At 37.5% G+C, this 144179-nt stretch overlaps 1 protein-coding gene across 3 annotated transcripts; it reads left to right on the top strand.

Moving 5' to 3' along the window:
* The first annotated feature begins 46441 nt into the window (after positions 1–46441).
* On the top strand, positions 46442–140640 carry SLC12A2 (solute carrier family 12 member 2). Of its 3 annotated transcripts, none has more exon segments than NM_174782.3 (27): positions 46442–47655; positions 72340–72459; positions 73717–73792; positions 74145–74240; positions 86548–86687; positions 88557–88667; positions 89244–89352; positions 92230–92357; positions 92454–92538; positions 94423–94574; positions 98798–98905; positions 99940–100063; positions 101039–101140; positions 102470–102625; positions 103932–104031; positions 108524–108635; positions 110149–110289; positions 121165–121271; positions 124784–124863; positions 127091–127216; positions 129917–129955; positions 131378–131500; positions 132988–133099; positions 134307–134393; positions 134718–134853; positions 135159–135226; positions 137788–137929. In NM_174782.3, coding segments are annotated over 27 exon segments (3606 nt in total). In that variant the 5' UTR covers positions 46442–46923; the 3' UTR covers positions 137924–137929.
* Positions 140641–144179: the final 3539 nt, after the last annotated feature.

Here is a 144179-nt window from a genome sequence, read left to right as displayed (position 1 = left end):
AAATTAGGATCAAATTTGCTGTTATTGTAAGAGAAGTAGCATAAATTCATTACTTTTTTTTTTTTTTAGGTTAAAAAGATGACCAACAGCCAAGAATTTGCATCAGCATAAGGAAGCACAGATTTTCTCACATTTGTTTCTTTACTCACATCCCAGAGAATGAAGAATTTGTCTAGGCGTATTTGTCCCCCGGGTGTATATGACAGCTAATACAGTGATATTTGCCCTGTGGCTTTCAGACTTGACTGAAATGACTGGTAGAATAAGTGTGTGTTATGGTTGACAGCCTTCTAAATTTGATAAAGAAAACTATAATTATAGCCAATCTTCCCTGCTCTAAACAAAATAACAGTACGCAATGAGAACATCTTTGTCCTATTCATGACCTGTAAAATGGCTTAGAAATGATAGTGTAACTGGATGCTTTGATAATTAAATATATATTTACCTGACTACCTAAGATATCCACGACAAAAACAAAAATGTAAGCTAGTAGGTTTTTGTTTGTTTTAGTTTCTCTAAAATTATTCACATCTGTAGTCAAATATAGTTTTTTCACATGATGCCTACTAGACAGAGAAAAAGAATAAAAGATACTATACTTTTTTCTGTAAAGGGCTTCTATAACTTTATTTAGATGAAGTAGAACTTCCTTGGTGGTCCAGTGGTTAAGAATCCATGCTGCCATTACAGAGGTCACAGATTCAATCCCTGGTAGGGGAACTAAGATTCCCACATGCCACATTATGCGGCAAAAGAAAAAAAAGTAAATGCAATATTTAGGGGAACCATATAAGTCGATAGCAGAAAGAGACTAGAAAACAAAATAAAACTGTTTATCCTATTTCAAATATGAACAGAATTAAGATCTTTTACTTGGATTTTTTTTTTCACTCTTTAAGTTCTTCCTTAAAATTTTTTATGGTGTAAATCTCTCTTTCTATGACTTGAGCCCAGTTTTCATTTTCCACCTTCAACAGAGGTAGAACTATTTGTGAGGACGATAATACTTGATAATCTCCACTAGAAAGGTAATTACCAGCACAAACAAATGTTTTGTACTGTCAAGGATGGCTTATAAAGACATTGTTTCTATTGCAGTTGTATGCTGGTGAAGGCTCCAGACCGTTCTTCTGATTACAGACGGAAGCATAGCTCCTTCTTAGGGACTTCCCATGTGGCGCTAGTGGTAAAGAACCTGCCTGTCAATGCAGGAGATATGAGCCATGGGTTTGATCCCTGGGTCGGGAAGATCCCCTATGGGAGGGCAACCCACTCTGGTATTCTTGCTTGAAGAATTCCATGAACAGAGGAGCCTGGCAGGCTGCAATCCATAGGGTCGCACAGAGTTGGACACAACTGAAGTGACTTAGCACAAGGTACTTTTATATCTAATGACAAAGAACTGTCTTAACTGTCACCTCCCACTATCTTTTTATCCAATGAGCTCGAGTGGTGGTAGGATATGGGTAATAGTGGTCTATTCCTCGCTCACATGAAAGTCCATTAGTAGTCACACATAACGGCCTCTTAGGTCTTGTTGTTCAGAACTAGATTCCATGGCCATATCCAGCTGCAAAGGGAGGGTAAGAAATGCAGCCTTGATTTGGGGCAGTCATGTGCCCTAATGGCACATAACCAGAGGCTTTATTAATAAGGAATAAATGAAAAATGGACTTAGGGGAATAACAAATAGTCTCTTTCACACTCCACACCACACATTTTAACTTTGAGTTGTACCTAGTTTCTGTCATAGGAATTTCTTTAATATCAATTGGACTTTCAACCAAACTAACATTATTCATAGTTTTCAAACTCTTCAAATGTAATTCTGCAGAACAAATTAAAATTGCAATCAAGGATAATAGAGAAGAAAAAAAATCTCTAAACATCATGTTACCTAGAATTTACAATGACATGCTAATTTGTATTTTAGGAGTGAAGAAAATAATTACTTAGTTTTCACTCTAAATAAATTTCATATAAATCGATTTATTTTATTTAGTAAGAGCTCAGCTCTGATCTTGTGTCTTGCTGCAATTTCTCAAAATAATTTGAAGTATTACTTTAAAGGGACAGGACTCTGTCATAAAATTTAGCTTTGGGAATTCTAAAACACAGCCAGGTCATTGTCATGCCAGAACACTTCAAGGTGCTTCACAAAAGATGTACAATTACTTACAAACTGTAATGCAATCTGTGGTCTCAAGATAAGGGTTGAAAACAGAAGGAAACAAGTGAGTCATTACAACTATTAGCTTCTATTTTTGATAAGATTATAAAAGAGTTGGTTGCTTTCAGTCTTAGCTGCTTCCTATGTGAATATGCACGAAGAATGTAGGTGTGGTAAATAAAACAGAAGCTATTTTCATACATTTTCATAACATCTTACACATACTTTTAAACTGAGTTCATTGCTTGCAATCTAATCTTCAAAAAATTATGTTACACTAAAAATTAAAAGAAAAATAAAGAAATAAAAATTAAAAGAGAAAAACAGCTCTTCCTATTTTTACTGAAATAAGGTTTGGATTTGATGTCTCCTACATTCCTATATACTTGCGCTCTACATAGTATGATTTATATTATCTATATTAAATCTTTCAATATTTAAATGTTTTTCTTTTCCTTTTTGCCTGGGCTATTAGATAGATGAGCACTAACACTTCTAGATTTCTGGGCTCTATGTATGTATTGAGGGAAAATTAGATGAAGATTACTTTTTTTTCTTCAAAACTACTACTTGCTTTTCTGACTTACTATAGCCTCAATCAGAGTCATTGGTGCCCATCCTTCTGATGGGTTCAGAGTTTCATCACTGACATTTTGACCTTTGATTCTGTTAAGTCAAAGAGTTTTGACTTAACTCTCTGTATCTTTGATAAGCAAACACAAAAACCAGAAAGACAGGCTTGAAAAGATGACTGATCATCAGAATGGTAAACACAAATCTGGAATTTCCAGTGAGGATGCCCTGTGATGAATATAAGTTAATTTCAAACTAGGCATCTCTAACAGCACCTAACAAATGTACCTGACACAGAGGGTTAATAGCAATTGCAAGTGCTATACTGCTGAATTTTTATCCTCAATGTTCAATACTTTTTCTTTAGTAGTAATAACAGTGTCAATAGCTAGCATTTATTAAGCATTTACTACGTGTGGACACTGTTGTATGTACAGTATACATTCTCTAATTAAGTTCTTATCATAATTTATAAGGCAGGAACATTTTCTTTCCAGTATAACTTTTAAGATAACTGGATCACAAGAAGGTTAAGAATTTGCCCAATATCACACAGCTAGGATATGGCAGATGGGAAATATCTACCCAGGCAATCTTACTCTAGAACCCATGCTCTTGATCTCCAAACAAACCTGTCTACCTGTCTTCCTCCTTTGTTCATGACATAAGTCATACCTGCAAAAAGATATTTCTCTTAAAAATAAAACTGAAGACGTATTTGGACCATTTATGTTTTGTGGCTCATTTAAATAATATTTAGGTTGCTGCTTTCTTATATGATAACTACTATCTACTATCCTTCCATCCATATGGCCATAGTGGAAGCACCAACTGACTCTGTCTTCTAAACTAAAATTTACTGAACAGTGAGTGAAACCTGACTCAAGATGAGCCACTGTGATCTTTTCCAGGATGTATAGCATTGATTGAGGTTCCAGTTTTAGCCTGGTTATCTTCTTGAATAGTGAACACAAAACAAGGAAGGTGGTAACAACAGTCATCTACCATATGGACCAGGTAAGAGAAAAAAACTGATATGGGAATGAAAAATAAAGTAAACCTTCACAGAAAAGCAGAGATGATTTCCTGGGGTTACTATAGTGGGCTGATTACAAAACCAACTCCAATTCTTACCTCTCCTTCCTGTACGCCACTCCCTTCCCAGTTATGACTTTACAGCTCTTCCCATCAAAAGGCAGAGCCTATTATCTCATCTCTTGAATCTGGGCTGGCCTTGTGACTTGGAGAAAGTAACAGAGTGCTAGTTTCAAGCCTAGATTACAAGAAGCCTTTCATATTTACACTTTTTCTCTTTGATCCATCCACTCCCTGAGAACATGCTTGGCTAGCTTGCTGGAAGGATAAGGAGCCCAGCCATGGTATCCCATCCAAGGTCATTTTAAGAAGCCAGTCCCTATGGGATGCACAAACTGACCAAACAGACATGAAGAAACCCAGCTGGGAGTGTGCAAGCCCAGCCTAAATGAACAGAACAACCCAACCAACCCACAGACTTCAAGAAAAATAAGAAATGAGTATCAGAAACTACTAAGTCTTTGCTTGCTGTGCAACATTAGCTGACTGATAGTTACCTACAATGCTTCCATCCATGGTTTTGGAGGCATAGACACATCTCGGCACTAAGATTCCATGGCTCACATTTACAATAAAATTTCCAATTAATCTTTTTTCCTCAGTGGAGCTCCTGTCATTTACAACCCAGGGAATTTTAAATAATGGGGTTCGATAGGATCTGAGACTAGCAGGGACAACATCTTACTCTTGCCCAGAGTCCCACAAGAGGTAGCCATACCATGCAATAGGGTGGCTCAAGGATACTCGGTAGGGGAAAGACGGGGCTTCTTAAGAAAATAAAACCCAAGTTAGCTATTCCAGTTAGAGGCAATTTAATCCAATTGGTTATAAAATTAATAAAAGAGAGAAAACAGGGAAGGAGGGAGCTGGAGGATTACGAGCAAGAAGGGTGGTACCCAAAGACTAGCAACTGCCAGCACTCCTGGGTTGGGGCTCAAAGCCTGTACCTGTTGCCATGCTGACAGAGACTGTTGCAGTCAGCTCTCGATCTGCTGCTGACGTGCCACCCCAACCAGGAATGGAAATTTGGCAACACTGTCACTGCATTAATTGCCATCATCACTGCCTGAGACTCTGTCAGAAACTGGAAATCACAAAATGATTTCCTTTTCCTCACTTTCTGAATCCCAGTATCCTGTCAGTGCCTCCCGATGGCAACCCTGGTCAGAAGACTACTGGCAAGGGACCCTGGGAAGTGTAACCTGCAGACTTTCAGCTCTCTAAAATATTAAAAGAGCAAAGAATAGCAGCAGGAACAGAGCTGATAGCAGACAAGTGACCGGTATACGAGAGACTGTCATAGGAGAGGTGGCAATACATTTTAAGAGAACTATCTCAGAGGGTTGCTAAAGGATCCTTATGGTCAAACTAGGTTAAAAGAAGCTGAGGTGCCTCTTATTCTAGACTTTGTGGAATTGGACAATAAGCATGTTCAAGTGCTTGGTGTCGAAGACCAAGGGTTTACCACTAGATGTATGGACTGCACAGTGTTCATGGGACTCAGGCCGAATCCTATAGAAGGGGAAAGGAAATCTAAAAAAAAGAAAAATTGACTTTGAATTTTTCCCTCAACATAGTAAAAGAGAAATCAAAAAGATTAAATTTATTTGGAGAAAGAAAAAAAAAGTGACATTTCTTATAACCAGAGCATTTAGGTGTCCTACATGCTCTAGAATGGTGGCGTTCCAGGAGATGTGAGCATTCCATATAACACAGGATGGACAGGAAACCAGGGGATTGAGTGATGTGCTCTAGGATCACAGAGGTGTTCAGACTCCTGAGCTAGTCTTTCTGTTGGACCATGCTGCCATTGGATCAACAACAAATGCTGCCACCATGATTGCATAACAGTGCACTCGAAACAGACACACCATGAGCTCCACTGTGAATTCTTCAATGTATTTGTGGCCAGGTTTCTACTTTGTTAGTGGTGATATTGGCAGTATTTCTTCTAAATTATGTAACCAATATGCTAATATATTCTCATCGCAACAATTTAAAAGTATGCATATGATATTCTCAATGCATGAAAATAACCCAACCACTGCCACCCACACACAGACACCCACCCTCCTCAGAGGAACTGTCATAGGAGCTGAGATCGCTAATCAAGGAACAAGAACCTTGAACTCATGCCTTTATGAAATCTGGCCAACTGAAACCTGGGTGGAGATGAAAACCTTATAAAACTATCAATGAGGTGAGCTGGGTTTTATCACCTGTTTGTTTTACAGTACTGAATCTACTTTTAGGGCAGACTGTTTCTTTGATCTGATAATCCTAAATAGGCCATTTAGCTGTGTAAGTGTTAAACTGATCCCACATCAGCATAGAAGGTGTTTGAGACCGTGAGCCCCTCAAGCTTGAATGTTTTGGTCCATAGAGGTTCACACAGGAGGCTGCCTACACAGGAAAGCTAAGTATTAGCTTACATGCTTACAGTGCTAAGTGTATGACAGGTATTACTCTGTTTGAGAGAACTGTTTTGTTTTATCTATTTGGCTTGAGATCTCATTGTCCTAAAAATGTCACTTGTTCTTACAGATGAGGATAAGTATGTGTAATTGTTTGCAGTCTTGCTGACGGGAGCTTTGGAGCTGAGCTCTGAGAAGCTGAAGGGGCTGTTTCCTCTAGAGTCATGGTGCATGTTAGTGCTGCTTTGAGCTCCATGAGACAGTTGGCAGCCTTCTAAGCACTGTGAGATGGAAGGTTCCTTCACAGAGGCAAGGGTACCATTAGCAATGGTGATGGTGAGGCTCCTTCAGGGCCATTATAGTCAGTGAACATGGACCCAGGGGCGCCAGAGCAGGGCAGGAAAACAGTGGTGGGTTCCTCCTGGAGATCAGAGCAGGCCAAGTGCACAACTACTCGAAATAATCAGAGTATTAGATATTAATTAAAGCCCAGATTGTTAAAGCTGGCAGTTAAAATTCACATAAATATATGTGCCCTAAAATATGTTGTTTTGAAAGAATATACAGCAAAGCAGCACAGGCTATCTCTGGATAATAGCATTAAGGGTGTTTACAAATTCTTTTTGTAAAAAAAAAAAAATTCTTTTTGTGCTTTTGCTTTTGAATATTTTCTCTTTTTTTCAGTAACGTACATGTACAAGTTGTAAAATTGTTTTAATAATTATTGTTAATTATTAATTTAATAAAGTTATTAAATATAATATAATAATTTAATATAATTATTAATTTAATAAAAATTATTCCAGAGGAGGGAAACAAAAGATGATACGCTACATTTCAGTTCAGATCAAGACCTACATTGTCTTGTGCTTACGTGACAGTTTTTGAAGAGCATGTGAAAACTTGTCTTACTTTTTGAAATATCATTAGTTAGGACATAATTTCCATTCATTAAGATCAGGTTATCTGGAGCAGCGGCATTTGGGTGTGTTCTGATAATGTGGTAAGCATAGTCTTTTATAGTCACTTGGGACTTGGTTTGTTTACCTGATCTTCTGCTGAAATGATAGAGCTGCGATTGGAGGCCTTGTCCTGGTAAACAGGTCTTCGGGCCACTGAGGTCACTTGTTTGGTCCTGTTCGCTGCACAGTTAACACCCCTCCACATCTCCAGAGTTCTACAGCACAGTCACAGGAAGAATACATAAGACCTCTGTTCTAACTGTTTGCTCTAGTAGAAGATCATGTGTCCACAGAGTCTTACAGGTGGACCTTCTTGTTTAAGTATGTAGATGGTAGCCAAATATCTTAGACTGCCCAATTTTAGATACTGTCAAGCCATTTGTTCTAAAAAATATAAGTATGTAGATGGTGGCCAAATATCTTAGACTGCCCAAATAGATATTGTCAAGCCACTTGTTCTAAAAAGTATGGTTTAGAAGTAGGGGACTTTGGGGGGTTCCTTGGCGGTCCAGTGGTTAGGACTCTGAGCCCCCACTGCCCCAGGCTTGGGTTCAATCCCTGGTGTGGGAACTACAATCTTGAAAGCTGCTCTGCCAAAAAAAAAAAAAAGTAGAGGACTTTATGTTTTAATTGAGTGAATTGGATGATATGTGAAATATATCTCAATAAACTGTTTTAAAAGAGGAAGCAAGAACATAGGGTGACAGAATAATAATAAACTCCAGTGCTCTGACTTCAATAATTATTTGTTGAATTAATAGTCTAATAAATAGCTATTAGAATAATAGCCTAAATAGAGACATTTAATCAACCTGTTTTTTAAAATAAGTATAATATGCATAATTCAGAATTTATATCATTGGTAAAAATGTAAGAAACCAAAGCTCTAAGCCTTAGGACTATTTGAAGAAAGTCTCCATGTACAAACCATAAAATTACAACTAATCAATTTATTTGTACCACTATTGTGAGTACCAAGAAAAAACAGAGGGGACTCAGATCTAGAAATGTAAATATAAGTCAATTTATGAGGGCAGTTTTAAAGATCTGAGAATGGTGTATGTGACAGGCAGCCTACAAGATGATCCTCAGTGATCCCCACTTCCTGGTACTCAAATAATCCCACCCCTCCCCCATATTACATTAGAATTGTTCTATATGACCAATAGCATATGGCAGAAGTGATGGTTTGTCATTTCCAAGGCTAAGTCACAAAAGACAGTGTAGCTTCTACGTCCCCCTCCCTACCAACGCTCTTGCTCTCAGGTAATTTGCTTTGAGAACATGAACTGCTGTGTCATGAGCATTCCTTACAGAGAGGGCCTTGTAGTGAGGAAATGAGGCCTTCTGCTAATGGCCACATGAGTGAGCTTAGAAGCAGATCCCCCTGTTAAGCCAAGCCTTCAGAAGACTGCAGCCTCTGCTGACAGCTCAACTGCAGCTTTACAAGGGACCCTGAGCCAGAACCACCCAGCTAAGCTCCCCCTAGATTCCTGACTGTCAGGAACTGGATGGGATAATAAGTGCTTGCTGTTTTCAGCCACTAAGCTTTGGGAGTAACGTGTTACTCAGCCATAGATAGAGTAGAGACTAAAACAACTGACAAAATGTAGAGATCCAAGACATATATATTATTATAGGCCTTTCTAGAAAACATACAACTGGTAAAATTCTGTTTGCCCGGGTCCTTCTATCCTATCATTTCCTTCCTCCCCAGAAGATTTCAACGTGCTCAACTGGAAGATTTCACTCTCCCATGGAAACATGTTTTCTAATTGTATAATGAAAGTCCATAGAAAATTTACATTTACTTTAAGTTGGTCATGGTTTTTCTCTTCAAATTTTAATGTTCTATTCTTAAATACTAGATGTACTTTTCTTATAATATCCACAAAATTCATTATGTAAGAAGCATGATTTAACATTCAGACCTAAAAGAGTTGACAAATTTTAAGAATTTGTTTCCATTGTAGAATTTTTTGATCTTTTTAAAAAAAAATCGAAGTATAGTTGGTTTATAATGTTATGTTAGTCTCAGGTGCACAGCAAAGTGATCCAGTTATCCATATACTACTGAATATACATGTGTGTGCAGCTTATTGGAAGATCCTGAATATAGTTCCCTATACTACACAGTAGATCCTTGTTGTTTATCTATTTTATATATAGCAGCGTGTATCTATTAATCCCAAACTAGAATTTTCTTATTCTTATTACGATTTTGACAATAGGTAATTTTGCATTTGAGTCAAGCTAGAACGCAGAGGACGCTATCCCTTTTGTAGATGTATAGCTGAAAAGCATGTGGAGGTGTTGCTGTCCAGCGTCAGATAAAATGAGCTCAGACTTAGAGAAAGATATTCTTATTAAAGAAAGAAAAAGAGAATTTACTTTCTTCTCCTGGTCTAACAATGCCACTTTATTACCATGAATATCTCCGAATAAAAAAGTGAGTATGATGAGTGATAAGAATGTGATGGTAATATAGATTGTCTCCCCAGCCCCACTTTTCCTCCCCACTGTTTATATGGCTGTTGGGTGACTCCTGGCAACTGTGTTCAACAAAATACATCCTTTGACCCGAGCTGATAGTGCCGAGGTGAACATCTGCTTATTCTGGAAATCTGGAATGGTGAATAAGGTGGGGAGAATGAGAAAGGGATGGGGTTGATTTAGTTTTATTGAGAATGGCTGAATCTGTGACACATAACCTCGCTGCTGTCTGTGTCGTGTTTTTATCCATGTAGCATGAAGCAGAGGAAGACTGCTGGCTGAGAGGGAGGTAATGAATCTGAAATACAGAGACAAGTATACATAGGAGCCCAGAGAACGTTCCCAACTCTGTTTCCTTGTGCCTAGTTCCTCAAGATACCCCTGATATTCTTCTAATACATTCCTCTTTTTTGTTCAAATGAGGTGGGTTTCCATTACTTGAAAATAAGAGGTCTAATATGGAAATATTGTAGTGATATATTCTAAGGATTAATTAAGGAAATCAGGAAAGATTTAACCTCACAGCTGTTTATCACAGCATAGAAAACGTTAAATATTTAACAGAAGCAGATTAGTACCTCTTGATTAAAGTGAAAGAGGAGAGTGAAAAAGTTGGCTTAAAGCTCAACACTCAGAAAACGAACATCATGGCATCTGGTCCCATCACTTCATGGGAAATAGATGGGGAAACAGTGGAAACAGTGTCAGACTTTATTTTTGGGGGCTCCAAAATCACTGCACATGGTGACTGCAGCCATGAAATTAAAAGACGCTTACTCCTTGGAAGGAAAGTTATGACCAACATAGACAGCATATTAAAAAGCAGAGACATTACTTTGCCAACAAAGGTCCGTCTAGTCAAGGCTATGGTTTTTCCAGTGGTCATGTATGGATGTGAGAGTTGGACTGTGAAGAAAGCTGAGCCCCAAAGAACTGATGTTTTTGAACTGTGGTGTTGAAGAAGACTTTTGAGAGTCCCTTGGACTGCAAGGAGATCCAACCAGTCCATTCTAAAGGAGATCAGTCCTGGGTGTTCACTGGAAGGACTGATGCTAAAGCTGAAACTCCAATACTTTGGCCACCTCATGCGAAGAGTTGACTCATTGGAAAAGACTCTGATGCTGGGAGGGATTGGGGGCAGGAGGAGAAGGGGACGACAGAGGATGAGATGGCTAGATGGCATCACCGACTCAATGGACATGAGTTTGAGTGAACTCTGGGAGTTGGTGATGGACAGGAAAGCCTGGCGTGCTACAATTCATGGGGTCAAAAGAGTTGGACACGACTGAGTGACTGAACGGAACAGAATGTACCCAATATATAGAAATCATATTTTAGGGTAATATTAAGATAAAATTATGTGTTTATGATACATGCTAATGAAAAATGTAAGTTTGAGGGGGTTATGTCCTAATTAGTCACATTTTTTTATTTATTCATATATAGGCATACAAGAAATTATGGCATTGTATAAACTGTCAGTAGTGGTTCTCTATGGTAGAATTGCAAAATTTTTATCTCCCCTCCTTTTTAAAAATCTCATTATTGGTAAGGAACTTGCATTTCTTGTGCATTAAGAACAAAGAAAATTTTATACCAAAAGAAGAATTAAAATAATATGTGGGAAGTTTGTCAGTCCACAAGTAAAACTAAAAGCTATAAAAGTTTAAAAAGAGTGAGAGCTCAGGAATAGGTTAATATCGGAAATGAGATAACACTATGATCATGAGAATGTGAAACAAGAGAAAAAAAAAAAAGCCTCCTCCAAGTACATTACAGCTTGATTGCCATAATTATAGTGTAAAGATAAGCAAGAGGTTTATACCAACTAGTTGGATAAGCAATATGTGGTTTGTAAGGCTCAGTCATTCTCTGCAGGCAACTAGCCACTGTCTCTAATCTCACCCATACAGTAATAACTTAATTCAGAGTATAAATCCAACAGATACTAAACATACCCTAGAGGGATGAAGTATGCAAAAATCTAAGCATACAGTGATAAACTGTCATTTATATTTAAAGCAGATGGTAGAAAAGGACCAAAAAGAAAAAATTCAGTGGAAAAGGAGAAAATGATCAGATTGCGTATTAAACATATTTTTGCAGAAACAGATTAAACTAAACCATGATTTATTCAAATACAAAACATCACAATCAAACTCTCTCTAAATACCTGCATGGCATCTCACCCTTTCTAACCTGTTTTATACCAAAGAACTTCAATCACAAGACGTGGTTGGCAGTATTTCAGAAATGCTATTCAACAGTACAAAATCCTTTTTTTGGAAACTAGGATTAGCTTAACACAAATATGGGTATGTAAAAGTAGGCAGTGAGTTATGCAATATTTATTCAAGTGGAATTCTTCCAATATTTTCTGGAAGAGAGGTACTTTTCAATAATGCCATTCTGTAGACCAACATCTTAGAGAGAGTGCTTATGAATATGCTTCTTTTCCTCAAATGAGTGTTTCTTAAGACTGAAAAGGCACAAAAGTGTGAGAGCAAGATAAATCTCAGATTTTAATGTAATTAGTGACTAATTTCAATAAAGTTTATATAGAAATAAAATAAGCTCAGATTTTGTATAAGTTCTCTCTACTACCTTTTATCCATTTATTAAATTCTGGAAAAAAATTTACTTGGGTCTGCAAGATTCTAGTATTGCTCCTTCAGTTTACCCATAGCAGGCTTGCTGCATATCAGGAATGAACTATCTCTACCTATATTGTCTGTGCAGTAAGCCATGTCCATCACTGTCTCCCTCTCTTAACTGTATGTTACTTATTTTCTTCTTGAGCATCTTCAGTCTGGTCCCTGATCTGATGGTAGAATTGAACTCCATGTTCTCTCCCATCATTTATAACCCTAAACATTGATGTTCCTATGTTTCTATTTTTCATTAATTTTTTCTTTTTCCTCTTGACCCCTGAAATCTGATCATTATCTGAAATTCAGTCTATAGCCATTGGTCATCTCTCCACAGTCTTTTTTTAGAGCATTCTTTCACTCTCAATGGAGAAGGAAATGGCAATCCACTCCAGTGCTATTGCCTGGAAAATCCCATGGACAGAGGAGCTTGGTAGGCTACAGTCCATGGGGTCGCAAAGAGTCGGACACGACTGAGCGACTTCACCTTCACTCTCAAGATTTCAGTTCCTCAATTTTAGTCCCTGCTGCCAGCTGGGTGTTACTATTATGTTATGGCCTCGTCTAGAATAGAACCCATCATCTTGCTGTCTAAGCTGACTATTCTCATTCTTCATTATTTCATTACCGAGATCTAACAGTTCTTTCACAGAGTCTCTGAAATCCATCTCTCCATTTCACTTTGCAGTTACCTTTCTTAGGCTATAGCCTTATGACATTGGTTTCTCCCTACTTGGTATCTCTCAGAAGAAGAGCTAAGATAGGCTTGCATATTGGTAGCTTACGTGGGCAGTGATACCAAGAAGCATGATTTAGAGGCTGACGGAGTGGGACAGTAAAGGAGGGAAGGCCGGTTCAAAGATTCCTTACTGAATTGGCCACCACTCTGGGTAACTGATGTCAGGTCTCACCAAGATCTTCTAATGAGCCTTATGAAATGCATCTCTGAAAATCCACCTGGGAGATGAAAGGAGGAAATATTTAGTTATAAGATCCTGTCCCCCATTGATTAAAGCTGGCTTTACTGGCAATGCCTCCTCTGCACTTCCTGATTGCACGTGCATGAGACTGCACTTCTACTGGCCTTTGAGAAGCTCTGGGCAGGAAGCAATAAATAAATGTTTTTAGCTTACATGCGTTTTGTCCAGTTGCACCTATAAGACGTGGCACAAAGGGGACTGAGTGGCTTATAAAAGGCATATGATGTATCTTATCATTTAATTTGCTGTGTGTATCTCTTGTCTCTTCAACAGAACTCTGTCTCAATGGCATATATCCATTTACCAACAACTACTACCACTCCATCCAGGCTTTAGCCCCAGTATTGATGCCAAAGCACTTTCACACACACATAACACCTGTTTTTAAAGTTAGTATTTTGAGTTGTTTTTTTAACAATGTTACTATGTTCCTATTATCTGGTTTTCTTAAGATCATTGCACATTTATGTAGGAAGTCTGGCTAGTTTAGCAATATAGCCACTGGCTAAAGAAGGCTATCTGAAGTTGAAACACTGGACTCATTAACCCTCACAGTCCAGCCAACTAACCTAGTAATTTAAGGTTAGTTTTTGTAATATCTTATTTTTACATCTTACAGCTTAGAGAGAGATTTTTTGCATTCTCTAATCTATTCCATCAAGATGAGTTGGAAGACTTCGGCAGTGGTGTGTAAGACCAAGTTATAATGATCTCGAACTATGCCTATTCCTACACATCAATACTGTTGATTCATAAAATGTTCCAGTGAGAAAACAAATTCACCTTCTTTATCCTCTGAGTATAATATAACATCCACAGCATTTATCAATGTCTTTAGTTACTTGGTTTTCAAATGTTGAAGATAAAAGTTAGCAGAATACCTCTCCTAGAGGAAGTCTGGGGAGTTCTTTGGACCTGAAATAAAATCCTTAACATTTTTAAGGGAGAAAAGTTCAAGAATTTGAAAAAGGCATACATTCACTTAACAATATTCACTGAGCACGCTATTGTAAAAAAGCACTACAGCAGTCCCCCTCTTATCCACCACTTTGCTTCTCACAGTTCCAGTGACCTGCAGGCAACCATCGCCTGAAAATAATAAATGGAAAATTCCAGAAATAAATAATGTATACATTTTAAATCATGTGCCATTCCAAGCGGCATGATGAAATCTCAAGCTATCCTTCTTCACTGCATCTGGGATGTGGATCATCCCTTTGTGTAGCACATCCCACTCTAAGTGTGGTCACTTAGAGACCTTCTGGGTAGCAGTCTCACAGCGTTTGTGTTCTAGTAACTCTCATTTTGGACTTCCCTGGTGGCTCAGACAGTTAAGTGTCTGTCTACAATGTGGGAGACCCGGGTTCGATCCCTGGGTTGGGAAGTTCCCTGGAGAAGGAAATGGCAATCCACTCCAGTACCAGTGCCTGGAAAATCCCATGGACAGAGGAGCCTGGTAGGCTACAGTCCATGGGGTCGCAAAGAGTCGGACACGACTGAGCGATCTTCACCCTTCACCCTAACTCTCCTTTTACTTAATGATGGTCCCCAAAGAGCAAGACAATGCTGACAATTCAGATATTCTCTCACTTTGCTTAATTTATAAATTAAAGTTTATCACAGGTATGTATGTATAGAAAAGTAGCCTGGTATCTTCCACAGGGGGTCTTGGAACATATTGGCCATGCCTTCCATGGATAAGGGGGAATATTATATAACATCATGTTCATCACTTCAAAAACTAGTGTTTACTGCTCTACTTATAAAAAATTACATATACTCTCTGCAAAATAAACAAACAAAAAACACAGAAACAGTACAGTACCTATAATCATACCACTCAAAGATAAACACTGCTAACCTGTTACGGATATCTCTAGTGCTTCCATGTTAGAGTCCTGTTTAAAATGCTCTCATGGGAACAAAGTGAAGGTTAAAAAATGCAAATGCAAGAATCTCTGTTCAAGTAGACTCCATGTTTTCTAGTCACCAGGATTATGTCCTACTCTCCATGGTATCTACCCCAAGGGCTGACACATACTATGCACTAATAAAATTGTTTAGGGGGCAGTTCCTGAGTCTCATTAAAAACTAAACCAAAACATATTAATAAGCTCATTTCCCCAGAGTGTCTGCTGTTAAGTGAGACATTTAGAAGGCTGAGTCACATTAACTCCTTCTGATCATAAAGGGATATTCAGGAACTTTAAACAGAGTTTCTCTATATTCACGAAAAGATGGTAAGTTTTGGATTTTAATTAGGAATGGAATTTGGCGGCACAGGCAAGAAAAATCTACACTTAGCTAGTTGTTGAAAATCGGAAGAGTGGTATCTATTGAAGAACATGTGGGGATGGTGTCATTGTCTCAACACTCCTTCATATCACCTCAACAGGAGGAATAAGACAAAGATTGATTTATCATATCAGGGACTCATTTTCACATAGGATAAAAGGTGAATATACTGGTAAAATTATCATTTTAATATTTATGCAAGAAGATTGAAAACAAAGCCTATTTTTTTCCTTTTGTTTGGGAATTACATAGTACTTGACTTCAGAAAAATTTGCTTTCCAGCAGTTATTCGTAGGCTGGATATGAACAATTAAGTCTTTTTTTATACGGAATATTTTCTCTTGTACTCTAGTATTAAAAGGAAGATTCTGATCCATCTATGGAGAAAAGAAATCATCTTTATACCCTCAGGAGAGAAAATAAGTATTTCCAGTCTCTTCCAAAAGGTGGAGATGAGGGACTTGCCTGGTAGTCCAGCGACTGAGAATCTGCCTTGCAGTGCAGGGGGTGCAGATTTGACCCCTGATTGGGGAACTAAGATCCCACAGGCTGCAGAGCAACTAAGCCTGTGCCACAACTACTGAGCTGAGTGCTGTAACGCGGGATCCCTCATGACTTAACAAAGATCCTGTGTGCTGAGGCTAAGACCAGACACAGCCAAATAAATACATAAGTATTTAAAAAATACATATTTTTTAGATAAGCATTTTTTTTTAAGTGACGATGAATCCCATGTTTGTAAAACCAAATTCTTTTTGACCTTGAGGAAATGAAACTAGCTTGTTTTCTGATAATAGTTTTTCTATACTTTTGCTGAGGTTATTGATATTAGTTTTACTATGCAGTCAAGATTTTGTATGAAAGGATAGAGGATATCCTTTGAGTTGAGACTTCAAAAAAAAAAGTAATAGGTCTGACACAGGAGGCCAGGAGGGGATGGATAATGGTACCATTAGAATTAGTTCTGTGTGACTCCCTGATGTTTGTGATAACAGAATTCAACCTTGGTCCTATGTCCCTGGCACTGGTTTGTTTAGCTGAGATTCTGCCTTGGTCCTGGTTATCATTCTGCTCCAATACCCCCAAGAGAAATAAGAACCATGTCCAGCCTGTGCCAGGCGCCTTTACTGAGGTTTGGTATCACCTCTTCCCGTAAAAATGGCAGGTCAAAAAGGAAGCCCATTATTTAGGGACAAACCATGCAGATGGTATTTCTGGTTTGTCTCCCAAGGTCAGCTGGCTGCTTTACCTAGAATCCACGTTGAACAGTTTTTACATCAAATCCTCTGTACCAAGATGGCGGATCATCAGTCACTGAGAAGTCAGGCCTCTTCCTAACTTCTCTGCCTTCTGAATAATCTGTTTTATCCCAGTCCTGAGAGGGCCAAATTGTTCAGTTAACAGGACAGGTTTTCAGACTACCCATTGGTTAGCTGGAGAAAATAATATGATATGGGATGAATGGTCAATAGCATAATATAAGAAACTAAGAGTAATCAATATCTTTAAGATCCCATTAAGAAGGAAAATTATATGCAAAATAGCTCAATCACTAATTAGTAGTTGTTCTCAATTAGAGGCACCTCTGTTTTATGTTGACTTTTTCAAAATATCTTAAAATTAGGGAGTTAGAGTTACCAAGTTATTTGAATTGTATTGTAAATCACTGGGAAAATTCAGTCTAATTCATGTAAAACTCCTCAATTATCTTGGTAATTTAGAAAAATTAGTGCTTCCTATCCTGATTTACCCAAATAAGTATGGTTATTGACCTGAACTATTGTCTTTTTATTGTAAGTAGCATTCTGGTTTGGATTGGCAGTTTTTTAAGTGACATTTTAAGGCTTAACCTCTTTATTAGGAGAAAGAAAACTTAAGAAAGAGAACTTTTTAAATTCCTTGCTTTGTAACAGTTGCTAATAAATGAAAAAAAAAAAAATTCCACAACCACAAAGACTGAGTCTTAAGTTGAGTTTATTCTGACATTTCATAGACAAAATTCTAATTTTCTAGTATCAAAAGATATAATCAAATGCAAACATAGTTGATTTTAAAAGAATTTTAATGATTTATTTAAGTGAAAAGGCCAAAATTATTTGTTTATAATCAAATTTCCCAGCACTGCCAAATTAGCTTTTTACTTACAAATTTTGTCAGGCTGTTTAGTCAACTAAATGGATGTAGGGCTTTCCAGGTAGCACTAGTGGTAAAGAACCTGCCCACCAATGCAGGAAATATAAGAAACACAGGTTTGATCCCTGGGTCAGGAAGATCCCCTAGAGGAGGAAATGGCAACCCAATCCAGTCTTCTTGCCTGGAGAATCCCACACACAGAGGAGCCTGGCAGGTTCAGTGCACAGGGTGCAAAGAGTTGGGCGCGACTGGGTGACTGAGCACACACGCGTAGACTCACTGAGGGGCTCTTAACTCTAGAATTCACTCCCCCTGGTGGTCCAACAAATATTAAACTTACTAGCCTTCAGGGAATGGCATTAAATACTTTCTCCTCGACAACCACGAACACAAAACTAAATAATACTTTCATGTCAAATGACCAACTATAGTTAATTTAAATGTATTTTCATAAATAAGAGACAATATTTATTTTTAGAAACTAGTAAATAATTCTAATTAATATACTTATGAAGTGAAATGAAGTGAAATTTGCTTACTTGTGTCCGACTCTTTGCGATCCCATAGACTATACAGTCCATGGAATTCTCCAGGCCAGAATACTGGAGTGGGTAGCCTATCCCTTCTCCAGGGGATCTTCCCAACCCAGAGATCAAACCCAGGTCTCCCACATTACAGGCAGATTCTTTACCAGCTAAGCCAAAAGGGATTTGTGTATATTCACAAGGGAATTGTGAGCCACAAGGGAATTGTGGTATACTTACACCAACTGTTTAATATAATAATAAATAAAACTTTTATTGACAAATAAAATAGCAATTATCAATTTATAAGTAAGTTAATAAGCCTGTTTATACTTTATTGCATTTGTATAGAGAACACCTAACATATTTCTATAGTCATAATGCTTTCCCAAGCAAAGTGAACCAAATATTTATTTGGTGAATTTAGGTAGCAGAAGAGAACATTTGCAATTTATATGTTTCAAGCCAAGTTGAGGAGATATTACATACCTCCTTCAAGCAATACAACCTAATATCCAAATCTTCTAACCTATCCTAAATTTAATGAGAATCTTTGTTCCAGAGACCTTGTGTGAAAGTTCATAACATTATCAAATGGCAAAGAGATGATTCTATACTATGCATTCTAAGATGCATTTTTTCCAGCTAACTCATGGGGTGCTATAAATGCTAAGCATTTATAAACAATCGATGACATTAGAAGATTACAAAAACAAAGATAACATTTTTCTGTTTCTCCTCTGAGGGCCAAAAAGCCAAATGAAATGAGAAAGATAAAGGTCAAAAACAAAACCCTCAAAAAACTCCACCTTGAGTGACATCCCAGAACATCCATGGGAAACCAGGTAGAAGGTAGGAAAGATAGGGACAGATTTTAGCAGATGTTTTTGAATTATCCAATTATTTAGGACAACTGCAATTAATTCCAAGGCAAGTTTAACACTCAAAAAGAAACTGATTTGGAAAAGGTAGGTTGCGAGTTTCATTGAATACAAGCACAAATGAATGAATCCGTAACTAAACATCTATATAAGAAATGCTTATCCAGGAAGTAAGCAAACTATCTGAGACCTACTCAATGGTTCTGTCTTCCCATAATTTCTCATCTGCTGCTGTCATCAAGACAGAAAGACTAATTTTCAAATGTCGATAATAACAGCAAATATTCTTGGAGTGCTATGCAAAGAGCTTCAGCAGATTAACCTCAGTTATCCTCACAGCAACCTATTGAGACCTATTCAGACCCCTGGAGTTGGTAAGATGATAATTTTAAACTAAAGACATTTGAGATTTAACAGATACAGAAAGAAGCCTGTTCAGAGCTTCTCTTATTGAAATAAAGGCAGAAGTTTCTGGAAGAGAGGTAGCCATAAATCCCCTGTCCATGGGGAGCTTTACTGCCCAGAAAAAAGATGGAGAAGACCACCTGCACCCACATCAGCAAACTTTATCACAAATTTCCTTACTTTCCATTTGTCCCCCTAAAAGCCCATTTGTTCTTCCCATAAAGCCTCTTCTCCCCCTCCCCATCCTTATTAACTGTTGGGAAAATCTCATTTTTCCTTATGCTCCCATGTACATAGCTGATTAAAAGCTATCTTTTCCCTTGGTAATCTGACTTTTGTCACTCTAATTCACATGTCCCCAATTATCAAACCCAGGAGGGTAGAGGAAACATTTTCCTCTGACAAATCCTGCAATGTAAGTAATTTCATCCTCACTGTAGACATCAGAAAACTTAAGGCTCAGGGAAATTAGGAAACTTGTTGAAGTTCACTGAACTAAAGGAATCATGATTTTAAATACAAGATTATTGCTTCAGAGAACATATGCTAGTTATCATTTCATTTAATTATTCATATTGGGTCCAAAGCCTCTACCAGCCTAAACAAACTGTCAAAACTTAAAAACAATTCTTCCAAGACCCTACCACTGATGTCTTAATTCTGAATGTTTCAGTATTTACCAGGAGGGACATTATTTGGATGACTGCAAATGTACTCAAATTGTGTGGTAAAAACAAAGTACATAAAGAAATTATCTTAATTTTACTTCCTTCACAAGTTTCTAAAATTGGTATGCTTAATTCACGGGAAGAAATTCCTTACATACAATTGGAAAACTGACTCAAGGTGAAAACATCTAGCAAGAGCAAGACTCCATTGGTCATACGTTACAAGGAGGGAGTTGAATGGACAATACACAGGACCTAGAGCAGTCAGAGAACAATGTCTGTGAGGCCCTAGACATGCCCCAACTTTGCAAAGATGAGGAATCTGCCCCAGGGCAGTCATTACTAACAGCCACAAAGAAAGGCAGCTAGCCTGATCACAGAGATTAAACAGTGGCTCAGAGAATGAAGATTAAAGGAGGATGTCCTGGGGATGTCCCTGGGTTGGGAAGATCCCCTGGAAAAGGAAATGGCAAGCCACTGCAGTATATTCTTACCTGGAAAAACCCACACAGAGAGAAACCTGGCAGGCTATAGTCCACAGGGTTGCAAATACTTAGTGACTAAACAATAACAAACCTGGGGATGGGAGTCAAAAGGAAGTAGGAAGCCCTGCATCATACAGCAAATTCCCCTTATCTATTTATTTTACATATGGTAATGTATATGTTTCAATGCTATTATCTCAGAGGTGCAAAGGCAGAAAGTTCCTGCGATGGACACAGATAAGCAAGTAGCCTGCAAAACACTGAAGCAGGTAGCACCACAGAGCTAACTATGTTACAACAAGCCAGAATAAATATTACTGCCTTCCTCCAGTGAAAACAATTGGGATGAACATGGATAGAGTTCCAGGATATTTTTAAGAAAAAAAATCAAGTAACAAAACACTATGTACAATATGACACTGTTTCTGTTTTTAAAAATCCATAAAGCATCCAAAGACATATAGATGGCCAATAGACACATGAAAAGATGCTCAACAACACTAGTTAGTAGAGAAATGCAAATCAAAACTGCAACTGTACCACCTTGCTGCTGCTGCTGCTAAGTCGTTCAGTTGTGTCCGACTCTTTGTGACCCCATAGACGGCAGCCCACCAGGCTCCCCCGTCCCTGGGATTCTCCAGGCAAGAACACTGGAGTGGGTTGCCATTTCCTCCTCCAATGCATGAAAGTGAAAAGTGAAAGGGAAGTCGCTCAGTCATGTCCGACTCTTATCGACCCCATGGACTGCAGCCTACCAGGCTCCTCCATCCATGGGATTTTCCAGGCAAGAGTACTGGAGTGGGGTGCCATTGCCTTCTCTGGTACCACCTTACACCAGTCAAAATGTCTTAAAATAGCAAATGTTAAAGATGTGGAGAAAAGGGAACCCTCCTACACTGTTGATTGGAATGTAAGTTGGTGCGGCCACTATGGAAAACAGTATGGGGTTCCTCAGAAAACTAAAAATAGAATTACCATATGATCCAGCAATCCCACTCCTGGGCATGTATCCAGACAAAACTTTAACTTGAAAACACATGCATTCCTATTTTCACAGCAGTGCTATTCACAATAGCCAAAACATGGAAAACTAAAAGCCCACCAACAGATGAATGGATAAAGAAAACGTGGCACACACATACAATGGAATATTATTCAGCCATAAAAAGAACAAAATAATGCATGTTCAGCAACATGGATGCAGTTAGAGATTATCATACCAAGTAAAGTAAGTCAGAAAGAGAAAGACAAATGCCATTTGACATCACTTACACGTGGAATCTAAAATATGGTACAATCGAACCTGTCTACAAAACACACTCACAGACACAGAGATCAGACTTGTGGTTGCCAAGCGGGCTGGCAGGAGAGGGAGGGATGGACTGGCAGTTTGGGGTTGGTAGATGCAAACTGTTACGTTTAGAATGGATAAACAACAAGGTCCTACTCTTTAACACAGACAACTATATCCAATCTCCTGGGATAAACCATAATGGAAAGGAATAAAAAAAAAATATATATATATATATACACATACATATATATATATATATGTAAATATGTGTGTGTGGGTGTGTGTATAACTGAGTCACTTTGCTGTATGACAGAGATTGACACAACATTGTAAATGAACCATAGTTCAATTTTAAAAATCTATAAAGTGGTATATATTTCCCAAGGATACATATGAATATCCATCTGTAAAGGCATAATAAAAAGACTGGAAAACTACTGTGGAAATAAACAAATGAGAGTAATCTAAGGATATTTATGCAGGGCTTGCTATATTGAGGGAGTCAGGCACCATCACTAATGTTTGGCAGAGGCTGAAAGACAGGCAGGGGAGTGGTAAAAAGAAGTGCTTTAGTGGGAAACAGGAAGGCTTTGGGTATTCTGTGATTGGAAATTGTTGGCATGGAAAGCTAGAGACTGGCTAGCTAGAAGCAGGGGTATCTTAAGTGATTGGTTTAGGGAGCATGTTTTACTCTCTCTGGTTGGTCCTGAGTTGGAAACTGGCAGTCATTGACCAAACTTGCTGAGCTTGTGGTTTGATTTACCAGCCTGGGTGCTAGAGAGAGTGTGTGTCGGTGTTCTGTTGATATACATGGTCTGGCTCTTGTTCATTCGTATATTCAGTCCCTCATTATGCACTAAACTGGTATTTCCGGTGACCATTAGCAAGGTGGGGAGGGGTATGGTCATCAAAGACTAAACTCCTTATCTGTAATTTTTACTTTTTTATTTAAAAAATTACTTATTTTTATCTGTATAATTTTTTAAAATCCTGAAGCAAAATGGAAGAAGGACGTAGTTGTCATTTCTAATGTTTACAACAGCATCGAAGGATTGATGCTTTTGAACTGTGGTGTTGGAGAAGACTCTTGAGAGTCCCTTGGTCTGCAAGGAGATCAAACCAGTCACTACTAAAGAAAATCAGTCCTGAATATTCATTGGAAGGACTGATGCTGAAGCTGAAGCTCCAATACTTTGGCCACCTGATGCGAAGAAATGACTTATTGGAAAAGACTGATGCTGGGAAAGATTGAGGGCAAGAGGAGGAAGGGGCAATAGAGGATGAGATGGTTGGATGGCATCACCAACTCAGTGGACATGAGTCTGAACAAACTCCAGGAGATAGTAAAGGACAGAGAATCCTGGCGTGCTGCCATCCACAGGGTCACAAAGAGTCAGAGACTACTGAGAGACTGAACAACAACAGGGCGAGATGGAGCCTATTGTTACTGTACTACCGAGAATACTAAGGCACTAGAAAGTTAACTCGGAGAAGGCAATGGCACCCCACTCCAGTACTCTTGCCTGGAAAATCCCATGGATGGAGGAGCCTGGTAGGCTGCAGTTCATGGGGTCGCTGAGAGTCGGACACGACTGAGTGACTTCACTTTCACTTTTCACTTTCATGCATTGGAGGAGGAAATGGCAACCCACTCCAGTGTTCTTGCCTGGAGAATCCCAGGGACAGGGGAGCCTGGTGGGCTTCCGTCTATGGGGTCGCACAGAGTCGGACACAACTGAAGCGACTTAGCAGCAGCAGCAGCAGCAGCAGGAAGTTAACTTGCCCAAGATCATACAGTTGATAAATAGCAGAATTTAATTCCACATATATCTGATCCTAAAAGCTACTTTCCAATATGCCATGCTGCTGCTTATGATTATGAAAGTATAGTTATTCTATCATTAAAAGAGAGGATGGTTATTTATACTAGCTAGAAAGGGTAAGCGTAAGACATGTTGGATTAACACAATATTAGCATCTATGAGTATATTAGACTCTGTCTACCAATATGGTATTAGAACTCAGAAATTATTGCTATTCTTTTTAAATTGAATTTATAAGCCTATCATATAACAGTCCTGAATGAATTAATACAAGTCTGATCCTTTGTATTTCCAGAAAGCTAGCTTTGGCTTTTGAACGAGATAGCATCGAACCAGATGGGATAGTATGGAACCTTTTATATCTTCAGAGAATTCCATTCAGAGCAAAACTTATCACCTCTATTGCTGATAAAATGGCATAAGCCAATTCCTCCTCTAGGAGATGCTAATGATTCTACTTCCTGTAGGTGTAAAGCAGAATGTGAACCAGTTGACTGTTTTTCAGTGCTAATGTAGCTAACCTAACCTCATCAAGTTGATTTAGAGCTTATACTTATAAATGTCTTATATTTACCTCTGGCTGAAGGAGTGCCAAGGGCTTCTTCGGTGGTTCAGCAGGTAAAGAGTCTGCGTGCAGTGCCGGAGACAAAGGAGATGCAGATTCATTCCCTAGGTTGGGAAGATCCCCTGGAGGAGGAAACAGCAGCACGCTCCAGTGTTCTTTTATGCGACTGGGCACACAAGGAGTGCGAACTAAACTGAACTCTTCTTTCTCTTTAAATCTTATTGGGATCACAGGTTATATAACCTATGAGTTTTTAAAGTAATTTTTATATCAAGTAACTATAGTACTCACATGAGACTACAGGTGTGTAAGTATTTTTGTTATTTTTCTGCCTTGAATGTTACCTCAATGATTTACACAATAATCTAGTAGCTTTACACTGAAAAGCACATTACAGTCATCTGAAGAGCTTAAAAAACATCACTGCCTCGCTCCTCTCCATCACCACCTCTTACCCAAGAAATTCTGATTGAATTGGTAGCCTGGCTGGCTACAGTCCTTGGGATCGCAAAGAGTTGGACATGACTGAGCAACTAACACTTCACTTCAGAGTATCTGCATAGCTATTTTTTAAAAATTCAACAAGTAATTCTAACCTGCAGCATGAGTTGAAAAGCACTACTGTAGACTGTGAAAATTAATAAATAGAAAACATAATTAAAATAGTCAGGAGGCCAGAAGAGGGAGCTCTCACGCCCTAGGAAGCCAGCAGAGACCAACTCTTCCTGCCTGGCAGGAGCCCAGCCAATGAGAGACTGTCACAACTCAGCCATTAAAAAGTCACTATACTTTCAACTCTCAGTTCCTCCAGTAGACCCTTTGTTCACAATAACCCTTCCAACTTTCTTTCTTTGCTTAAAAGAATTCCCCTCTCCTTGTACTTGTGGACTTACTTAAAGCATACCAAGGTCATAGACCTCAAATTGAAATTCTTTTGTTGATCCCAAATAAAGCCATTCTTGCTGGAGAAGTAACTGGCAGTTTATTTTGGGTCAGTAAGACCAAGACAGTTGTGATGCAAAAGATTTCATGATGCAGTTGTTCAGTGTGTTTGTCAGCATCCATCCCTTTGGGGAATGATAGTCTCCTCTGATATGAGGTCCTAGCAAGTTTGACTTTACCCCTATCCACCCACAGCAGTCCTAGTGATCTGCATACAACCCAGTTCAAAGTGATCCAGACCATGGCGGAGACCTCCCTAAAGAGTTAATGTCAGTAGGTGGGAAATGTCAGTATGTCAAGGCTGTATATTGTCTGTCACCCTGCTTCATTCAGTTCAGTTCAGTTCAGTCGCTCAGTTATGTCTGACTCTTTGCAACCCCATGGACTGCAGCATGCCAGGCCTCCCTGTCCATCACCAACTCCTGGAGTTTACTCAAACTCATGTCCATTGAGTTGGTGATGCCATGCAACCACCTCATCCTCTGTCATCCCTTTCTCTTCCTGCCTTCAATCTTTCCCAGCATCAGGGTCTTTTCCAATGAGTCAGTTTGTCTCATCAGGTGGCCAAAGTATTGGAGCTTCAACGTCAGCATCAGTCCTTCCAATGAATATTTAGGATTGATTTCCTTTAGTATTGACTAGTTTGATATCCTTGCAGTCCAAGGGACTCTCAAGAGTTTTCTCCAGCACCACAGTTCAAAAGCATCAATTCTTCAGCACTCAGTTTTCTTTATGGTCCAACTCTCACATCCATACATGACTACTGGAAAAACTATGGCTTTGACTAGACAGACCTTTGTTGGCAAAGTAATGTCTCTGCTTTTTAATATGCAGTCTAGGTTTCTCATAGCTTTTCTCTCAAGGAGCAAACATCTTTTAATTTCATGGCTGTAGTCACCATCTGCAGTGATTTTGGAGACCAAGAAAATAAAGTCTCTCACCATTTCCATTGTTTCTCCATCTATCTACCAGGATGTGATGGGACCAGATGCCACAATGTTAGTTTTTTGAATGTTGAGTTCTAAGCCAGCTTTTTCTCTCTCCTCTTTCACTTTCATTAAGAGGCTCTTTAGTTCCTCTTCACTTTCTGCCATAAGAGTGATGTCACCTGCATATCTGAGGTTATTGGTATTTCTCCCGGCAATCTCGATTCCAGCTTGTGCTTCATCCAGCCCGGCATTTTGCATGATGTACTATGCATATAAGTTAGTTAAGTAGGGTGACAATATACAGCCTTGACATATTCCTTTCCCAATCTGGAAGCAGTCTGTTGTTCCATGTCCAGTTCTGTTGCTTCCTGAGCTGCATGCAGATTTCTCAGGAGGCAGGTCAGGTGGTCTGGTATTCCCATCTCTTGAAGAATTTTCCACAGTTTGTTGTTATCCATACAGTCAAAAGCTTTGGCGTAGTCAATAAAGCAGAAGTAGATTTTTTTCTGGAATTCTCTTGTTTTTTCTATGATCCAACAGATGTTGGCAATTTGATCTCTGGTTCCTCTGCCTTTTCTAAGTCACACTGCTTACTTAACTACTATGCAGATTACATCATGCAAAATGCTGGGCTGGATGAATCACAAGCTGGAATCAAGATTGTAAAGAGAAATATTAACAAACTCAGATATGCAGATGACACCACTCAAATGGCAGAAAGCAAAGAACTAAAGTGCCTCTTGATGAAGGTGAAAGAGGAGAGTAAAAAAGCTGACTTAAATGGCAGAAAGTGAAGAAGCAGCAAAGAGCATCTTGATGAAAATGAAAGAGAAGTGAAAAACCTGCCTTAAAACTCAACATTCAAAAAACTAAGATTATGGCATCCAATCCCATCAATTCATGGGAAATGGATGGGGAAAAATGGAAACAATGGCAGATTTTATTTTCTTGGGCTCTAAAATCACTGCAGGGGGTGACTGCAGTCATGAAATTAAAACACTTGCTCCTTGGAAGAAAAGCGATGACAAACTGGACATAGTATTAAAAAGCAGAGACATCACTTTCCTTACAAAGGTCCATATAGTCAAAGCTGTGGTTTTTCCTGTAGTCATGTACAGATGTGAGAGGTGAACCACAGAAAAGGCTGAGCACTGAAGAGTTGATGCTTTTGAACTGTGGTGCTGGAGAAGACTCTTGAGAGTCCTTGGACTGCGAGGAAATCAAACCAGTCAATCCTAAAGGAAATCAACCCTGAAACTGAAGCTCCAATACTTTGGCCACCTGATTCGAAGAGCCAGCTGATTGGAAAAGACCCTGATGCTGGGAAAGATCGGTGGCAGGAAGAGTAAGGGGTGACAGAGGAGAAGGTGGATGGTTTGATGCCATCACCAACTCAATGAACATGAGTTTGAGCAAACTCTCTGGGAGACAGTGAAGGACAGGGAAGCCTGGTGTTCTGCAGTCCATGGGGTCTCAGAGTCAAACACAACCTAGAGACTGAACAACAAAAACAAGGGAAAGGTGTTTTTCCTCTACTCACCTTAGGTGTGATGGCTGGAGTTTAACTGACAAAAGAGAGATTAACAAGAGAAAAACAAACAGAAGTTAACACATGCATTGCACATACTTCCAGGAGAGTTCAGTGATGAAAAAATGACCTCAGAGGGGTGTTTAAAAGTGGGGCTCATATATTTCCTTAATAGAAGAAAAAAAATTTTGTAGAGAAATGACAGGACAAAGGAAAGGGTTTTCAGCTTCTAAAGGGAGCAAACTGTTGAAAGGTAAGTATTAATGTTAGGAGGAAACTAATGCTGCCAAGCAGGGCCCTGTGGGACTCCTGGGCGCAGCAGCCTTTTTGTCCCCCATTTCTAAACCTCCATGACCCTCTCTCAGTTCCAAATGGCAGTACAGTTGCTAATCAAAGGAGGAACAGCAACAAAACCAAAAGATTATAGAACCAGAGAGGCTCATCAAAATTAGGAAACTGGACCACCTAAGACCCTGCACACACTCTAATATTGTCAGCAACACCACCCTTACGAAACTTTGCAGAGAGTCTTACTGCCATACTCCTGTCTGTTATAACCTTTCTCTGCTCACCAGGGAGGGGGGCAGAGTTCTTGAGGCCCTAGCCTACTGTGTTTCCCCTTGACTGGCAAAGTAATAAGGCCACTCTTTCCTTCTCCTCCGTAATGGTCTCCCTATTTCAGTTCAACACTGGTGCAGAGAGAACCAAGATTTGGGCAGCACTAATGGAAGATACGGGCCAGTTGGTAAGGAATGTTATGTAGGTTCCTCTGGTGCCATCCCAAGGCTGACTGGAGTCTAGAGTTATGTCCCATGTCCAATGACTAAGAATTGTTCTGCCCTTTGTGGTATAGACCAGGAGCCATGTGTCTGTTTCTTTTCAATTGCCTTCAGCTCAAAATAATCCACATGCCAGAGTGGCATATTTTAGGGTGGTACACTCTGAACCCTTTCAGAAATCCTCTTCTGTGACTATAGCTGTAAGGACAACATCAGGAATGACTCATACCATCTTTATTACTGCATGGAAGTAATCATTCACCACTAGAAGAGAAGTGACGCTAACACACAAAGAGAAAAAAACAGAGAGGTGGAGAAAGCACTTTGATTTTCTTTTAGTAAATATTTACTTATTATGCTGTTGGCTGGTTGTGAAAATGAGCAAGGACCCCCAAGGTCCATGTCCTCCATCTGCCTTTTGTCTGTGGACAAACTTTAACCAATGAGTAAGTTTAATCGGAGAAGTGAGAAAATGAAGAGACAAAGGGAAACAGTTCAGGAGGATTCAATTATAATAGTTTAGTTATTAAGCACGGGCTCCCCGGGTAGCTCAGCTAAAGAATCATCCTACAATGCAGGAGTTTCTGGTTCCATTCTTGAGTTGAGAAGTTCCCCTGGACAAGGGATAGGCCACTCACTCCAGTATTTTTGGGTTTCCCTGGTGGCTCAGATGGTAAAGAATATGCTTGCAATGCAGGAGACCTGGGTTTGATCCCTAGACTGGGAAGATCCCCTGGAGGAGGGCCTGGCAACTCACTCCAGTATTCTTGCCTGGAGAATCTCCATGGACAGAGGAGCCTGGCGAGGTACATTCCACGGGGTCACAAAGAGTTGGACACGACTGAGCAACTAAGCATAGCACAGCACAGTCATTAAGCATAGTTAATGATCTTTAGTTCCTTCTCAAGAGCTACAAATATTCTGAGCCATATCCTGTGAGCTGTTTTGTGGATACTAAAACCCTCACCAAGTGGAAGATATTAACTACATGATGACCAGACTAGCCATGACATTAGCTGCCACAATTCCAGGAACTGGCCTCAAGGACATGGGAAAAAACTGACTTTGGAACTAAAGATTAATTGTACTTAAAACAATCAACATGACAGGGGTCAGACCACTGATGACTAATTTTAAGACGAGTGTTAGGGACTTCCCTGGTGGTCCAGTAAAGACTCCACACTCCTAATGCAGAGGGCATGGGTTGGATCCCTGGTCGGGGATCTAAAATCCAATATGCAGCATGGCATGGCCAAAAGAAAAGAAGACCATCAGAGTTGACCATGTTGTTTCTGCAATAGACCCCTCCCTCTGTCTATAAAAGCTCTTGCCTGCTGTTTGTCAGTGGTGAGGAGTCTGCCTTTGGACAGGAGTCTACCCTCCCTGCCAGTTGCTGGATTCCAAAATAAAGAAAACTTTCCTTTCCACCAACCTTGCCTCTTTATTGCCTTTTGAAAAGCAAGCAGCCAGACTCCACTTCTGATTACAGGGGTAGGTGACTGATAATAAGCCCCTGGATTCATCATTAGAGTTTATATTAGATGTTCTATAGAATTAGCTTAAGCTATTTCATGCCAGTTTGAGTTGACAGTCTATTGCTTGAAACCAAAACTGCCCCCCCAAATATAATACGCAGTTAACATTTTTGCAAAATCAGAACCATTTTTTGAAGTCATGGAATAGATGACTCCCCTCTCCAATCACGGTTTTAAAGTCTTTTTGTGTGTGAAATAGAACAGCCTTATTGCTGACTGTAGAAAGTTTTAGTGCTCTGGATAGAAGATCCGATCAGTCATAATAACATTCCCTTGAGCCAAAGCCTAATCCAGAGCTAATCTAATCCTAATCTAACTCTTTTCAAATCCATAAAGGCTGAAAAAGGTGAGCAAGCTGCTGCAGAAAAAACGTTTGAAGCTAGCAGAGGTTAGTTCATGGGGTTTAAACTTAGAAGCTGTCTCCATAACATCAAAGTGCAAGGTGAAGCAACAAGCGCAAGTGTATTAACAGAAGCTGCAGTAAGTTAACCAGAAGATCTAGCTAAGATGACTACACTTGGCTACACTACACAACAGATTTTCACTGCAGAAGATGCCATCTAGGACTCATAGCTAGAGAGGGGAAGTCAATGCCTGATTTCAAAGTTTCAAAGGATAGGCTGACTGCTGTCAGGGGCTAATACACTTGTGACCTAAGTGGAAGCCAGGGCTCATTGACCATCCTGAAAACCCTAGGGCCTTTAAGAATAGGAAAATATTTGTAATACATAAAAGACAAAAAAGGTAATTTCTTTAACATAATTAGTTTTACAAATCACTAATGAAATCAAGCATGATCATATGGGGACTGCCTAGACACAAAAGCCTTTCCTTGTTCCTCTTTTGCTCATTTGTAGGAAAAAAGATCTGAACTGACTATGGCTCAGATCACGAATTCCTTACTGCAAAATTCAGACTTAAAGAAAGTAGAGAATACCACTAGGCTGTTCAAATATGACCTAAATCAAATCCCTTACGATTATACATTGGAAGTTACAAATAGATTCAAGGGATTAGATCTGATAGACAGAGAGATTTGTAACATTGTTTAGGAGGTGGTGAGCAAAACCACCCCCAAGAAAAATGCAGGAAGGCAAAGTGGTTGTCTGAGGAGGCCTTACAATAGCTGAGGGGAGAAGAGAAGTGAAAGGCAAAGGAGAAAAAGAAAGACATACTCATCTGAAAGCAAAGTTCCAAAGAATAGCAAGGAGAGAACAGAAAGCCTTCCTAAGGGAACAATAACAAAGAAATAGAAGAAAACAATAGAATGAGAAAGACTAGAGATCTCTTCAAGAAAATGAGAGATACCAAGGGAACACTTACTGCAAACATAGGCTCTATAAAGGACAGAAATGGTATGGACCTAACAGAAGCAGAAGACACTAAGAAGAGGTGGCAAGAATACCGAGAAGAACTATACAGAAAAGATTTTGATGACCCAGATAACCACCTAGAGCCAGACATCCTGGAATGCGAAGTCAAGTGGGCCTCAGGAAGCATCACTATGAACAAACCTAGTGGAGGTGATGGAATTCCAGCTGAGTTACTTCAAATTCTAAGATGATGCTGTGGAAGTGCTGCACTCAATATCCCAGCAAATTTGGAAAACTCAGCAGTGGCCACAGGACTGGAAAAGGTCAGTTTTCATTCCAATCCCAAAGAAAGGCAATGCCAAAGAATGCTCAAACTGCCACACAATTGCACTCATTTCACATGCTAGCAAGGTCATGCTCAAAATCCTTCAAGCTAGGTTTCAATGGAAGCTTCAGTGGCAGCTGTGCAGCACTGGAGCTGCCGTGAGGAGATACCCCACGTCCAAGGTCAAAGGAGAAGCCCCAGCAAGATGATAGGAGGGGCAAATTCACGTTTAGAATCAGACTCCATTCCCACCAGAAATGCTCGGAGGGCTCAAACAAATCTTGTGTACACCAGGACCCAGAGACCCCACAGAGACTGAGACAGAACTGTATTTGAGTGTCTCCTGTGGAGGTACGGGTCAGCAGTGGACTGCCACAGGGCCAGGGGCTCTGGGTGCAGCAGACTTGAGTATGGCATAAGCCCTTTTTGAGGAGGTCGCCATTAACCCCACCACAGAACTGCCAGAACTTACACAGGACTGGGAAATAGACTCTTGGAGGGCACAACAGAACCTCGTGTGCACCAGGACCCAGGAGAAAGGAGCAGCGGCCCCACAAGAAACTGACCCAGACTTGCCTGTGAGTGTCCAGCAGTCTCCAGTGGAGGTGTGGGTCAGTGGTGGCCCGCGGCAGGGCTGGGGGCACTGAATGTAGCAGTACATGCATGGGACCTTTTGAAGGAGGTAGCCATTATCTTCATTACCTCCACCATAGTTTGGCTCCAAGTAAATAACAGGGAGGAAACACAGCCCCACCCATTGACAGAAAATTGGATTAAAGATTTTCTGAGCATGGCCCCCATCAGAGCAAGACCCAGTTTCCCCCTCAGTCAGTCTCTCCCACCAGGAAGCTTCCTGTAAGCCTCTTATCCTTCTTCATCAGAGGGCAGACAGACTGAAAACCACAATCACAGAAAACTAATCAAATTTATCACATGGACCACAGGCTTGTCTGACTCAATGAAACTACGAGCCATGCCATGTAGGGTCACCCAAGACAGACGGGTCATGGTGGAGAGTTCTGACAAAATGTGGTCCACTGAAGAAGGGAATGGCAAACCACTTCAGTATTCTTGCCTTGAGAACTCTATGAACTGCATGAAAAGGCAAAAAGATATGGCACTGAAAGATGAACACCCTAGGTTGGCAGGTGCCCAATATGCTACTGGAGATCAGTGGAGAAACAACTCCAGAAAGGATGAAAAGACGGAGCCAAAGCAAAAACAACACCCAGTTGTGGATGTGACTGGTGATCGAAACAAAGTCAGATGCTGTAAAGAGCAATATTGCATAGGAACCTGGAATGTCAGGTCCACGAATCAAGGCAAATTGGAAGTGGTCAAACAGGAGATGGCAAGAGTGAATGTCAACATTTTAGGAATCAGTGAACTAAAATGGACTGGAATGGGTGAATTTAACTCAGATGACCATTATATCTACTACTGTGGGCAAGAATCCATTAGAAGAAATGGAGTAGCCATAATAGTCAGCAAAATAGTCTAAAACCCAGTACTTGGATGCAATCTCAAAAATGACAGAATGATCTCTGTTCATTTCCAAGGCAAACCATTCAATATCACAGTAATCCAAGTCTATGCCCTGACCAGTAACACTGAAGAAGCTAAAGTTGAACGGTTCTATGAAGCTTCTTCACAGAAGAAGGTTCTATGACCTTCTGGAACTAACACCCTAAAAAGATGTCCTTTTCGTTATAGGGGACTGGAATGCAAAAGTAGGAAGTCAAGAAACACCTGGAATAACAGGCAAATTTGGCCCTGGAGTACAGAATGAAGCAAAGATTAGCAAAGGCTAATCAAGTTTTGCCAAGAGAATGCACTGATCATAGCTCATCTCACACACTAGTAAAGTAATGCTCAAAATTCTCCAAGCCAGGCTTCAACAGTACATGAACTATGAACTTCTAGGTGTTCAAGCTGGATTTAGAAAAGGTAGAAGGAAATGGCAACCTACTCCAGTATTCTTGCCTGGAGAATCCCAGGGATGGAGGAGCCTGGTGGGCTGCTGTCTATGGGGTCGCACAGAGTCGGACACGACTGAAGCGACTTAGCAGCAGCACAGGAACCAGAGATCAATTGCCAACATCCATTGGATCATCGAAAAAATGAGAGAGTTCCAGAAAAACATCTACTTCTGCTTTACTGACTATGCCAAAGCCTTTGTGTGGATCACAACAAAGTGTGGAAAATTCTGAAAGAGATGGGAATACCAGACCACCTGACCTGCCTCCTGAGAAATTTGTATGCAGGTCAAGAAGCAACCGTTAGAACTCTGCATGGAACGACAGATTGGTTCCAAATCAGGAAAGGAGTACTTAATAAGCCTTTCTCTACTCCAAATGACAACGTTTCTATTTTTTGGCCTCACAGGGCGTTGGGCACAGGAACTTGTGCTCAGCAATCCTAGGAGAAAAAAAAAAAAATGCAGCTATCTAATACAAAAACACGCAAAGGATATTAACAGGCAGTTGAAAGAAAAACAAATAGAATCATGTGCTTAACTTCACTCATAATTAAGTAAATGCACACCAAAACAAATTATGCTTTCAATGACCAGAAAAGCAAGCATAAATTATTCTGCTAATGCACAAGGCTGGCAAATAACAGGTGATGGACATGTAAATTGATACAACTTTTGGAAGGCAATTTTGCAACATCTATCAGTATTTATAATGCCTGTACACTGTGAAGTGTAAGTCTACAGCTAGGATTTCATCCAGTGAGCAAACTCTCAAAGATTACAAGGCATATGTTTCCATATGTTTACTGATTCATCACTGGTAATAACAAAAACCTGGGGGCTTCCCTGGTGGTCCCGAGGTTAACACTCTGCGTTCAGCTCAGGGGACTCCAGTTCAATCACTGGTCAGGGAACTAAGATTCCTCATGCCACACCGCATGGCCAAAAGGAAAATAAAAACCTGCCCATGACCTAAATACCCATCAATTAGTCTGCCTGGTTAAATAAATTATTATATACCCAATCAGTTCAACATTATTTAGCACTGCAAATTAAGAATTATATAATACGTGCTATTAAAAGAATGGAATCATGCATGCTATTAAATAAAGTGAACAAAAACAAAGAATACCATATGCATTATCCTCTATATGTATAAGGGGAAATATATTCAAACATTTTCCCAGGAAGCATACAAAAGAAACTGTTAATTAGGCAGTCAGTTAGGCAGAACTTTAGGGAGAGGAACTGGTAGAGACTTTTTCATTTTATGACTTTTGCTTAATTTAAACTTTTATTTTACCATATATATGAACCTATATTATATATTTATGCTATATTATATAGTGTATTTGATATTTATTTATACATTATATTATACATTACATGAATTTATCATTGATATATATTTTGTATATTAATACTAGATAATTTATAATATAATAAATATTTTATATAACATATTATCCATATTGAGATACCTTTCAAAATCATGGCTGAGAAAGGATGGGTTCTAGATGGTATTTTAAAATTTATTTTATAGTAAAATACAATATCATAATCAGCTTGTTTTCGTTGAGCAAACATTTGAAGATATGGTAAAGAATCTTAAAAATAATACCATTCTTTGTACAAGCACTTGGGAAACAGTTTGCCACGTATGATTTGTCACCATCTATTGGAGATGAAGGACACACCCTTTGAATGAGCAATAGTCTCCTAAATACAGACTTTACAGAAATATATACATATATTCACCAAAACACATGGACTAAGATGTTCACTAGAAAAATGTGCCCAATAGCAAACACAGAAACTGACCTAGAAAGCACCAAAATATTCATTACCAGTGGAATGGCTACATCAGTTGTGATACAGTCACTTAAGGCAAAGCTATAATGCTGTGAAAATAAATGCACCACAACCCATCAGCACGGATCAACTGTACAAACAAAGGATGAAAGGGAGCGAGATACAAAAGAAACACGTAGTATGAGTCCATTTATACTATGCTTAGGGTGTATACACAGATAGGAAAACCAAGGCATTGACTATCACAAACTATCTGGGAGTGGGACAAAAGGGTTGTAAGCTGGAAGGGGCACGCTTGGGGGCTTCTGGAGACCTGACAGTGTTATGTGACCTAGACTGTGATTTGTACAGATATTTGCTTTGTAATCTTTATCAAAACTTACACATATGTTTAAATGCTTCCTTGTATCTATGTTGCTGCTACTGCTAAGTCGCTTCAGTCGTGTCCGACTCTGTTCGACCCCATTGACGGCAGCCCACGAGGCACCCCCGTCCCTGGGATTCTCCAAGCAAGAACACTGGAGTGGGTTGCCATTTCCTTCTCCAATGCATGAAAGGGAAAAGTGAAAGTGAAGTTGCTCAGTTGTGTCCGACTTCGCAACCCCATGGACTGCAGCCTACCAGGCTCCTCCATCTATGGGATTTTCCAGGCAAGAGTACTGGAGTGGGGTGCCATCGCCTTCTCCGGTATCTATGTTACATGTCATAATAAAACCTACAAAAATTCAACAAAGCACCTGATACCATTCTGCGTCTAAATCATAGTTTACACAAACCAATATTCTATCTATGATACCAAAGGGTATTTTATGCTAGTTTCCAAGGAGTCATCTTTTGGGCTTGCAGGATGAAGTCTAAGATTTGGGCATTTATAACTCCAAAATAAAGTACAGAGAAACAGGATATCAAACTGTGTCCAAACGGTCATAGTAAAAATCAGCCCCAGTACCGAGTATATTTAAAATAGACGAGAAGATGGAACTTCAGACTATTCTTCATTGTTAGATCTTTAATAGCTATTCCTATCTATACAGACCATTACTTTTCAAGAAGATAGTATTTCTTGAAGAATTTACTACACAAATGTCAAGTCCTCTTAAATAATACTACTAATATATTCTTCCTATTGTCATTGTTCATATCTACCTACCCTGCAAAAAAGGAATCTGACAGCTGAACAAAAGAAGTATATGAGGCATGTCTAGAGGCTTAAAGTCATCTAACTAAAAGAAAATCTCTTGTCTACTTAAGCTCCACATCCAAACACCTGTTGGTGGTGATGGGTGATGGTGAAGTAAGAGGAAGATAAGCTTTGAATTGCTATGCTACACACACACACACACACAGTCTCACATACACCACCATTTTGTATGGGGAACCTGCCACAAAATGTTAGTGGTGTATTTCATTTTCACTTAATATTTGTTGGTACATTTTTTAGTTCCATGTTCAACATAATTACTACTCTAATGGGATGTTTTACAAGCATGCAAAATGCAGATTTCTACCCAATGGCAGGACTCATCATCACAGGGAGTTTCAGCTCCATGGGTTTTTAGCTGACTACATCGATTGCCCAGTAAATGGTGACATTTTCTAACCTGCTGTACAGAGACAAGTGTCTAAATTTTGGCCAATAAGATGCAAGCATGTGAGTATGTGTGTGTTAGAGTGTGTGTGTGTGTGTGTGTTTAAGGAAGTTGCTTGTTTTCCACTTTCTTGTTCCCTCTTCACACTAAATAGAAAACAGCAAGAGAAGAAGTAACTGCCTCTGACCCAGAGATGACAGTTCCTGATGAGAACGGCAAAGCTACCTGATCATCTTGAGACACATTTCTGGAGTGTTGTCTGAGTAAAAGCCAAATGTTTATCTTATTTCTGCACTGTAATTTGAAGATACTGTTAAAGTAGATTTTAAATATAAAAGCCAAAATAAATTATTTGTAGTGGTGCAGGGTAAAGCATTTGCCTACAGTGTAGGAGACAAAGATTCAATCCCTGGGTCGGGAAGATCCCCTGGAGAAGGGCATGGCAACCCACTCCCATATTCTTGCTGGGAGAATTCCACGGACAGAGGAGCCTGGTGGGCTACAGTCCATGGCGTTGCGAGAGTCGGACATAACTGAGCCTGCACAGACTAAATGAATATGAGTTTCACTTTAGACACACCTGGCAATGCTAACTGGTAAGAATAACAAAAAATAGGCAGTATAAATTAAATCACGGCCTTATATCAAACAAAAGTAAATGTGATAAGGAGAGCAAACATAAAACTTTAACCTGAAACATATATACATATTAATTTTATGTACATGGTCTGGTAATGGCAAGTTTCTCTCTAAGAATTATAAAAAAGGTAAAAATCACAGAGGGAAAAATTGAGATACTTCACTCCAGCCGATTTAAAAAATAATTGCACGTCAACACTAGGTTGAACAAAACTGCAATGCCACTGATAAACTGAAGAGAACCAATTTAGTTTAAGGAATGTGTCTGTGATATTTAAAAACGCCTAAAATTGGTAAGTAAAAGACATTGGGAAAATGGCAAGGAGCATTGTATTAATACTGATTCTTGTTTGCAAGCCATGGGAACCAACACTGGTTAACTTAAAAGAGTCAATTACTGGGAGGACATAGGAAAGCTGAAAGGAAAGAGAATTGGATGCAGAAAGGACAAGAGAAGTAGTTCCAGAGGAACTACAATACAATCTTCTCTGAGGGACATCACTGGAATAAAAGCACAGCTCCCTGGAGATATTTTGAGGCGGAAGATGATGGTTTCCTGGTGACTGCTTTCAGGAGATAACACCTGAAAGAAATGAGGTGAGATTGGGCAGAGGGAGAAGCCAACTCAAGCTGCGGATGCAGCTGGAGCCTCAGCCAACCCCACAGGGTGCTCCCGAGAGTAGCCCCAAGTAGAGGCAAGGGCCTTTGTTTTGGTGCTTTTCTCCAGTCCAGCCTTGGGCTGTCCACAGATAAGGCACTTGTCTATAGTTAAGGAGGCAGTGAAGTATGAGCAGCTAATAGACACAGCAGAGGACTTATTTTCTGACTTTGCACCACACCACACAAAATTCAAAACTCTTAGAAAAAACAGACAGGCACACTTGCTCATGTGCTCAGAGTTTGACTGGAGCGGTCCAGGTTCTCTAATATTCTGTCCTTCTAAAACTGCACAGAGAGGCCATACACCCCCCACCAAAAAAAAAAAACCCATTTGTATGCTCTTACCAGAACAAGGCAGAGTGGAAGCCAGACTCCCAGGATACAGCCACTGTGTATTATAGGTATCAATGGACAATTCAGGAATAATGATATGTAAATCACTGGTAGGTTTTAAAAAGTTCACTCTCACTAGCAACTGATGATCTGAAAATTAAGCCTTGCAAATGAGAGTGACAGGGCTTTCCAGGTGGCTTTATTGGTAAAGAACCTGCCCGCCAATGCAGGAGACATGAGAGATGCAGGTTCGATTCCTGGCTTGGGAAGATCCACTGGAGGAGGGCATGGCAACCTACTCCAATATTCTTGCCTGGAGAATTCCACAGACAGAGGAGCCTGGCAGGCTACAGTCCATGGGATCACAGAGTTGGACACAACTGAAGCAACTTAGCACAGTGAGAGTGCCAAAGATTAAGAAGGATCTTTCTCAGAATTTCCAAATGTGGTGGGAGACAGGCACTCAAATACAACGCTGCTGCTGCTAAGTCGCTTCAGTCGTGTCCGACTCTGTGCGACCCCATAGATGTCAGCCACCAGGCTCCCCCGTCCCTGGGATTCTCCAGGCAAGAACACTGGAGTGGGTTGCCATTTCCTTCTCCAATGCATGAAAGTGAAAAGTGAAAGTGAAGTTGCTCAGTCGTGTTCGACTCCTAGCGACCCCGTGGACTGCAGCCTACCAGGCTCTTCCGTCCATGGGATTTTCCAGGCAAGAGTACTGGAGTGGCTTGCCATTGCCTTCTCCGCAAATACAATGCTAACAAAAGAATAAAACTGTATAACCTTCCTGAAAATCAATTTTGCAATGCATGCCAAAAGTTTTAAAAATACACCTATTCTGCAGTTGCACTTCTAGGAATTTAGCCTAAGGAAATAACCAATTATAAAAAAAGTAAATGCGCAAAAAGATATTTAGTGCAGCATTGTTTGCTATATTTATAAAGGAAGGAAGTAAACTAAACATTTAGAAGAGGTTATAGAGTCAGTAAATTATGGAAAATCCAAATGATGCAATATGATGAAGCCATTAGGAATCAATTGGTTGCGAGATAATCATATACACAGAGAGATGGTCATGTTACTGTAAGTTTTAAAAATTACAACACAAAATACGTAGTAAATCTTCTTGTAATATCAAAAACCAAAAGGTAAATGCTATTTTAGTGTGATGGCATTACACGTACTATTTCCCAAATCTGTAACAGAAAAAAGACAGCTTACATGTCACTCAAAAATTATTTAAAAGCCTCTTAAAATCAAAACAAAAGCAAAATTTAAAAACTGAAGTAGGACCCATCTTCCAAAAAAAGATACAATTGAAAAGTTCAGCCTTGGAACCATTTTTTAAATTTCAATAAAACATTATATGTTTCAAATATTTAATGTTTATATATATTAGGACTTACCATGTATCAGGCACTGTCCTAAAAACCTTCTAGATAGTCATCACATAATCCTCATAACTCTATGCGTTAGGTACCATTATTACCCATATTTTACAGATGAAGAAACTGAGGCACAGACATCCCACTAGCTACAGGACTAGTAACTAGTGAAGATGAGACTCAAATCCAGGTAGTCTGGCTATGGAGACCATTATTGTAATCACTTGGCTATTTTGTAAAGTATTTATTTGAGAAATATTAATATTTGTTAACAATCTTGTACTCTTTTGCAAATGTTCACTGCCTGCAGAATTCGAGGTAAATCACTGCAGACAAACAGCTTTTCAACAGAAAATCTGAGTGAAGGTGATATCCTTGATTAGTCTTATGACAAACACATGTGTAGGTGGACGTAAGGACGGAGAAAAGACAGATTATGTTTATTTTAAATGTATTTATCAGGAATTTACTGTTTGGATAAGAAAAAACATAAAAGATTTCAATTCAAAAAAATCTTGGGCTCCCTTTTTTGAAAGATATAATTTACAAATACTAATTTAAATGTTATTGAGATGAAAAGCACAGTCAGATTTTGATTGATGTTTAATTCTATCACTGCCTTTAAAATCTTTATATATATTTGGACTTCCCTGGTGGTCCAGTGGATTAGGAATCTGCATGCCAGTGCAGGGGAAACAGGTTAGGTCCCTGCTTTGAGAAGGTAGCACATACCTTGAGGCAACTAAGCTTGTGTGCCATAACTTCTGAATATACATCCTGCAATTACTGAAGCCCACGTGTCCAGAGCCAGTGCTCCGCAGCAAGACAGGCCACTGAAGCCAGAGGCCAGTCACCACAACGAAGAGAAGTCGCCTCTCACGGCAACTAGAGAAAGCCCGCACACAGCAATGAAAACACAGCACAGCCAAAAATAAACACAATTTAAAAAAAAATTCTGTATTTTTTAAAAAGAATATGATTGGACTTATATAAGAAAAGAAAATTGTAACACAGCATACACAAGCTTCTCTAGAAAGTCTTTTTCCATAATAAACACTTTATTTCTCAAGAAAAATACCATTGATCTAATCTGTATGTTGATTGCTAGCTAGTAAAAAAGGGAAATCATAACCAGGCAAAATGTGAACACAGCTAACTAAAACTCACTGTAAAAAAAAAAAGAAAAAAGATAAATAAAATGGTGACCTTAAAGGCTCTACATGGTTTTATACCTTACAACTTCTGTTGCTGTAAGATATGAAGAGTTGTAGGTCTAACATAATCTTTATCTCCTTCCAGGACATTTTAGCAGCTGTGAAATAAGAGGCTTGGAACAACATCCTAAGTCCCTTCTAGTCCTAAAATTCTAAGTACATTCAATATATAGTTCTAAAGACATTTATACATATCTTGGCCGGACTGACTTCCTGGTGAAAGGGGAAGATGAGAAAAATGCCTGAGTTACTCCTCCATCATGGCCCTAACAATGAGTCCGTTCTCAAAGTTAGTCTCTAAATTGACAACCAGTATATCTGATAAATGTTTGTGAACAGCAAATTACAGAAGACCTCTCCTGACAACGTCTCTACGTGTTTCACATGCATACTTTGATTCTATCTCCCGGAACCCTTGCTCCCTCTCTCATTACCCCCTCATCATGTTGGCTAACACGTCACTAAATTCAATGTATATTCACCTTTAACCGTTCTCCACGTCGTGGCCCATTTAACACAGCTGATCCTACTTTGAAAATCTGGTTTTCTTCTCATGTCTTAGGCCACTTCTCCTTTAAGTTAGTCATCAAATGTTGGAATCACACAAGTCTGGGCCTTGGGCCTTCTTTTAAACTCTATATGTATGCTGTTTTATACGGAAGGCACTAGGCCATGGGACTATTTAATAAACTAAAGTTAATAAAACAAAAAATTCAATTCTTTAGTTGCCCTAGGCATTTCAAGGGCTCAAAAACCACAAGTGGCTCATTGTATTGGGCAACACTGAAATAGAATATTTCCGACATTCTATTACACAGTGTTGCTCTATACCCTCTCCCTGAGTGACTGTCTTTATGCCCAAGTTGTCAGTTATTATCATCTATTTGCAGAAAAATCTTCACATTTATACTCTTGTAAAAACTTTTTTGAGCAAAAGACCAGTGTGGCCAAACACTGCCTTAATTTTCCACTTGGGTATCTCAAAGCCCAAAATGCCCCAGACCAGATTTCTCAAGTTCATCTCCAAACCTGGCTTTAGAATGTTCTTCCTAATGTCACTGCCATCTAATTCCAGGTGAACTAGTTTGAAAACTCAAGCTACCCTCTATTTTTCCTTATTCTTTCAATCCATTTCCAAGTCCTCTGCATTATTTCTTAAGTACCATACTTCTCAAAATTTTCCCCTTCCTCGTTTTTCTGCCACCCCCATAATCCATACTCCTATAGCTTGACTAGTGGAGAAATTTCTCTGAATTTAAATCTTGACTGAGAGACCTCAGGCAAATTTCTTAGACTCCTCCTTAACCAAGTTCTTCATCTGTAAAAATAGGGATAATACTATGATATTCGTCATAGTGTTGTTTTAAGGATTGAATAAGATTATAAGTGTAGAGCTTAGCATAGTGTATAGGACATAAATTCTCTAAATATTAGCTACTATGATTACTATCATCTCGTGCCTAGATTACTGAAATTGTATCCTGTCTTTCCATACTTACTCTTGCTCCTCTCGAATCTTCTGCCTGCAGTGTAACTAGAGACTTTTAGTAAATATAAACCTGATCATTTGCCCCCTCAATCTCCCTGGAAACCCAGTTTATAGGTTTTATAGGTCTTTTGGAATAGACCTCTTTTATCACACTTGTTCCTTAATCCCTGTGCTTTAACCAAAGTGGTCATATTCTTTCCAAGAAGGCTTTTGCTCATGATATTTCCCTTTTCTGAAACCCCCATGACAGTTAAAATTTTATTCTAATCATCCTTCAGACTTCACTGAACAGTCACTCCTACCTAAGTTTGGTCCCTCTCTTTTGCATTCTCATTATACCATATTCCTCTCTGTCCCAAAACCTCTCGGTTTGCAATCACACGTTTATATGAGTGGCTACTATTTATTATTACTATACATTTCTTTGTTTCCTTCAACAGACATGTTATATTGAACTTCTGATATTCCTCCAACTCAGGTCTGCTACATTCACCATCTTCTTCATCTCAGAAAACTGCAACACCATTTTTCTAGTTGCTCGGGCCAAAAGTCTTGAACTCTCTTCAATATTCCATATCCATCAGCATACTCTATTGCCTCCACACAGACTGACCACTTTCCTTCCATTTCCACTGCTCCACACAGTGGCCAAAACCCACAATATAACTTTCTGGATTGCAGCAATATCTCCTAACATTTGCCTACTGCTCAGTCACTCTGTCGTGTCCAACTCTGCGACCCCTATGGACTGTAACCCACCAGGTTCCTCTGTCCATGGGATTCTCCAAGCAAGAATATTGGAGTGGGTTGCCATTTCCTCCTCCAGGGGATCTTCCTGACCCAGGGATCAAACTCAACTCTCTTACATCTCCTGCATTGGCAGGTGGGCTTTTTAACCACTAGTGCCACCCACATGTGATCATATTGAAGATACTGCGTTAAGGAGGTGATCGATGTTAAAATGCATCATAACGGTGGAGCTCTGATCAGATAGAAATGGTGCCCTATAGAAAAAGCAACACCAGAGTTCTCTTCCTCTTCCTATGTCTTCACTGAAGACATGGTGAAAAGGCAGCCCAAACTAACATACCATTCCACTCAAAGTAAAAGTCAAAGAGGTGCTATACAATCTGGTCTTCATGTCCCTAATCCCTAAATTCTGATTTAAATCTCCTTTGATTCTCCTTAACCCTTAAACAGCTTCAGCCACATCCACCTACATGCAATTCCATCACATTTTGGGCATGCTCTCACCTTCCGACCTTTGCTTCTCCTCTGCCTGGAACACTCTTTTCTCAAATGTTTGCATCATTCATTTCCACAGTCAAATGTCACCTTCTCACTGGGGCCATCCTATGAAAAATTTGGTACCTTCATCTTACACATGTTACCCCTACTTCAGTTCAGCTCACTCGCTCAGACTCTTTGTGACCCCGTGGACTGCAGCATGCCAGGCTTTCCTGTCCATCACCAACTCCCAGAGCTTGCTCAAACTCACATCCATTGAGTCAATGATGCCATCCAACCATTCCATCCTCTGTCGGTGGTCCCCTTCTCCTCCTGCCTTCAATCTTTCCCAGCATCAGGGTCTTTTCCAGTGGTCAGTTCTTCACATCAGGTGGCCAAAGTATTGGAGTTTCAGCTTCAGCATCATAGTAGTATCATAGTCAGCACATAGTAGGTGCTTACTATTTGCTTAAATCAATGAATGCTGAATTCCCATAGCCACCAAATTAGCTCTGTAGCTAAAAGATACCACAAACACCGGCTACTAAGGCAGCAATCCTGTCGTAGAAACTGTACTGCCACTTGACTGCTCTGGCCTCTTCTAGTTTTCTGGGCTTCCCTTGTGGCTCAGCTGGTAAAGAATCTGCCTGCAATGTGGGAGACCTGGGTTCGATCCCTGGGTTGTGAAGATCCCCTGGAGAAGGGAAAGGGAAAGGCTACCCACTCCAGTATTCTGGCCTGGAGAATTCCATGGACTGTACAGTCCATGGGGTCGCAAAGAGTTGGACACAACTGAGGGATTTTCAGCTTCACTTTCACATAGGTTGACACTAGTGGTAAAGAACCTGCCTGCCAATCCAAGACATGAGGCACGGGTTCGAGCCCTGGGTCAGGAAGATCCCCTGGAGAAGGACATGGCAATCTACTCCAATATTCTTGCCTGGAGAATCCCATGGACAGAAGAGCCTGATGTGTTATAGTCCACAGAGTTACAAAGAGTTGGACCTGCAGTTTTCTGCCAATATAACTAAAGCTCATGATGGACTTAAATTGTGGCTACATGATCCAAGAGTGGTTCCTTCCTCTCTTCCATCTTTACAATAAAGATAATAAACTAAGATGAAAAGTGAATGTCAAATAAAATCATGGATAGGACAATTTTTTGAAAATTGCCTGGTTGCAGCCTTCTTCACAGTATTTCCAAACAGTTTCACAAACTCTGCCTCTCTGATCATGCTTCCAGGATTCAGCAAAGGATGGTTTTCATCTCTATAAATAAAATTTTAAATGACATAAACAACAATACAAAAAGACACGAGGGAAGAAGTCATTCATGGTTATCTGTTTTTATGTAGGGCTGTGGGTAGAATTTGTTAAAAATGGATTCTCTCTACTGCTAAGAAAGTTACAAAGTTCCCCTGCTTTTGACAGAATAAAAAATAGGCCTGGACAGGAGAGAGGTACCTTACTATTTTACTTGAAATAGAATTCTTCATAACCTAAACCACGTGGAAACTTACAGGCGAGTGCTCCACTGTTAGTTTTTGCTCTCAGTATATTCATTAAAGAAAAAAAAAATTCAAGTTAAAAATCGTCTTGAAACAATAAGTTATCACAACTAGGCTCCGTTCTCGTCTTCAAACATCACAGCTTTTAAAAAATGAAGGTGTTACTGTAAGAGTGAACACACCCACTGCATCACTACAGGAATTAGTAACAGATTATGCAAATTAACGCTGCCTGGGGGTAAACGCCTCAAAGACCGTACAGAGGAAATCCTTCCTCCCCATAGGCTCAGGCCTGGAGTGAGTGAAGGGAGTAGCGGCGAGCCAGATCTCCGCGCAGGCCTCGCCCGGGACACATATTGCCTAAAACTCCGGAAGCACCTGCGGGATGGACGAGAAAACCGGCCGCATCACCCGCAGGCGCGCTGGGCGGTCAGCGGCTCCAGCATCGCCTCGGGTACCAAGCGCCGCAGGGAAATCAGCCCAGTAGCCCTGCAGCATCTCGCGAGATCTCGCCTTCGGAGCCCCGTACTGCGAGCTCAGAACCTAAAAAAAAAAAAAAAAAGGCGAGCGGGCGACAGCCCCCGGAGCCGCCGCCGTGGTGGCAGCTGGCGCCTGAGCATCAGCGATCGGCGTGCGCCGAGGCAGGGCCCGCGCGCCCCTTCTCCAGGCGGCTCGGGCTGGGCGCCGTCCGCAGCTGGTCCGCCGTGGCCTGGGTGCCGGCCCACTGACGCGCGGCCCCAGGGGCGGGGAGAAAGGGAGGAGGCCGGGGGCCAGCTCCTCTCCACCGCAGAGTGGGGCGGGGGAAGGAGGTGGAGGGGTGGGAGGAGGGCGACGGAAGAGGAGGTAGCCGCGCAGAGATCTTCCCGGCGACGACGGCGGGCGGCCGCTCCCCGATCGCGCTGCTCGTGCTGCTGGAGGCCCGGCTCGGACTGGCCGGACGCGATTCCTGCGTGGAGCCGCGCAGAAGCCGGGACCCGCCGGGAACCGAGGGAGCCTCTGCTGCGCGCCTCTGCCGGTCCGCGGGTGGGCGGGCTGAGGGGCGGAGGAGCCGGGGGCCCCGCCTCCCGCGTGCTGCAGCCGGAGCCGCCACCGCCGCGGCCCCGCCGAGGCTTTAAACAGCGGGGCCCGCCCCGCGCCCGCCACACTCGCGCGCAGACTCGGCCGCCGGAGGCATTCGTGCCGGCTCGGGCTAGCGGCGGCGAGCGCGCGGCTGGGAGTGCGACTCCCCCACCTGGCGTTGCGGCCGCTACCACCGCCGGCCGGGGGCGCGGAGGGCGTGCAGCCCGCGAAGTCCGCCAGGTTCTCCGGGTCCGCCGGGGGTCGGGCGGCGATGGAGCCGGGGCCCACGGCGCCCTCCTCCGGCGCCCCGAGGCTGGCCGGGGTTGGGGAGACGCCTCCAGTCGCCCCGCTGGCCGCCGCCGGGATGGACCTGCCCGGCACAGCCGTGCCCTCAGTGCCGGAGGATGCTGCGGCTGTGAGCCGTGGCGGCGGTGGGGTCCGCGGGGAGGGCGCCGCGGCGGCCGGCGACGGACTGGGCAGACCCCTGGGGCCCACCCCGAGTCAGAGCCGCTTCCAGGTGGATCTGGTTTCCGAGAATGCCGGGCGGGCGGCGGCGGCGGCGGCTAGCGCTGGGGCGGGAGGCAAGGAGACCCCCGCGGATGGGAAAGCCAGCGTCGAAAGCGGGCAGGCTAAGGCCAGCGAGGAAGCCAAGGGCCGCTTCCGCGTGAACTTCGTGGACCCGGCTGCCTCTTCGTCGGCGGACGAGAGCGTGTCGGATGCGGCAGGGATCGGAGGCGACGGGCCCAACGTGAGCTTCCAGAACGGCGGGGACACGGTGCTGAGCGAGGGGAGCAGCCTGCACTCGGGCGGCGGCGGCGGCGGCAGTGGGCACCACCAGCACTACTACTATGACACCCACACCAACACCTACTACCTGCGCACCTTCGGCCACAACACTATGGACGCCGTGCCCAGGATCGACCACTATCGGCACACGGCAGCGCAGCTAGGCGAGAAGCTGCTCCGGCCCAGCCTGGCGGAACTACACGATGAGTTGGAAAAGGTGAGCTCTCCTGGCCCTCTCCCTGCAGCCCTCCCCTCCTCCCCAGCCTCTGGTTCGCGCTGACCGCGGGACACAGCCGCCGGCTCTCCACGGGTAAGGCGACGGGAATGGACGTGCACGACTCGCTGGCATCTCTGGATTCAGCTGTCAAGGGTGGAATTGCATAGGAATGTAACTTAATATCTTGAAAGTTTGCAGCGGGTTAGGCTAGTTACGTGATACAGGAGAGGCTGCTTTTAACAATCTCCCCATCCAGTTGTGTATCTAGTTATGCTTTTTTTTTCTCCTTACCCACGCTTAACAATTACCATCCCTCTAAATGACAGTTGTGCTTTTAGGTCCGGACAAGGGAATGTGAGGGAGGTTTAGTTGAGGACATTTCTCAGGAGAGAGTGGAGAGAACCTGCCATCCGTGTCTTTTTTTAAAGGTTGTATTGTATGCCTCTGTATACCCATTAGGGCTCCCAAGAGTGGGAACGTTAGTGTTTGAAGGGAAAGCCTTAGCAGCGTGTGTTTGTGGTCTATGAATTATTAAAGCTCTGTTCCTGCAATCTTGAATGGGCAAAGATCATAGAAATCTTAAATCTTGGGACAAGCTGTTCTTGATAATAGCATAAATCCACCTTTTATAATGCAAACCTTTTGGAAGAGGGTCACATCAAAAAGGGGGTGGAGTGGGCAGAGTATAAAAGAGGGAGAGGGAGAGAAAAACAGGAGACTTGGGGAGGATGTCTATCTAGAAAAGACCTTTTGGGGTCTTGCGTAAGTAGTTACACTTCGTGAACGGAAAGCCATCCCTATAAACTATTGATTTTTGTAATTCTATTTTTTATGACCCCATAAGACTTTTTATTTCTTCAGGGTACAAAATCGTTCTTTTGAGATAACATTGATGCTTTTGAGATTTGATTAATAATTAACTTTTTTTATAACTTGGATTACTTGAAGTCTGCCTTTACAAGTGTATAATGACTACATTGATGGAATTTGTGAATGCTGAGTTAGTAGTACCATGTAGATTGATGTGATCATAGTGTCAAAAAGTTGAAATAGAAATACAGAAAGTGTGTAATTTCTTTTGGATATGATTATTTGATGTCATACAGTCATTTTATACACACCTGTCCCAGTGTTTGAAAATGTGACATATTCATTGAGACAATTACTGAGGTCCCAACCCTTATAGTGTATCGATTGTTTAAAAGCCTGGCATCATTTAACTTTGGGTAATACTATTCCTTTCATTCCGTTATGGTATTTTGTCATTTCAGAAGAAAACATTTTTAAAAAAATTTTATTCATATTTCTGTTGTTTCTCTTAAATCTATTCTTTTTTTTCAAAATTCCTTATATAGTCCTTATAAAGTAGATTATGTAGCTGGTTTATGTAGCTGGTAATTCTCCTTTTGTTAGAGCATTTTTATTATTGAAAATACTATATAGATATTTTCAGATTTATTTCATCAAAGCCCTTAGTTGAGTAGTAAAACAGTCTATATTTATGCATAAGTCTTAAAGGCTTTTTTTATGGAAGGATATTATTATATACCTTGATCTTGTATGCTTCCTGGGAAAGTTTTTATTTTAAATTAAATTCTCTAAATAGGAAATCACTTCTAGTTGTCCCAGAATTTCAGGGTTTTGTTTGGTGTTTCTGGTCGGCTTACAATGTGTGAGCAAGAACACCTGTGTTGTTTAGAGGTGCAGTAGTTGAAGAAGTCACCTAGGCTATCAACCTCAGCTTCCTCATCTTTTAGAGTTATTTTGAAGATTAGAGAAAAAAATGTACACAAAGGCCCTTGTTCAGTACCAGCAAAATAATGGCTAGTGCAGTCACTATTTCAGTCTTATATTGGCCCTTCATAAAGTAAATAGTTAGGAACTTCCCTGGTGGTCTGGTGATTAGGACTCTGGACTTCCAATGCAGGGGGCAGGACTTCAATCCCTGGTCACGGACCTAAGATCTCATATGTTGTGTGCTGCGGCCAAAAAAAAAAAAAATTTAAAGTACATAGTTAAGCTTTAGGATTTCACTTTTAAGATTCGTTTAATCTCTACAATTTTCAATGAATTGTGGTAACTAAGATGTTACGTTCAGAGTTTCATTTGTGCAGCATGTGGTGTAATAAGTTCTTTGTAGTTTTTTACCTTTTACTATTCAGGTCCTTTATGGGCAGTGAAAAGGTTTATTAGGTTAAGTAAGTACAGAACCTCATCTTGAAGATAGTTTTGTTTAGAAATTAGCAAACAGATTAAGAGACGTGTCGTGTTAAGGAGTACCAATCTGGCCATAGATAAACCGCTATTGAAGGAGGGCAGGGTGAGGCTGATAGTACAGGTTGGCAAGATTCCCAAATGTTGTTCCTTCACTTTTTAGATTGACTTTTACTCATTAAAATCTTTTCTACTGCTTGTAGCCTTAGATGAAATCACAGTGCTCAGAATTCTATAGCATTTAATCCTAGCTCTTGATTGACTGGAGTCTGGTCAGGTCACTGGGTTCTTCATTATCTACCATGGATCTAAGTCTGTGCTGGGAACTATGGAAGAATAAAAAGTAAAAGAAAAGCACTCCAGGAACGTGTTGGTGGAGAGGACTACACTGTCTTCCGTTACTTGAGTTCCTTTCTTTGCCTAGCGCTGTAACTTTTTAAAGCATTTTGCCTAAAAATCCAGCTGAGGAGGAATAGTTAAATAATCAAGGTGCATCTTGCTGTATTACACAGCCATTCTAGGGCCAGGACTCATGAGTCCCCCATTTAGCAAATATTTATTAGGGAGAAGAGTTTCTTAGGTGTAGGTCACATGACTGTGGCACTAGGGAACGATGCAGTGATTAGCAAAATAGAGACTGACTAAATGGCACCCCACTCCAGTACTCTTGCCTGGAACATCCCAAGGATGGAGGAACCCAGTAGGCTATAGTCCATGGGGTCACAAAGAGTCGGACACGACTGAGCAACTTCACTTCACTTCACTTCTGTCATACTCTAGTAGGCATACATTAACCAAACAAATAATGTAATTAAATCCCACCCCTGCCGGTGCTGTGAAAGAGGAGTATAAAATGTTGATGAAGATATAATAGGTCCTAATTTTAGTTAAGTTTGGGGAGGCCTTTTTCACAAAGTGTGACACTGAAGCTGAAACTTAAAGGCTAAGCTGATGATAGAGCAGAACAACATGCCGGGTCAAAGGAACAAAATCTGTGAAGATACTGAGAGTGGTGTGTTCAAAGAACTATAAGGAAACCAATATAAGATTTATTTATAAAGGTTGTGAAAAGTGATTGACTTCGTATGACGTAGCAACGTGAACTGTTTTAACATCTTTTGATTGCCGGATGAAGAAGGGATTGGCAGCGGGGAGAACAGAAGCAGCTTTTGCTGTGGTCTCATTATACACGACAAGGGTTGGGGGCAGAATGAGTGCGATGTACGTGGATTGGATATGGGCATGAAAGAGAAGCTGACTCCTAGATTTTGGACCTGAGCAGCTGAATACGTGGTACTTTGCTTAAGATGGGAAAGACTGGAGAAAGAACATTGATTTGGGGAGGAAAGAGAGAATGCTTTTTGAGTAGCTTGTAAGACGTCTTAGTCCAAGAATCATTTTGAGGGAGAAGGGGCAGACATATGTATATGAAATACATGTATGTATGTGTATATACATATGTATGTGTATATGTATTGATGGTCTAAAGTCACGCGTGAAGTTACTTGGGAAAGTGGGTAGATAAAAGAACGAAACATGGTCTGGGCTTTGACTTGGGGAATGCCTAGAGGTCTACTGCAGATTGTGGGTACACTGGCAAAGGAAATAAAGAAGGAGCTCTTAGGCTGGTGAGAAATAGCCAGAAGATCAGTGTCAGGGAAACTGAGAGAAAATAATTTTAAAGAGGACAGAAAGTCTTCAAAGCTGATGCCAATAATTGATTTTTTTTTTTAAAGAATAAAACTGATATAGTGATTTCTGCCCCTACAAGAAGCAGTTAAAAAGCAGATGATAAATAAATAAGTATTTGATAGACAATTTCAACATGTATGATAGAAAACATCAGATGTGGAAAAATGTCTCATGTTTCACTAAGCATGTTGGTTTTTTCATTTAATTCCTAAGAAATAAGTCTTAGACACATTTTACTTATGATAAAATGGGCTCATAGAACCTGAAGAAATTCCTTAATACCACTGTCATAGAAAGTGGTACAGATGAAATTCACACCCAGGTTTGTTGTTTTTTTTTTTTACTGTAGCCAGGACATAGCTCCTGTTTATTATTGTTTCTTCTTTCTCTGTATTCCCTGGGCCTGCTCTGAGATGGCAGGGATGTTGAGGGGGACATGTTGGGGGTTGCCAACATCACTCTTCTATCTTGACCTGAGAGTGGAATGGTTACATAACTGAAAGAAGAGAGGAGGAATTATTAACTAACGTGATTGTCTCTTTCACTAGGACCTGAGCTGGTATCTCATTCATCTCTGGACAGAGAATAGGTAGTTAATAAAGATTTGTTTGTTGAGTGTATCAGGGTGATCAGTTCCTCCCACTTAACAAGGACTTTAAACAAGTGTAGCTACCACTCTAAGTGGATTGTGTTGAGTCTTGGACAAGAAATTCCACACACTGCTAATCATATCAGTACAGAGCTTGAGTTTTGGAAGATCACCCAGGAAGAAGAAGAATGGGTCAAATCCCTGGGGATAGGGAGTAGAGTAGGTCCAGGTTGAATAAAGGTGGGACCTTCATCAGAAATATTTGTGTGTGGCACAAACTTGGACTGTTTCACGATTTTGCCAGGGCCCCCACCCTCTAAGGGCTTCCCTTGTGGCTCAGCTGGTAAAGAATCCGCCTGCAGTGCGGGAGACCTGGGTTAGATCCCTGGGTTGGGAAGATACCCTGAAGAAGGGAAAGGCTACCCACTCCAGTATTCTGGCCTGGAGAATTCAGCTGAGCGACTTTTCAATTCAGTTCAGTTCAGTTGCTCAGTCGTGTCCGACTCTTTGCAACCCCATGAATTGCAGCACGCCAGGCCTCCCTGTCCGTCACCAACTCCCAGAGTTAACTCAAACTCGTGTCCATTGAGTCGGTGATACCATCCAGCCATCTCATCCTCTGTCGTCCCCTTCTCCTCCTGCCCCCAATCCCTCCCAGCATCAGGGTGTTTTCCAGTGAGTCAACTCTTCGCATAAGGTGGCCAAAGTATTGGAGTTTCAGCTTCTGCATCAGTCCTTCCAGTGAACACCCAGGACTAATCTCCTTTAGGGTGGACTTTTACCACCCTCTAAACCAGAGCCACCAGAGCTGAAGTCTGGTTTGCCCATAAGACTGTACACATTCTCCAAGTATACACCAACTGACTACCTGGGAAGAAGGAAAGATAAATTTGAGGTTTAAAATGTGGCAAAAAATCTGTGTACTGCTTTTGTAATCAATGTCTTCATGTGTTTGTGTTAACACTTACATTCCCGATCTTGTTAGACCAGAGTTTAAAGGACCAAAAGAGAGTTTCTTGGTTCTTATGTATTGAGTGTGTTCATTTTCACTAATTTTTTTATTACATGTTTCATATGTGTTTGTAAAGCCTGTGACACTAATCAGATTGGCTCCATGCTGAAGTGAAATGAATATGAATTTTTTAGTTATTCAAAAAGTCTTGATTGAGCACCAGTAATAGCCCTGTTCTGAGTGCTGAGGATACAGCAGTGAGCACAAAAGAATTGTAGAGCTTTTATCTCAGTTGTAGGAGAAGTAAGCCAGTAAGTCCGATATAACTGCTGTGAAGAAAATGAAAGGTAGATAGATGCTAATGGCTGGGGTGGTGCTGTTTTAGGCGAGTTAGAGAAGCCCGCTCTGACTCGAGCAGTCACTGCTGCTGCTGCTAAGTCGCTTCAGTCATGTCCGACTCTGTGCGACCCTAAAGACAGCAGCCTACCAGGCTCCCCCGTCCCTGGGATTCTCCAGGGACACTGGAGTGGGTTGCCATTTCCTTCTCCAATGCATGAAAGTGAAAAGTGAAAGTAAAGTTGCTCAGTCGTGTCCGACTCTTAGTGACCCCGTGAACTGCAGCCTACCAGGCTCCTCTGTCCATGGGATTTTCCAGGCAAGAGTACTGGAGTGGGTTGCCATTGCCTTCTCCACAAGCAGTCACTAGATAGGAGCTAAAGATCAGCTCATGCAAGTACCTTGGGAGAAGAATCAGCAGAGGACTGCAAACACCAGGACCTTGAGATAGGAGTGTGCCTGGGGTGTGCTTGACGTGACTGAGAAACAAGGGGACCAACAAGACTGGGGTGACTAGTAGGAGAGTGATAGGGGAGGCTGGGACGGTAGTGAAGAGCAACAGTGTGAAACCTGGTAGATCAGGATGAAGACTTAGAATTTTACCCTGAGTGATGCAGGGAGTCATGGGAAGCTCTGAGCGCAGACTTGACATGATCTGACTTACAGTTGTAAAACATCACTGTCATTGCTGTGTGGGGAGTATCCCATCAGCACTTAGAGTGGAAGCTGGGAAACCAGGTAGCAGTGTTACGATGATGATGACTTATGAAGGTGATAGTGTTTGATATGATGACAGGTGTTTACATGCTGATTACATTTAAAAGGTGAAATTCTTGAGATTAGCAACTGTTTGAGGAGTTTTCCCTTGTTGAGAATAGAATCAATGTTTATGAACAGGTGAGAGACTGGGAGGAGCAAGTTTGGTAAGTGGACTCAAGAGTTGGGTTTCATCCTACAAGTTAGTTCTGTAATGGGGCAAATAGTTGTAAAGTTGCAGCTACTTGTTTGTGAAGTAATAGAACCTAAGAAAATGGGTTTTAATTTCTAGCATAAAAATGTGTTTTTATGAGAACTGGTAGTTTTTCAAAGAGGATAAGGGAGTGGGGAACTAGTGAGTTGACTCCACAAAGTGAAGGAGTGAGGGATGGACAAGGAAATCTACTTAACTTCCGAAGTTAAAAACATATCAGTGGTTTCCCATTAAATATTAAATTTATCATCTGCCATTGGCTTTATTATTCTTCCATTTTTCACTAGAACCTGTAATAGTGCTTTCCTAAAGCTATTAAGAAAGATCCGTATAGTCAAAGCTATGGTTTTTCCAGTAGACGTGTATGGATGTGAGAGTTGGACCATAAAGAAGGGTGAACCCAAAGAATTTATTCTTTTTGACCCTTGGTGTTGGAGAAGGCTCTCGAGAGTCCCTTGAACTGCAAGGAGATCAAACCAGTCAATCCTAAAGGAAATCAGTCTTGAATATTCATTGGAAGGACTGATGCTGAAGCTCCAGTACTTTGGCCACCTGATGCAAAGAGCTGACTCATTAGAAAAGAGGCTGATGCTGGGAAAGATTGAAGGCAGGAGGAGAAGGGGACAACCGACAGAGGATGAAATGGTTGGATGGCATCACTGACTCAGTGGACATGAGTTTGAGCAAGTTTCAGGAGATGGTGAAGGACAGCGAAGCCTGGGGTACTGCTGTCCGTGGGGTGGCAAAGAGTCAGACACAACTGAGCGACTGAACAACAACAACAAAGCTATTATGGTAAAGAACCTGCCTGCCAGGGCAGGAGACATGAGACATGGGTTTGATCCCCGGGTCAGGGAGATCCTCTGGAGAAGGGGATGGACGGAGGAAATTACAAAATCCATGGACAGAGGAGCCTGGCGGGCTATAGTCCATACGGTCGCACAGAGTCAGACATGATTGAAGCAACTTAGCACAAAGCTGTTATGAAAAACTTAAAGCCCACAGAAGAGCTTGGGGACTTCTGATTAGAAGAAGAGGGAAGTCTGACAAGCAAATACCGCTGGTGGAATCTCATCTCTGTAGAAGCTGGTTGTGGCTGGTATAGTCATAGTACCCTTGGGCTCAGAAATTTCTCTGTCTGAAATTTTCGCTATGCAGTTCCTGAACACTGACAAACTAGCTATTTATCTAGAGTAAGCACACTAGAAACCTCTGGGTGGTTCTTTGTTGGGTCGGTGTGACTTGGTTCCTTCAGTGACGTAGTTTCTAACAGTTTAGTGTGTGAGTCATTTCGGAGCTGTATTGCAGGTAGGTGGCTTGGAAGACAGGCTTGACTATGCTCCATTAGAGCGAGACTTAAAGGAACTATGAGGATCCTGACCATCTGCTGTACCGTGACTTTTACCCCATCATTTCACCTAAATAGTTTTTGTTAAAAGTCACGGGTAACCTCCTTCATCCTCAATCACTAATTCCAGCAAACCTTTTTTCTCAGTGGCATTCAGCCTTCCAGCAGCATTTGATATTCTTTTGAAGTCCTCTTGACACTTCCTTGGCTTCTATAACACCAGTCTCTTAATTTTCCTTCTCCCTCTCTGGCTTTTTCAGTCCAGAGTCTTCTGCAGTCTCCTTTGTCTCTAAACTGGCCCTCCTCTAGGCTTGCTTCTGGCTTGCTTTCTTCCTTCGTCGTCTTGTCTCTGTATATCACCTTTTAGTATCACCTGAAGGCTAATTACTCCCTGGATTTTGTCTCTTACTAATTAATACGCGCTTTCTGAGTCCTGGGCATCCAGTGCCTGCTAGACATTTTTGCTTCATGTCTAAAGACACCCCACACTCATAAACTTATTTCTCTCCCTCTGCCCCCCAAAACGAAACCGCCCAGGCCCTCTTCCAGTGTGTCCTGTGTTTCTGAATGGTACTACCATTCATCACATTGCCCGAGTGAGAAGACTGAGTCATCCCTGACACTTTCCCTTCTCTCTGTATATCCAGGTCATCACCAAGTTCTTTGCATCATCTCTATTTTCTAAATATGATTTTCATCCTCGCTGCTGCCATCCTAGACAACTGCAGCATGTCCCTTTCCAGCAAGCTTTTATGGTTTCCTCTTATTCACTGTGCCGTATCATTACTGTGCCCAGACTGATCCTTTTAAAACAAAATTGACCATGTTATTCCTTGGCTTAAAACTAGCCCTGCATTGTCTAGCTCTGGGCTACATCCTCTTAAATGTTTCTGTTCTTAACAGCACAGTATTTTCTTTGGCCATTGGGCCTTTGTAGTATGTAATACGATCCAGGAAATCTTCCTCCTTTCTCCCTCACGCCACACTGATAAAACTTTTCAGTCTTAAAGTTTCACTTCAGTCCTTATTTCCTGGGAGAGGAAGCCTTTAACCTCCAGTCTAGGACAAATCTCTTTTCTCCTGGAGCACTTATTTCAATTAGAGGGAGTGTGTGTGTGTTAAGATGGTTATTTGAGTCACCTTGAGTTGACTTCAAGCTCCATGAGAAGCAGACTTACGTCTATGGCTGTTTATCATTATGTCCCTACTACATAGCAGATCCTGTCAATAAATGTTGAATAATAGAACTGTTTTTTTTTATAAATTAATGTTGCAGAAGAATCTTAAACTTTTAATGTTCCTTATATCGTCATCTAGAATTTCTAAAGGACATGTGACAGCCGTGTGGCCCCAGTTGGCACATGAAAGAGCTAAGTGACCTACCTGTCCAAAATCATAAGACCCATAACTGGCAGAGACGAGGCTGGAACTTGCAACAGCCATTTTAACTCCCCGTTAATTCCAGTGTCCCACAGTTTAATCCTATACAAGTTCTTGCTATTTGGTGGATTGTTTCTTGCTATTTGGTGGCAGTTGTTTTTTAGTTCATTGAAAATAAAGTAGAAAAGGTTTGGACTCCTCAGTTTCACAGTGTGGATAGATCTTTTCCCGACAGAAAATTCTTTTCAAAAAATTTTAAGAAAGTTTCTTATAAAAGGACTCAGTAAGTTCCCCCCCCCCCCCCCATTTCTTCTGCCTTTCTTATCTGTATCTCTCAAAAGTGGGATGTAATTTTTATGATCTGGGCTTTCACGTTTCAATACTATAACCACTAGTCACATTTGGCTGTTAAACTGAGTTTAAACTAAAGTTAAAAATACGTGTACTTGAGCCATATTTTGAGTGCTCGGTACCCACATGTTGGCTGGTGGCCACCATACTGGACAGTGAAGATACAGAGCGTTTCCCTCATCACAGAGAACCTATTAGCCTGTGCTTCCGTTTAAATAGTCACCGCTAGTTTAAAATTGTTAAAACAGTCACTTTTTCCCCCTAATTTTGCATGATATTCTTCCTTAAATAAAGTTGTCTAAACATATCAGGCCCTCAATGAAATATTTGTTGAGTCAGTGGACTTTATCTCTTTCCTCATCTTTAATATTGGAAAGTCTGTGAAGAATCTGTTAATATCGTATAAAGTGTTACATTTTCAAAGCACTCTTAACTCACATGTCTGCATTTGGTCTTCCAGTCTGTCTTTGGAGGAGGTGGGTTTTCAGGTCTTGGAGTAGCAGTTATATTTTGCAAGGTTGTGGTTTTCCTAAGCACTTAACTAACACTTGGTGAGGCTGCATCTCTTTGAAACTAACTTTCTGTCTTCCTTTCCTTTTGTTTGGACCAATGATTCCCAAATTTTAAAAGACTTACCTGGAAAAAAATTACTCCTTCCTCCCAAAGAATATGTCTTAGACAGATTTTGGTTATCATTATGACAGTAGTACGTTGTTGTGGGTATTTTTTTTTTTTTTTATTGATATGCTGAGTGTCAATTTTGAAACATCCTAATATAGGAATCTAACTATCAAAGGTCTGGATTTAACTCTTAGGTGTATTGTTGTTTTTCAGTTGCTTAGTTGTGTCCTTCTCTTTGTGACCCCATAGATTGCAGCAGTCCAGGCTTCCCTGTCCTTCATCTCCTGGAACTTGCTCAAAGTCATGTGCATTGAGTTGGTGATGCCATCTAACCATTTCATTCTCTGTTGCCCCTTTTCCTCCTGCCCTCAATCTTTTCTAGCATCAGGGTCTTCCAGTGAGTCAGCCCTTCGCATCAGGTGGCCAGAGTACTGGAGCTTCAGCATCAGTCCTGCCAATGAATATTCAGGATTGATTTCCTTTAGGATTGACTGGTTTGATATCCTTGCTGTCCAAGGGACTCTGAAGAATCTTTTCCAGCACCACAGTTCAAAAGCATCAGTTCGTCAGTGCTCAGCCTTCTTGATGGTTCCAACTCTCACATCCGTACATGACTACTGGAAAAACCGTAGCTTTGACTGTACGGACCTTTGTAGGCAAAGTGATGTCTCTGCTTTTTAATACTCTATCTAGGTTTGTCATGGCTTTTCTTCCAAGGAGCAAGCATCTTTTAATTCCATGGCTACAGTCACCATCTGCAGTGACTTAGGAGTCCAAGGAAGTAAAGCTTGTCACTGTTTCCAGTTTTTCCCCGATCTGTTTGCCATGAAATGATGGGACCGGATGCCATGATCTTAGTTTTTTGAACGTTGAGTCTTAAGCCAGCTTTTTCACTCTGCCCTTTCACCTTCATCAAGATGCTCTTTAGTTCCTCTTCTCTTTCTGTCATCTCATCTTGTTTTCAATTTCTCCTAGTTTTTTTTTTTTCCGTACGTAGTTAGTTGACTGTCAGTCAGGGGTTTAAGTCTTGCCCTTTCCACTTAATACTTGGATGATCTTTAGAAAGAGTACCTGCCACCTCAGGTCCTCAGTTTTCTTCTGTAGAAAATGGGAAAGACGTTAACTCATAGTGAGAAATAGCATATATTCACGTAGGAAACATGTGAACTACTAAGTGCACACTGTGCACCAGGTGAAGTTTTGTTATCACGTGTTTCTCCATGTTTATTGCTTTTCTAATACTACATATTTAGGAAGTCACTAAGTTGCATGTTTATATCCTTGACAACTTCTGGTTCTTCTTATTTTAAAAATAAAACAATTTAAAATGTAAATGATACAGTTATATCTTCCAGTATCACTTAAGTTTTCTGGTACCTTGAATTAAAATGTTCTTTTAAGCTATAGTTTGTTGACATTAGCAGGTTGTATGGAATTTGAAATGATATATAAATTAAAGTATTCTTAATGCATTTTGTTGTAACTCAGTCTTGAACAAGATGGGCTAGGTAGAGGACTGAATTCTTTGACTGTAATCAGCAGTTCTGACTTGGTTCATTGTAAAGTCACATGGTCACAGCATCCACTTTTATCTGTGGCACTTGAGTTTTGAGCTCTGCATTAATGCCGCTGGATATTAATAGACCATTGTTAGCCAGAGCAGATTGGATTCCTGTAAAACAATACTTTGTTTTGAGAGCATAGTCTGTATGGGGGGCATTACACTGAATACACCAATCACCGACAGCACGGATAGGAAATGTTGGTAGCTTTGGGATGATATAATTGGCTAGTGCTTGATGAAAAAATGCTTAGAATAAGCCCAGCCACTTTCACATCTGTATTTGCATATGTATGCATTCATTTGTAGATACTGATTTGGCTTTGCTTCATAATATTTTAACACTTTAGCTTACTTTAGTATTAAGTAGATGCTACTGAAGTATATGAGAAATTTTTATCTAAAGTATCTTTATGAATGCCTTAGTTCAAAAGTTTGTTTTTCCAATTTAAATAGTATTTTTTTGTGAATTTTAACTTTCTTGAAGTATAATTTGTTTAAATCAATAGTAAGCTGCTTTTAAAGAAAGTAGTGAATTATCTTAACTAACTGTACCCTGAAATGAAGATTTCCCACTCGTCTTTCTGTCATTAACAATGATTTAATTTGCCTTAATAAAGCTGGGCCCAGAAGTTTTGTTTCACTTCTCTTATTGTGCAGTGTAATATTAACCCTTGCTAGCCCTGCTCTAAAGTGTTATCAGTTGCCACTAAAGCAAACAACACAGGGAGGAAGCGCTCATTTATTAAAGACATTTTAAACACCAGAGACAGTGCACAGCATTTCTAGTAGAGGGGTCACTTCAGAGCCAGGTTCTTCACGCTGAATCCTGTTGACGTGCTGATGTAGAGGGTATAATCCTTCAGCACGATTCAGCGTGGAGATGCCATATTTGTACGTATAGTCATGTTTTTGTTTATTCTTCCAAAGGTAATATTAAACTGTCAATATTATAAGAAGCAATGTAGTGGAGTCTAGATTAATAATGTTTTGCAGTATTTATTTTTATGTATTTGTTCAACATCTAGTCATTTGAACTCACCCATGGGCAGTTGCAGTAATACAGCACTTGTTTTTTGTCCATAATAATAGCCAAAATTCACCAACCACTTACTTTTAATGTCAGACAATGTACCAAGTAATTCATACATTTTCTTTTTTAACCTTTTAAAGGTCTTTTTAAAATTGTGAAATATAGCAAAGAAAAAACATAAAGCCTGTGTGTAATTTAATCAAAGAATAGACCATTGCTAACACCCCAGAAACCCTCTGTGTACCCCTCTCTGATCTTCCTGTGCCAAAAGTAACCACTGTCCTAACTTAATGGTGATTATTTCCTTGGGTCTGGGTCTTGGTGTTTGTTTTTTTTAAATGTCTTTGGTCACCTTTATGTATTCCTAAGACCATTAGTCTAGCTTTGCCTGCTTTAAAACTCGACATGGAATCCTATGGTTGTTTTTTATCTGTCATCTTTTGCTCACTGTGTGTATTTATGATTCATTCATTTGTACTCCTGATTAGCCTCCATTATATGAAATGCTACCGTTCTGTAGTTGTGGATGTTTGAGATTGTTTCTGGTCCTTGGCACTTGTTACAATGCTGACATGAACATTTTAATATGTATCCTGCTTCATTTAAGTGTTGTTTATCTATAGGGATATTTCTAGGAGTAGATTTGCTGGATGAAAAGGTGTGCAGTTTTTTCAGCTTACAAAGATAATGCCCAAACTGTTTTTCCAAAGTTGTGTGCCACTTTATATTCCCACTAGCAGTATGGGAGAGTTTTTTGGGTTCTGTACAGTCATGTTTTCTCACTTTATCTTCTTGAACATTGTGGGATCGGTAATACAATCTCTATTTTACAGATGTGGAAACTGAGAGCCAGAGGTGTTAACTTGCTGGAGTTTCACATAGCTAGTGAGGAGCAGAGCTGGGTTTTGAACCTGGATCTGACTCAGCACTTAAAATTTTACTTGTTACTATTTCAGGACGTTATTTGGAAAAAAGGGATTGCTCATAAAGGCCCATAGAGGCTCAATATTCATTCTCTGTGTCTTTGATTAAAAATGTCAGGAAAAGCCATTTTAATTTATTTTGAAGGAGTAGAGGTAGATGCTTAGATAACAAGAGCTGAATAAATAAATTACTGAGTGTGATATATGCTATGAAGAAAATAAAAGGGGCACCGCTGAGAAGAAACTGTATATTGGGTGATCTGGGAAGGAGGCTACATTTGAGTGAAGACCTAAAGGTTGAGAAGGAGCCAGCCATTTTCAAAGTGTGTTAAAAACAAAGGGAATAGCAAGCAAAAAGTTCCCCAGGAGGAAATACTTTAAAACCAACATTTCAGCAGCAAAGCAGTGTTATATCTAATTAAATATTTTAGTTAGAAGTCTTTCAGTAATTTCCTAACTTTAAAGGATAGGATTTTGAGGATGTACAAAAAACTTAAAGAAAAATTATTAGGAATAGTGAAGTCTATAATTGTAAAAATACAGAAACTTTACTTCTATTTTTTAAATAAATGTATTTATTTTAATTGGAGGCTAATTACTTTACAATGTTGTATTGGTTTTGCCATACGTGAACATGAATCCGCCATGGGTGTACACATGTTCCCCATCCTGAACCCCCCTCCCTTCTCCCTCCCCAGAAACTTTACTTCTAAAACAGACTAATATTTACTTTTTCTTCAGTTATGTCAAATCTTACTGTGTGTGGACACAAACCACTAATAATAAGCCTGAAGAATTCTGTGTGGGTAATTTTATTTTTCAAGCCTTCTAGAAAGGGCATGGATGTGTAGGTGGATTCCCAGGGGTCAAGAGGTTGCAATGATAAATCATATATTGGAGGAAAGAACCTAGAATGACCTTAATTCAGTTCAGTTCAGTCGCTCAGTCATGTCTGATTCTTTGAAACCCCACGGACTTCAGCACGCCAGGCTTCCCTGTCCATCATCAACTCCCCTGGCCTACTCAAACTCATGTCCATCATGTCAGTGATGCCATTCAACCATCTCATCCTCTGTCATCCCCTTCTCCTCCCGGCTTCAGTCTTTCCCAGCATCAGGGTCTTTTCCAGTGAGTCAGTTCCTCACATCTTGTGGCCAAATTATTGGAGTTTCAGCTTTAGCATCAGTCCTTCCAGTGAATATTCAGGACTGATTTCCTCTGGGACTGACAGGTTGGATCTCCTTGCAGTCCAAGGGACTCTTAAGAGTCTTCTCCAACACCACGGTTCAAAAGCATCAGTTTTTCGGCACTCAGCTTTCTTTATAGTCCAACTCTCACATCCATACATGACTACTGGAAAAACCATAGCTTTGACTAGAGGGACCTTTGTTGGTAAAGTAATATCTCTGCTTTTCAATATGTTGTCTAGGTTGGTCATAACTTTTCTTCCAAGGAGTAAGCGTCTTTTAATTTCATGGCTGCAGTCACCATCTGCAGTGATTTTGGAGCCCCCAAAAATGAAGTCTGTTACCATTTCCATTGCTTCCCCATCTATTTGCCATGAAGTGATGGGACCAGATGCCATAATCTTAGTTTTCTGAATGTTGAGTTTTAAGCCAACTTTTTCACTCTCCTCTTTCACTTTCATCAAGAGGCTCTTTAGTTCTTCTTTGCTTCTGCCATAAGGGTGGTGTCATCTGCATATCTGAGGTTATTGATATTTCTCCCGGCAATCTCGATTCCAGTTTGTGCTTCATCCAGCCTGGCATTTTGCATAATGAACTCTGCATATAAGTTAAATAAGCAGGGTGACAACATACAGCCTTGACGTACTCCTTTCCCGATTTGGAACCAGTTTGTTGTTCCATGTCGAGTTCTAACTGTTGCTTCCTGACCTGCATGCAGATTTCTCAGGAGGCACATCAAGTGATCTGGTATTCCCATCTCTTGAAGAATTTTTCACAGTTTATTGTGATCTACACAGTCAAAGGTTTTGGCATATTCAATAAAGCAAAAGTAGATGTTTTTCTGGAACTCCCTTGCTTTTTCGGTGATCCAGTGGATGTTGGCAGTTTGATCTCTGGTTCCTCTGCCTTTTCTAAATAGCATTTAAAAAAATATTTTGTAATTTTATTTATTTATTTTTGGCTGCTTTGGGTCTTTATTGCTGTGTGCAGGGTTTTCTTTAGTTGCGGTGAGTGGGGCTACTCTCTGTACTAGCAGTGCTCGAGCTACTCACTGCAGTGGCTTCTGTAGTCGTGGAGAACGGGCTCTAGGGTAAGTGGGCTTCAGTAGTTGCGGCTCCCAAGCTCTAGAGCACAGGCTGAACAGTTGTGGTGCACAGGCTTAGCTGTTCCGAGGCAAGAAGGATCTTCCTGGATCAGGGGTTGAACCCATGTCTTCTGCATTGGCGGGTGGATTCTTTACCACTGAGCCTCCAGGGAAGCCCTGACGTAGAGCATTTGATCAAAAGAGGTTGCTAACTTGAGCAGCTAACATGGTTTGTAATTGGAAAAAGAATATCCTAGATAACATAGAAACCAAATGATTGATTGGTCTGTCTTAACTACCCTACCACCACAGCATCCAAAAAAGCTTCCAAAGTTAAATAACTAATGTAACTATCTTGGACAATTTCATATTTAAACATTTTACATGCCTTCCAGGTGGGTTCTGTCTGTACACTAGCAATTCTTTCTCATAGGTGGTCTCATGCAGCTGTCTGTAGCAGTCTCATATACACTGTAGACCCTGGGGGAATTTCTGCAAAGCACAAAGAGATTTTTAAAAAATCCCTTCCACTGTCATGGAGTGCAGAACTACTTCTGTTATTTTTTACGAGGATTATATCAGAGACCCTTAGCTTCTCTAGATTGGGAAGCAGAGGAAGGAAGGATGAAGCAAGGTAAGAGTGAAAATAGCTGAGGAATTGGGAAGTATAAGCAGGACAGTTTCTTAAGTTGGGCAATTTGTCTATTGTCCTCCTACCCAAAATAGACAGCTTAAAATAATTCACTTTGGCTCACTCACTGTAGTATGTGGAATTCTCTCGTTTAGAAGATTCTCTGCATTGCCACATTAACAGCTGCATGGCTTGGGTAAGTTAACCTATCAAAAGACTGTTTCCGTCTTTGTTAGGTAGAGATTATATCTATCTCTCAAAGATATTCCAGTTCAGGGAAAGAGGATGTGTACACGTTTAGGGAAATGTCTGGCACACAGTAGGCTTTCAGTAAATGCTGGCTGTTATGAAAGGAAGCCAGACAGATAATAGGAGTCCAAATATACAAAACCAAATTATTGCCTAACCTACAAATCAATTCATATCCAGAGTCAAACTCTTTAAAAGTCATGGGGGAAAAAAATCATCCTTTTCTCTGTGATATTTTCCATGTGTGTATGTAGTTATAGGAAATAATAAGAGAATTGCTCAGAAACAGATGAAAATACAGTGTATTTAACATCTCAGGCAGATTGTTGCACTGTTAAATAGGCTTTTCCTACTTGTTTTTCATTTAGTACAAATATTAATTTGGAAGAATTTGAAACTTCTGGAATGGATTAATGTTTCAGTTCTACTTATATGTGATCACCCTTCATGCTGGACTTTTGAGCTTTTTGGTGGTTGTAGTTAACAGAAATTTTTAGCATTGTCTGCCACAACCACTGGAGAAGGTAATGGCAACCCACTCTAGTACTCTTGCCTGGAAAATCCTGTGGACGGAGGAGCCTGGTAGGCTGCAGTCCCTGGGGTCGCTAAGAGTTGGACACGACTGAGCGACTTCACTTTCACTTTTCACTTTCATGCATTGGAGAAGGAAATGGCAACCCACTCTAGTGTCTTGCCTAGAGAATCCCAGGGACGGGGGAGCTTGGTGGGCTGCCGTCTATGGGGTCGCACAGAGTCGGACATGACTGAAGCGACTTAGCAGCAGCAGCAGCCACAGCCACATCAATGAATAGATAACTTGATAACCTGAATAAGGAAAAGCATTTTTGTATATTTAAAAATTTCTCTGTTCTCTGATAGAGAGCAGCTACCACCCTATGCATAGCATCTTCTAAATAGTGTTAGTCGCTCAGTCATGTCCGACTCTTTGTGACGGCCATGGACTGTAGCCCGCCAGGCTTCCCTGTCCATGGAATTCTCCAGATAAGAATACTGGAGTGGGTTACCATTTCCTTCTTCAGTCTTCTAAATAAGTAGTTGTTAAATGCATTTGAACTTTTATAGTTTTATATCTGCCCCCAACATTGTATTCCTGTTCATGTTTTTTTTCCCCTGTGGCTTAAGATAATTTGGTAAGGTTGATTTACTGTCTAAAAAGTCACATCAGTTGTGTTTAGAATCCAAATGTTACTTCATAGTTCAAAATGCTGTAATGCAGTATAGTTCCCTAGTCTTCATTTGGCAGGGTAAATGATTCATTAGCCCATATTTTGTGGCAGCCAGAAAGTGATTAGCCAGTACATATAATTTTGTCATGTTGGAAAACTAAAGCTATCTAATATTGTTTCTTGTTTTTCTTCTTTTTGCAATTTTCATCTTCAATAATTTTAACTTTGTGTTTCTATGTAAATGAATACCCTATCTTATACAATCCTCACAGTAACTCTGTAAGTTGGTGTGTTAGTTTAATAACTACTTTCTAGTTGCCGAAGTAACACTATCTTTTCCTCTAAATAAGTGGACCTTTACATAGAAGCATGCATTCAGTTCAGTTCAGTCGCTCAGTCATGTCCAACTCTTTGCGACCCCATGAATCGCAGCACGCTAGGCCTCCCTGTCCATCACCAACTCCCGGAGTCCACCCAAACCCATGTCCATTGAGTTGGTGATGCCATCCAACCATCTCGTCCTCTGTCGTCCCCTTGCATTCATGAGACCATAAAGCATGATTGAGGTTTAATGCAACATATATATCAGAGATACAGTGTGAGGACAGAAGGAGAAGGGTCCCTAGTTGTAAGAGGAGTTAAGGAATGCTCACTGGCATGCGCTTTGGTCCTCCATGTAACATGGTGGGTTTGAGCTTCCCAGCAGGTGCCATGAGAGCAGCATTGTGTGGGCGCTGAGACATGTGCAGCCCCAGGGAAACTGCTGCCTTTACTCTGATGGGGTCAACTGAGTGTGTAATCTTGTCCTTGTTGAGAAGTGGCCAGGCATTGAAAAGCCGGGCCACCTAGGAATAAGTTTTCTGCTAATCCTTTTGAAATGTATTAACTGTGAGTCACACTCTCACATTTCTCACATGGCATTCAAAGTTAAATTGCTGGACTACAATCAAGTCATATCAGCTGACTTGATAGTCAAGCTCTAAGAAGGCCCAACTGGTATATGTGGCTGTAACACACTGATCTTTATTTGTAGTTTTGAGACTCCAAGGAGGTGGTACACGTAGGCAGGGATTATTATACCATTTTACAGATTAGGAAACAAACTTTCATAAAGAGGCTGTGACTTGAAAAGAAGCACCCAACCGTTTCTTTGACTGCTTGAGATTTACTGGTATAGTAGAAAATAAAATGCCCTGAATAAAAGATAGAAAACCTACCTTTCATTTTTAGTCTCTACTATAAAAATATGAATTCTGGGAGGGCTGAAAAGTCCTTAGCATGGTTCTTAATAAAATCAATTAGTAAATATTTGTTTAATGAATGAATGGAAGGATGTGGTTGTAGTTTATGCCAGAAACTGCTTTTTGCAACTGTAGGATCTTCAAATAAAAGAATATCAGGAGTTATTTTAAGGGATTGGAACATTTCCCTCTTCAAAGGGTGTCCATATTTCAGCAGCCTTAAGTCTGTCTGGAAATGATATTTTAGTAGCCGTAGATCTCAAGAGAGAGTTTGATACAGCTTTGCTCAATTCTTTAAAACATCAGTAAAGCAATAAAAACCCGAACATTTTCCCCTTCTCCCAAATTAAAAAAAAAAGTGTGTAGCTTACTGTCTTTTGCCTACTATGATCTACAGTTGCTGAGCTGAGATACTTTTTACCAAGGCTTTACCAGTTTAATGGTAAAAACAGAATGAATTTGTATAAAAATGGATAGGGAATAGGCTTTGCCCAAATGTGTTATTAGTATTTTTTAACTGTATTCAGAAGTTGCACTGTCTAGACAGTCTTGATTTTCCTTTACACAATAATAAGCCCCTTTATTCAACTTTGGAAAAAGCATGTGATCATAAATCATTCTGATCCCTGCACGATCATCTTTTGTGGGTATTCACATCCTTGTCTAGTGATGTCACAAACACCATCTATACAACTTTGCACACTTAAGATGAAATTTTTGTGGTCTTAAATAACTGGCATGTCCAAAGAAAGAGAACAACTGTGACATTTTAATGTGATATGTACTTAAAGCATTTGTCAATGAAAAGTGCATTGGCGTGCCCATGGTGAGGATGTACACAGAAGATATTACTGCACTCTAGGTTACAGAGCCAGTGAGACGTTTTTAACTGTAATTAAAAAATCCTTGGAGAAGTATTTTTTCCTAAAGCTTTGTTTTTGTCCATTATTGTAAAAAGAAATCTGGCTTCATCCTAGTTTGTCTCTAAAATGCTCAGGAATCTTATGTTAGGGAAGAAACAACAGGTCAATTTGGCAAGAAATTTTTTTTTTTACTGAGGAATCATCATTAAACCAACCCCTTGTATTGAAGTAGTATTCTCTCTTAGGTCACGCAGAATATGAACTATGACTTCTGATATGTAAAAGATAATTTAAACCAGTGAATTAAAAGACAAGTTAACTTTTGGATATTACAAACTGAAAAACTATAAATTCTTAAAGACATGCATTGCAGAATAAATTAATTTATATTATAAACAATGTTAATTATTAAGAACTTACTGTCTTTCTGATCAAATACCTTTTTTGATATTTGTGTTCACCAAAACGTTTAAGAATTAAAAACTAATCCAAAAGAGAGAAACTACCTCCCTTTCCTTTTCATTTAGAAAAAAGTTGTTGTTTGTGATACATTGACAATTTCTTTTTTTCTTGTATGGTAAGAGCTAGAGTAGTAAACATAATGAACTGTTCAAGTGACAACATCAGTATTTACATAGCAGGCTGAAATTCAAAGGGGACATCTGATCTGGAAATGTATGGGAGCCATCACTTATTACTCGTCACATATGGATGGTGGTTAAAGCTACAGGTCTGGTGAGATGACCATAGGGAAGAAATAGGGTGAAAAAAAGAGATGGGTCTAAGACCAAGTGTTGAACTGACTTCTGCCATTTAAATGCTGGGGGTAAGAAAAATAAATAAATAAATAAATGCTGGGGGAAAGAAGCTGAGAGAGTATGGTATTTCAAAAAATGTTTGAAGAAAGAGGGGTTTGTCAACAGTATCATGAGCTACTTCAAAAGACCTTTGAGAGAGAGACTAAAAAATGTACATTAGACATTATATTTGGTAGCAGAGAAGACTTTGAATGTCTTGAAACATTTCAGTGTTGTAGCATGGTGAAGCCAGATCGGTGAGCATTGATAAATAGACTGTATAGTATTTCAGCAAGTTTGGCTGGGCATTTGGAGGTGGGATGTGCAGTGTATAGCAAAAAGATAACCATGATTAGAGGAGAAAGAATGATCAAGTTGAGGTCGAAATTTGAATATACAAGGGAGAGTATCCATAGTGTAAAAATTCTACTTTTCTCTACTCCCTGCAAAGAAATGATGACCATGGAAATCAGTTCCTTTTCATTCTTATATTTTTTGTAGTCTCAGAAAAATGGTCAGTTACTCAGGTTTTCTCTCCCGAAGTTTCTCTCTTCATTTTTTTCCGGTAGCTTCCCCCACTAGCTCTTTATCCCTGGCCCCTCTCCTAAGTTCCAGTCATGAATTTTTTAATAGCCTGATAGAACTCTTTGTTTCATGGCTCCTCAAATTCAGTATGTCCAATTGAATTAATCATTTTCTTTTCAGACTGACATAATTGATCAGTATCTCTCTCTGTTCCATTGAGAAATCCTTCCAGTCACTGAGGGCCTACCTCTCTGGGTCTTCCATTGTTTCCTTTGCCTCTCTTCCCCACCCCATTCTTGCTCCCAGTCTCAATCCCTGCTTTGTAGGTTCAGGTTCACAGTGCTACATTTTGAAAGATTATGTCCCTAAATATATTTGAATTAATTTGGTCCATCTCATTCAATATGGTATTATCCAAAAAATCATTTCTTTCTGACATTGTATTCATTATATGAAAAACAGTAAAAAAAAAAAAAGTTTGTCTAAAAATGGTAGATAAAAGATTTTATTTATGTACCTTCTGTCAGTATAATATATAGTCCATAATTGTACATGTGAAATTCTTCTGGTAGTAAGATTTGTATATAATAGTGTGTGTGTGTGTGTGTGTGTGTATAGATAAAATGCCATACTCAACAGTGTCCCTATTTCTCTGAAACTAATGTATTTATAGAAACAAAATGTGTATTCTATGTTGGTTTCCTATTATTTTGGAAATTAATATAATTATAAACCCAATTTCATTAACTTAAATTTGTTGATTTAAATATAAATGACATAATTGATTTTAACTTTTGAATTGTATTTTAAAGATTAATAACACTTTTTAAAGTAGAGCTATTGTAACATGATAAGGAAGTTAAAAGTTTATTTGGACTCCTCTTTGTTTTAAAATACATTATTCATGCAGAAAAACCTTATTTTGTGTCTTAAATAATAGTTCATAGTATAGTGGAAAGTAGTATAATTTTGCTAGATTGTCAACTTTGAGGTTGAATTCTAATAAACACCCACAGCAAAAATTTTGAGATGCCATCTTGCTTCTGAATTATTAAAGACACCCACATTAGTACTTAGCCTTAGAGAAAGTAGCCTGTTAGGTACACACATCTTTAGTTTTCTTTTAATAGAAATGGGAATAGAAAGTCTCTCTTCATTATTATAGGTATTGAATTTTCTTGTAATACTTGCAGGTTATATAATAATTTAAACTGTTATTTTATAACTGAAGAGCATTAAATATCCTAGAGTGAAATCTAAGGAACTTCTGGCTATTTTAAAGGTAATTGAGTTAAAAGGCAGACATTTTTGTTCTTGTTTTATTTGGATAATGGAACAGTTGAGTCATCAGTTCTCTTTTGGGGGCAAGGCTTGGGGAACTCATCAGTGATGTCCTACTGTCTAGAACGTAAACGGCGGTGGACATAAAGCCAAAGTGGGGTGCTGAGCTACCAGGCCCCTGATTACATTTTTCCTGTTTGTACATGTTTCTAACATGTTTAGCTGTTACTGGTTTATGTCAAATTCTACGTGAGAAAGAGGGCTAAAAATAGGCAGATACATTGACTGAAATGAGGAGTAACAGTCTGCAGTCTGATAGAGAAGAGGTGAGAAAGATGAAAAGATGTAGTCATTGCAACAAGTACTTCATGGTCTAGCAATTCTATATGTATACCCAGGATAAATAAAAAACACATGTAGCTCAGTAGTTAAGAATCTGCCTGCCAATGTAAGAGACGCAGGTTCAATCCCTGGGTTGGGAAGATCCCCTGGAGAAGGAAATGGCAACCCACTCCAGTATCTTTGCCTGGGAAGTCCCATGCACAGAGAAGCCTGGCAGGCTGTAGTCCATGGGGTCGCAAAAGAGTTGGACAGAACTTAGCGACTAAACAACAGCAGGTCTTGGTTGACAGCACTTTGAAAAACCATCAGCAACAATGCATTTGAATCTACTTGGCTAGCAGAAGTCAAAGGAAAAAAGGAAGTTTGTATTATTACATACATTTCACTCTGTTGTAACACAAAACTTGCTTCAGCTCATTTTTGTGAGAAAAATTATATTCAGAATTCAGTAGAGTGTGCAACCACTGAAAATGATTCTTTAAAAGGAACTATAAAAAAAAAAAGAAAAAAAAAAGGAACTATGGACAGGGAAAGAGAATGTAAAGAACAGAAACTAAGAATTATAGAATCAGACGTGAAACATAAAAGCCTTAGAGGGAAACACTTGTGAAAATGCACTGTGTCAACCAGTTCATGTCTGAATCTGAGAAAAGTCAGGCAAGAGTGAAGAGCACTGAATGAAGTACTGAGTAAAGACAGCAGTTAGGAGTGAACCTTGGGGTCAACAGAGTCCCACTATCAGCAACTGTACAGAGAAAAGCGTTCATTGGTTCCAAAGAGGAGTTTGACAGTGTTAACACTGAAATTTCAGATATGGGTTGGATGCATCCGGGCAATATGAAGTTGAGACTAGAGAGACAAGGTCTGAATTGACCCACCTGGCTAACCTATACTTAGCAAATAGTATTCTTTGTGTTCTCGGGATACCACCAAAATGTAATTAAAATTTGAAATTATTAAAATGGATTTGATGTCACAATAAGATTTACAGATTTAAAACTCAATGATTAAGGTTTTCTTCCACTTTATTGATTTACATTTTCGATCCCTGGGTTGGGAAGATCCCCTGGAGAAGGGAAAGGCTACCCACTCCAGTATTCTGGCCTGGAGAATTCATGGACTGTATAGTCCATGGGGTCGCAAAGAGTCGGTCACAACTGAGTGACTTTCACTTTCAGGTAAAATATTTAGAAACTCTTGGTTCTTGGAATTCTGTACTGTGCCCTCCTTAAACATGGTTAAGTGTGTTTAGTGATGATTGTTTTATCAAGTGGTTTTAAATGTTAAATAACTCTTAAGCATAATTCACATTTCCTCTTATGACCAGGAACCTTTTGAGGATGGCTTTGCAAATGGAGAAGAAAGCACGCCAACCAGAGAGGCTGTGGTCACATACACTGCGGAAAGTAAAGGAGTCGTGAAGTTTGGCTGGATTAAGGGTGTACTAGTATGTACCTATAGACCTAATTTTAGAGTCACATATTTCTGTTTATTAGAAAGTCTTCCTAGTATTATCATTAATTCTCAAATAATGTTTTCTCTTCCTAAAACAGTTTTATCTGGTTTTTAAGGAGAACCAAATTAATAACTTATACCTCCTTTTCTTCTGGGTATTAAATTGGGTAAAGGAAATATGCTTATTCATTTAATTGAATTATACTTGGTTACCTCTGAATTATATTATATAACCTCTTATGAATCTCACATATTGTCACTTCTCAGAAATTAAGTATGAAGCTGTTACATTGATGGGAGCAGCAGGATCAAGGAAGCTGGGCAGGCAGCATAGCTGAAATGTGCCTGCTTCCTTTCCTGCTACCAGATTGTCTTTTGAAGAGAAATGTGTAGAAGTTAAGCAGCAGAATATAGGAGAAATATTTATGTTGAGATCACATCAGTAGACAGGTTTAGGTAACTAAGGTTCAGATTTACTTTTTTTTTTTCCCTGTGTTTGAATAGGGTCTAAGGATCTAACTAGAGTAGACAGTCTGATTGAGACTCTGGAAGCGCTAAATTAGAGTTGTGTTGACATTTAGGGGAGTAGAGGGAAAGTTCCAGTTCTAGCCATAGTTTTATTGTCTAATTGGTAGAATGCATTTTATGCTCTGGGTTGTATTGTTTGCCTAGTCTTAGATTTTAGCATTTCAGAAGACTATACTGTGTATGAGCATAATAAATAAAAGTAAAAATAAGTTGGGGATACTGTCTTACGAAGAGTTTTGGTTTCTGAAACGTGTCAATAGTTAGCATTCGAGTTGACAAATATTACAGAATTATTTAAGGCTACTTAGAAATTATGAAATGAGGATGTTATTAAGGAGTAAGTTAAAAATTAAACTTACTTGGTTTGAAAAGGCGGAACATACACTGCTCTTCTTTAGGGCTGAAGTCTTGAAATATTCCTTGTATCTTTCTTGTTCATTTGCTTCTGCTGCTTCAGATAATTTGTGTGTGTGTGTGTGTGTGTGTGTATGTAAAATATATACACACTCATATATTACATCATACTTATACTTTAGTTAGCTCACATTGAAGCTCTCAGTAAAGTTCTTTGTAAAAATATCTGTTAAAATCTTCGGATAAGAGATTTAAAATGACTTCCTGTAGTTTTAAAAGTATGTTATCCAGCTGTTGGCTAGTTGAGCATTTACTGTGTATTGTATTTAATTACTTTTCATCTGTGACTTGGCTCTTCCTCTTCTAGGTACGTTGTATGTTAAACATTTGGGGAGTGATGCTCTTTATTAGATTGTCATGGATTGTGGGTCAAGCTGGAATAGGTGAGTGAAATTACATACTGTTGATTCATTTGAGAATGAGTAGGGGAAGTAACTGAGTTCATAAAATTCAATAAAGTTCATAAAATTCATAAAATTCAACTGAGTTCATAAAATTCTAAAGTTCATAAAATTCAGTCAGTTGGAATCATTCTAAGCTACATTCTCCTTTGTGTCAGAGAGTTGTCTTAATGTCCCTTTTTCTAATTCTGGATTTGATCTAAAATGGGTTAAAAGTAAGATAATTTGTAAGTTATAATGTTAATTCAATATACTTAGACTCATCAGTTCTAGATGTGGCAGATTTAAATGAGACTACAAGTATTCTCAAGTTCTCTTTTCTCTTTCCCTGAAGGTCTGTCAGTCATTGTAATAGCAATGGCCACTGTCGTGACAACTATCACAGGATTGTCTACATCAGCAATAGCTACTAATGGGTTTGTACGAGGAGGTAAATTCAGTCTTTTCAGATCATCGTCATTGGATTACTGACACTAAATAAACAGATTTAAAAATATTTCTATTTTTTACCTTAAAAACAACATTTTGGGTTCTGTATAGGCAAGAAAGTTGCTGTTGAGCACTTCTGAAGTAGATTTTGAATATAAAATTTTAAATTGATCCATATACAAACATGTATGCTTCAAATTGTTCAGGTGTTCAGGTGTCTGGTAGCAAGAATGGAGCTTCTAACTGGGTTTCTTCTCCATTGAGGCACCCTTTGTTACCTCCTCCCAGGATTTCGCCCTTGGATTAGTGTTGTGCAGCCTGCATTTGGTCAGTATTATACAGGTGTCACCTCGTTCCTCCCCACTGAAGGAAATGTTCCTCATGGTCTTAACAGCTTGTGTAAGTTAAACCTGAATCCATACCCTCAAATCCAGCTCTCTTCTGAGGGTACCCTGAGGCCTGTTGTATTGGAGCCCACAAGATCTGCCTTGTAAGGTTTTACTCTTGCCAGGAAGAATACCCAAGACAGCAGGAGAATGGTTTTGGGACCCCTGAGAACAAGAAGAAAAGAAATCCATTTTCCAAAGCAGAACTCATCATTCAGCTGGAGGGGAAGATGCTGAGAGAAAGAAGAGAAGATGTGTACCAGCTCCTATAAATTCATCATAGCAGATCAACTGAGGAGGGCATCTGCCTGTTCCATCTGCCTCAACTATTTTGCAGATCTGTATTTAATGTTACATACATACAACTTCTGCTTTATCTGTATTAGTACTTGGGGAAAGAACCAGATTCAGCTTTTCATTTTTCCCCAGTCTCTTCATATATCTTATGTTTCAGAGGATTCAGATCACTGTAGCCCTAGCGGAAGCTGGTAGCTCATATCAGTACAGTTATGACTGTGTGTTGGCTGTTTTATGTGTACATGAAGTTGGGGTCTAAGATGTGGGTATGCCCGAGAGTTAATCAGGCAATGCTGAGAGGTTCTTGGTTGCTTGTCAACTAGGTGCCCCATGCTTCATTTCATTCTGCTACTATTAGGGAATGGAAGTAGAAGGAGAAATGGATGCAGTATTAGTTATTTGAGAGGATCAGCAAATCATCATCGACTTTCTCCTTGTCTTCAGCCCTTCAAATCTAGGTTGTGAGCCTCAAGGGGATTGGGGCACAGACCCACTGTCAGCACAAACCCCAGACTGTTCTCTATGGGAGTTCAAACTTCTGGAAAGTATAGATTTTCCTGCATTGTGACTAAAAAACCACTTCATGCAGTACTACCAGTAGTTTTTATATATTTTTACAAATACTTCAGAGACTTGTATCTAATCTTCTGTCCTGGGACATGGACAAAGTATGAGAATGTGGAATGCATGAAGCTGTGTCCCAAAAAAGTACCATGTTGCAGTTTTGTCTGACTTCCCTCAAAATGATAAGTCAGTTTACAGAGTAAACTAAAACTATAGGGAAAAACACACACACACACACACATATAAATATATATATATATAAACATAATATATATATATAAAACATATATATATGGAATTATATAATTTGAAATTCTTATGTTACCACTTATTCTTAAATGACAAAGTAAATATGTTTGCTGAGATAATGAAACCTATAGGAAAAGAGAAGCCGTTAATTTAAAGAAATGACCAAATACTTTGAAGCTTTACTAGAAGGCATTGATTTTTCATTTAGATCAGTCAATGATGTTAGAAACCTAGTTGATCTTTTATAGAATATAAGTGAGCTGCATTATCTGCAGTTAAAGTTCCTGTAGATTCTTGCAATGAATGTAAACTCCTGTCTCCTCTATATATGCTTCATAGACTTTGAGATCCCTAACAGAATTTATTTTGGTTTCTTGGTAAAACAGTATTACCACATGGGAAAAAGTGGATATAGGTATAAAACTGGTGAGATTACATTTTATTCTGTATTCATGATTCTAAATTAAAAATACCAGTATGAATCATACAGTTTATCCCAAAAGAGTGTATTTCTTAGCTCTCTCCACAAAAATCACCTGTCACAGATGGTCAGCCCAGTACCAGTGAGCACCCCTAGTGCCCACATTGTGTATTTTCATTCCAAGGAACCAGGGGACCTTGGAGAAATTACTGATTCCATATCCGGGTAGGAAATGTACTAGACAAGTCTAGACATCTTTTCTCATCAGTAAGTAAAGAAGATAACAAAGGCTATTGTTTCATGTTAAAAGGACTGAGGAGCCAACTTGAAAAAGCTAATACTTTGGATAGTTTGAACAGGAGTACTACTAATTATAACTGATTTAAATGAAAGCATAATATAAGATAAAATCCCTAGCTTCACAGACATCACACAAACATACAAAATCTCATTTTTACCTTTGTAGAATGCTAGAGAACTAATTTATTTTGAAAATTGATAAAGAATCTAGTGTGAATCAGGTTTTCTGAATGAAAATTTCCCTACCTCAACTCAGTATAAGAAAGAAATGAATAAGAGATTTATCCTTTAGGAAATTATTCTACAAAATAAGTGAAGAAGAAAAAGAAATTGGTTCTTACAATTCTGTAAATGCTTTACTTAATAAGAGCACCTGTGAAGTACTGAATGTGATGTGCCTATAGCTCCAGGAAGCATAGAATAGGCAGGGAAAAGAGGACTTACAAATGAGACTATAGGATGACAGCAGCAAATGCCAGACTGGGAATCTGTCTGGAACAAGGAATCCTTGTTCAATAAAATTTTGCAGGGAGCAAAAAGATAGAGGGGGGGTTATGGTTTAAAACAAACTTTCAGACTTGGTTCATGTATAGATGGGGTTATCGTTCAGTATTGTGGGGCCAGGGGTGCCTACACTGAATGCCCTCTATCCCAGTCACTGAGGACTTAATTTTGACTTCTTCCTTGAAAGGGCTGCATAATGGGAGATCAGGGGAACTGGAACTATCTAGAAGGTCAGGGTGCAAAGAGTTAGGTAGAGATGCAATGGGAATAGCAATATCTGCATTGGATGCCCTCTAGCCCAATCACTGAGGATTGAAAGTTGACTATTAAGGGAATTAACAAGAAAATATTTTACTAAAAATATTGCTGATTGTGGTTGCTCTGTTTAATAATTTCATTTTCAGGAGCCCTCTTTTAAACTTGAGCATGTAGTAATTAATATAAACTACTTTGAGGTAGTGTTTGACAGTTTAATTTGTTTTATCTTGGTTCTTAATTATAATATGTATTTTTCTATATTAATACTGCATAATATTTTATTCTCATTTTATAAGGTGTGTGCTTCCAACTCCACGGAAGTGTGTGAAATGTGTTTTGTTCTTTATGCCATAGGAGAGATTTAATGTTACTAAGTAAGATCATGGCATCTGGTCCCATCACTTCATGGCAAATAGATAGGGAAACAGTGGAAACAGTGTCAGACTTTATTTTTGGGGGGCTCCAAAATCACTGCAGATAGTGACTGCAGCCATGAAGTTAAAAGACGCTTACTCCTTGGAAGAAAAGTTATGACCAACCTAGATAGCATATTGAAAAGCAGAGACATTAGTTTGCCAACAAAGGTCCGTCTAGTCAAGGCTATGGTTTTTCCAGTGGTCATGTATGGATGTGAGAGTTGGAAGTGAAGAAAGCTGAGTGCCGAAGAATTGATGCTTTTGAACTGTGGTGTTGGAGAAGACTCTTGAGAGTTCCTTGGACCGCAAGGAGATCTAACCAGTCCATTCTGAAGGAGATCAGCCCTGGGATTTTTGGAAGGAATGATGCTAAAGCTGAAACTCCAGTACTTTGGCCACCTCATGTGAAGAGTTGACTCATTGGAAAAGACTCTGATGCTGGGAAGGATTGGGGGCAGGAGGAGAAGGGCATGACAGAGGATGAGATGGCTGGATGGCATCACTGACTTGATGGACGTGAGTCTGAGTGAACTCCGGGAGTTGGTGATGGACAGGGAGGCCTGGTGCTCTGCAATTCACGGGGTTGCAAAGAGTCGGACACGACTGAGTGACTGAACTGAACTGAAGTAGCCTTTACACTGACTTTAACAGTACCTTTTAGAGATTTAAACAGGTAGAATCTAGAGAAGTGTAGTTTTTTAAAAAATAGAAATTAACTGTCAACTTGTAAAGAAATGTGCTGTTCTGTGCTTAGTCGCTCAGTCGTGTTCAACTCTTTGTGACCCCATGGACAGCAGACAGCCAGCCTCATCTTCTCCATGGGAATTCTCCAGGCAAGAATACTGGAGTGGGTTGCCATGCCTTCCACCAGGGGATCTTCTCAACCCAGGGATCGAACCCAGGTCTCCCGCATTGCAGGCAGATTCTTTACCGAGTGAGCCACCAGGGAAGCCCAAGGATACTGGTGTGGGTAGCCTATCCCTTCTCTAGGGGATCTTCTCGAACCAGGAATTGAACTGGGGTCTCCTGCATTGCAGGTGGATTCTTTACCAGCTGAGCTACCAGGGAAGCCCTGTAAAGAAGTATAATGGTGTCCGATTATGAAGTCTAGGATAAAAATAATACGGAAACATTCAGGGGAAGAAAAAGAGTTAAAACTTAGAAAATGCAAGGTTTTTAGTTTCAGTCTTGATTGGATTATAGTAGTAATGGGAGGAGGGTACTATTTGAAGCTATTAGTGGCAAGTTAGAGAACCATCTCCTCAGTCCTCTATTTCCACGGAGTAGAACTAGCACCGCCAACTAGCTGATGGAGTCCCTTCTTTCCTTCTCCTCTGGCATACTCCCTGCCCTAGCCATATACACATGCAGCCCAGAACTCTTTCCCATCCTGCAAATCCTGCCAGTGTTCTTGAAAGCTCCTGTTTTACAGAATTTACAGGTTCTGCAACTCAGATGGTGCTGGCCAGCTTCTACTGTCACTCAGATCTGCGTTTCCTAGATTTCACAGGCCAGAGTTTCTTCTGTCCACAGACAATCTCTGAATATCAACTCATTATGAAATAGAGGACAACCACAGGCAGCCTTTTATAATATGGAGATGTGAATTCTGGATTTTGATTTATAGTGTATTATATGAACTGAGCAATAGAAGGGAACAGTTCTTCAACCACTGTGTGGTTTGGAGCATAAAAACAGAGGTCAGTACACTTTCAAATAAAAGCCCAGACTACATCAAATTTCTGAGAGGTAGTTCTGAGAATCTAAAATCAGTAGAAACCTACCTATGTGACTAAGATCAAATTTTTATATTCCTTGTATTTCAGTTCATCAACAGATAATTGTTGAGTATGGGTTTTAGATTTTTAACTATGAACAGGCTCACATTATGTGAGACAGAGATTATGTTTCTCCCCGCTGCTGTCACTCCCCTCCACCCCCGCTTAGATAGCCACTTGTCTAGCTCCATTTGTCAACAAACTATCTATTCCATACTGAATTAGTTTTGGTGCTGTTGTTGAAAACCGAATTTTCTGTGTATTGTCTTTATTGTATCCTGTTCCATTGATTCGTTTATTCTTATACCAGTTATTCCAAGACTACCCTGTTTTGATTGCTTAGCTTTATAAGTTCTAAGTCTTAAAACTTTGTTCTTTTTCAAAATTGTTTTGACTCTTCTAGGTTCTTTGTATTGCCATGTAAAATTTTTGAATAGGCAGTATCAATTTCTCTGAAGACAGAAAACCTTGCTGGGACTTTGGGATTTCACTCTTAACATTTTTGCCGGGGAAGAATGGTCATGTTAACAATATTGACTCTTCCAGTCTCTAAACATGGTGTATCTTTCTATTTATTTAGATCTTTGTTTCTGTCAGCAGTGTTGTATATTTTTCAGTATAGAGATCTTGCATGTTTTGTTCAATGTATCCCTCAGTCATGTTTTTCATCTGGTAGATGGTAATTGTAAATTTCATTTTCCAAATTTTTTAATGACTGTGTGTAGAAACGCAGTAGACTTACGTGTCTTGGTTCTGTGACTTTGCTAAAGATAAAGTCGTCATCTGTGAACAGACATGGTTTATACTCTTTCTTTTCAATCTTCAGTGTTTTCTTCTCTCCCTCTCTTTTTCCCTCTCCTTCTATTTTGTCAGCCTGTTGAAATAGATAGGACCTTCAGTACCATGGTAAAGAAGCAGTGAGGATAAACATCCTTGTGGTGTTGCCAGTTTTAGGGGGACTGAGTTGAATATATCACTATTAAGATGTTAACTGTGGAGTTCTAGAAGATGTAATTTGTCAGATTGAGACAGTTCTATTTCTAGATTGCTGGTAGTATTTATCATGAATGAATGTTGGATTTTGTTACATTTTTTCTACATCTGTTGAAATGGTTATGTGGTTTTTTTCTCTTATTCTGTTATTATCAAAATTATATGGTATTTTGAATCTCAGTAACCTCGCATTCGTGGCATAAACTCCACAAAGATCAAAGATATATTTGGTCAAAAAAATATTATGGTTTCTGCTACTTTTTACTTGCTAACATTTTGTTAACGACTTTTGAATCTATGATCATGAGAAATATTTGTCTAAAATTTTCTTTTTTTGTCATAATCTGTGTCAGGTTTTGGTATTAGGATTAAGTTCAACTCATAAGGGGTGTTGGCTAGTACTGGTTCTTCCTCAATTTTCTGAAAGAGTTTTTGTAAAACTGATCTTATTTCTTTCTCACTGCTGAAGCTCCCTGGGCCTGTGGTTCTGTGTGTGTGTGTGTGTGTGTGTGTGTATTTCAAATTTAATTTCTTAGGAGTATTTCAATTTACTGTTCTTGTCATAGTTCTGACAACTTTTTCAAAGAATTTGTCCATTTTCACCTTAATTGATTTTTCTTTATAGTTTTCTGCAACTGTGGTCTTAACTTTTTTTTTTTTCCCCTACATTGGGCTTTCCTTTTTTTCTGTTTTCTTAAGGTAGAAGCTTAGGTAATTGATTTCATATTATTTATTTACTTTTAGTAGAAGTGTCTTTTTTTTTAATATTAGTACTTAAAGCTGTAATTCCTGCTTTAGGTTTATCCCACTAATTTTGATAGGTTCTCTTTTCATTATTGTTCAGTTCAAAATACTTTTTAATTTCCCTTGTGATTTGTTCTTTTACTAGTGGGTTACTTAAAAATATGTTGCATAATTTAAAACATATTCAGGTGAAGTCCGTACATTTAATTCAGCACTGTTATCAGTAATGCTATGTCATTTCAGTTCTTTGAAATATATAGTGACTTGTTTTATGGCCAGTAATCATATAGCTGTTGATTAACCTAGTCAGAGTTTTGGTTATTGATTTGAAATCTACTTAGAGCTGCAGGGACATGTATCCCCAAATCAATATGTAGTAATAATGGAACCCAGTGTATAGTATTGTATTACTTAGCATCTCTGGTGTCTGTTTCATTGGTGTTTTCTACACTTAGAAGACAGGGCATTTTACAGCCAAATTTTGAGAGTTCATGAGGATATCTTTTCCATATCGACTTTCTGTGTTTGCTTGAACAACAGATTTTTTTGTAAATAAAATAGTTTTTCTATTGTTGCCTTTTAATTCATAATTTTTTTATACTCTTCAGCTTGTTCAATGATAATAAAATGTCTTATTTAATTTTACATACTGTACTGAATAAGCACTCAGAGAGACTTGAGTTTAAGCCCATTTCTTCCCTTACTATATGTGTGACTGTGGTCAAGTTACTTAACCTCTGTAAGCCTGAATTTTCACATATGTAAAATGGGAATGATAATCGTACAGTTGTCCCTTGAATAACACATAGGTAAGAGATGCTGATGACCCCTACGCAGTTGAAAATCCTTGTATAACTTTTGAGTTCCCCAAAACTTAACTATGGATTACTATTGACCAGAAGCCTTGTAGGTAACATAAACCATTGATTAACAGATATTTGTGTATATGTATTATATATTGTATTCTTACAGTAAAGTAAACCAGAGAGAATAAAATGTTATTAAGAAAATTCTAGTGAGGAAAAAGTACATTTACAGTACTGTACTGATGCCATACGTTTTACATCATCTTTTTACAAGATTAATCATTTGTTAATACCTGCATTAATATTGTCTTATATGTTACAAAACACTATTTGTGTTACATGTATTACTAACACTAGAGATAAAACGAAAAGATGCACTTTGCTGTACACCTGAAAGTAAGACATCATGCAAATCAACTATATTCCAACAGAAGTTTTTTTAAAATGTGAGAAATTATAAACATTTAACAAATGGAAAGATAATGTGAAAAGTGGAATTTATATTTATTTACTGGTATACCAATTCACACATTGAAAACAAAGAGGCAGAAATATGATTGCTTTATTGTAGCCTAGTATAATGATAGGAGAAGGCAATGGCACCCCACTCCAGTACGATTGCCTGGAAAATCCCATGGACGGAGGAGCCTGGTAGGCTGCCGTCCATGGGGTCGCTAGGAGTCTGGCATGACTGAACGACTTCAGTTTCACTTTTCACTTTCATGCATTGGAGAAGGAAATGGCAACCCACTCCAGTGTTCTTGCCTGGAGACTCCCAGGGACGGGGGAGCCTGGTGGGCTGCCATCTATGGGGTCGCACAGAGTCGGACACAACTCAAGCGACTTAGCAGCAGCAGTAGCAGTATAATGATATGATTGTATCATGGTAGCCTAGCCTCTGCACTAATGAGTGAATCCTTGTACAATTTTTATGGCATACAGTATTATAGTCATATTCATAGTATAGTATTATAAACACTGTTACATTTTTAAAAAACCACTTATCTGCGATGATGTGCAGTTTCTCTGATTACCAGAGAGGGAGGGACAGAGCACAGCTTGTTTTGTATGTTAATTCTCTGAGCAGTTAATGTATTAGAAAGAAAATTAACATATATTCGGTTTGCTTGCGGCCCTGCCCCCTGGCTGCCCCTCTGGCTCCACAGCTCAGTACAAACAGCCGAGGGTCCCAACCCACTAGTTTTGCAGCCAGGAGTTAAGCCTGCAAGAAGGGACCCTTCTGGAGCTTGATGCCACGGACTTCAGTGAGGGAGAGCCCAAAAAAATAAAAAAAAAAAAAAGAAAATTAACATATTAATTTCATAGTAGGTATCATTTACCTTAAACCTATGTAAAGATAGACTAGTGTCCACATACATTTTATGTATTAATGACATACCTAACTTGTTCTTAATTTTTTCTGTATTTCTATACCATGTGATTCATGTGTGAGTTTTTTCAAATTATCACAGATCTCCAAAAAAATTTTCAGTATATTTATTGAAAAAATCCACATATAAGTGGACCTGCGCATTTCACACCTGTGTTCTTCAAGAGTCAATTGTACTTGCTAGAATTAAGTAAAATGTGTAATTTTACTTAATTACAAAATAAACATTTTATTTTAAGGTGTGTATCACTCTGTGTTGATTAGTAAATAGACCAGCCTTTCAGAGCAGTAGATCTTTTATACTATTTTGTTGCTAAGGAAAAAAAGGGAGGGGGAGAAAGTTCTTAAAACTGGTTGCCTCAAGGACACAGGAATAGAAATGAGAATAGGGCAGAGTACTGTTGGTTTTCATCAGGAATTTATAGGAAGATGAGCAGATGCTTTTAAAATATTCTTCATGTGTAACTTTTTATTTTCATTAAAAAAAATAAAATATTTTAAGAAGTAATAAAACTAGGTCCTAGGTTTTAAGTTTAGGTATCCCGATTAGTAGAAGATTTTTAAATAGTTCTGAAATGTCAGAATTTGTTACTTATATTCATTATTTCCCTTCCAGTTATCTTTACCAATGTTAAATACATCTGAAGATATATATTTTTTCTTATTAGTAATAGACTTGAAATTTCAGAAAGTCAAAACTTTAAACACATAACAACTGAATTCTGTGCTTTTATAGGTTCTCTTGGTGTATTTCTCTGTCTAAAGAATATTATCAACTATTGAAATACATGAGTGGCTGACTGATTTCAGTTAACCTTTTATTGTGACTTAATTGTCCTGTCAATTAAGTCAGGATAAATAATACTTGTCTTAATTCATTATTGATATTGAGATTAAATGACATGTTCATTAACTATAGGCTGTGATAATTATGATATTCTAGGGATTTTCTGTGTGATTAATTATGTGATTTAGTATCTTTAACTTTAGCTCTTTGACATAAAAATTGTCATTATATGTAAGTCCATTAGAATTTTTAGTGTTCAAAAGTATTTGGGGAAATTTTTTTTCATTTTATCTCATTTTAAAAAATGAGACTAATACTAAATGAATCTTCAGAATTTTAAAGACGGTAAAAATTATTAATTGGTAAAGTGAATTACTAAGAAAGTTTTTTTTTAGTTGGCCTGTAGTTATTTTACAGTGTTGTATCTGTGCCTGCTGTACTGTAATGAGGAAGTTTTTGTGGATAGGTTTAAAGTATAGAATATTTTGAGAAACTTGATCAAATTAACCCCAAAACCTATTACAGGTATTTTCAAAATAAAGTTTGCATATTTAGCAATTTATTAAATTGTAGAATCTGTTGTTGCATTTGTCTTCATTATATGGTTTTAAGACTTTCTTAAGGCAGAAAGTGAAGAGAAACTAAAGAGCCTCTTTATTGAAAGTGAGAGAGTGAAAAAGCTGGCTTAAACTCAACATTCAGAAAACTAAGATCATGGCATCCAGTCCCATCACTTCATGGCAAATAGATGGGGAAACAATGGAAACAATGACAGACTTTATTTTCTTGGGTTCCAAAATCACTGCAGATGGTGACTGCAGCCATGAAATTAAAAGACGCTTGCTCCTTGGAAGAAAAGCTATGACAAAGCTAGACAGCATATTAAAGAGCAGAGACTTTACTTTGCCAACAAAGGTCCATCTAGTCAAAGCTATGGTTTTTCCAATAGTCATGTATGGATGTGAGAGTTGGACCATAAAGAAGGCTAAGCGCCAAAGAATAGATGCTTTTGAACTGTGGCATTGGAGAAGACTCTTGAGAGTCCCTTGGAGAGCAAGGAGATCAAACCAGTCAATCCTAAAGGAAGTCGATCTTGAATATTCATTAGAAGGACTATGCTGAAGCTCCAGTACTTTGACCACCTGATGTGAAGAGCTGACTCATGAGAAAAGACCCTGATGCTGGGAAAGGTTGAAGGCAGAAGAAGAAGGGGACAACAGAGAATGAGATGGGGTTGGATGGCCTCACCGACTCAGTGGACATGAGTTTGAGCAAGCTCCGGGAGATGGTAAAGGACAGGGAAGCCTGATGTGCTGCAGTCCATGGGTTCGCAAAGAGTCAGACACAACTGAGCGACTGATCAATAAAAAGAATAGAATGTTTCATCAGTGTCTAGAAAAATGTACATAACTTAATGTAACTTCAGTACTATCAAAACTAAGTTTTGATTATGACCTAGAAACCAAAAATAAATTAGAAATTTAGGGGAGCTTTTAGAGACTTTAGATAAGTATACACTGACTCAGAATCAAAATACTGATTTAAGTTAGAAAAATACTTGCTTCATGATGATAGCTTGTTTAATGGCTTTGTCTACTCTGCCATTTAGGCAGGATTTATAATATAAATTAATATAAACATAATATGAATGATATTAAATGCAATATGAATTTATTAATACATTAATATAAATTAAGTTTTACTACAATAAAACTGGGCTTCCCTTGTGGCTCAGCTGGTAAAGAATCCACTTGCAATGTGGGAGACCTGGGTTCAATTCCTGGGTTGGGAAGATCCCTTGAAGAAGGGAAAGGCTACCCACTCCAGTATTCTGGCCTGGAGAATTCCATGGACTGTATAGTACATGGGGTTGCAAAGAGTGGGACACGACTGAGTGACTTTCACTCACTCATGTAATAAAACTATGTCTCTTCAGGATGTCAGTATGTGCTGTTGATTAAGTTTCTTGTGATACCTTCATTTTTCTTTAGTATTCACATTCAGCAAATTACCACACTAAGTAACTGAAATCATGTCAATTATCATTTTAAGTGTTATTTAAGATTAACATATTCCTTAGAAAATCATTGGGAAATGATGTCTCTGAATATGAGGAGGAGGCTGTTGCCATTTTAATCTAAGCTTTAGAAAAGAAAGTAGGGATTTAAATAGCAGGATGATTTTTATATTTAATGTGAGAAAAGTTTTCTGGATGTTCAGAACTGTTATGAATGAAGTGGGTTGTAAAGAATTCTTTCTGGATGTTTCTTCCTAAAAATATGCTCACCCACTTGCCTATTACTTTAACTGCTATGTTCACTGGTGGCATGTGTTTGTGAACTCTTGTGTAATTGAAAGGATTCTTTGACATTTAAAATTCTAACATTAGTACTTGTGTTTGTTTCTTTTCTTTAGGAGGAGCGTATTATTTAATATCTAGAAGTCTAGGGCCAGAATTTGGTGGTGCAATTGGCCTGATCTTCGCTTTTGCCAATGCCGTTGCAGTTGCTATGTACGTGGTTGGATTTGCAGAAACTGTGGTGGAGTTGCTTAAGGTAATTCACCTTTTTCCAGTCATTCGTTTCCTGGATCTTTACTGAGGATTTACGTGCCATTCACCATGTAAGATGCCAGGAAAGCAGCAAGGAACATAAAACTCGTCCTTCAAGAAGTTTAGTGTGGGAGATAGACCAACACATGTCAGAAGTAGGTAACTGCAGGAGGTCTTGACAAACTAGGAGGATCACTTAATTTACCATCCAGGAGTAGGGTGGCAGAGAAGTGTCAAGACAGCATTTTCAGAGGAAGGGAGTCAAGACATTAGCACCCAGGTAGGAGAGGTGAGATATGGTATGAGGGAAATAGGAAAGAAAAGAAAAGACCTAGAAGGGGTAGAGTATGGTGTGTTATTAAAAAAACAACAACACAGAACTGGCAATATTTCAGTATGGCTGAGGCCCAAAGTGGCGCGAGGTTTAAGATAAGAGGGAAGAAAGAAAGGATCAAGTCAGGAAGGGTCTTGTTTGCTGTTAAACCTGGATTGTATCTTAACTGGAGTTGAGATCCATGATGATCAGATTAGGTGCCTCAAGAAATATGTGATTACAGTGTAGAGAATTGTGAGGGGTCACCATTGGACATGGAGACAATTTAAAAGCTTGTAGCTATCCTGGAAGAAGAGATGTTGGTGAATATTAAATCAGTGACGAGTGGTTTTTAATCAGTTGAGTAAGTAGGCTTGATTGATGGGATGTGGGAAATCAGAGAGCAAGAAAGGAGGACTGATTTAGATGGATGGTAATGCCATTTACCATGAGATAGAGAACACAGAACATTTCAGTTTGGGATGTCTGATTTGGTATATGTAAGTCAAGCTGGCCAGGAAGTGGTTGATGATACTGCCGTGGAGTTGAGAAGAGAACTTAGTTGAAGAGAGTAACTAGTATGTATGTAGTTAAAGCAGTAGGTAGGATTCAGTTTTATTAACTGAGAAGAATCTTGAATGACACCTGTAGTTGTTCATGTTAAGTTGTAGTGTATGGTATATTAGGAAGTGTAACATCTGAAAAGGACTGATACTTGCATTGGCATGGACCTTAGCTGCCTAGGCCAAAGGGACAAAGAAAAGGAAGTAAGCAAACAGTATAATCATTAAGAATTCATAGTCTTTCATTGTTTAATTTGGTATATGTTTTTTAATGTCATTATTTGAGCCACAAATAATTTTGTTCTTAGAATGGAACAGTGTCACTTTGGACAGCTGCATGAAAGTGTGTTCATCTCTTTTCCTTATGCAACGGAAGAGACTGTTGAAAGCTGAATTCACTAACCACAATGAATACAAAATATATTTCTGCTTTGTAACTTAAAAAAAATCCTATTAATACTACTTAGTCATATTATTATTATAGGACTTCCCCTGTAGCTCAAACGGTAAAGAGTCTGCCTGCCATGCAGGAAACCAGGGTTCGATTCCTGGGTTGGGAAGTTCCTCTGGAGAAGGGAATGGCAATCCACTCCAGTATTCTTGCCTGGAGAATTCCATGGACAGAGAAGCCTGGTGGACTACAGTCCGTGGGGTTGCAAAGAGGCGGACACAACTGAGCGACTAATGTACATACACCTAGTCATATTATAATTTTTTTTTGCTTGTTAGCAATCCATTTTTAAAATTTGAGTCTTTATAAATATAGCAGTATTAATATTTGATCATATTTTTGATGTCTTCAGATGTTTGAGTGACATCTTAATAGTAAACAGTAATTCATTCTTTTTTTGCTAGATCTCCCTATTCATCCCTTAAATAGGAATTTATTCAACTTCTATCTGTGAAGAACTGTGGTATCTCTAAAATGTTTCAAAAAGAATGGAAGCATTAGGCTGAAGTAAATAATATTCTTCATTCTATTATTTTCTTTTTGTAGGAACATTCCATACTTATGATAGATGAAATCAATGATATCCGAATTATTGGAGCCATTACAGTGGTGATCCTTTTGGGTATCTCAGTAGCCGGAATGGAGTGGGAGGCAAAAGTAAGTAATGGTATCATTGGGACCTCTGTAAATGGTGAGTGTACAAACTTTTAGAGCTTATGTTTTAGGTATGTTCTAAGGTGTGGTAATACCTTTAGATTTTGAAGGTTCCTAAGTGGCCATTTTCAAAGACAAATAAGGTCATTTCTGTTTGGCAGGTGGGGAGTATTTGGAAATAATAGTCATTTAAAGAGGTAATCAAAGAGTATGTAAGGAAAAATGAATTATGGGGTATGTCAGAGGGAGTTACTAAAGGTAATATCAGTACTATAATTTTTTTCTGTATTTTAACATTTGTGGTGTTAGTGCATCTAACATGCACATCTTTAACTCACTTTGGAAATAGTTGGCATGACCCTACTTTTGCTCTCCATTTTCCCCCAGTGTATTGAATATTCTGAGATTGTTCCTTTAACAAAAATTTATTAAGCGTCTGCTTTGTACTTAGCACTGTGTGAGGCTCTGGAAAAACAAGACAGAAGTCTTTTCCCTTAACGGGAGTTATATTCCAGTGGCACTGAATTGGTGTATTGACACAATATGTTTGATTTTGATTTTTAACATTTAAAATTTCAGGCTCAGATTGTTCTTTTGGTGATTCTACTACTTGCTATAGCTGATTTCGTCATAGGAACATTTATCCCATTGGAGAGCAAGAAGCCCAAAGGTTTCTTTGGTTATAAGTGTAAGTAAGAAAGAATTTTTTTTTTTTTTAAGGTGCACATTATAACATTCTAGTGTTAAATAAATTTAGTACATTTTTCATATTTTGCAATGTAATTGAATTTGGTGTAATGGCTAACACTAATTCACAGTCCAGTTTAGTTTGGTTTCTTTATGTTTATTGTATAATTGGAGTAAAAAAAAATCACTTTTATTTATATCTTTCATTTTTCATCATTAGCAAAATGAAAAGTGATAAAACATAGAGAAATCAGTGCTACCGAGGAAAAGTGCTTTTGTTCTCATTTGGGGAATTTGTTACTGAAATTGTAGCTTCTGTTCTAATGTTGCTTTTCCATTCTTTCAGTTGTATTTAAACATAATAGTCTAAAAGTGCCTGAGACTGTGAAAGCAACTAGAAATAGTTTCTTGATGTAATTCTACAGTTTACATTATTAATTGTGTGAGAATTTTCCAGTTTTCATCTTCCATAACCCTTTTCATTCTGCCTCTTAACTTTCACTACAGGTGTAATTTCCGTGTCATTTATTATTTTATAAAGTGTCTTTCTGTATCTCCGCCCCACTCCCTCCACTGAGCTGCCGTTCTGAACCTGTCTCTTCAAGGCAGAATGAAAGCCAGAAAGAAGAGTTGGAATAGCATCAGAGTTGCTTTTCCCTTAGAGTAAAGGATCTGCCTGTGTTAAATTGACAAAAACTCCTTGTTTTTTTAGTCTCCTGACTCTCAGCAACATTCTGTTTAGCTGTCCCATTCTCCTTTGATGTCAGACACTGTTTTCTAGTGAGTTCTTTCCTACCTAATTCTCTGGTCGCTATGTCTTTTACTCCTGTTACCCCTTCTCTTCTTTCTTCCTCTAAATGTCGAGTCATACAGCGTTGTCCTGGGCCTTCTAACTGTATTCTTTCCTTTGGCAATATCTATTCTCATGGCTCAAAATGCTTTCAAGAGACTGACATGTTTCTATTCCTGGGTCTCTCCTTTAAACTCCAGATATAAGTATATATTCAACTGCTTATTTGATGTCCCTCCTAACTAACCCTTCTTGAACTTCTCCATCCTGATACATGAAAGAAATCAGGATCTCAGTGTTTTCTACTTGCTGTCTTTCTAATCCTTCTCTCATCAGTACATTATTCTCCTATCACTAAATTGAACCACTACAGTAACCTTCTAATTGGTTCCCTGCATCAGATGCTGATTCTTCAGTCCATTGTCTCTGCAGCATCCACGTAAGCATTGATCATAGCATGTCATTTCCATGACTCTGTGCCCATCTTGGCTTTTCATTATATTGAGGACAAAATCTAAACTCTTATAAAATAAAATTTTGCATGATCTCACCCCTGCTGATATCTTCCATTTCATCTCCCCTGTACTGTGAGAGCTTTGCCTTCTTTCAGTTCTTCAAAAGAGCTAAACCTTCTTCCTGCCTCAGGGCCTTTCTATATGTTGCCAGTTATTCCTGGTGTACTCTTTCCCTGGAACATCACATGGCTGATTCCTGCTCCGTAAAGCCTCAACTTAAGTGTTAACTCCTTAGTTGCATCACTTTAGCTTTGTGTAATAAACACATTGAATTAGATCATCTCTCTCTGATTATTTGTCACAACACCCTGTTTCCATTGAGTACTTTTACTGCCTTTGGAGAAGGCAATGGCACCCCACTTCAGTACTCTTGCCTGGAAAATCCCATGGATGGAGGAGCCTGGTAGGCTGCAGTCCATGGGGTCGCTAAGACTCAGACACGACTGAGCGACTTCACTTTCACTTTCATGCGTTGGAGAAGGAAATGGCAACCCACTCCAGTGTTCTTGCCTGGAGAATCCCAGGGATGGGGAGCCTGGTGGGAGGCCGTCAATGGGGTCGCACAGAGTCGGACACAACTGAAGCGACTTAGCAGCAGCGGCGGCAGCAGTGGCTTTTTGTTTTTTTTTTTTACTTATTTGGTAGCTCCCTATTGATACTACGAGGGCTTCCCTTGTAGCTCAGTTGGTAAAGAATCTACCTGCGATGCAGGAGATTTGGGTTCGATTCCTGGGTCAGAAAGATCCCCTGGAGAAGGAAATGGCAACCCACTCCAGTATTCTTGCCTGGAGAATCCCATGGACAGATTCATGGCAGGCTATGGGGTCGCAAGAGTTGGACGCAATTTAGTGACTAAACTACAACTACTACTACTATTAATACTTTTAAGTTCCATGAAGGTAGCTTGTTGCTACTGGACTTCCTCAGTACCTTGAGATACCAGATGGCTCCACTATTGGCACATGGTGTATACTCAGATACGGGATGGATGGATGGATGGATGACAGTTTATTGTTTGTTTCAATTTGAGGACCTATTAGAATAGATGGAAATAGTAGGAACTAGTTGACACTTTCATTATTATTGAAATGGAAAGGACCTTTACCTAGTTTGTCTTAGCTAAAAATTGTCTAGATGCCTGATGGATAGCCTCAAAATTCAAACAGTTCACCCCTAAGAAGTAGAGAAGACAGTACAGATAAGTTGTATGTAAGGGAAAAAAAACAGTTCCAGGTTACTGTGATGTCCTTTTTGTTCTTCTATCTGCTTTCTTGTTTCTTTGACCTCTTGGCCTGTCTTAAGAATCAAGTTAGAGGTATTTCAAACATAATTAGTAAGGTATACAAAAAAAACAGTGCATGAACCAGATCACACCACCATTTTGGCTGTAAACTGTTTTCCTCATACAAGAAAAGAGGAACATCAATACTTGAATTTGAAAATATTCAAGAATTTACCAGTTACTGGAACTGAAGAAATGTTAGGGATCATAGATCACCACTTACTCTTAACCTGAAATTTTATGGCCTAATCTGCTGTCCATTAATTGCCAAAAATCTTTTATTCTCTGTAGATGAAATATTTAGTGAGAACTTTGGGCCAGATTTTCGAGAAGAAGAGACCTTTTTTTCTGTATTTGCCATCTTTTTTCCTGCTGCAACTGGCATTCTGGCTGGAGCAAATATCTCAGGTGATCTTGCAGTAAGTATTATAAAGTACTTTACTGATTTCATATAAAAGTGATATACATATATTTATTTTTAACAGTAGACTTTAAAAAATGTTTTTGTCTTCTAGGATCCTCAGTCAGCCATACCCAAAGGAACACTCTTAGCCATTTTAATCACTACGCTGGTTTACATAGGAATTGCAGTATCTGTAGGTAAATAACCTTACATTTCTCTATGTGTCTCAGTCATTTAATGATGTATATACTATAAGTATTCATTTTCATGATATTATATTTCTAACTTTTAAATTAAGAACTATTTCAATAAAAAGACATGGAGTTTTGTATTTTACTTCAAAAGTACTTAAGTAAACTAGTGGTGACTTAATACATGTTGTCTAAGCCACCAAATCCTCTATTGTTTCTTGTCTCGGATTTTTATTTAATTATATAGTAAGTTAGAAAGTATGTGAAGTCTCATCTGCAGATTCTTAAATTTCACTGAGACATATTTACAGAAAATATAATTCATGTGTAGAAGTAAATGAATTTTACTTTCTGATCTTCACAAATTTTAGCATATTTTTGTGTATGATGGTTATTTTTTATATTTTTATATAATCTTACTCTATTAAGATTGTTTCAAGGCCATTATGCAGAACCTGACATTTTTTACCATAAAAATTTGATTTCAATTAATAGGAGATACTACATTGAATGAAAAGTATTACTAAATTAATGAAAATGATTTTAAGCTATTTTAATACATTGATGGAATCATATTATAGTACTTGAAGAAAGAACTTAAGAGGTCAGTCAGTCTCTAAATCTTTTATGTGTGAGGAAGCCAGTTTTGCTGCCAAAAATAAGATAATAGCACTGCCTCATGACAAAGAGGGTTTTGGTGTTTTTATTTATAAGTAAGTAAGTAAATAATTTTGAAAGTCTAAGATAGGTTCTTTAACTGAAACATTCTAGTCTAGAAAAAAATTTAATAACTACTGATTTTATATATAATTTGCATACAGTGACTATAGATGCTGTCTTGTCTTGAATTTATTGTACATTCATGAAATTAAATACTTTATTCAGAAATCATATTCCTAAAGTACAAGCACTATATTTAATGTCTAAATTCTAAAATTCAGGTTTTACAGTTAAAAATTTTAAGCATACTAGAAGAATAAGTCATAGTCTAGTACTAATCAAAAGAATCACAAACTCCAAATTCATTAACTATAGAATATATATTTTTCATAGTATTTGATTATTCAGTCTGCTGCAAATCTCATACTGTATGTTTTCTTTTTTTAATTTTTTCATTTATTTTTTATTGCAGTAGAGTTGATTTACAATGTTGTGTTAATTCTTGCTTTACAGCAAAGTGACTCAGTTATATATGGATGTACATTATTTTTACTAATCTTTTCCATTATAGTTTTACTAGGATATTGAATATAGTTCCCTGTGCTATATAGTAGACTTCGTTTTTTTATTCATTCTGTGTGTAATAGCTTACATCTGCTTACCCCAGAGTCCCAGACTATCCCTCCCCGACTCCTCCCACCTTATATTTTCGTATTATCAGGGTGGACTTAGTTGATACAAAGGTTTAAATAGAATTATATAATTCATTCATGTTTAAATTACTTTTCCTCACAGAAGATTGATGTTACCTCAAGTCTGATCTTTGGCACATTTTAAATATGAAGTATTCAGAGTATGTGAAACTGTTTCTGCCGTTTGGAACTCTTTCAACATAGTGTTCCTGTATTTTCTTTAGGACAGTTTAATCAAGTAGTACAGGAAATGATTTTGCTAATATATCATTTTCACAGTGATGATTACAAGATTTTTAAGTATATACATATACATACTTTATAAGGTTTCATTTCCCTGACTCAATACTGGGGACCATGATGCTTTCCACATTCTGTTCCAGGTAAAGCTTCCTTAATTGTAATACACTGTATTCAATTACTATTATAAGCAAGTACATACCGCCAGTACCATAAATTTCTTTGTGGGTGTATATAATTTTGAAGTGAAGGTAAATGTTAGCTTGATGATTTGTCCTCATTATCACTCGTGCTTCAGGTTCGTGTGTTGTTCGGGACGCTACTGGGAACGTTAATGACACCATTGTAACAGAGCTGACAAACTGCACTTCTGCAGCCTGCAAGTTAAACTTTGATTTTTCATCCTGTGAAACCAACCCTTGTTCCTATGGCCTAATGAACAACTTCCAGGTGAGCATAAATTTGTATTATACAAGCGTTCTGTGTTCTTCTGGAGGTCAAACTGCTGTCAGTTCTACCATTCAGAGTATAGCAGAAAGTTTTTGCTATTGCTTTATACTCATACATCAGTGAAGACGGCATGCAGCTCATAGTGCATGCTCAGTCGCTCAGGCATGTCCAACTCTACACAACCCCAGGGATTTCAGCCCGCCACATTCGCCTGTCCATGGCATTTTCCAGGCAAGAAATACTTGAGTGGGTTGCCATTGCCTCCTCCAGGAGACCTTCCCCACCCAGGGATTGAACCAGGGTCTGCTGCATTGATAGGTGGATTCTTTACTACTGTGCCATCTGGGAAGCCCCATGTAAATAATTGGGCAAACAGAAAAATATAAAAGAATGAAACCTGAGCCTGTTCAGGGGCAAAAGGCCCCCAGAGGGCAACACTTCTGTAATAAGGTATAATAAATAGTAATTGTATATGGTATACTGTTTGAGAAAGTAAGAAAGCGTCTCACACATAGTCATATGTGCTGGGCCTATTTCTGGCTTCTCTGTTGTGTCCCATTGATCTTTGTGTCTGTCCTCCCAACAATGCGATACTTTCTTGAGTACTGTAATTAGATTGTCAGTCTTAAAATCAGGGAGCTTGATTCCTCCTGCTTTATTCTTTTTTCAAAATTATTTTAGCTATTTTAGTTCTTTTGCTTTTTTAGATACATTTTAGAATAATCTGTTTATCTACAAAAAAGTCTTGCTGGAATTTTGGTAGGAAATGCATTAAACTTGTACATCAATTTGGGGAGAACTGATAGCTTTACACTGTTCTAGTCCATGAACACATATATTCTACTCTTTATTTAGATCTTCTTTGACTTCCTTCATCATTATTATGTAGTTTTCAGAATATCAGTCCTGTATATTTTTTGTTAGATTTACACCTAAGTATTTTGTTTTTATTTTTGACCGACTTAAATCCGTACTAACTGAAATGAATTCAGCTTTCTGATTTGAGATTTCTCCCTAATTCCTCTATATATAAATGCCCTTTTAAGTATTGATCAGTATCAGCAGTCTTATTTAATTAAATATGGCTAATATAGTGATGCTGTGTTAAACCACCATTGAACAGCAGAATTAAATTATTAATGCGTGCTTAAAAGTTTGTGAACTAGTAAACATATGAACTCTGTAAAGATTAGTAGTAGTAGTAGTAGTAGTAGTAGTTTAGTCGCTAAGTCATGTCTGACTCTTGTGACGCAATAGACTGTAGCCTGCTAGGCTTCTCTGTCCATGGGACTCTCCAGGCAAGAATACTGGAGTAGGGTAGCCACTTCCTTCTCCAGGGGATCTTCCTGACCCAGGAATCGAACCTGAGTTTCCTGCATTCAGGCAGATTCTTTGCCAACTGATCTACAAAGGAAACCCCAATAAAGATTAGTACTACTGCTCAAGTATTTGCAGGCTATCAGTCCTGCTTTTTATTTATTCTATTTTTGTAAAATTTATGAGTTTTAGATAAGATTTATAAGATGAAAAGGAACTACTAAAATTTGGAGGATATTTTGAGAGTTGCTTGATAATTCTCAGGATGCTAGAAAGAAAAACTCAAAGGTATAGATAGATTCAGGAGATTAAAACAAGATATTTTGTGGTAAAGTTGTAGAATAGATCTACAAATTCAAAGTGGAAAATAAAAATTCTGCTTCCTCGTGTTTTTCTAGTAATACTTAAACCTAATAAACAGAATAGTTGTGGATTTAATGTATTTCAGAACATTATGTAGAAATATTATGTAGACATTTTATGTAGAATCTGTGTGGTTTACATGAAAATTTTTAATGGCATTATGTATATTTTCTTTTGTTTAGTTTCAAACAATGGGCTGCACTTTCAGTGGTTAAAAATATTGAACTCAATTATGTAACGATGTTTGTTTTTTTCTAGTCACAAGACTAGGCAAAATCGTAGAATGAAAGAAAGTATTCATGTCCAGCTAATTATTCAGGCCAATTCTGACATTGATATTGTGTATGAAAGACACAAATGTTGGTCTCTGCCCAGTGACTGAAAACGCCAATCAGATTTCTGTGTTGTTGCCTTAAACTACAAAAGTATGTTGTCTTTATTAAGTCTTAAGTATGGAAAGTATGGACTTAATCAAAGTATAGGAGTTTGGTATATGTAAATATGCTTTTCTAATTTAAGTAAATTTTTTAAAAGTACTTTGTGAAGTGATAAGAGAATGGAAAGAAAATTCTGTCAAATTATTAATTGCTTGTCACTTGGAGAATGAAGAATGGTGAATAGAACATTACTGAGGAGCATATAAATGGAGACTCCATCATGAAATCTATACAAAGGCACACTATATCATGCTATTTTGCATATAATCGATAAATATATGTACATATAATTGAGTCACCTTAAATGTTCAATTTTATTTAGTTTTATGTTTCTTATTATATTTCTATATTTTAATGTCCTCAGAAACCTTGGACTCACCATTGTTTAATAAACAAAGTGTGATGCGTTCACTACTAGTAAAATTTATAATGGATAGATCAAATTAACAGTACCTAAATCCATTAAACAGTTCTTGCAAATTGACTTTATATTTTGACAGATTTTAAAGGCACACAAGGAACAGTGCTATGAAAGCCTACCCTACCTACTTATCTTCATTTGTATTTATTAGTTGTTTTTCTTTATAGGTATAGTATTTTTCTCAAACCAATGAGAATAAATTATAGACATCACAACATGACAGTCAGATTGAAGTATTTAGAACATTCTTTACAAGTGTGGTTGAATTATCCCACCCAAGTAATCCCAGTGTTGATGAAATACTGTTGTCTAAATATATATTCCATATTCATAGTTCCTCACTTGTTCCAATAATGCCCCAGGTCATTTTTTCCTGATCCAGGATTCAGTCTGTTGTAACACGTAGCCTTTAGTTGTGTTATTTTAAAATGCTTTAACCTAGAGGAGTTCACAGCTTGCTTGTTTTTAACCTTTCAAGATGCTGACATTTTGAAGGGTTCAGGCAAATTACTTGGCATTATGCTCCTCAGTTTGGGGTTTATTTTATTGCCTTCTCATCATCTAAGTTAGTGATCTATTTTTTTAAGTTTAAGTTCCTTATAGGGAAATGCTTGAACGTGTTCAAAGAGAGAAAAAGCAATCTAATGTACCTGACATACCCATTTTCTAGCTCCATCAGTTATTAAAGCATGGCTAGTGGTGTTTTGTTTATGACCCCCAATTCACAGATTACTTAGAGGCAATTCCTAGACTTACATCTTTTTGACTGGATATTTCAACTTTTAGCTTAAAAAAAATGAGGATTCTTTAAAAACAAACAAAAGACATAACCATGATACCAATCTACTATCTTAACGTAAAAAAAAAAAAAAAGAAACAACCTTCCTGACAGAAGTGTCTCATACCAGTTTGGAGTATTACTGTGCACCTTCGTCTGATTAACTGGCTACGTCTACCTACCAGTTGACTAGAAATAGAGGTGAGAGGAACAGATTAAACAAGGCCATGGAGATTGTCAGCAAAATCCAGAGATAGGGTTTCTCTAGGAGAAATAACATAAAAATAAGAAAATTTAAAGAAAGGATGACTCTATGGATTGAAAAAGACTTAAGACAAAACCACCAAATATAAAGTGTAATCCTTTTGTGGATCCTTATTTGAACGAACTATTTTAAAAAGCAAGAAAAGAGAAAGAATTTGGGAATTGTGGATGCGGTTGAGTATTTGATGCTGTTAAAGAATTAAGCAGTTTTTAAGATGTGACAGTGACTGTAGTTACAGTTTTTTAAAGTTCTTACCCATTAGAGGTACGCACTGAAACATTTATGCATGAAATAATATCTGGAACATTTATGTGTAAAACGGTTTATAATAACGCAAAGATTGGCCTGTTGAAACTGATGCATATTTTATAGTTTGGCATGCTCTTCTCGTTGCCATTGTGTTTGCCTTTGATGTTGTACGAAATAAAAGGTCTTTTCCTACATTAATTAAGGGATGGTGATACATCATTTTCAGAAGTTTGTAATGCATGTAAGAACCATTATTGCTGTGGACTATTGCTTTTGTTATTGTATTCTCCCCAGTATTGCTATCAGTGTTCTTCATAGGAATAGTAAAGATGTATAGTGTTGTGGATTTTTTTGAATTGTGTATGACTGACTTTTCCATTGTCACTTTTTAAGGTAATGAGCATGGTGTCAGGCTTTGCACCATTAATTTCTGCAGGTATCTTCTCAGCCACTCTTTCTTCTGCCTTAGCATCTCTTGTGAGTGCACCCAAAATATTTCAGGTGAGTATTTCACATTGCAAATTTTATTATAGAGGTAGACAAGGTAATATATTTCAAATGGGATTTTTAATATTTTTAAATGATTTACTTCTGTCAACCCTGTGTATTTATATGATACATGCTAACACATATATCAAGAATGGCATATTTAATTTTATGCACAGGAATGTGGATATGTATATTTATATAAACTGTTGTGCATTTATCCACTGACAGGGTATAGTTTTTGAGTTGTCTTTCTGGAAGTGGTAATGAATTTTTGCTTTTTTGACATGCTCTATTAGCATAAATTTTCATGTCTTACCAAAGATAAAAAATACCATAAATCAAAAGAAGATACTTTATCTTGTTCCTGTTAGCATAATGCCAAAATAAGTGTTTTATTTTTATGAATATTTGAATGTCTAGGATGTGCCATACATTATGTTAGGTGCTCAGGATATAATGATAAATAAAACATTATCTCCCTTTAGTGAGCATCAAATAAATAAACAACTGATACTGCATAGAAAGTACTTTTTATTACTAAAACAAGTGAAGTATTGATTCTGCAGCTTTGTTCTTAATTTCTTGTTATAATTAATACAGTAGAGGTGTAGAATATATCCTAAAACTATTTTCAGTATTGTTTTAAGAAAAGTGATGAAGTTTTATATAAGGATTTTTATTTGCTTTAAGTCTTAGATTTTGATTTGGTTTTCTTGAAATAGGTCACACATCTATCATACTTCTCAAGCTTCCACACTTCTATATATATGCCTGCTTCTTTGACTCTTTATTTGTGTAAGACTGTCAACCTGGTGTGGGGTAAAATAGATAAACACTACAGTGTATTCTAAATCTCCAGCCTTTCTGATACTGGAAATGTTTGACTCTTCTTTACAATTTGTTGGTAAAGCAGTATGAGAGGAAAAAAAAGAGGACCAAGAATTAGAAACTTGGGTTCATTTCCTGATTTACCTGTTGTAACTGTAAGCAGATCTGTATGTCTTATTTTGATGTATTCCATTTTAATGTTTACATTTCTTTATTAGGCTCTATGTAAGGACAACATCTACCCAGCTTTCCAGATGTTTGCTAAAGGTTATGGGAAAAATAATGAACCTCTTCGTGGCTACATCTTAACATTTTTAATTGCACTTGGATTCATCTTAATTGGTTAGTCTATACATGTGTGCTGATGTAGATTTTGGTGCATTTATAGTATTAACTGTCAACATTGAGTCATTAAGTCATAAAATGTTACTTTGCCTGCTATACTAAGTTTCTTTTTGATCAAAGGAAAAGAGTTTAGAAAATACTGCAGATAATAGCATTCATTAAATATTTGCTCAAACTCATACCCTCACTAACTCCCTATTAGGCTAAAGGGAGCTCCTAGGTTCTTATCCCTAAAACAAGTATGATAGTAGCATAGGGTAAAGGATTATGGTGTCTTCCATGAAGGTAGAACCTCTGCTGATCTTTTTGGTTCCTTTGCCTCTGATTGGGTCTTAAAGAACGTTTGGACTTTGGATTATACCATGGAAACTAACTTTCTCATCTGATGCTTAAAAATGTATCTGGTATAGCTACTTTTTGAGAACAGGTTGGCAATATTTAATAAAGTTTCCTATGATCCACCAGTTCTTAGAGCTTTGTACCCTGCAGAAACTTTTATATAAAAGAATATTTTTAGTGTCATTAATTATAATAGTGAAAAATGGAAACAACCTGAGTGAAATATTCAGCAGTAAAAATGTGAATACACTTGGTTTTCATATGTTAATATGGATGAATCTCAAAAATAATGAATGTAAAAAAATTTGAATTACTGAATGATAATATTGTATGATGTAATTTATGTAACTTTTAAAACATCCAAAACAGTGCTCCATAATCGTTGTGAGCCATATATGTATGTAAGAAAACAGTATAACGTCACTGGAAAGAATATTTAAACTTTGAGAGAGAGAGTCATAAAGGAGGTTTCTACTGTGTACGTAGGATATGATTTAAAGTATATGAAGTATGTATAGCAGAGTTCATTAAATCTGGGTTATGGATTTAGGAGTATTATGTATTATCTAAAGGTTTGAAATGATTCATAGTTTTGAAAAGTTAAATGTCTAATATGTCGTATTTCTTTTGCAGCTGAATTGAATGTTATTGCTCCAATTATCTCTAACTTCTTCCTTGCATCATATGCACTGATCAATTTTTCAGTATTTCATGCATCACTTGCAAAATCTCCAGGTGATTTTACATTTTCTTTAAAAGTTTCGTAAATGTGGCAATGTTTGATTTTAGAGAAAATAAAACTTTAATACATTTTAAAAGATGGCATGTGTGGAATTAGTTCACTAATGCTTCATTCTGCCTTTATAGTTGAGTCAAATTGAGTCTTCAGAGATCTTCTGTCATGCAGTTTATTGGTAAACAATGTCTGTTTCTTGCTTCAAATAATTTAAAATAGCATTAATCTCAAATTCTGGCTAACTGTGAAAGAATTATTTTGTTTTTTTTTTCCTGTATTTATCAGTTCTAAGAACATTGTTATGATATAGTACCCTATCCAGGAATATTTTTAACACAATGAGTTCTGTGGAATTCTAATATAAGGGGTCTTTATCAACTGAAAAATTACTCCATATACAGTTTTTATGGGTATTTTGTTATAAACCATGACAACAGTTGGGCATCAGAGAAGGAAATGAAATAACAAAAACACTATTGCTTCTATGGGCCTAGAAGTTTCTCAGAACAAGAAAGATAAAACATGGGAACTTAGGAGACAAACATCTTAGCTTCAGTTTTTAAGAATATAAAGTTTAGAGATGGATGTGGGTGTAGCTCTAAAAGGCAACACAAGGGATTCTTGTGTTGAATTTTTCTTTATCTTGACTATTTTAATACCAATATTTTAGCTGTGATACTTTGGTATCATTTTGCAAGATGTTATCACTGGGAGAAATTAGGTAAAGCACCCCCAGAATCTCTATATTATTTCTTAAAACTTTGTGTGAATCTGCAGTTGTCTCAAAATTAAAAGCTTAATTTTTAAAAATATAAATTTTATTGAGATGAAATACTTCCCCAAATGATGATAAGTTTTTTAGCAAGTAGGTGAGGTTTTTTAACAGTTCCAAAGAACAATTTATTTGAATTGTTTTCTATATTCATTAACATATGGATGTGTCTTATGCTAAAAACCAGAAAATAAAATCTCACTATTAAGGACAAAATTTGAAACCTAATTTTTTCATCTTCTCTTATTTTTAGCATTCACTGAGTTCAGGTTGATTTGTATTTTTTTAGTAAGGACTTTTTGAATAGGGAACTAGTAAGATAGGATAATATTGATATAAATAGATGTGCCCACTTCATGGCTATCAAGGATCATGACATTATGATCAGTGATGGTCTATGACTTTACTGTTTAATTAGCTTTACAGTTCACATTTAAAGACTTCTCAGTGTAGCAGCCACAGAGAAATTTATTTTGTGCATGCATATGTACCACTGTCTAAAGCAGATGAGGTAGCTGAGTGACTTTTATTTATCTATATTATTTGTTTCTGTTAGGGTGGCGTCCTGCATTCAAATACTACAATATGTGGATATCACTTCTTGGAGCAATTCTCTGTTGCATAGTGATGTTTGTCATTAACTGGTGGGCTGCATTGCTAACATATGTGATAGTTCTTGGACTTTACATTTATGTTACCTACAAAAAACCAGGTCAGTAGTCTTGTCTCTTAATATTTAGTATTTCAAGCTAAAAAATGTTTAGATGTTCTTTGTACCTTTTCATATCTAAACATCCATCTTTTGTATTTTGGAAAGGCCTTTTGCATAAAACCTAAAATGCTTTATTTCTAAATATATGTAGTTTTAGTGAAAAAGTTACTCTAAGACTTTTTATTCTGTGGAATTTCATTCTTAGCCATGAGTTAAATTTAATTAATCCTATTTGTAGAAAAATAACAAATTCATGTAATAAACATTCTGTTTCACTCAATATGTTTTAAAATTAATCTTTGAAAGGATTTTATTATAGTACAGAAGTTTCTGTTAGCCTGATAAGCATTATATGTATTACCTAATGTGGTTTAGTACCTACTATAATTTGTACCACAGAATCACAAAATAATAGAACACATAGTATCTTCCCACTAGCTTACTGTATAGCAAGGACAATTAGACAGATATACTTAACTGGGAATAAAGAGGGAAATAGTTGAAGATTATCTAGAATGTGTAGCGTTGATAACTGCTGGGTATATCTCCACATAAGCAGATGCTGGGATAGGTTAGGATTAGTCCAGTTATTTAGTGTGATAACATGTAACAAGAAAATCTATTGAAAAAACTTGAGACGTTGTGGCCCAATAGAGTAGATTAGAAAGAGACGACAGAGTAGTTGCAGTGTAGTTATTTTACACAGTGAGGAAACATTTTGTGATCCAAGTACGAGAGAATGAGGTTTTGGATTAGAACAGTGGCTTTAGAAATGAAGTGGACAAAGAAGATGTTGTTTTAAATATCTTAGAAACAATTATTTCTCTAATATGCCTGTTAAGTCTCTAAAGTAACAAATGTCTAAAATCATCATTTGTGTTTAGACTGTTTATTCAATAAGAAGTAAAATTTGCCTTGATGTTCAAATAACTTAAACGGTGAAGTACTATAAATAGTATTTTATAACAATCATAGATCTGCCTTTTTCCTTTTTGACCTTTGGCTGTATAAACAATAATTTTTAAATGTTTTTTTTTTCTTTGTTTGCAAGACTCATTTTGAGCTGAATGCACAGCATGTCTGCAGCCCTTTCATCTCAGTCTTTTCCAAGTTGTACACTTTCTTTAAATGTTAATAATAGCTCAGATTAGCATTGCCTTAATTTCATGCTGTAGATGTAAACTATTGAAATTCCTGATGAGTACAACAGTTTATTTTAGCAGCTGACTTTTTAAATGTGCAAGCATTGGTTATTGATGATTTGTGATCACCAGTATTATGGTGCATGAACACTGTCCTCTTACAGATGTGAACTGGGGATCCTCCACACAAGCTCTGACCTACCTGAATGCACTGCAGCATTCGATTCGTCTTTCTGGAGTGGAAGACCACGTGAAAAACTTCAGGTAAGTGATCAGGTAACACAGAAACATTTTGTTTTAGATGGCAATCAGGACTTATTGTTTAGTAATATTTTCACTTGGTGATATTTCATGAAAAATTATCTAAAAGCATAGAATATTGTTTCTTGTTTGGTTTGATTTGAGCAGTTTATTCAAAAACGAGGTTGAGGCTTCTTGTTCTCAAAAATTTACAGAGAGAAAAATTATCATCTACCTTATAAAAATGTTACGGAAGTTTTGGAGGTTTCTCTTTGAAGGCTTTTAGATAGGTATCGTTAAAGTAAACTTTTTTCCCCCCTCTGTGGCCATTCAAGTTTTTAACTATTAAGGATGAAATTCATAAAAATACTTGTTTTATAATTTTACTCAGGCGGTAAATATTTCCATGTTAGTGGCTTTGTTCTCACTGTGGAACTGGCAATCAGTTTTTGTGATAAAGAATCAATGTCAGAGTAAAGAGCATTTCTTACTATTTCCTTCCTTTTTATTTTATCTTAAAATTTAGTTTATCAGTCATCAATTTAAATGCTATTCCTTAATTTAACATTTCTAATAGTCGAGATTCAGTTATTAAAGCAGTGTTGGAAATCAAAAGTATTAATTTATTTATATAGATTCTTAGAAATTATAGATTATTGTCAAGCGTAGCTAAAAGTAGGCTTGTCATTTTTTTAAAAATAGACCATTAGACAGTCATTCTCATACTGTTCATGTAAGCCTGGCTCTGAACAGGCAACTCTTTAGTCATGAGTAATTGCTTCTGATTGGCTTCTGAACAGTAATCACAGGAATAAATTCCTGTTTTCAGTAAAACAAAAGACAGAATCTTTTTAAAAGAAAATTTCAAGATGGATAAGTGCTCTACCAAATTTCTCTCAAGAAGAAACACCTTTGTATTAATATATTCTTTTTGTTACTCTTTGAATATCCTCCCCCCACCCCCGCACCAACCACCACTACCACCAATTTGTTTTGTCAAATGAAAGATTCCCATAGACCACAGATCTTCAGTTTTGGAGTAGAAAGAAATAGGGAAAAGAAGTGAGAGCCCTGGGAGGAAAACTTTAATTTCAGCACATTTTTAATGTTTTCATAGTTAATGCAAAGTATGGCAGAAAATAGAAATCCTTCCTTTGTGCAAAAAGCTGTGTCCCGGAACTGAGAGTATGATCAAGAATCAGAATTAACTTGCCGTCAATAAAAAACTGTTATTTGGCTTATTAATAGAAATGGGAATTTTTTAAAACCTTTAAAAACTTAAAAAAAAAGTTTAACAAGTGTTTTAAAATTATCAGAATTATACATGAACATATTTAAAAGAGGAAAAGCTTACATTTGTTGTGAAAATTAGTAGTTGTCCTACTTCTCAAATCCCTATTTCTTTTATGCCACTAGCAACCAATTTCAGTTCTTAGCTGAATTGTGTAGTATTTACTTAATAGTCCCCAAAAGCATGTTTGTCTTATTGTATTGTTTGATTTTAAATTTTAGGCATTCTCTCTTGATTTCTTTCATCCATGCATGCCCATTACACACACACACACCCTTCTCTTTACCCTATCCTCCCAGTATATTTTTATGTCACTATTTTGATTAGGTTAGACTTGATGTTTATATTTTTATGACTTTTAAAGCATAATTCAGAGCTTAGCCTTGTAAATTATGATTGCTTTCTTTTCCTGTACAGGTTTTATGTTTTCTATGTAGCCAATAAATTGTTTTTCCTATTTCAGTTTCTATTTATCACTATCTCAGCCTTCACCAAATTTGCCAAAAGATTTTGTTTTCTTCACTTTATAGTTTCTATTTCCTTGAAGTGTCTTTCTCATCATTTCCTGCCTCTTTAATTTGGGTTCTTAGATTTAGCCTTGTCTGAAATGTCTGTGATCTGGGGCTAGGGAAGTTCTGCATTAGGGGTAGGGCTCTCAGTCAAGCCCTTAATGGAGATTAATGTGACCGTGATGGTTCTTTGAGAAGTTTAAGTCATCTTAAAAGTTTTCTTTTTTAATTTGATTAGATTTTTCAGAAAACAATCTTTTAATCTTTGCTTACTGATAAAGTTCTGGCTGCCACAGTTCTGAGAGCTAAGTGACAAAGCAGCTTGGAGATTTCAGTTTCCAGCATATGGCGAATGTTCTAACTCCCTGCTTAAGGCAGCTGCTTATGCCCTCAGCTATTGCTCCCAGACCACAGGCCTCTCTAGCAAATAAGCTCTAGCCTAATAGGGTTGGAGAAAGGCAAGGACAGTTGCCCATCATAGTGATGGAAATGACTTGGGTTCATCTAGATGCTTCTTATGCAAACTTTTTAAATTAGTTCTCCTTATTTTTGTTTTTTTAACACATTGCCCCTGCCACTTACAGAGGCATCTACTGCCTGTCAGTCCTAGGCATTTTGATGATTCTTAGGTGTAAAATCCGGATAAGGCAATGGCACCCCACTCTAGTACTCTTGCCTGGAAAATCCCATGGGCAGAGGAGCCTGGTAGGCTGCAGTCCATGGGGTCGCTAAGAGTTGGACACGACTGAGTGACTTCACTTTCACTTTTCACTTTCCTGCATTGGAGAAGGAAATGGCAACCCACTCCAGTGTTCTTGCCTGGAGAATCCCAGAGATGGGGGAGTCTGGTGGGCTGCCATCTCTGGGGTCGCACAGAGCGGACATGACTGAAGTGACTTAGCAGCAGTAGCAGCAGGTATAAAATCAGGTGGCTTCACAGTTTTCTCTTAATGCTCATTTATAATTTAGCCTTTTCCTGATTTGTCAAATCCTTTATTGTTCTTACATCTGCTTTCTGGCTTTCAAAATTTCAGTGCAATTGTGTCCTATCCTCTTCTCTATATTTTGGTGCCTTAAAAAAAAATCCTATCATACTATGGAGATTTTAAAAGAGGGAGTAAAGATGAAGGCAGATATTCACACTCTCGTTACTAGACGACATCCCTAATATATTTTGTTCTATGCCTTTTTTTGGTATACTATTATACCCAAGTTATGCCTTTGTGGTATGTTTACTAACATGTTTACTATTTAGTAAAGATGGGGACTACAGGTTCATTTCCCACAGTACTAGGTTATATTAGTAATGGGTTAAACTACCATAACAAAAAGCTGAAAAAACAAAGTGGCTAAACAAGATAGATATCAGCGTTCTGTGATAGTCCAAAGGTAGATGGACAGTTTATGGCTGCTACATAGATTGGCTGCACTTGGTCACTCAAGTCCCCCATTTCTTCCTTTTACCTCATCAGCCTGCCATTCCCTAGGATATGTTTTTATGTCCATGTGGCCAAAGACATCACCAACTCCACAGTCTAGATTACAGAAAAGGTAAAGAAAGTATGGAGGGTGACCCAGGTTCCTTTTAAAGGGTAGGATGAGGAATTAGGAACATCATATGGGCTGGAAATCAGTCATAGGGCCACTTTGAGGAAGGCTAAGAAAGGCAGTGTTTAGCTGGGGAGCCATGTAACCTGCTAACACTCAGATGGAGAGACGGGACTACTAGCAGTCTCTGGGCTGCTAAAGATGACTTCATGTTTGGTTGCCTCAAATCTATTCCTCCAGACAGAACTGGATTTTCAGATGGCTTGCTAAAATTCTGAATCAGTTTGTAGTCTTTATTCAGCTTTTCCTGCTTATTTTATGAGAATAGTTAGGAGCTACTAACTAATTTAGTAGGTAAGTCAGAATTCTCAGCCTATTTGCTTTTTGTTAAAGTTCAACTATACACACTGTTGTTTTAATGAGTTTTTGTGAATCTGTTTGAATTTATGAAATGGATTTGTGAATATTTTTTCCTCAAACAATATTGACTTTTATTTCTAGTCAGTGAAAATCAAGAGTTAAAAATACATGAAAAATCATGTGAGTGTCTTATTTTTTGAAAGGCAGTTGAATTAATTTTGGCTTTCATTGTAACGAATTAGAATTAAAACTTTTAGTTCAAATAGAAACCTTTTCTTCACCATAGGTGATTTTACTCATAGAACAACATTCACTAAAATTAAGCTAGATTAGGGAAGACTGATATTATTAAGCAGAAATGAGTATGATTTGATCAGGCTAAGAAGGAAAGGGACCTGTTCTTTACATGAAGACATGGCCGTGTTCTTATGAAGTTTTGTGAACTCTGTTGAAAGAATTGTAATATTTATTACTTTTAGAAGATGAAAAGTTGTTACATGTTTTTAATCAGTTATGGTCATTTCTTTCTGTAGTATCTCCCAGAATCTTGATGTATATTACCTATTAATTTAGGATATTTGGTATGATGTTTGCTCAAAGAAGATTTTGTTTCTGCATTTCTCATGCACCAAGGAACCCTGGTTATGTCATCTTCTATGAGAATCGTGTAGCCTGCGTCTTGAGGACAGTTGTGTAAAGGAGAGTCTAGTGTAACAATGTAGTGTTAGAGAAGCGACTTGCAATCATGTCCATGTTATCAAAGCCTTAAATTTCTCTAATTACATTTCTCCTTTTAATCTTAAATTAGGCCTCAGTGTCTTGTTATGACAGGTGCGCCAAACTCACGCCCAGCTTTACTTCATCTTGTTCACGATTTCACAAAAAATGTTGGCTTGATGATCTGTGGTCATGTGCATATGGTAAGTCCTAGTTTTATCTTCCATATTAAAACATTTTACACTCTGTGTATATCATTTGTAATTTGTGAATCTTTCTAGATTTGAAATAATTTGAGTAGCTTTTAGGAAGCAATATTGCTTTAGCTAAGAAAAATAGCCTACTAAGGAGCTAAAAAAAACTAAGGAAGCTGAATGGAATTCGGTATGTGTTTTTTTCTTACTGATAAATCTAATAAAGTCCTGAGAACGCCAGGAACATTTACTTGTCAGATATGGTACTGATAAATATTTAGTATCTGGTATGTAAAGAGTAGGGTGAAAGCTGAATTCTTGCCCATTCATTTTAGTTTTATTCATGAGTAAGGAAATTACTAAAAATAGGGGTAAATGTTCATCTAAAAGTAGTTTTATTTTTGGCCTCTTGGCTAAAATCACTAGATGATGGATCTTTTCTGCATAAGAAATTGGAGTATTTATTTACCAGATTAACTTACCTCCCAGGCTCTATTGCGTATTTTATTTTGGTGCTAGAAATGTATGTTATATGCCCTATGTCCCAGCCGCTGCTAGAGTTAATCTTCTGCTTGTAGAGTAGTAAAATGTGTGTGTAGGGTAGTGAAGAACACGCTGAGACACTGACTCCACTTGGGGCCTGCGGAGTTTCAGTTTGTCTCCAAGTAGATCAGTTCAGGTTGGAGTCTTGAGCGTAAGAAATTGCACAGAGGCAATTTTTCTACTAATAATGATAAATTGTACCATTCCTTGTCTTATTTAATTGCTAAGTCATGTCTGACTCTATACGACCTGGTGGACTGTAGCCCACCAGGCTCCTCTGTCCATGGGATTTTCTAGGCAAGAATACTGGAGTGGGTTGCCAGTTCCTTCTCCAGTTCCTTATTCATGTATAATTAAGGTGAACTTTTAATCTTATTTTTAGATTTTTTTTTTCTTAATACACTTTAGGTAAAACATATAATACATTTTATGTTTTGCTTACAAGGATCAAAATAGAATTGCAAGTTGAAAAAACTCATTTCCTTTCATATGTTATGTCATTGTTCAACAGAAGGACAAAGGAAAAAATGAATTTATATAGCTAACTTTGACTTTTAATGATATTTCTAGGTTTCTGAGATTTAATAACTCAGACATTTGAGACAAATGAAAAACAAGATGGGAAACTTTCCATAGAAAAACAGAAGGCTCTTATTTTTCTCTGTGTAATATCGTCTCCATTTTCAGTAATTTATAATTTCTCTCATTTACTACTACCAATACTTATTTATTTTTCAAAGTCTGTTTCCTTTTCTCTTCTTTCTGTGCCTCTGTTCCATCAACACTGTCTTTTCATAGTCTTTATTGGATACAATTCACCGATTTGAGAGTAAAACGCTAGCATTATATTGTACTTCCCTTCTCCCCCCACTGCTATGTTCAGATGCCTTGTTTAAGCCAAGATAACAGGAAGCTTTTTTTATGAAAATGGAATAGATTACCTTTCAGTTAAAGACTTATTAATATTTTTACCTTAAAGGGCCCTCGAAGACAAGCTATGAAAGAGATGTCCATTGATCAAGCCAAATATCAGCGGTGGCTTATTAAAAACAAAATGAAGGCTTTTTATGCTCCAGTACATGCAGATGATTTGAGAGAGGGTGCACAATATTTGATGCAGGTAAATTTCTTACCTCTTTTAAATGATAACATTTTAATTCTGTGTAAGTGTTCAAAATGTTTTTTATTCCAGGTTTCATTATTCACATTAATAAAAATTGTAAACTTTCAACATATGTTTATTACCGTATACCACTACAGTTTGTGTAATTTGAGAGTTAAAAGGATTATAGAAATACTGTGCTGTTAGCTGACAGCAAAGAACTTCTTTGTGAATTATCTTAGCCTATTTCTGTCCTTTTCCTAAGGTATTTCCCATTCACTCCCTGCTGCGACTCACTGGGTTTTTTGGAGAGAGTGTTAAGTAATGGCAGTCCTTATTTAATTTTTTAAGAAATTTTAATTCCTTATTTTATTTCTATTATTTTACTAGTTCTAAACTTAGACTTATTGTGGGTTTTGTTTTGGCATAGTAACCAGAATATGGGATTTGGAATCAATCCTAGGTTTAAATGCTAGCTAGCACTGCAACTTCCTTATTATAGATTTTGGACCAAACAAAAAAATTACTTAACTTCTCTGAAACTCAGTTTCCTCAACTCTTATGGTTGTAGGAAGACAGTGTTGGCCAACTTATTTTTATAGGAACCTCTTTCTTCAAAAGAAAACTTCAAGCAAAAGCCCCTTGTTTTGCTTTGCTTTGTTTGAGCTGCTTTGTTAAAATAGAGTGGGAGATTCAGAGTACTGTCACTGGCCTTTTTCTATTTTGTGTCTTTTAAAACTTGACAAGCATGTGGTTAAGAATACCCTAGGCAGTCCTCTGGAATAATAAGAGGTAGAAGTAGGATTGCTTTGACAGACATAAAGCCTTATCATAAAACTATAGTGATTAAGAAATCGTGGTGTTGAAGTAGGGACAGACATTTCAACTGAGTAGAAACTGAGTCTTTGATATAGGAAATTAAATACATGACAGAGGTGACATTGAAAGGATGAACTGGGAAAACTGATTATGTGAAAAAAATAACAGGTCTTTATAAAGATGAACAAAAAATATTTCCAGGTTGAGTTGAAAGACCTACACAAGAACAGAAAAATTTTTAAGCTTTTAAAAGAAAACAGAAAATAAATTTTTGATCTTGGACTAAGGAAGAAGTTTTTAAATGAGACACAAAAAGTTGAACTATGAAGAAGAAACCAATTTTTTTTTTTAGTTAACATATAAAACTGCTTCTTAAAGAAAGCATGAAATGAAAAATGAAGCCACAGACCTAAAGGGAGAAAACATGTTATCAGCAAAAGAATATGGGCCACAATATATAAAGAAATACTGTAAATCAATACGAGATTTTTTTTTTAAAGGAGTAAAAGACATGAAAAGAAGAGGAAACCTAAATGACAGAAGTTAAAACTAAAACCATAGTACAGTCTTTAGTGCCTTTTCTAGTGGCGGTAGATTTGAAGCGCTTTAACAGACCAGACCCTGGGAAGAGGAGACTGGACTGGTGCAAAGAATTTAAGAAGGCCTGCACAAGTTATTTAGAAGATAAAAGATAATCAGGAGCAAAATGATTGGATTGGTTTGTCCTTGATTTTTCCCTATTTAAAGTGTGTTCACCTGAAACTGTATTTTACTCAGAGATCAAAGTATTGACACCATGGGAATAAAGGTTCAACATCCTAGATGTTTCTTTGACATCTCCACTAATAACCTGCTGGAAGAGCTGTCTTTGAATTATTTTCTGATATGTGCCCCAAAACATGCAAGAACTTTCATTGTCTTTGTACAGGTGAAAAGGGGACTGGGAAATCAACTCAGAAGCCATTATATTATAAAAGTTGTCTCTTTCACGGAGTTGTCAAAGATATTATGGTTCAAGGTGGTGACTTCAGTGAAGGAAGGAAATGGACAAGGAGGGGGTATCCATTTAAGGAGCATTTTTTGAAGATGAGTGTTTTGCTGTTAGACACAATAAAGAATTTCCCTTCAGTGTATCCACGGGAAGGATACAAATGTCTCACAGTTCTTCCTAACAACAAAATAAACTCCTCATTTAGATGGGTCTCATGTTGTTTTTAGGCAAGTGATTGATGGTTAAGTTGTGAGAGAGATAGAAAACCAGAGAACAGATGCAGCTAGTAAACCGTTTTATGAAATGCAGATACATAGTTGTGGGAAGCTAGTTCCCAAATCTAAAGAAAACAGAAGGACTTCTGAAGAAATCTGACTGTCTGGGCCTATCTGTATGTGGTCTTGCTCAGTTCCGTTCAGTTGCTCAGTCGTGTCCAACTCTGTGACCCCATGGACTGCAGCAGACCAGGCCTCCCTGTCCATCACCATCTCCCAAAGTTTACTCAAATTCATGTACATTGAGTTGGTGATGCCATCCAACCATCTCATCCTCTGTCATCACCTTCTCCTCCCACCTTCAATCTTTTCCCACCATCAGGGTCTTTTCAGATGAGTCAGTTCTCATCAGGTGGCCAAAGTATTGGAGTTTCAGCTTCAGCATCAGTCCTTCCAGTGAATATTCAGGACTGATTTCCTTTAGGATGGACTGGTTGGATCTCCTTGCAGTCCAAGTGACTCTCAAGAGTATTCTCCAACACCACAGTTCAAAAGCATCAATTCTTTGGTGCTCAGCTTCCTTCATAGTCCAACTATCACATCCATACATGACCACTGGAAAAACCATAGCCTTGACTAGAGAGACCTTTGTTGGCAAAGTAATGTCTCTGCTTTTGAATATGCTGTTTAGGTTGGTAATAACTTTTCTTCCAAGGAGTAAGCGTCTTTTAATTTCATGGCTGCAGTCACCATCTGAAGTGATTTGGAGCCCAAGAAAATAAAGTCTGCCACTGTTTCCACTGTTTCCCCATCTATTTGCCATGAAGTGATGGGACCAGATGCCATGATCTTCATTTTCTGAATGTTGAGCTTTAAGCCAACTTGTTCACTATCCTCTGTCACTTTCATCAAGAGGCTTTTTAGTTGTTCTTTGCTTTCTGCCATAAGGGTGGTGTCATATGTGTATCTGAGGTTATTGGTATTTCTCCCAGCAATCTTGATTCCAGCTTGTGCTTCCTCCAGCCCAGCATTTCTCATGATGTACTCTGCATAGAAATTAAATAAGCAGGGTGACAATATACAGCCTTGACGTACTCCTTTTCCTATTTGGAACCAGTCTGTTGTTCCATGTCCAGTTCTAACTGTTGCTTCTTGACCTGCCTACAGATTTCTCAAGAGGCAGGTCAGGTGGTCTGGTATTCCCGTCTCTTTCAGAATTTTCTACAGTTTGTTGTGATCCACACAGTCAAAGGCTTTGGCATAGTCAATAAAGCAGAAATAGATGTTTTTTCTGGAACTCTCTTATTCCGTGATCTATCAGATGTTGACAATTTGATCTCTAGGTCCTCTTCCTTTTCCAAATCCAGCTTGAACATCTGCAAGTTCATGGTTCACGTACTGTTGAAGCCTGGCTTGGAGAATTTTGAGCATTACTTTACTAGTGTGTGAGATGAGTGCAATTGTGCGGTAGTTTGAGCATTCTTTGGCATTGCCTTTCTTTGGGATTGGAATAAAACTGACCTTTTCAGTCCTGTGGCCACTGCTGAGTTTTCCAAATTTGCTGGCGTATTGAGTGCAGCACTTTCACAGCATCATCTTTTAGTATTTAAAATAGATCAACTGGAATCCCATCACCTCCACTAGCTTTGTTCATAGTGATGCTTCCTAAGGCCCACTTGACTTCACATTCCAGGATGTCTGGCTCTTGGTGAGTGATCATACCATCGTGATCATACCATCTGCGTTATAAATTTTTAAAAATATGTAACTTAACACTTCAAACTTATATATGCCTAGATAATGGAATATACAGTAAAAATATAAGGAGATCTTGAAAAGGATTCATAGTGTGCTTATATGTATTCATCAAGCTTTTAAAGTGAGTGGTGATTATTACTTTATTCACTTTTTGTATGTAAAATATGTAAATATTTCAAACGGAATGCTACCCCTCGTCATAAGGTTGTTTCTAGTGCTTAAATCTTGCTTGCTTTTGTATAATTTATAGGAACACTTTGATAATTACTTTATATATTTAATAAGTGTTATAAAGGAAATGAAGGAAAATACTTACTTAGAGCAATGTTTCTTAACTTTAGCCTGCATCAGAATCACCTATTGGACTTCCTAAAACACAGCCTTCTGGGCCCTGTCTTTATAGTGATTCAGTAGGTCTAGGGTGAGGCCCAAGAATTTGCATTTCTAACAACTTTTCAGGTGATGCTGCTGCCATTCCAGTCCAGGTACTACACTTTGAGAACCATACCCTCAGGGGTTTTTGTAGTATATATGACAGTATTGTAAATTTGCCAAGAGTGAGGAACTATATTGCTTAGCATTCTCTTCCACCTAACATGCTCTTCCCCACACGTCATGACAGTTTCACCAGTGTGGGCAAAGGGAGCATCAATATCATTCTGAGACTGCCTTATAAACCTGACAAACGCTGTTCCTCTTACAAAGATGCTCAGGAGATGGTTTATTGCAGTGGCAGAGTGTCTGAGGAACACTGTTTTAAAATACCCTTACAAATTGCCTCTTTAGAACTAAACACTGAAATATGAGTACGAGTTGAGTATGAGTTGCAACTGAGAGTATTTCTCTTTCGTTCATACCTTCTCAAAACCCATTACATAAAGTGGCAAATGCCTTCATGTCTGTTGGAGGTTTATAATCTTTGTCAAAGTAGTTTGTGCATTGATTTGTTTATACAGTAACTTATAGTTCTAGAGATGCTGTTTTTTATGGGTTTCTTTTATTATACATTCTGATTTTTTAAATTTCTTTGTCACTTCATTTATCAGGTTACTAATTATAATCATAAGCATTTATTTAGAGATTCCCTGTTTTAAGAGGTTGAGTTCAGTTCAGATGCTCAGTCATGTCCGACTCTTTGTGACCCCATGAATTGCAGCAGGCCAGGCCTCCCTGTCCATCACCAACTCCCGGAGTTCACTCAAACTCACGTCCATCGAGTCGGTGATGCCATCCAGCCATCTCATCCTCTGTCGTCCCCTTCTCCTCCTGCCCCCAATCCCTCCCAGCATCAGAGTCTTTTCCAATGAGTCAACTCTTCTCATGAGGTAGCCAAAGTACTGGAGTTTCAGCTTTAGCATCATTCCTTCCAGAGAAATCCCAGGGCTGATCTCCTTTAGAATGGACTGGTTGGATCTCCTTGCAGTCCAAGGGACTCTCAAGAGTCTTCTCCAACACCACAGTTCAAAAGCATCAATTCTTCGGCGCTCAGCCTTCTTCACAGTCCAACTCTCACATCCATACATACCCACAGGAAAAACCATAGCCTTGACTAGAGAGACCTATGTTGGCAAAGTAATGTCTTTGCTTTTCAATAGGCTATCTAGGTTGGTCATAACTTTTCTTCCAAGGAGTAAGTGTCTTTTAATTTCATGGCTGCAGTCACCATCTGAAGTGATTTTGGAGCCCCAAAAGATAAAGTCTGACACTGTTTCCACTGTTTCCCCATTTATTTCCCATGAAGTGATGGGACCAGATGCCATGATCTTCGTTTTCTGAATGTTGAGCTTTAAGCAAACTTTTTCACTCTCTTCTTTCATTTTCATCAAGAGGCTTTTTAGTTCCTCTTCACTTTCTGCCATAAGGGTGGTGTCATCTGCATATCTGAGGTTATTAATATTTCTCCCGGCAATCTTGATTCCAGCTTGTGCTTCTTCCAGCCCAGCGTTTCTCATGATGTACTCTGCATATAAGTTAAATAAACAGGGTGACAATATACAGCCTTGACATACTCCTTTTCCTATTTGGAGCCAGTCTGTTGTTCCATGTCCAGTTCTAACTGTTGCTTCCTGACCTGCATATAGGTTTCTCAAGAGGCAGGTCAGGTGGTCTGGTATTCCCATCTCTTTCAGAATTTTCCACAGTTTATTGTGGTCCACACAGTCAAAGGCTTTGGCATAGTCAATAAAGCATAAATAGATGTTTTTCTGGAACTTTCTTAGTTTTTCCATGAAAAGAAATGCAAAAAAGCAAAATGGCTGTCTGGGAAGGCCTTACAAATAGCTGTGAAAAGAAGAGAAGTGAAAAGCAAAGGAGAAAAGGAATGATATAAGCATCTGAATGCAGAGTTCCAAAGAATAGCAAGAAGAGATACCAATGCAAAGAAATAGAGGAAAACAACAGAATGGGGAAGACTAGAGATCTCTTCAAGAAAATGAAAGATACCAAGGGAACATTTCATGCAAAGATGGGCTCGATAAAGGACAAAAATGGTATGGACCTAACAGAAGCAGAAGATATTAAGAAGAGGTGGCAAGAATACACAGAATAATTGTACAAAAAAGATCTTCACGACCAAGATAATCACGATGGTATGATCACTCACCTAGAGCCAGACATCCTGGAATGTGAAGTCAAGTGGACCTTAGAAAGCATCACTATGAACAAAGCTAGTGGAGGTGATGGAATACCAGTTGAGCTATTTCAAATCCTGAAAGATGATGCTGTGAAAGTGCTGCACTCAATATGCCAGCAAATTTGGAAAACTCAGCAGTGGCCACAGGACTGGAAAAGGTCAGTTTTCATTCCAATCCCAAAGAAAGGCAATGCCAAAGAATGCTCAAACTACCACACAATTGCACTCATCTCACACACTAGTAAAGTAATGCTCAAAATTCTCCAAGCCAGGCTTCAGCAATATGTGAACCGTGAACTTCCAGATGTTCAAGCTAGTTTTAGAAAAGGCAGAGGACCCAGAGATCAAATTGCCAACATCCGCTGGATCATTTTAAGAGGTAGTCTTGCCAATAGCTTGCTTATGGAGCCCTTTGGCAGTAAGACAGTAACACTGCTAACTTCTTTTTTTCCCACCACCCCGCCCCTTTTTTTTTTAAAGGCAGGAGCCACTTGATTGTGAACTGAATTTTAAACAGTCATTTTAAATTAGTAGAAAATTCTTGTTTTTACTGAAAATTCATATTATATCATGATGATCCTTAAACCACATGGATCTCATCCAGTCTTAGTGTAGCTATAATTACCTTTTTTCCTGGGCAAAACTAGCCTAGAATTATCCTATAATATATACTGAATGTTTCTGAAACCTTTTCTTTTCTTCATCAGCTTCATTTTGAGGTAAGAAGCAATTTTTTAAAAAATTTTCTAAAATAAGGTCAAAATCACTTAATATTGCCAATAAGAATATTTAAAACTAAATTATACCCATGTCCTGTAGCTCCTTTCCACATATATAAAATGCCATAATATTAAATTAATTAAATAATAATTTGAAACCATCACTATTAACTAAACCTTTTAAAAACAAACCATCCAAAACATGAAGCCAAAACTATAATTTTTATCAGTGATTCTTAAAGTAATAGAAATCTTACTATAGTATTTAACTGGATAACCATGATATTTGGAAATGTTTTCACTTAATAGCCAAAGACATAATATTGAGGAAACAGCTGTTCTTTCTGCCACACTAAAAACAGTTACCAAAAAATAAATAAACAAATAAAAAGTTACAAAATAAAATGATACAAAGAAAATTATTATAAAAAACTAAATGCATTTTTTTGTCAGCAAATTCTGGTGGAAGATATGCAAAAAACATTGCTAACAATTCAAAGAAATGACAGAGGGAGAATGTCTTGATTGAAACTAGAGATATTTGTAACAATCTTCAGATGATTGCACTTTGCTAAATCAGTTTCAATTATGGAAGTTCACAAAGAACTTATTTTCTCTGAGCCAAAAGAAATACGTTCTAGAAAAGACATATTTTCAGTAATGGTATTTCTTTAAAATACTGGATGTTTTATAGAAACATAAAATATTACTCCTAACTAAATAGCTACTTTGATTGTAATTTACAAAGGATTTAGGATGACTGATGTGAAATTTCTTTACTCAGTCATTCAAGAGAAAGTTATTACGATAATGAAGTTGTAAGCAGAAGTGCACAGAATACCTCAGGATGTTTAATGTTATACAAATAAAACCTTTTAATTATAATAAGATTGTGCAAAATTTTGTGATGAGAAAAGGAATAACTCTGACATTATTTTGTATTATGAATAAGTTACCAGTTGTCTTGTAGCTTAGTTCTTTAAAAAAAAAAAAAATATATATATATATGTAAAATTGAAGATATTTCTTGGTTTTCACTTACCAGAAAAGTGAAACAAAATTATGCTCTGTAGTTAGTAGCCACCTTGCTACCTAACACTTAGTTTTAAAAAACAAAAATAAGTATTTTTTATCTGTTTCCTAAAGGTAAATGGTTGTTTATAATTCTGAGTTTAAAAAAATCTTTTTTGAAATTTGCACATGAATAGAACATTTTGGAAATGACTGTGAACTTCACATGGGTAGGCTTATTGCTTTTGTTCCCAAGTTATCCAGTCTTTAGGACAGTGGCACATGGTCAGCTCTTGAAAAGTACTTGAATTAATCTTTAACCAAAAATGATTTAGGTATATCATGTATAAAAACTTAAGTGCGACCTCAGAGCACATAAAAACTTAATTCAAAATGGATCTAAGATCCACAGATAAGGGTAAAACCATAAAGCTCTCTGAAAAAAACATAGAGGTAAATCTTCATGATCTTGAATTTGACAACATATTCTTAGATATGGCACCAAACGCACAAGCAGCAAAACCAAAGACAGACAAGTTTGACCTCATCACAGCTAAAAACTTTTGTACATCCAAGGACATTATCAAGAAAGTAGAAAGACAACCTACAGGATGGAAGACAACCTTTTCACATCATATATGTGATAGTCCTAATATCCAAAATGTATATAAAATTCCAAAGAAACAAAAAAAACTCTATTTAAAAAGGGGCAAAGTACTTGAATACACATTTCTCCAAAGATATAAAGATAACTAATGAGCACATTAAAAAATGCTCAGTATCATTAGTCATTCAGTTCAGTTCAGTCACTTAGTCCTGTCCAACTCTTTGTGACCCCATGGACTGCAGCACACCAGGGCTCCCTGTCCATCACCAACTCCTAGAGTTTACCCAAACTCATGTTCATTGAGTTGGTGATGCCATCCGACCATCTCATCCTCTGTCATCCCCTTCTCCTCCTGCCCTCAATCTTTTTCCAGCTTCAGGGTCTTTTCAAATGAGTCAGTTCTTTGCATCAGGGAGCCAAAGTATTGAAGTTTCAGCTTCAACATCAGTCCTTCCAATGAACACTCAGGACTGATCTTCTTTAGGATGGACTGGTTGGATCTCCTTGCAGTCCAAGGGACTCTCAAGAGTCTTCTCCAACACCACAGTTCAAAAGCATCAATTTTTTGGCACTCAGCTTTCTTTATAGTCCAACTCTCACATCCATACATGACTACTGGAAAAACCATAACCTTGACTAGAGAGACCTTTGTTGGCAAAGTAATGTCTCTGCTTTTTAATATGCTGTCTAGGTTGGTCATAACTTTTCTTCCAAGGAGTAAGCGTCTTTTAATTTCATGGTTGCAGTCACCATCCGCAGTGATTTTGGAGCCCAAGAAAATAAAGTCTGCCACTGTTTCCATTGTTGCCCTATGTATTTGCCATGAAGTGATGGACTGGATGCCATGATCTTAGTTTTCTGAATGTTGAGCTTTAAGCCAACTTTTTCACTCTCCTCTTTGACTTTCAAGAGGCTCTTTAGTTCTTCTTCACTTGGGCAATGCAAAATCAAAGCTATAGTGTGAGATACCATTTTATACTACTAGCTTGTATATAATTAGGTAAACAAACAAGAAATAACAAGTGTTGCTGAGGAGGTAGAGAAACTGGAGTGTTTGCATTGCTGGTGAGAGTGTGAAATGATACAGCTGCTGTGGGAAACAGTTTGGTGGTTACTCAAATGTTTAAACAAGGAATTACTGTATATCCAATAATTTATTACTCTTAGTCATATACCCAAAGAAATTAAAAGCCGGGAGTCAAAGAGATGTTTTTAGGCCAGTGTTTGTTTCAGCATTACAGTAGCCAAAAGGTAGAAACAACCTAATTATGTATCAGCAGATGAATGGATAAACAAAATACTGTAAATACATAGAATGGAATATTATTCAGCCATAAAAAGGAGAGTAGTTCTAATAGATGCTGTAACGTGGATGAACCTAGAAGACAGTATGCTAAATGAAATAAGCCAGGGCCTGGAGGGAGGAAAGAATTAGTGTTTAGAGAATTTCTGTTTAGGGTGATGGGAAAGTTTTTTGGAAATAAATAGTGGGGTTGGTTGTACAACACTGTGAATGTGATTAATGCCATTGAATTGTGCATTTTAAAATGGCTAAAATGGCAAACTACTTTATCTTTTATGTGTACTCAGCCTTGAGAATAGGATTTTCAGTGTGTTTTAAAAATATTATAAAAGAAGAAATTAATTGGATTTGGGGGCATATTTGTTAAGCACATTGAATTGCAACTCTGCACGAAGTTGCGAGAACAGTTGATGGAATTCTAAACTGTAGCCAGCAATGCATGTCTTCAATTTGGACTTCTGATCAGGTTTTAATGGCTGTTATCAAAATATATATAATTGAGAGTATCACTGTATTGTTATGATTTTTATGAAGGGTTAAGTATAGTCCATCATCTTTCTCTTACTAAAATCAAAAATTTTGATAAGTCATGAAAGTACAAAAATTTAGAACTTTTCATCTGTTTAATTTTATCTTCTAGTTTTATATGTTTAATCATAAGTAATATGATTTATATAGTATATGTAATTTATTATGAGTATGCACGTATTGCTCAAGAATTTTTACTGATAAGAGTGCACAATTTTGAAATGTTTAGAGTCTGCCCATTAGGATATTGCCATTTAAAAACCATTTTGTGAATAGCAGATCTTTAAAGTTGTATTTTTCTGTGTTTTAGGCTGCTGGCCTTGGGCGTATGAAACCAAACACACTTGTCCTTGGATTTAAGAAAGACTGGTTGCAAGCAGATATGAGGGATGTAGATATGTATATAAACTTATTTCAGTAAGTATCCTTTTAATTCAGTAATTTAGTTGATTGAGAAAGTACTGATTTTGAAAGCTTGCACTGGTTTTTGAAGTCCGTTCTTACATAGTCTTTTCTAGTAAAAGGATAAGAATGAAAATAATCACTTGGAAATTATTTCCATTTCCTTTTTAAAATGCACTTAATATGTTTGCTTTTCCGCACCTTTGAGTTGACTATTCACTTTTCAGTGGTATTGTCAATGAAGTTTATAAGATAGCTTAGTTTTGATTTACATCAGTTTACAGGTTGTCTCAGAGAAGGCAATGGCACCCCACTCCAGTACTCTTGCCGGGAAAATCCCATGGACGGAGGAGCCTAGTCGGCTGCAGTCCATGGGGTCGCTAAGAGTCGGACACAACTGAGCGACTTTACTTTCTCTTTTCACTTTCATGCATTGGAGAAGGAAATGGCAACCCACTCCAGTATTCTTGCCTGGAGAATCCCAGGGACGGGGAAGCCTGGTGGGCTGCCGTCTGTGGGGTCACACGGAGTCGGACACGACTGAAGTGACTTAGCATAGCATAGCATACAGGTTGTCTAATGAGTTCTTATCCTTTTGTTAGTTTGTCTTTCTGATATTACTATATCCATGTTGTTATTAATTTTTGCATATGTATTTTAATATATTACAAATATGTTTTGGAACTGAATTTTTTAATAAAAAATAAAATTTTTTTATTTTGTTAGATTTTGTTTTTAAGCTTGAAAAGTACTTTCTTTTTCTATAATAGTATTCCTGGTATTTATTTAGCAAATCTCTTTGTCTCGTCCACATGAGCATAAGGATTCCCTCTCCCTACATCATAGTTGATTGAAGAGTAGCTGCTTCTTGTCATAGCTGCTGATGAAATAGAACAGTTCACTCTTTATAAAGTAATTTCTTAATAAAAATTTTCATTTTAAAGAAAAATTTATATCTAGCAAAATAACTCTTAAGACCAGATTCACATACTATTTCTCTGTGAATTTTTGTCTGTTTATCCTTAACTAACTGGAGCTGCTTCCCTTCCCAGAGCTCCTATTGTGTCTATTGATAGAACCATATAATTATTTGCCTGTGTCACATATAATATTTTTGTTTTTGTAGCTGCCTTGAAACATTTTTGTGGAAGTACGCAGGTCTTATACTTTATTTTTATAAATCTCCTTGTATTGATTAGTAAAATATGCCGTACATAAGATTTCCCAAGGAATTAAGTGGTTTTAGTAAAACTCAAGCTCTGCTGGTTTGTCAGAGGTTGTGACTGTTCTTCGGGCTTGTTACTTGTTTATAAACAGCATTTCATTCTCCCTTTCTTATTCTGTGGTCTGTACTTTGTATACATGGGGATCAGGGAAAGAAGGACAGTATGAAAGAAAGAATCCATCATGTGGGCCTTGAGCCAGGGAGTATGCTTTTTTCCTTTGCAGATATAAGAGCAGTGAGATGGAATAGTTATCCTAGAAGAGAGAAAAAGGGACATTTTTGCAAATAATCATTCGTTTTTTGCTGTGTCTGTAATAATGGGAGCACTGAAAGAAGGGAGTCTTATCTGACACTGATCTTGCAGGAACTGAAGTGAATGTTTGCTCTGAAAGTCCGGTATTATGTGTCAGGCAGCAGTTTTAAATAGGTCAAATATTGCTCTCTGGTTTCTTAAACTATAAGAGTTGGTGGCTGTTTGAAAGCAGTGATATGGCTTACTCTTTTATCTTGTGACACTTATGTTTTGGCTGTGATTTGAAATACCTGGAACAGTTGAGGTATACTTTATTTACTATATATGTGTTAACAGTATGGAGGGTCTAAAACTGCAAATCAATTTCTATAGCTTAAAGAAATTATATAGATTATAGGAATTTCTATATGTTATAGCAAAAATATTTAGCTTAGAGCTATATTCTCTGAATTTTTTTTAAAGGAAATTGATTTTGGTTCAGTTACTTTATTAACTATTTAAAAAAATACTTGTAGTTATTTCTTTTCTAAGAGTTAATTAGACTTCTGACAGTAGAGCTGAGAATGTCTATTCATTTTTTCTCCAGTGAATCTCTTTTGACCATGTTTAAAATTCAACCAAGGAGAAATGAGGTTGTCTCCCTGTGATTTAAAACAACAATGATAAGAGACCTTTTACAATGACATATTTATCAATAGGAGCAAAAATTTGATCATTTTATTAGTTTTCTTTTTGTTATGTCCAGCTATAGGTTACCATATCATTTTTATATGCATATTATAAACATTGATTACTTGTGTAAGTAAAGATAATAACTAGAGGAAAGCCTGCTGCCATTGGGCTTCCCTCATAGTTCAGTTGGTAAAGAATCCACCTGCAATGCAGGAGACCCCGGTTCTATTCCTGGGTTGGGAAAGATGCCCTGGAGAATGGATAGACTACCCACTCCAGTATTCTGGCCTGGAGAATTCCATGGACTGTATAGTCCATGGGGTCGCAAAGAGTCAGACACGACTGAGTGACTTTCACTTTCATTCCAGGGAACAATAAGTTTTTTAAGTGCCTTTAACAGCTTAGGTCTACATGATTTATGATGTTAACAAAGTTTTCAGAATTTAAGTCTGGTTTTAGAGTTGTCTTCGAGGTTTTAATGTATTTTACCTATATATAAGAGACTCCTGTTTTTGTTTTTAAAATAATTAAAAGGGCATATCAATACATGTCTGCAAATGCATATATAATCTTAGGACCACTTTTTAAACCAGTTTTGTAAAAAAAATTTTTTTTTGTTGTATTTTATTTTATTTTTTTACATATTTACTATTTTTTTAAATTTTATTTTATTTTTAAACTTTACATAATTGTATTAGTTTTGCCAAATATCAAAATGAATCCATCACGGGTATACATGTGCTCCCCATCCTGAACCCTCCTCCCTCCTCCCTCCCCATACCATCCCTCTGGGTCGTCCCAGTGCACTAGCCCCAAGCATCCAGTATCGTGCATTGAACCTGGACTGGCATCTCGTTTCATACATGATATTTTACATGTTTCAATGCCATTCTCAAATTACTTGAAAAATACCCTTCTCCTTTCATAAGTGATAAGAGATCCCTTCATACTATACAACCTGGTCTCATTCTCAGGACCTGTCTTCTTTGCCTTCACATTTTTCTCTTGGCTTTAAATGTATAAGCCTAAATTATATATGATGAGATTACTGAAAGTTTTGTTTTTTCCTGTAATTTTAGTCTGTTTCTGATAGATAAAACTATAGTTACTGCTTTAAACCACTACTGTAGGTAAAATGTCAATACTATAAAGAACTATACTTAAGTAGATTTTAGAGGTGTTACAGAAAAAGGGGATGGGAAATGGTATAGGTTTTGAAAGTAACATATGATATCACCATAATTTTCAAAGCATATTTGAACAAATCAGATATTTAAACCTGAAAGTAATTTTAGAGATTGTCAACTATTGCCTTTATAGAGAAGGAGACTGAAATTTTTGTGATTTAAAAAAATTGCTGTTTTTTTCATGTTACAGTGATGCTTTTGATATACAATATGGAGTAGTAGTTATCCGCCTACAAGAAGGTCTGGATATATCTCATCTTCAAGGACAAGGTAAATCTTGTTTGAGATAAGATATATGTATATCTTAATATATTCTTAAGTATATCTTAAGAATAGTAATTACTTTTTTAGAAAAACATCCTTCAATACTTTTAATATTTACCATCTAATCTGTGTCATATACTTACTGTATGTCATTTAAAGATCTGTTTGGCACCACCAGAGTTTGTATTTTCTCTTTGTACCAATCTGGATAAAAGCTAGTAATTACTAATATAATACAATTCAAATTGTAAGTTTAAGAGAAACAAATGTTAGCTATGATTGTAGTTTGGCCAGATTTATAAAAATACATGACAAGTAAAATAATCAGAGGAAAACATTTTAGACATTTTCATGTTTATGAAAAGTGTACTTTGTACATAGAGGCATATTATTAATGAAAGATTCTTTCTTCAGAGAAGACCCTATAAATATTTTTAAAATTTTCTCATTTTGAAATAATTATAGATTCACAAAAATGTGTGTACCCTTCATCCACTTTCCCCTAATGGTAACATCTTCTATTCCATTTTTTCTTCAGTTCAACATCAAAACCAGGATATTGACATTGGGACAATTTGCATACCTTACTCAGATTTCACCACTTTTATATACACGCGTGTGCACACAAGCACATGTGTAGTTCTGGTTTCACTTGTCATATTTGTTTCATGTAAGATACAGAGCTGTTCCATCACCACAAAGATCTCTCTTGTACAACTGTTTCATACCTTCTATCATATTCTTTCCCTAGTCTTTAACCCCTGACACCCTAATCTCCTCTCAAGCTGTATAATTTTTCAAGCATTAAAAATTTTTTTCCTTAAATTTAAAACCTGTTAAAGTATACTTAGCATTTTTACCAACTTTATAAAAACTATGGAAAATTCCGTACCCTCTAATGCTTTCCTGGGTAGTTTAAAAAATACTATAAGCTTGAGAAAATTTGCATACCTAATATTTACCCTTATCAATTAATTAACGAGATCATCAAAATTAGCTAAGCCTAAATAGCTGAGAGCCATGTAATGAACTTGTGTCATCTGTTTATGTATTTAAACTGTTTTAATCCTCCCACTCCCCCCACCATTTTAAGGGCATTGTGCAGTTCTGAAAGGAATGCTTTGAGATCTTTATCCATGTAACACAAAAGTATGGCCTGCTGAAAATGCATTTTCTTACTCTGGAGTAGGCCTTGCAAAATACTATTTTCATTCTCTCTTGCTCTCACAGTAATTTTGGTTTAGGATACCTGTTAACTCTGCATAATTATTACTAGTGTTCCCTTTCACTCTCAAAAATATCAGTTTAGCTAATAAATTATATATTCAAGTGTTAATAATCATTATGAGGATTGTTTTGAAACCCTTGTTATTCATCATTAAGATCTGAAACAGGAATATGCTTTAGCACATGGCTTAAGAGCACAAGCTGTGGAGTCAGATATGCTTTAATAATTTCCAGCCTTTTCTCTTAGTAGTTTTGTAGCCAGGCCAAATTTGCTGCCTTCTGAGCCTCAGTTTTCTCATCTGTATTCAGAGGATTATTGTGAAGATTTAATAGGGGATACTGACTGACACCATCTTAGCAAAGTGCTGGCACCTAGGCTTATATACTTCCTATTTTTATTTCTCCTAATGTATGCATATCAGTGATGAGGACTATGGATAGAGGATCAATTTCATATCATGTTTCTCTTTATGATAAATGCTTTTATCGTGGAAGCTAAATGTTTGCTAACCCCTTCCTACACAGCAGAAAATGAAGAACGTACTTTAAAAATAAAGAGATAACACGTTTACCATGAGCTAAGGAAAAAACTCTATCCCTTAGTTTTAGTTCTACAGTCCTGGGTATAATTTTTCACTGTTGTCTATCATCTTATATGTATATCAACATTTGTCACATTCTCCATTTTTTTACATGTGTCAATGACTTTGAAATTAGAGTTGATTCACATTTTATACCATATTATGTTCTGTAAAACCAACTCATTACTGATTTCTCTCTCATCACCTAATTAAAATGTCTGACAGTTGTGGCCGAATATAATTTAGTTGAATGGTCATTTCAAAATGGATTATCACATTCCTTTATATAAGAAATAATTTATTATGAACTCACTATTAACTCATAATAAACTGCGCTTAAAATTGTCATTAAATTGATGTTACATCGTGATGCCCTCTTTGATTGAAAGATTTAGAAAACATTTTGAATATTTTTATGTCTACAGAAGAATTACTGTCATCGCAAGAGAAATCTCCTGGTGTAAAGGATGTGGTACTAAGTGTGGAGTATAGTAAAAAATCAGATTTAGATACTTCTAAACCATCCAGTGAGAAATCCATTACACATAAAGGTAATTTTTATTAAACAAGAAATTTTATTAATGGTTTTAGAAGAAATGGTTTTTATTATATGGCATGTCTCACAAAGTAACTAGTTTTCAAATATGTACTCTTCATTTCTACTTGCTCAGGTGAAAGTTATGCCTTTCAAAAATGGCTCCAAATAATTAATTATTTTTAAGGTATTGAATAACTCATAGAATAGAAACCATGCTAGTTAATTAAATACTAATATGCTCTTATATGTTTTTGTTTATACTTAATTTTAATTTGAAGCATAGGTTAAAGCTGAGTTTGCAAAGAAACTTGGTAGTTTTGGAGTAATGTGTATATAGCATATGATAACACTGAAAGGAATGAGGCTTATAAGATTAGTTTATCTGATTTTTTTGGTTAATCAAGATATTTTAATACCAGAGGTTTTGTTTATGTACTGAAATACCCTGAATATTTATATATCTACTGTACCTAGTATTGTTCAGGTAGAACAGTTTAATAAAAAATCAGTTTAATCTCCTCCCAAGAAACGAGCTTTTTATGTTTAGCTGCTGAACTCTTTGAGTCATAACTATAGACATAAATACCCCTGGTGGCTAAGTCAGGGTTTAAGCCAACAAAAAAACCTTCCAAGTCTCCTGAGACTTCAGGATAATTTCATCCATAAATCTCTGTCATGTCTATGAGAAGGAAAAAGGAATGACTTCCAAATCTTACTCTCCCACCCTCACTCTCCTACCTCTGTTCAGTCTAGTATCTCCATCTGTCCTACTCCCAGCTGACATGCAACAAGAAAAATCTGCACTGTAAATCATCAAACCATATCATACTTTTGATTCCTATAATTCTGAAATTGATTACCATGGAAATTTGATAACCTAACTCTGAATCTCTTCTAGATCGTTTAGAAGCATTAATGCTGCTTTTTCTTTCCTCCTTATTTGTTTGCTTAGAGTAGTGATAGTTGAAAGTTCAGTTGCGACCCATTTTCCATATCAGTTCTTTGCTGGCTTGTTTTTTTTTTTTCTATTTCACCTCAAAATTCTATAAACTGATTCTGCTAACTCTTAAACGTTCCTGCATTTATTTTTAGTTTATGGTATACATTCTTTCATTTTCTCTTACTTTTTTTGTTGTTGTTCCCCTTTTCTCTTGCCTCAAAACAGATCTTTTCTTTATGGGAATATGTTAGGAATTAATAGGTAAAACTATGACAGGAGAAGTAATATTTATCGGTCATCTACTGTTCCTCTCACACTGTAGTAGATGTTATCCTTACATGAGCTTATTAATGTTTGTCACAATCTTATGAAGTCATCATTTTTAAAGAGTAGGGGACTAGGTCAGTACATTTCTGCTCATCTTTTTCTTTTAAAAATGTAAATGCCTTTAAAATTAGTTTAAATCACTTTTAAGTGTATTTTCTTCACATTTCTGAGCTCTTTGAAATGAATACAGAATGTCCAACAGTCTTTTATTACTGTTAAAGATAGATAATATCAAACGTCTGCTTTATAAGAACAGTTTATTTAATACTATAAAATTAGATTTAATAATTGAAATGTTTCTTATTCCATAACATGCATAAAAATTAGCATTCAAAAATAGCATACATTTTATTTTGTTAGCTTTCTATTTAGCTATTTTCAGAATTACATGGAAAATGTAGAAAAGTTTATATAAAAAGCCTGCAGAATGATAAATATTCTGTTATTGTTTTTATATTTCGTATGTCTGTCTTATTGAGGCCTGCAGTATGCAGAGGGACAAAAAGAGTCCCCTTTGAATACACGTTTTATGATAGGCACTGAGCTCAGTGCATTAATGCTTGCAACATAAAAACTTTAAGAGGTAGGTATTGTTCAACCTTTTAACAAATGAGGAAAATGAGGCCTTAAGTAATTAGCTCAAGGTCACACCACTAGAAAAAGGTTTAGAGGTACTCTTGAAATGCTGGGAGTCTGACTCAAGAGCCCGTCACTGTAGTGTACTCTTTCCTGTCCAAGCTGGGAGTTTTATGTGCCTTAAACAAATAGTATAGCTTATTTTAAGAAAAAAAAATTTAAGTTTAGAAAAATATTAATTCTGGGAAATATTTATAGATATATAAATATAAATGGACTGGTATATGCTACATATATGCGTATACTCACACACACATACACATATATGTATGTATATACAAATTTATATATTTGAAAAATCACTCCTGTATAACCTGGCGTTTTATATAAACCATAAGACTCTTGTCTTTGATCAAATGCCTTAATATTTCAAGTGGTAATTAATTTTTACAAAAACCAAATATCTGTGCTTCTAAAATTACTTGGCAGCCATTTGCAAATGATACAGTGGCATGTTTGACTGCAACATCAATTTTTTGATATCATGTTTCTACTCTGTAAGCCATAGCAACTGATTTCAAGTTTGCCAGTTTAAAAGTTCAAAAAAAATTCTAGTTTTTGCCAGTTTTACCAGAATAAAATTTAGGGGCGGGTGTTACTCAGTAGCCCTGTTGGAGGAATCTAACATGTTTGCTTTTTCAATCCTGAACACTCAGTCTAGAAATATCTTCAGTCTTAATTATTTTTCACACTGTTTCTTCATACTATGTTTGCTTATAAATGTGTTCTAGTTACATTTTCATTATTTTATTAATAAAAAGGCAATTAACTTATATTTTGTGTTTCTTAAACATAATCTAGATGAGGAAGAGGATGGCAAGACTCCAACTCAACCACTGTTGAAAAAAGGCAGGCATTTTTCATCATTTTATTTTAATCTCCTTTCTCATACTGTTAATTCTTTAACTCCAATTTTATTATTTTCTTTCTTTACCTTGGTTTTTATTTTCATGGTGAGGTGATGTTACAGTTATTTATTAAATGCAGATTAGAAAAATAACGACTGGTCCAAATAAAGCTTTAAATCATCCCAGGAAAAGGTGATATGTCAAAAACAAATTCTTTTAAATCATAGTAGCATTTCAGGAATATTCAAATCCTGAAAGTCAGTATTTTAATTTTATAATTTAAACTGCATGGTTTAGATGATAAGTAGAGACACTGAAATAGGTTTATTTACAGTGTCACTTGCATTCTTTACCATCAGTTGTACCCAGCCAAGTCCTTAATTTTGATACTAATATATTTCTCATTTCAAAAATTACAATATTTCTCACAGTCCTGCTGCGTTTGGGAGATACAGTCATGTCAACGTACATGAATTTTATGAGAAGGAGATAGAGGTGAGAGTTATGGAGCAGTGTGGTTTGGTAGCCATATTATTTCATCATGCAAAGTCATTCGTCATGTTTGCATACATCATGGCAGCATGAAACGTGAATGATAAGACGTTCTTCAGAAGTGATCAGATTTCTTTCTGTGGATTTATACTTTTAAAATTTGGTATAGGGATTTCATTATAGTCATTTGCTTGCTCACAGTCAGTGCTGATTTTTTTCTTCCTTTTTAATTCCTAGCGATGTAAATGAGAATTCCCTTGACAAATTGTTCTTTAAACCTGCAGCAAATGGGTGCTCTTCCTGGGAGTTCCCACATTCTTTTTGTGGTTCACAGAAAGATTTGGTGCTTATATGGCTTTAGAATTGGGCCTCACATATTGAGGGGACAGAGTTAGGTAAAGATGAGGGAGTTTTTCCTTCTTCAGTGAAACAGTGAGAGGTTTTACTGTGATAACTGCATGATTGTATTGATATGTCTCCCACTTCCTTCTGTCTTTTATATTACAGATAAAAACATTTATTTTAAATATTTTTGAGCTTTAAATTATTGAGAAACCAAATTACAAAAGAAATATCTTCATGGAACAGGGATAAACTTACTTTGCCCAGTCAGCCTAAAACAGCTTTTCAAAAGTCAAAATCTAGCAGTTATAATTTTATTTACTGGTTTTTGTGATTCTCTTTCATTCAGAATACTTCAAAATATTAGAAATTAGGCAAGGTAGTTTGGATGAGTATAGATATATTTATCTATAATCATTTAAAAGTATGTTCAAATTACAAGCAATTGTGTCGTGAAGAATGCCATGTATATAATTATCTTTCATTATAAACATCTGAATATACAAAAGTTAGGGAACTATAGGAATTTAGCAAGATATACTTTAAGATTTACCTCTCTTACATCTTATTTTTCTGCTTAATCCTTCAGAATCCAAAGGCCCTGCTGTGCCTTTAAACGTAGCTGACCAAAAGCTTCTTGAAGCTAGTACACAATTTCAGAAAAAACAGGGAAAGAATACTATTGACGTCTGGTGGCTTTTTGATGATGGAGGTAAGGTTGCTAACCTATTTTTTTTTTTAATAAGTTTAAATTTTTTGGAGTTGTGGGGGTGGTATTAGGAAATAGCATGTACTCTTTACTCACTGACCCATTCCCATTAGGCCAACATTCCCCAAAGCATTAGGATCAGTTCCAGAATCAGGCATCACACTTAGTTGTCATCTCTCTTCAGTATCCTTTGGTTTGAAAGTTGCTCAGCCCTTCCTTGAGCTTTATGACTTGAAAATTTTTTTAAAAAATTAGACCGTTTTGTAGAATGTCACTTGATTTGAGGTGCTGTTTAATGATTCATAATAATTAGTTTCAAGTTATGTATTTTGGGTAGGAATATCACAGGAGTGATGCCGTGCCTTCTGTCTGCATCTCATCAGGTGGCTCTTGATGTTGATTCGTCTCATCACTGGTGAAAGTAGCTTTGACCTTTGAGTAAGGTGGCTTTCACTGTGTTTATATACTGAAAAGCTATTATTGCCACCTTTTATAATTACAGGTATTTGGGGCATGGGCAATTTCTTTGAGACCATGTAAATATTCTATTGTTGCTGTGATTTTTGCCACCATCTTGAGCACACATTGATATTTCCACCTGAATTTATTTTTGCTGTTATTGTTATGGTGTATATGTGGTTTCCAAATGATGATTTTTCCAATCCCATCATTTCTTCCTTATTTATTAGTTTTATCTGGTGTTTAACTGTAAAGAAGAGCTTTCTCTTTACTTCTATTTGTGTGGACTTAACAGTCTCCAATTATATTCAGTGGGTTAGCATTTTTCATTTTTATAATTTATTTTGATGTCCCAGATTTGACCAGCAGTATCCTCTTTAGGCTGACTTCTGTGTCCATTTGTCATGTCCCGATCATTCTTTATTTTATGATAAAATATGATGTTCCAGGCTCAATTTTGTACTTCACCTGCATCAGCACTTGAATGACCCTTTAATCCAAAGAGCCTTGATTCCTTTCAGTGAAGAACGGTATTTAGAAACATCGGTCAGAGCATTAGATACGCCCGTTTCTACTAGGGTGTCACTGCTCCCATGCCCTCTCAGTGGACAGATGTAGGAAACACACACAGCACTTATTTGTATGTACATGTGTAGATTGAAACCACTTCCATTGCCAACACTGCAGGCTTTGCTCCAGCTTCTCCCTTTTCATGTTTCGAAACATGACTCCCATTAGCTTCAGTGAACATTCTTTTTCTCAGTCTGATATAACAAATCTCCCTACCCTTTAAGGTCAGTACCTCATTTTTTGCTTTCATGACATGGGCCTTATCTTCACTGGACCTCCCTCCTTATTCAGGTCTGCCAAGTGGATTTTTGACTGAATGATTACAGGCAGGACAGAAAAAAAAATGTTTGTTATATATTGAGGTGTGGTAAAGAAGTTTTTAGCAGCTAACTTGAATTAAAAGTTTTTAATTGAGAAATCAATGTTAAATATAAATGATCTGTTATATTTTTATGACTTAGGTTTGACTTTATTGATACCTTATCTTCTGACTACCAAGAAAAAGTGGAAAGATTGTAAGATCAGAGTATTCATTGGTGGAAAAATAAATAGAATAGACCATGACCGAAGAGCGTAAGTCTGTTTTAAACTGATGAGCTTTTATCTAATAGTATTTCATTATCTCAATATCGGTTTGGTAGGGTAACAATTAGACAGTACAGAAAATGTCAGTAATGTTGCTCTGTTCTGTAGCGAAGCTGAAGAGTCTAAAATAAAACCTCATTCTCTTTAATTTAGTCTTAATGTTCAAGTTTAGATTCTTGGTTTTACTCACATGTAATATTTTTAATATGTTGACATTTTAGAACATCTTTAAATACTTGTAGCATAGAAGCATTAATCAGCCTTTTATGAAGAAAAATTAGCAGGGTAAAAAGTGCACAAAAGTTATATATCCATATATGTATTATACTTTTCAGACTTCTAGACAACAGAAATGCATGATGGCCTTGTCCATTCTCTCATTTCTGTCTGTCCTGTCACACAATTCTAGTTCTGGTTTCAGTGCTTCTCTAAGTACCCTCTGTCTCATTTCTGACTATTTCATAATATATTGTACATATGCTCCTAATTTCATGTTTGGAAAGAAAAGCTTTGATCATGTGACACCTCTGCCCCAAGGAATTTTAACTTCTTCTCTGTTACATACCATAGAAAGCCTGTGTGACAATCAGGGCCCTTTATAGTCTGTCTTGTTTCCTTTCTGTCTTTATCTCCTGTTTGCCCAAATATGCCTTATACTTCAGTTTACATTTCTGCACCCACCCTAAACATACATATGATTTCAGACTTTTACTTCTTTGCCTGCTCTCATCTCTCTACTACAAATAGTTCTTCACTAGCCTCCCTTCTGTGTTAAAATAACTCCATTCTTTAAAACCTAGTACTTATTGACACCTTCCTCATAAACGTTCCCTGTTTCTATTTGTTACAAATAACTGTTTACCAGTTTTTATTGAAATTCATGTACATATACAAACTGACTAAAATTAAAAAACTAGGTGCCATTCAAATTTAATTATTGTCTTCCTCTGTCCATTGGATACTAAGGAAAAATTCAGAGAATGTAAGAGAATACAATGCAAGTTTCTAGATAATTTAGATGTCTACTTTGTGAATGAGTAGTATAAATTAATTCGATGGATTTTGCTCAGCACCTGACATACTTTTCCTGTAAATCATTCTTTCCTATAAATCATATGGAGTCAGCCCTAAATAGAATAAAAATATTTCTGTATACAGCCTTCATGTATATCAGTGCTGTTCACTTTTGTTCTAGGATGGCTACTTTGCTTAGCAAGTTCCGGATAGACTTCTCTGATATCATGGTCTTAGGAGATATTAATACTAAACCAAAGAAAGAAAAGTAAGTTATTAGATAAATTGTTTTGTATAAATTTCTGATTGTTTTATGGATGACCTACTCAGACACTGTAATAGGTCATTTAACTTAATTACCTGGGGGTTTTGCCTGCTTTTAGTTACATGTGAAGTCAACTTTTTCTTAAGCTAGCAGATAACTGACTGACATTGCAGATATTGAAGTAAGTCCAAAGGGCCCTTTATAGTCTGTCTTGTTTCCTTTCTGTCTTTATCTCCTGTTCCCCCAAATATGCCTTATACTTCAGTTTACATTTCTGCACCCATCCCAAACATACATATTAACTGTCTGTATTCCTTTTTTTTTAAGTATTGTAGCTTTTGATGAAATGATTGAGCCATACAGACTTCATGAAGATGATAAAGAACAAGATATTGCAGATAAAATGAAAGAAGATGAACCATGGCGAATAACAGATAATGAGCTTGAACTTTATAAGACCAAGGTATTCTTTCTCTCCTGCTTCCTTTTCATTAATCTTCCTTGTGGTTTTTTTAGAAAATACTTAAGAAATAAATATCAAGAACTACAGTTGGTTATGAAAAGAACTAGTTGTGTAAACTAAATCTACTTTAAGTTGTACTTATATTTGGATAGTGCAAAGCACTGATTTTTTTTTTTTTAAGTTTGGGAATGGATATTTTTATTATACCAAAATTGATTTTGGTTTCTTTTTATCTATAGTTTTATGTACCAGGGAAAATTTCAGTTTTTGAAAGGACTAAGAATGACTGTTATGTTTCATTTCAGACATACCGGCAGATCAGGTTAAATGAATTATTAAAGGAACATTCAAACACAGCTAATATCATTGTCATGTAAGTAATAACCTATACTAAGATTTTCTTGGCTATTCATTTTATGATAATTCAATTAGGATTCATTTCTTCTACCAAAAATATATCTATAACCATAATAACTTAGTGGTTATGAGAGAAAAACAAACTTTTTTTTTAATACATTTTGCTTTAAGCATATGAAGAAATCATATAAGATAAGAAAGATAAACAAAAATATTTACCTTAAGCTTATATAAATCTAAATAATTCCTTATCATCGTAGCATATTCTGGGATTTTTTTCCTTTATGCTTTTTCCCACTTTTAAAAAATTCCTTAGCTTTGGAAATACCACAGCATAACCTGGAAATACCACAGCATAACCATCAACATTTGTCGGGTAATGGGGCTGCAAGTTGAAATTTGGTTCCTAGACAGTTTCTTCATAGAAATAATTCCATCAAGTTAGGCTAAGGATTAAATTTAAAACATGGTTCATATCTGAATTCCCACTCCCAAGTTCCCACATACAAAATGTCATATAGACACAATGTCTTTGCATTGAATTTAGATACTTGTGCTCACTCTGGCTTTTCTTTCACTAAACCAGGTTGCCTAGATCTTTCTTGAACCCAAATTTTCTAAGTCCTGGAGCCTGGTCCTTATATAGGTAAAAAAGGCTCAGATCTCTGGAAACATGTCAAATTATGAAACTAAGTAATACCAAAAGATTGCTATTTTGACTAACAACCAGGAAATTTGACTACACCAGGAAATTTCCAATTTTGCTGATGGTAACCAAGTATCTGTAATGGAAGTCACTAAAACATAGAAATCTAGAGAAAAACACTCTATGGAGCAACTGGACATACATCCACTACCTACAAATGAAAATGAAAGCTCAGAGATAGGTACAAGAAATTGAACATTAATATATAGAATTAATTATGTTTGAATTTCATTCATCCGTATGTAGTTACCACTATCAAAATTCAGATAGAAATATCCCTTTCTCCTAAAACAATTATAAGGGGAGATTTGAGGTTTAATTTTAGATACTAACTCATCAGTGGCCACAGGACTGGAAAAGGTCAGTTTTCATTCCAATCCCAAAGAAAGGCAGTGCCAAAGAATGTTCAAACTACCACACAATTGCATTCATTTCACATGCTAGCAAAGTAATGCTCAAAATTCTCCAAGCTAGGCTTCGACAGTATGTAAACCAAGAACTTCCAGGTGTTCAAGCTGGATTTAGAAAAGGCAGAGGAACCAGAGATCAAATTGCCAACATCCACTGGATCATAAAAAAAGCAAGAAAATTCCAGAGAAACACCTGCTTCATGGACTATGCTAAAGCATTTGACTGTGTGTATCACAACAAACTGTGGAAAATTCTTGAAGAGATGGGAATACCAGACCACCTTACCTATCTTCTGAGAAACCTGTATGCAGGTTGAGTATCAACAGTTAGAACCAGACATGGAACAACAGACTGGTCCCAAATTGGGAAAGGAGAGGATCAAGGCTGTATATTGTTACCTTGCTTTTTTAACTTATATGCAGAGTACATCATGCGAAATGCCAGGCTGGATGAAGCACAAGCTGGAATCAAGATTGTCGGGAGAAATATCAATAACCTCAGATACGCAGATGACACCACCCTTATGGCAGAAAGTGAAGAGGAACTAAGAGCCTCTTGAGGAAGGTGAAAGAGGAGAGTGAAAAAGTTGGCTTAAAACTCAACATTTAGAAAACTAAGATCATGACATCCAGTCCCATCACTTCATGACAAATAGATGGGGAAACAATGGTAACCATGACAGATTTCATTTTCTTGGGCTCCAAAACCACTGCAGATGGTGACTGCAGTCATGAAATTAAAATACACTTGCTCTTTGGAAGAAAAGCTATGACTAACCTACACAGCATATTAAAAAGCAGAGACATTACTTTGCCGACCAAGGTCCGTATAGTCAAAGCTATGGTTTTTCCCGTAGTCATGTGTGGATGTGAGAGTTGGACCATAAAGAAGGCTGAGTACTGAAGAATTGATGCTTTTGAACTATGGTGTTGGAGAAGACTCTTGAGAGTCCTTTGGACTGCAAGGAGATCAAATCAGTCCATCCTAAAAGAAATCAATCCAGAATATTCATTGCAAGGCCTGATGGTGAAGCTGAAACTCCAGTACTTTGGCTACCTGATGCAAAGAACTGACTCATTAGAAAAGACCCTGGTACTGGGAAAGATTGAAGGTGGGAGAAGAAGGGGATGACAGAGGATGAGATGGTTGGATGGCATCCCTGACTCAATGGATACAAGTTTGAGCAAGCTCTGGGAGTTGGTGAAGGACAAGGAAGCAGTACATGGGGTCACAAAGAGTCAGACACGACTGAGCGACTGAACAACAAAAATTTGCTATTCTTAAGATATTTTGTAAGAAATACTTTGTTCAAACTTGAAAAAAAAAAGGAATATATGGTATAGTAGTTGTTACAGCATATATTGTAATTATAGTAATTTTTAGTTACTATTACTGTGACTTATAGTTTTTATTATTTTATTCTTAGCTTAGTTTAATTTCTTGTTGTTTTTTGATACCAGGAGTCTCCCAGTTGCACGAAAAGGTGCTGTGTCTAGTGCTCTCTACATGGCATGGTTAGAAGCTCTATCCAAGGACCTGCCACCAATTCTCCTAGTCCGTGGGAATCATCAGAGTGTCCTTACCTTCTATTCTTAAGTGTTTTATCTGCACAGTGGACAGCCCTCCAGACGGTACTTCAGTGCCTAGTGAAGTAACTATCACTGAAATCTTCAACATCACAATGGTGAACTGTGACTTTTTTTCACTATTTCATTAATTTGAAAGCACACAGGGAAGTTGCTCCATTGATATATGTATGGAGACTTCAGTTTTAGTCAATTCCGTATTTCAGTCTTAGTGAATGATGATTCCTTGTTGGACTGAAGCTTGTGAGAGTAAAGTTTTTCCTTTGCTACTTGAATAGCAATAAAAGTGTGTTATTTTTTGATTGATGAAAGGAGTACAAAAAGCCTTTAGCCTTGAGGTGCCTTCTGAAATTAACCAAATTTCATTCATATATCCTCTTTTATAAATTTGTAGAATGTCGAACTTTGCCTTCAGCTATTTTTATTTCTAATCTTTCCCACCTTAAAATGGACACTGCTTTTCTTTTTCCATTGACCAATTAGTGTTGAGTACTGTATGTTTTCTATTACTTTTGTAAATGTGTTTGTTAGGCGAGAATTAGGGCTAGTTAATGAAAATGCAAGGGAAAAAATATGAGAACCGAAAAGTGACCCTAAGGTTAGGTTTGCGTTAGGATGTATAAATGTAGATCTAGGGAGAAAAAAGCCCAATAAACCTTTTTTTTAAAACCTCTAATTGGCTGTTATTTATATCTTTTTTGATTATTATTATTTGAATCCTTAGGGGAGGTTGAAGATTTATCCAGTACTTCTATATACCATCCTGAAAAATCACATATTGTCATTCTCTAAAGAAAATCTTTTAAAATCATTTATATTTATTAGAAGAAAGATCTGTCCTAATTTAGAATTTTCCTCAAATCTGAGGGACTTTTACAAAGTGCTAAAAGACTTTCCTGGTTAAAATTAGACAAAGCATTGTCATTTAATAGAATATTTCAATAAATATATGGAATATCACTATATCATCCTTTTTATAAATCATTAAAATATTTATTGTTTCATCAAATGGTTAAATGGACCACTGGTTTCTTAGTGAAATGTTCTTAGGCTTAATTCATTCAACTGTCAAGTACATAGTCTTAATTAATATACTCAGGTTTGAACAGATTATTCTGGACATTTAAATTTAATCCATTCTTAATACTTTAAAACTTTTGTGTTAAGAAAAACTGCCAGTTTGTGCTTTTGAAAAGTCTGTTTTGACATCATAGTCTACTAGTACAATTTGGACAGTGCGTATGTACTGTTACTAAAAGCTTTATATGCAATTATTAATGTGAATTTTTTGTTTTTATTCAAGGAAGGATTTCCTAGAAACATTTCAAGGGATTGTATGTCTACATATCTGTATGTGTGTGTGTATATATGCATACACATATGCATATGTGTATTTATGACGACACAATGGTTGTTTGCATTTTAAAGTGTTAAGATTTATCATATTAAATTTTTTGTTTATGAGTTCACAGATTGAAAGACAGGTTTCATGGAGAACAAATGTGATCACTGGAAGGGCATGTAACTTCACACAGTTATCATTCGATTAGGAAATGGAGAATGTTTCATCTAAAGTACTCTTCAGTGTGTTCACTGGTATAAGTTTCACTGGTGAAGAATTTATGTAGGTGTTCATGAATCTCGAAAATATAAAATTACTACTGTTGTTCAGTAGTGCAATATCTTTGCTGCATGAGTATGAACTAAGTTAATATCATAACAGAGATCTGATAGTAATTTTAAATTCAGAATGTTAAGAGAATGAGGTAATTGTTTTCCTAAAAACTTTTTCCTATGTTATAACTCACACCATTGTACCATTTTTTGGAGGTTTTGTAGTGTTTAAGAGGAAAGACAGTAAAAATGTCATATTCAATAAACAATATCATGTCTCAACTTTTTAAATGGTTAATAGGGCATAACTGAATGCTGCTATCTTGAAATGTGCACAGGTACACTTACTTTTTCTTTTTTTAAGTTTTTCCCATTCAGGAAAACCTTGTTGTGATCTGTACTGCAGGAACCAAATGTCATGCATCATACATATGTGTATAAAGTACATAAAATATATCTAAATATACATAATGGGGGAGGGTAATATTGTCTGTGAAATAATGTAAGAAACTTTTCACTTAAAAAGAAATGCATTACTTTTACTTAACACTAGATACCAGGTCAGATTTTTCAAGGTTGTTTTTGTGCTATCTCTGATAAATTTCAACAATTAATTCTTAGAAATGTTAGCCAGTGTTGAAGCTATTCTACTCTATTTTATTTATGCTGAATTTGATTGTTTTAATGCCAAAAATTTTAAGTTCTAATCATTGCTGATAACTTGGAAATAAACAGTTATGCAATGGCATATGACCGTTCATTATTTCTCTAGGTAAAAATTCAGTGGGTTTAAAGAATGATGGTGTTAAGCTGATTATTAACAGTTAATTAAATCACATATTTATTTGTCACATTATTTCATTTGTATTTTTAGGTTTCCTTTTACATTCTTTTTTTATGCTTTCTGACATTACATATTTTTAAAGACTATGGAAAAATAATTTAAAGATTTGAGCTCTGGTGAATGTTTACTAAGTTTGAAAATGTAATATTTTGATAATACTGTACTATAACTGTCACACAGATGCTTTTCTAATGTTTTAACGTTGAGTATTGCAGTTGCTGCTTTGTACAGAAGTTACTGCAATAAAGGAAGTGGATTCATTAAAACAATTTAATGTCTATTCATTTTATCCATTTTATAAATCCCTGTCAACTCTGTGATTTTTATCTCATTTATACAACTTATTTCATGGATGTCTTGAGTTTTTTAAAATGGCTTTTACCCTAATATTCATTGTTTGGAAAAGTTGTTTGAAGTTGTTCACTATCCTTAAACCTTTGGAGTAATCACTAATTTTCTTGACAGATTGAGCTATATCAGACACAGCTCATTTTGATATTTTATAAACCATTTAACTTTTCTAATTCTGCTTTATTTGTCTTTTGGTTAAATCATGTGTTTATGAGTGAAGAAAGTAGAATATTAAAATGGATTCACAGTCCCTGAGTATAATCTGATTCATTTCTTGCTAAGATTTTTGGCAAAGCTAATTTACAGTTTTACAAAGCATTTTCACTTTACCATTTGAACATTACAGTAGGTGTATTATATGTGCGGGACAGCTGTTTCTCTCTCTCCTACTCTTGAGAAAGTAGCTTGGAGAATTGTAGCGAGTTTCCCAAGATCATGTGATAAATCAACAAAGGATACTGGTCTAGAGCACAGATCTTTCATCTTCACGCATATCACCATTATTCAGTCACTGCTGCCTGATCCATAACTTAATTACTGGTTTAGAATGGTCATTTCCAAACTACTCATACTTACCTGCCCAGGAAGTTTGTGCTCAGGTAATACAAATTACAGTTACAAGTATATACTGGGCACAGGCTATCTAATAGATCTGAAACAAATATAAGTGTCCATTGTATGATCTTTGCTTTTTGCTTATTCCTCAAAAAGCTGCTATTCAGGTTTACTCACTTCTTTGTGGAATAGGAGGGGGGGTTAAGAGAGAATTCAAAGGCAGCTGTGATTGTGACATTTACTATCAGAGCATCCAGTGGTTTTCAAAACAGGAATGTAATTAAGTCTTTGAGCCAGCAGAGTTTTTTGTTTTGTTTTTATTTGGGGAATAAAAGATAAATGCTTTGATATGTGTCAACAGGATGCATATGTATGTATCAGCAGGATGTTTATAGGATTAGAGGAAATAGATGATAGTTTGATGTTTATTTGGGTAGACAAGTAGTTAAAACATCAAAATAATGGTTAAAACAGCACAAGTTTAGGATACACTCCTCAGAAAGTACTGTTTAGCTAGTTCAGATAGTAGGTACATAAAAGGTGTTGGTGGATTAACCAATCAGACATACTTTTTGGGGGGGACTACTAAAATACCTGAAGAGCTCAGTCTCATTGCTTTTTATAGAATCTGGAAGCAGAGGTCATAGACCTGTTTTACCTGTGGCATAGGAGTTTAAGGTAGGCTGTTAAATGGCAGCATTAAGGAGAACTTCAGCCCATTTTTTCCTTGTTGAAACTACCACTGAATTTTGTGTTGGACAAGGTTACTACTATTTCAGAGGAAAATGTGAATATGTCTGAATTTTTTGTCTCCTGCAGCCTTACTTGTGGCTGTGGTCCTCAGATCAGGAGCTCATTCCCCCAAATAATAGTTTACACATATTCTTTGTTCCTCTTTTCTATCATATGAATGCCAGTTAGCAAGATATTCCATCCAAAACTACAAATGAAAAAGAAATTTACTTTTCTGATCCATGTGAAATGTAAAAACAGACACCTCAGACTCAGTATTTGTCAGAATTTCATTAGAATACTGCTAAATAAGCTTTGAAGGTAAAGAACTGTAGAGGTTTTATTCTAGAAACGTTAATTGCGTTTCTAGATAATTTCATATCCAGTTCCTATCTAATAACAGACAAACTTTAAAAGTAAGCAGGCAGCGTGTTTTGATTTATATATAGTACACATAAGGCATATAACAACTACTGCTATAAGGTATGATTGTATTTGCTCTTTTACATTCTAAATAAAATTAAGTCCCAAGTAAGCCACTTTAAAAGGAGGTCATCACAATTTGAAAAGGAGCAAGTTTTAGGAGTTTGTATGACCAGTATAACACAGGTTACTTTTATTTCAAGCACACATTTTTGCTTAAGCCATGAAAACTCCTTTGAGTTTCCTAGGAGTGTTACTAGTCAAGATGTTTAAAAGATGGCAACGACTATTTGGGAATTGGGGTGGAGAGTGGTAGAATGGAAAGTTACACTCCAAGAAAGGTTCATGGATTGTGAAAGACTGCTTTTATGGCTGAAAGTCTTGCATTCACTCTTCCTTCTGGGAAACAGTGAATTGTGAAGAATGGAAGTTAGGTTTGTTTTTTTTTTCTGAATTTTAAAATCTGTTGATTTTAATAAGCATCTCCTATTAGTTACATGGTACTAAATTCAGAAGTATGACCTATCTCTTTCAGGAAGTCTTTTTCTATGGCTGTTCCATCAATAAAGATAATCCTTTGTTTACTGTCTATGCACCTGTGAGTTTAACACTGTTGACGTAAACATCACACTTGATGTTTTTCAGAGATTTGACAGTAGGGAATAACAGGGTATTATGTACTAAAACAGGTGTATTATTGTATTGAGAACAGTGGTTCTCAAACTTCAGTGTGTATTGGAATCACCTTGAGGGTTTGTTAAAATATAGTTGTTCCTGCCAGTCTCTGTTCTGAGTGAAATTCCTCCCCTTCACAAACACAGCTTTTCAGTATAACCCCTTCTTTATGGTTCCCTTTATCCTTTACCCATGCCTATCAAGTCTCTTAAAGAGTACACTTATTTCCATCTCCTCTCAGCTGTTAATTCAGATAATAACCATTCTTCCACATTGCTGAGTGTTTTCTATCTGTATTAGATCATCTTTAGTGGTAGGAATAGAACCCAAAGCATACTAACAGAAAAAGCAGTCCAGGAAGACAATTGAGATGAGTCCCTGGACTCAAGTTTGTGTAATCAGGGACTCAGAACAGTGTCATCAGAATTCTGTGTCTACCTTTTCTTCTCTCTGGTTTGCTTCTCTAGGCTTGACTTGATTCTTCAGGTAAGACTGTCAGGGCATATTGTGCTCTATGGCTTCTGGGCAGTTAGGGGGAGAGGCGGGGGCGGGGATCAATCTCAGTAGTTCAATGACTGTAGTAAAAAAAAAACCAACAAAACAGGCAGTGGGGGTGCTGTGTTGGCAGCTAGTGCCCATAGTTTCTTGTGTTTATGTAGTCACTCAGAAAATTAAGGAAGGGCTGCTTCAGCTCTTTGATCTACACTGATGACTGGCAACTTCAGGTGCTGGTTTGCCCAAGTTCCAGAGGTTGATTCAAAGGTGAACAGCTCTGTAGGCCAAACCCAAGCCACTGACACCTTGACTAGGCCCTCAAGCTTTGCACTCAGATGCTCACTATCCACTCCATTCCTTGCTTTCCACCCTGCTCCCCACCTTCCACTCCCACCCCTACCTTCCACCCCCATCCATGATCCATCCACTCCCCACCTTCTACCCTAGCCCAGCAGTCCCACAGCCATCACAGCCTCAAACTTTCTGTTCACAGGGTATTTGGCGGAGGATTCTTGATTCCCTAGTTTGCAACAACTCCATTTGCACACCCCTCTTGTCCTTACTCCTTAGGCTAGTA

Source organism: Bos taurus, chromosome 7 (genome assembly GCF_002263795.3).
Source record: "Bos taurus isolate L1 Dominette 01449 registration number 42190680 breed Hereford chromosome 7, ARS-UCD2.0, whole genome shotgun sequence".
NCBI lineage: Eukaryota > Metazoa > Chordata > Mammalia > Artiodactyla > Bovidae > Bos > Bos taurus.
The sequence above is the reverse complement of the archived record's forward strand: the minus strand, read 5'-3'. Positions and strand labels throughout refer to the sequence as shown.

Bases quoted from the DNA above. Each gene is read 5' to 3' on its own strand.
- SLC12A2 (XM_005209086.4), top strand. From the start codon at position 46,924: ATGGAGCCGGGGCCCACGGCGCCCTCCTCCGGCGCCCCGAGGCTGGCC. The intron at 133,100-134,306 runs GTAAGTCTGTTT...CTTTTGTTCTAG, and splicing joins ATAGACCATGACCGAAGAGC to GATGGCTACTTTGCTTAGCA. The intron at 134,854-135,158 runs GTATTCTTTCTC...GTTTCATTTCAG, and splicing joins TTGAACTTTATAAGACCAAG to ACATACCGGCAGATCAGGTT.